Raw genomic sequence first — 143,436 nt, forward strand, 5'->3', positions numbered from 1 at the left:
GATGATACGCCGTACTATAAAGTAGTCTCGTACCCAAAGCTTCCTAAAAAGCTACCCAAAATTTAGATGTAAATCTTGGGTCATGATCCAAGACAATACTCACAGGGACATCATGGTACTTCACGATCTTCGAGATGAACAACTCAACTAATCGGCCCAAATAATATTTCTCCCTCACTGGAATGAAATGTACTAACTTAGTAAGCCGATCAACAATCACCCAAATGCCGTCAAAACCATTATGTGTACGCGAAAGCTTGTACGCAAAAGCTATAGTAATGTTTTCCCATTTCCACTCTAGAACGGGAAACGGCTGCAACAACCCAAACGACTTCTTCCTTTCCGCCTTAACTTGCTGACAAACAGCACACTTACTCACATACTCAGCTATCTCCCTCTTCATACCCGACCAATAATAAAATGGTCGAATGGTATGATACATTTTAGTAGCTCCTGGATGCATATCATAAGCCGAGATATGTGCTTCATCGAGAATTGCTTTCTTTAAATCCAAATTATTAGGCACAAACATCCTACCCTCTTGCATCAGCATGCCATCTGAATCACGAACTCTGAGGTTTTTCCTCCTCCCTTGATCTCGAGCTTGGATTATTCCTTGAGTTTCCTCATCAGCTACCTGAGCTTCAAGCACCCGATCAACTAAAATTGGCCTAACTTGAAAATTAGCAAGTAAAGCCACCTTTCGATCTTCTGCTTCTAACCTCACTCCCGTGGATCTTAAGTCTGCCAGAAGAGGAATGCGACTAGAGTACAACGCATTGATACGGCCCTGAAACTTCCTGCTAAGTGCATCAGCCACCACATTTGCACGACAAGGGTGATAATCAATCGTGCAGTCATAATCACTAAGCAGCTCCATCCACCTCCGTTGACGAAGATTAAGATCCCTCTGCGTAAAAAGATACTGAAGACTCTTATGATCTGTAAAGATCTTACATTTCTCTCCATAAAGGTAATGTCTCCACAACTTCAACGCAAAAATAATGGCTGCTAACTCCAAATCATGTGTAGGGTAATTCAACTCATGAGGTTTCAATTGTCGTGAAGCATAACCAATTACCCTACCATGCTGCATTAACACACATCCCAGACCATTCAAAGAAGCATTACTATAGACCTCGAAATCACCGCTATCGTCCGGGAGCACCAAAACATGTGCATGAGTGAGACAATACTTCAACTACTGGAAACTCTGCTCACACTTATCATCCCTACTCAAATTTAACATCTTTCCTTGTTAACCTCGTCAGTGGTAAAGCAATCACAGAAAAATCCTTAACAAACCGTCGATAATACCCTGCTAAACCAACGAAACTCATCACCTCAGTGACGGTTCGCGGTTGCTCCCACTTCTCCACAGCTGCCACCTTTTGAGGATCCACCAAAATACCCTGAGCTGAAATAACGTGCCCCAAAAATGCAACTTGGTCTAACCAAAACTGGCACTTGCTAAACTTAGCATACAATTGGTGTTCCCTCAACCTTTTCAACACCAAAGTAAGATGTCGAACATGCTCCGCTTTAGATTTAGAGTACACCAGAATATCATCGATGAAAACAATAACAAACCTATCCAAATATGGCTGGAATACTCGGTTCATCAAATCCAAAAAAGCAGCTGGTGCATTCGTCAATCCAAATGGCATAACCAGAAACTCGTAATGACCATAACGAGTCCTGAAAGCCGTCTTAGGAACATCATCCCTACTAATTTTCAGCTGATAATATCCAGACCTCAAGTCAATTTTGGAGAATACACAAGCACCTCGAAGCTGATCAAATAAATCATCAATACGCGGCAACGAATAACGGTTTTTAATCGTTACCCGATTCAATTGCCTGTAATCAATACATAGCCTCAAAGTTCCGTCTTTCTTTCTCATAAACAACACTGGAGCTCCCCAAGGTGAAGTACTAGGCTGAATAAAACCCTTATCCACTAATTCCTGCAATTGAACTTTCAATTCCCTTAACTCAGCAGGAGCCATACGATAGGGAGTCAAGGAAATAGGATTAGTACCTGGAAGCAACTCAATGGTGAACTCCATGTCTCGGTCTGGCGGCAAACCAGGTAAATCCTCAGGGAAAACATCAGGAAAATTTATGACTACCCTTACATCCTCCACACTATTAGGAACAGCATCATCCAACACCACATGAGCTAAGTACCCCTGGCAACCTTTAGATAACAACCTTTTCGCTTGCATAGCAGAAATAATGCCATGTCTCACCCCACTCTGCTCGCCCACAAAAGTAACCACAGGTAATCCAAGACGATGGAACGTAACAATCAATATTGGCACGATTGAAATGCAACCAATCCGTGCCCAGAATCACATCAAAGTAAACAATATCCAACGGGATAAGATCAGCTGGCATAACAACATCATCCACCATCACTGGACATCCTGGGTACACACAATTTACAATACATCTCTCCCCTCTAGGCATAGCAAACTCTAAATCATACCCTAGAGGTGTAGGGCGAGGTTGCATCACTTGAGCAAATGTATGAGAAATCACAGAATGTGCAGCACCACAATAAATTAATACTCTAGCAAAATAACCAAGGATATTTAACGTACCCATGATCAAGTCTGGATTGTTTTGAGCGTCCTGCAGAGAGATGTTATGAATACGCCCCTGGGTCTGCTGCCGTCCACCACGACCTCTACTCGTCTGGCCACCACGACTCTGTATACCACGCCCCTGACTGGGCTGACCAGACTGCCTCGAAGACCCCGCACTACTCGTAGCAATCTCCTCATGCTGAGACTGTCCTCCCTGAAACCACTGAGACCCGCCTGCTGGAACTGAAGGATACGACATATAGCCACCAGAATACTGGGGATAACCACCCTGAGAATATGGATCCTGGGGATATGGATACTGTCCTGAAGCATAAGGAACTGCATCGCCCTAATAGTGATAGGCATCACCTCGACCAGTCTGCCTATAACTACCAAGACCAAGAATCTGCTGGATCGGTGCAGGTGGTGGCAAGAAAGTCTGCTGGGGTCTCTGCTGACTCTGGGGACAATTTGCACCCCGCTGTCCTATCTGCCCACAAGTAAAGCAACCACCGCTGCCTCGCCTACACTCACCAAAATGTCGGTTATTACACCTGCGGCAAACTGGGGCCCTACCTCTACCAGCATCACCCTGCCTCTAGCCTCTAGCACCACCAGCAAACCTACCACCACGACCCTGACCAGTGGCACTAAAACCACCGCTAGAAGAGCTAGAACTAGTGTCACCCCTCTTAAAGCTCTGGGACTTGCGAGGTCCGAGCGACGCCTGACCCTTGCCCTTATCATCTTTCCTCTGGTTGCCGTCTTTCTCTTCCTCCTCACTTTCACTGAGCATGTTCTCAGAATCCTCAATTCTCAACAGAATCTCATTAAAACTCCTGGTAGGTGTCACAAGGGGTAGTGGTCGTCATCGAACGCCACTTCTTCTTAGTGCCCAAACAGAAACAACGAAGCATCTCCGCCGGATTGCCAGCAACATCCGGATGATAACGAGACAGATCAGTAAACCTCCGGTAGTACTCGGTTGCTGTCAGCTTCCCCTGTCTCAACTCAGTGAATTCCTGTTTTTTGCTGTCAATATACTCAGGAGGTACAAACCTTCTCCTGAACAACTCTCTGAATACATCCCAATCCATCCTCTCTGCTGTAGATAAACGACAAAGTTCTTGTTCCCACCAGGATGCAGAATCTTTACCCAAAAAACACGATGTCATCTCAACCCACTTCTCGACAGGGAAATTCCCCTGATTATGCAGAACACGAAAGGTCTTCTCAATATGTTCTAGCCACCGCTCCGCACCCTCAAAGCCCTCATGGCCCTCGAATTTATCCAACTTCAGATTGTACATAATCTCCAAATGAGTCCTCTGGGGAGGGCGGAGCGCCGACTGAATAGCTATAGCGATAGCTTCCCCCCAGCTGAGCTACATCGAGGAAACTAAGCTCAGCCGAGCGACGCGGATCCCGACGATGCGGCATAATTCTGGCAGAAGACACCAAAACCATTAGAATACTCACAAAAGTACAGAACTGCCAAACCTATGCTCTGATACCAAAGTAACACACCCCAACCGAGATCAGGGCATGCTGGCCGTCACGTGGAAGTGACGTAACCAAGTGCACAGTGCGGAAGCTAATAATAAAAGTACGAATAAATAAAAACCAGCTATACACAAAGTAAGAACATACATGTGCAAGCGTAAGTGTGGAAACAAAGTTCAGAGCACGAAGACCTAATGCAGTCCGGGAGAAACAACACTACTTAAACACACCCAAAGGTGGTTCTACATTGGTGATAATCTGTCAGATATGCCGGAGAAATCCTCTGGGGAGCCACCAAAAGTGCTAGCCAACTAGAACCTTGAGGGGCACAAAACAGAAAGTGTGAGTGGGCAAAAACAAAGCTTTTCAAAAACCACTTCATAAACAAAGTTCTAACCCCTCGCCGTAAAACCTGTATACTTCCCAGAAAATAGAATATACATATATATTTAAGTCATGCTCAGAAACATGCCATGTCAAATGCCTCTAAACAGAATGCAAGTACTTAGGTAATGCCAAACAAGGCCATGTAATTTGTCAGCCAGAGTCACCTAACGTGACCTGTATGGTTGAATCTAGAGCTCAAATCTCCATCTCACTAACTATACCTGCACACGAGTCGAAACCACCTAAAGTGGTCTGTACGACAGGACTGGGTGTATAATAAGTACGCTCAAGTGCTACGATCACGTGAAGGCTGGGCGAATAATCGCGAGTCACCTACGAGTCGGAACCACCTAAAGTGCTCTATACAACAGGACTGTGCACCTAACTTGGATCCAAGATGAGCGTGTGGTACGGGAGGTGAACATCACGTGAAGGATTGTGCCCAACTATGGGCGGGAGCACTAACACCGGGGGTGCAGGTTATGAGCTCTCTATGCATCTCAAATCACTACTGAACATAAACATAAATCATAAGTTACCTGGCACTTACCTGTGCGTCCGCAACACCAACACACACATATATATATGCAACTAATAATGCATAAACAAACGGCAAACATAATGCATGGCATATAAATGTATTAATGTTTCAATTCACTTTCTGGGAAAAACACAAGTATATAGGTATATACGGAAAACCAAAAGCCCACTCACTGATATATAGAAGGGTCGTAACCCCCTTGCCTCGAGTGACCGCACTCGTCCTTGGGATAGGTCTCACCTATATGCGAAACAACTATAAATATGCTAATTTTAAAGCATATAACCAACCATACGAAATAACTTCTCATACAAAGCTCAAATGGGGTTTATGAATACACCAACGTGATCTGCTCAATCTCAGGAACATCCCCATATTTTTAGAAAATTTTTCTGACACCGCATGCGCCCCCACGCGCCGTCCACGCGCAGGCACGTGTCTGGCACACTGACGGCGTCAGTTAACGCCGTCAGGAATATTCCGTTAAATCTAAATGATGCCGTTAACACCGTTAGGAATATTCCGTCCAAACTGACGGAATATTCCGTCCAAACTGACGGAATATTCCGTCATCTTCTCCGGCCAAACTCCGGCGCCGTCGCCGGCGCTGGAAAACCGGGAAATTTTTAAAACCTTGTATCTTCTTCGTTTTTCAACCAAATTTCACAAAATTGGTACCAAAATGAAGCTTACAACAAGAGGAACAAATCCATACCACTTTCAAGCACTAAAACCCACGGAATCTCGTCGGGAAAACACCACCAACTCCGGCCAAACTTGTAACTCACAATCCCGACGTCCAAGACCTTCAAACGAACCACCCCGAGCCTCCTAAGGACCTCACCAAGCTTCCTACAAGCTTGAAATTCCCAAAAACACAAGAATTAACGTGTGCATGAACTAAGACCAAATCGGGGGATCCCGAGTTCGACATGAAAATGAAGGTATCCTTACCTGAAATGGGTATGGTTGAACTCGTAAGGACCTCACGAGCACGAATATGTAATTTGTTTCCTCGATCTGTGAAGGTTTCAAGGGTTTTGGGGTGTGTCCATACATATGGGGATAGGAATATGAGAGAAAGAGATGGAAGGGACAGTGATACGTGACAGGGAAAGGGGTGAGGGAGTGTGGGAGTGTGTGTGTGGTCCAGAATCAGCCAATCAAAACTCAAAAACAGCCACACAACAAAACAACATACTAAGGGCAAAATCGTCATTTCACCCATACGGTACGAAAAATCCGGGACGGGCTATCACAATAAGGCCATCTCCAACCAATTCGTCCAAAGGGTCATAGGGCCAAAAATAGTCGAAATGACACAAAAATCATCTCCAATCGAAAGCTAGGCCAAAAGGCTTGTGGGCCTCACCAGGCCAAAACCAGCCAATCAGGCCAGCGGGCTGGCCATCTCCAGCCAGCCAGCTAACCCGATGAGCCAGCCTATTCTAATTTTTTTTCTACATCATTTCTCACATACTCTTCACCATTTCATACTATTTTACCTCATTTTATTTCAATTCTTCACATTTCATATTATGGCATTTTGGCCCCCTCGGTTGGAGATGATTTTTTATCACAGGGCTATGTTTGGTCTATGGCCCTTTGGCGCCTCAGTTGGAGATGGTATGAAATGTAGTCTGGCACTGTTCATTAAAATATTAATTTCTTGGAGGGTTATAAGGCTAAAACAAGTCATTTGGCCATCCTTCTGTTAGAGATAGCCCAATAGCATTCCCGAGCTCTACATGGGGCTGAAAAAGTGGTGAATATAGCTCATTTTAGAGTTCCAAAGAATCTTTGGGGCTTTATAAAAGAATCTCTCCTAATGAGGGGCTATTTCTTTCGAACTGTATATGGGGCTATATAGATTTATTTTTGTAGTAATTTGATTATGCGATATATATATATATATATATATATATATATTTTTTTTTTTTTTTTTTTTATTTTATATTTTTTTTGTGTTACTTTTTTTAAGTTGATTTTTGGACTTTCTATCTTGAACTTTTTTTATGAACCTTTCAACCTAAAAAAGTTCAAATTGTGACAAAGTTAGATTTCATCACTTTTGAACCATTCGTTGGATTAAATTCTCTTATCTCAATCTCATCCGTTGAAAGATTTAAACCTCCACTTCATCATCTGAAATAATTTGATTTTCATGTACTACACAACAATTAACCTTGCACCAATTGGTAATTAGTATCATACAATATAGAAAGAAAAAAAAAATTATTTGAAAATTTCACCCACTAATGCCCATGAACGTTAAATAAATTTGAAATTTCACCTTATGAAATTTAAAACAATCATTAATTAGCCAAATTGCAATAAAAATATGTAAGAAAAAAGAACTAAAAAAAAAGAATAAAGGAGAGTATAAGTGTATTCACAAGTGAAGGGAGAATGATAAAATTTTGCTCACATAAGTTGCTACTTTTTTGTGGGACCCACTATTTGTTGGGGATGGATGTAGCCCATATTTTATGCTACCCAAGAAATGAAATTGCTAGCCCCAGTGGCAAATCTAACCCCATTTTCCAGCTCATTGGGATGAAATATCTCACTAAGACTTGAAATATATTAACCTCATGGAGGATAAAGCCCGCACTGGGGATGCTCTAACAACTTCAAAGGCAGCAGCCTATACTAAACAATTTCATTGTCATTTCTTCATCTGTTCCAGTGAGAGCCCACTTCGGCTTTATCTTGGTATTTGGTGGGAAGGATCTGAACATCATTTCTTCTACAAAGTTAGTGATTTAGAGAAGTACATGCCGCTGTTGATGTTTTGTAATCGAACAAGGTGCAATGGGGACTGCTGCTAGACTTATTTAAAAAGAAATTATTTGTAGTTTAACTTGATCCTTGTAGACAACCTAAACTGATAAAGCAACAACATTGATGTAAAGGTCAAAAAGCGTTGCTGCGAGCAATAATTTACCAATAGATATATTGAAGTCAGTCTTTCCCTCTCAATAAAGCACTGGAGGATCTCTTAGTTCCAGTTATTTGAGTGAGATAGGGATGGAGGTCACGATGGGGTAGTCGCATTACTCTGGAGTCTTGGCTATTTCCTTAATCTCCCTCCACGACTTGTAATCCGAAGCTCAAGCAATCACATCCTTCCAAGCAAGCCAGAAGCTGTTAGAGATAGTGCGTTTTTCTGAGGGTCTGAAGAGAAAATTGTGATAAAACAACTTTGTTTCTTGCCTCATCTTGTGCTTAAAGATGATCTTAACTCCTCTTGGAACTTGTTTTTGTATATTTGGTGAAGTACTTTAAATATCCTTTAGAAAACCAAGCATCCAAAAAGGTCACATGATCGGGGAAGGGTTTGTAGTTAAGGTCGGATCCACGCCATACAATTTGATCCAATGTCAAAGCAAAAGCAAGTGCTTCATAGACTCTTCACTTTCTCTGCAGAAAGGACGCATAAGGTGGTCAACAGTCTTTTGCCGACAAATGCCCAACCCATATGGAAGAACACTTGACAGAGCCTTCAACCTTGGGAACTTCGACACCCTAATGTCAATTTGGAGCGAAATATAGGTAGGAACTAGGGGGATTCCTGACAGTGAGTGATATCTGTCTGGTGATTTGAAGAATCACTTATGAATGGGCGCCTAAACTCAACTCCACTCCTAAAAAATACACTGGCATCCAGCTCATTTAATCTACTAAATGAATAGTGATGGACCTTATGAACAATTTAATTGGCCAAATGCATCTCCACCCCTAAAAAATATGTTGGCACAAAGTCTAAAAAAGGCGTTGGCACAAACGATCTCCACCCCTACAAAATGCGATGGCACCTAACCCATTTAAAATATTATTAATTTTTTTATAATAAAAATAATAGTTTTAATTTCGGATAGGGTTTAGGGTTTAGGGTTCATGGACCAAGATCTGCTTTCGTGTCATGGAAGCTGTGGGTCAGATATCCAAACTCAGACGTGCTGCAAACTTGGATAAAAAGAGGGAAAGATGAGGTAAAGATCTCTTGGAAGATTATTTTATCCCCAACAGTTTATTCCCTGATCATATTTTTAGACGTAATTTTAGAATGCAGCGAAGTTTGTTCAACAAAATCATAAGTGCTATTTGCAACCATGATCCATACTTTGTGCCAAAAAAGGATGCATTTCATGTTCTAGGTCTTATTCCTGAGCAAAAAATTATTGCTGCCTTGCAAATGCTTGCATATAGAGCATCTGCAGATCAAGTGGATGAGATAACGAGGATGGGAAAATCAACTATTCTGGAGTCCCTGATACATTTTTGCTTCGTAATCAAAGCCCTCCGCAATAATAAGTACCTCTGGAAACCCACGCAAGGAACCTGCGAAGGCTTCTAAAGAAGGGTGAGATGCAAGGCTTTCCTGGCATGATTGGAAGCATCAACTACATGCACTGAACCTGGAAAAACTGTCCAAGTGTGTGGCAAGGAGCTTATGACGACAGAATATGAGCCAAAAGTATCATTTTGGAAGCGGTGGATTTATTTGATACATGGATTTGGAATGCTTTTTTTAGTGGTCCAAGATCTCAAAATGACCTAAATGTCCTTACCCTATCTCCAATGTTCCATGAAGTGCTGCAAGGAAAAGCACCGAGAATCACATATTGGGTAAATGGCCATAAATACAAGGAGCATACTACCTAGCAGACGACATTTACCCAAGGTGGACAGCATTTGTCAAAACAGTGTCACATCCACAAAGTGAAAAAGAAAAACACTTCGCAAAATGTCAAGAAGGATGTGGAGCGTTGTTTTGATATCCTACAAGCTCGTTGGATGATTGTGTAGAGGGATGCCATGCATGACAACTTCTAGACCAATTGGCACAAGTTTGTATCCGGGATAATCTTTGACAACATCCCAACATTCCCATTTGGTGAATGATTTGTTATTGTTCTTCGCATTATAGAATGCTTGTGCTTGTAGTGTTTATAAAATGTGGGATAAGACAATATTATAAAATGTCGATGTAACACAATTAAATAAATTAAAATATTGATGCGGGTGGAATACATATAAATAAATAAAAATATTGTCACCTAATCTGCTAAACTTCTCCCACTACTCAGATTAGTGGAAGCATGAGAGAGAGTATTTTTCCAACAAGTAAAGGATATGTTAAGTTTTTTCCAACAACCTTGAAGACCTTGACTACTTCTTGTGTGATCTCCAAGCCTATCGCAAAACGCTTCCGTAATTCTACTCCACATTTCTCGCAACTCCATATCATTACCCGTAAGCGGGTCATGAATAATTTGAACCTAGTATTGACACAACGTAACATCTTCGATGAGCTTCCACGTAGCCATTTTTTACACAAAAAAGTATATAAAAGCTTTGGTTGGAAGTGTTGAAAATATTGAAATGTGGTGTAAGGTGGAAGATGATGGTTAGGTATTTATAGAAAAAATATATATTTTTTATTTTATTTTTTTCTATATTTTTATTAAGTTAATTAATTTGGACAGTTGAATTTGAAAAAAATTCAAATCCAATAGCCCAGATGTTGACACGTGGCCAACGATCATAATTCTAACCGTTGTGCATTTTATTTTTTCATTTTTGGACGAAAATCGTGGACCGTTGATCACTGGATTGGACAACCCAGAACGCACCACGTCACTAGCCGTTGGATTTGATTTTCAAATTTTTTTTACCATTGGAAATCCAACGGCCTAGTCCGAGCAACATGGCATCCCGTTAGTCCCTCTGTTGAGCCTACACATGCGAGCCCCACCCCTTTTTTTCTTGTCAAGGACGCGCGGCCACTCGTGCCTATTTCCCACGCGCTTGGCGTAAAAAAATAAAAAAATAAAAAAAAATAAACTGGCTTGTGACGTCACATAGGTCAGGCCTTGGATCAAAACATTTTGGGCCGCCCTAGAAGACGACTTAGGCTGGGTGCCAGCCTATTAGTTGGACTGGAGGAGTTTTGGGAGGTGCTGGCTTGTTTTTTGTGCTTTGAGCCGGCCTACCCCTTAGGGATGGAGTTTTGGCAATCACATTGAAGACATTGAGCCAACCCATTATGAAAGTAACAACACACGCACAGACTCATCACAACCGTGCGTAGCCGTTAGCAACGTTCCTAGCGTTGAGTTCGTTGCATTAACCGATGTTGGTGAGCCCGGGCTCGACGATAAGGTGGTCAATAAGGGTCAAGTTAAAGTCACCGGGGACAGTGAACACATCGATGACGTCGATTTGGACGAGTCGACTGGCAATGTGGTGACCCAAAGTGGCATAAGAGGAGTTGATGACGGTGGAGGGACTCAGCAGCGTAGTTCTTGTCCTTTTCCTAGTAATCGTATAGAGAGAAACACCTAGCGGGTCTTCTCCCCATGGCAGTGGCTGTTGGTCCTCCAAAAAGATGAGGATTTCTCTCATCTCCTAATCTCCCTTTCCTTCCATCCCCTCCTACTTGAATGGTTACGATTAAGTTACGTTAATTTTATATTATTTTTTACAGAGACAATAAGATAAAAAGCAAAGTGTGAGATGAGGAAAGGAAAAGGGATGAGAATAGGAAAGGAGAAAATCCTACTCCTTCCAAAAACCTCGACTTCTTTGGATGTGAATGATGGAATAAAAGGATTCGGGGCTTGCCCCTGGGTTTGCTTCCTTTATTGAATAAACAAACTAGATTAGAGATTGTATTAGGGAGCCGAAGGGGTTCAAACTAGGCCGTAGCACAAGAGTATCATTCATCTTTACCACTTGCCTTGGGTTTGCTTCCTTGGATTGGATGAAATTAATCAATGGTGCTGCCATGGTCTTTGTAGAAACCATATATTCAATTAATTATAATCGAGGGATTACAACCTATTTATACATGAAGTGTATGATTGCTAACCTAGTGGTTACAAGGTAACGGGAAAACAATTATAGCCTAATAACATCTAATAACAACATAATGACTTATAACAACATAACGGCTAATAACATCTTATAACAACATAAGACTAATGACATCTAATAACAACATAATGGCAAAAAAATGATGTGTTGACATTCATTGGCTCTAAAACCTTCCTTAACTATGGTAACTGCCTAACATTCCCCCTCAAACTTGACTCCAAATAGGTGACAAGTTTGAAAATAAGATGTGCAAACTGTTCAATTGGTAATCCTTTGGTGAAGACGTCAGCAACTAAAATGTAGAAGGAATAAACTGAACTTTGTGGATACCAGAAGCAACCCGTTCACGAATAAAGTGATGCGAGCATGAAACACGAGATTACCAACTAAATACGTGGTAGACAAGTTGTCGCAGTTAAGTAAGACTAGACGAGTGATCAGACAATGAAGTTCAGTTAAAAGATCTTGAATCCATAAAGTGTCAGTACAAGCGTAGGCAAGGGCTCTATATTCAATTTTCACTCTGGAACTAGAAACTATTGGTCGTTTCTTGGCACTCCATGAAATAAGGTTGGGTCCCAAAAATATACAGTAGTCGAATGTGGACCTTCGTATATCAGGACAATCATGCCCAATTGGCATCAGAATAAGCAATTAAGAAGGAACAATCTTGAGACCTATAGATAGGAAGACCAAACCCAAGAGAGCCTTTCAAGTAACATAATATTCGTTTAACAGATTCAAAGGTAACATAGAGTTGTCAGCTTGACTTTGACATTAACAATCCTCATAAGGAAAGAAATACAACGTTGAAACCATGCCCAGGGAGCCTACTTGAGGCCATAAATGGCCTTATGAAGCTTACACACATGGTGAGGATAATAGGGATCAACAAGACCTGGGGGTTGTCGCATGTAAACTTTCTTAGACAGAGAGCCATGTAAGAATGCATTCTTGACATCAAGTTATTGAAAATATCATCCAAAAGAAATAGCCAGACATAGAACAGTGTGAATCGTTGTGGGTTTGACGACATGACTGAATGTATCAAAGTAATCAACACCGAATTGTTGATGGATCCTTTGGCAACGAGACGTGCCTTGTACCTTTCAATTGTGCCAATAGACCACCACTTAATTTTGAAAACTCATTTACAACCAATTGTATTGATCGAATTAGATGGTGGGACCAAAAACAAGGTACCTAGTGAAGAAGTGCATTATATTCGTCGAGCATGGCCTGTTTCCATTCGGGAGAGCGAGACGCTTGTATGTAACAAGTAGGTTCGACATTTATATTCACCAAGGCAACGAAAGCTTGAGGTACATAATACCTAGTAGAAAGATTTGCTGGATATTTAGGATTTTGGCTTGAAAATTCCAATTTTTTGAACGTGTGCAAACTGGACTACAACGCCCACTGGGTGGTGGCGGAGCAACGGCAGAAGCACCAAAATCATATGTTGCGGTTGAGGAAGACAACACGACAAGTGTGCTGCAGGTACTGATTGAACAGATGTGATGGGCAAGTCAACGTCCAAAACTGATGTTGACTTTGTGGGACTGATGGGCACGTGGATTCGGGGGAAGGACAGCTGGGTGAAACGGTGCCAGCTGCAGTAGGCTGTTGTCAACTGCTGTTTGCTGTAGTGACCTGATGTCAGCCGCTGTCGGCTGAGAGGGTGAACTAGGCAGCAAGCTGACTGGAATTATGGCAAAGTTCTGGACGTTGAGTAGGCAGAGAAACAGAAGCATAATAAAATTGATCTTCACGGAAAATGACATAGCGTGAAATGTAGAGTCAACCTGTAGGAGGATGTAAGCAGCGGTAACCACTATGTTTATCATTGTAACCAACAAAAATACACGGAAGAGAACGAGGTTGTAATTTGTTAGACACATAATCTTTAAGATAGGGATAACAGATGCACCAAAAAACTCGAAGAAATTATGATCAAGAGAATGACCAAATAAGGATAGGTATGGTTAGGTCCATTGAATAACAGGCATAGAAAGTCGATTAATTAAATAGACTGCAGTGCACAACGACTCGGCCCATAAGTTACGGGGCATGTGAGCAGTATGTAAAAGGGTGCATCCAATATCAGCAATATGACAATGTTTGCGCTCAGCTAATTCATTCTGTTGGGAACAAGAAAACGATGCACAATTCCATTAGTGGCACAAAAATGCTTAAATTGCAATTTATCATATTCCTTACCCCCATCACTCTGGAATTGTTTGATAGACAAAGAGAATTGATTTTTAACATACATAACAAAAACCTCTGACTTAAGAAGCATGGGAAAAATCCACGAATAACGAATGGAATCATCAGTAAACAAGACATAATAGCGATAACCAAAGATCGAGACAACATGAGACATCCATGCATCCGAATGGATTAAATCAAATAGTGCAAATAAAGACCATTTTTACATAGGCCCTGAAAAAGAAGAACAACACTTTGTAAGTCACGAATTTGACATCCCAAAGGAAAGAATGTAATACTTGCATATCATAAGTAAACAGATGGACAGATAAAAGATTTTTATGAAGGGAAGGAACACTTAAGAGGGACGAAAGACATAAGCCTTGGAAGAAAACAAAACATTACCTGAGTGATGGGGAGGGTTTCACCATTACCAATCACAACATTGTCATTAGGTGCTTATTGGGCGTCAGTGGGGAAAATCTTAGCATCATGAGTCATGTGATTTGTAGCACCCAAGTTCAAATACTAGTTAGGATCTAAAGATACGAAACATGCCTGCCCGGCAAAGGGACAAGAATAAGGACACTTGTCTCGAATGTGTCCAAATTACTGGCAGTTCCAGCACTGAAGTGGCTGACGGGAGGGAGGAGAACCTAAAAGATCTTGGGCATTGAAGAACGGACGTTGGGCTCTATGGGAAGTCGGTCCAGGCCCATAGAAAGTACGAACTGTGGCTGAGGGCCTGCTTGATCACGAGGACGCATGGCAGGCGTGGTGGTCGAACTGCAACAAAAGCAGCAAGAGGAGACGCAACCATCTGTGCTGCAAAGGTCTGTTGCCCCTCGAAGGCAAGGAGTCGAGTGCGCAGTTCAGAGAATTGTGGAAGCGGTGGAAAGTTCATAAGTGCTATAACAATCATTTGGTAATCAGATCCTAGACCACGACTGCAATATAAGGAAAATTACATCAGAAGACAAGTTGACCACTGGAAAAGCTAGACTACTCAACTATAACTGCAAAACAGAGCTAAAACATCCTGGACATTACTAATGAAAAATGAGACACAGCAGTACTCCAATCATAAAAGGAAGCCTGAGAAGAACTATCCGTAAACTCCAATAGCAAATAAGACAGTCGCATGAATTTTTTTCATACAGAGATTTCTAATAAGATTATCCCAATACATATAGAAGTTACAACTTTGAGTAAGACGTATATGTCTATGTGTGTTAGCCTTAACACGTATATCATAAATTCTTGAATAAATTGATTTTAACTAGAATAATGTTCACAACCATGAAAAGGTCCCAAAAACAGTGAAGATGATCATACTACCAAGTAATACACAACGGAGCAGAATAATAGACAAAGATGAGTTCAGCACCTGGGATTTATGCAACTATGAGATATTTGTTATTAACTTGGAAGTATAAATCGTAAAGGTACAAGACACCCGTGCATTAAGTCACATGATTCAAAGCCAAAACCCTAGTACAAGCACTCCCACAATCCCCCTCAGAACGCTTACATCATGAAATTTTGTCATAGGTCCAACAATTACGAAATTGTTCCCGAAAGCAGAGCAAAAATTGATTCCACAAGCATCTATATGCTCATCAGAAAAGCTAAAACACAGTGTGCAGACTCTGCATGTACAAGAAAAACTAGAAGCAGTGTAATGGAACTGTTTCTTGTAGTTATGCATTCCTATAAGTTTTTATGGCAATTGCCTTCTGAATATTTTTCTCTCCTGCCCCATTTCACCAAACCATTTTCTGTTCAAGCGTATGACTTATAGAGTATGAAACAATTTTGAATCATAATATGTACAAATAAATAAACAGAAGAGAGCATGATAAGTTGCCAAAATATAGAATTGAATTTTATTTAACAGAGAATATACTCAAATCACAAATCCATTTGCATGATGGCAACGCTCATGTTGGAGTTCACAGCATGTTTGAGTTGAGCCGTGAGTCTAAAATATATTAGTTCCTTGTTTGTGACAACAAAAGTAAACAGTTGAGTGTACACCGACAGAAAATGACATGCACCTGTATAGTGTCCACTGAAACTTGATGCCGAATGTTGGTGACCAGCCATGAGTCATGACCATGTGCATACCGAGATCAGACACCACTGAGATTTCTTATTTCATTGAAACCTATGGCTCCCAGAAAGAAAACTCCGCTCTCTTACAACTTTGCTAGTTTCCGGCTGCTGAAGGAAATCTTTTTCCTGATGAGATTTCTTGGGGATTATTCTAGGGTACATGTCTGGCTGACTCCAATCCAATTGATCATCTTCTTTATCTGTCGTATGGAATGTGGAAATGCGTTGGAGATGAAGATACAGCAGCAAGGGCTTGCTTCAGGGCAAAGGCAGCAGCAACGGACACGACAGAGACATGGCAATGCGTGTAGCAATTCGAGTATAATGACGTAATTCTCGCCATTTTTCTCATTGATTTCTACGAACCCTACCAACTGTTTGTGAAAATAACCAAACCAATCCAATCCTACATGGCTACATTCGAGTTGTAGTAGTAAAAGACGTACCCGTTTCGACTGCTCTTCAATTCGGAGGAGGCAAGCAAATCCAAAATCCTCACTCCTGTATTATACCTCAAATTCTGAATGATTTCCACCTGTCCCTTTTATAAATTCATACTATCACTAAGCAAATGCAATCAGTTCTCAATTTTTTGCACAGTATCAACTGAAAACTCCGCCATGGCCCAAGGATGGCCCAACTACGAAACACGAAAGTCAAAACACCCCACCATCTCAAGCCCACATTTTATCCTCTGGCCATGGTTTGAGATTCTTTCACACAGAAATACTTTATTTTTTATCTTTCTGCACGCTTCTATTTATTTATATTCTTTAATTCCCTTTGATTTTATTCAATTTAAAAGTCATGTATGTAAAGAGAGATAAATTATAAACACAAAAACTATCTAAGAACATGCGTTTGATTTCTCTTTGCGAACGTAAGAATTCAAGTTGAACACCCAGACGAAGGGAAATGAACTAAATGGCAAACACAAATTAGGAGCAATTGTATTCGTCTCCACAAGGACAGACGCAAAAGATAAACAAAAGGAAATGGTATCACCGTTTTGGTTACTCAGCCGGCAAAACTAGAACAAATTGAATCAAATTGTTATCTCAAGAATAGTTGAGTCTGAATAATTACAAATGAAAACAAATTCAACTATATTCTCTCATTATTCCCAAAATATAGACCAAATCCAATTCCCAATATCAGTTTATGAGGTCGGCTTCTGAGCAGTACCGATCATGGAGTGCAAAGACCGCCGGTGCCAAAATTCAAAGGCTTATCTTTCCAGTAGGTGATTCAGCTGACAATTATAATGAGGACACGGCCTCTATGGCACTCCCCAGTGGCCAAGCTGCTTCAACCAAGGAATTTTGATATTTAACTTTCTTCACCAATGTAATCTCTTGCCAGGGATCAAGACCTGTTTAAGATATTGAAGCAACCAGTTCAAACATATTAGAATTTTATCGTCATTTTCCAACTTGCTTAACTCGCTAATGTATAACTAAGACCTACCAAATCCATCCACAAGCAATGTAGATTGGTAAACAAGATCCATGCACAAGAACGGCAGGTTACCCTCCTCAACTCTTGGATATGTTGATTTAGCATCCGCAAGTTTAGTTTCACAAGCACGCTTAGCTGCCTCCTCAAAGTTACCAGGGTGAACTTTCGCAACAGGTTCATTTGGGTTAACAAATCCAGCCTGCATTTGTACGGAATTTTTTGTTTTTTGGTAAGGCAAATGTATAATATGTGGTTAGCAAAACCATGTTGTCTAAACTAAACCCTAAACTTTTTCACGCACATCAAGTAATAATATATAAAAATCAAGGATGGTGAAATACCTCAGCAGCTCTGTCAAAGAAAAATGAAGCCACAAATAGGTTCCTTTGTCCATCCCCTCCTCCACCGTTCCATACCCCGCCAAATGTGCACTTCATGTGTGAACATGTTGCTTCATTTACTTTGAGTGCCTTTGTAACTACCCTCCTGCACTCCTCAACACTTGATCCAGATGAGGAAGCTGATGCTTTATAAGATTGTCCTCCATATGCGTAAGAACCTGAACAACATATCAAGATTTCCCAACAGATAGCATATTTTGCACTAAATCCACAAACAGAAAGTAAAAGCATTAACACCGTTTGCTTCATCACTTAACAATATAGAGAAAATGGAGCAATAAAATGTCGTTCCTTTCTCAAAACAGAGAAAATGGACCAACTCAGCTTACCATAATATCCGGCTAAGATGCAGGGGTTGCCAGAATCTTCAGAAACCTTTAAAATCTCTGCTCGAGCTGCTAGTAACCCGTAATGCAAGTAACTGCATAAAAATAATACAAAAGCAATTAATCTAGGAATACCAATCTACAGTAGTTATGTTACAACGAAGTCGGGGAAACAACTGGATGCAATAAAAAAAAATTTATAATACACAAAACCAAACCCTGACATCAATTAAGCAGAAGGAAAGAGGAAAAACCTGTGAACATAAAGGTTATATTTAACTCCTTTAAGATTCATTTGCCTTACATATACATCCTCTCCATCTGATAACTTGGGTGCTTTTGCAGCATCTGCCTCTGAGATAGCATAAGCCATCTGCACAGATCCACCTCCAAGGTCAACCACCCCTACAGTATCTGAATATTTCTTCCCCAAATTTCCTAGTAGATAGTTTATTGTCACCTGAAAAACAAGAAGCAAGTTATTGTCACCCTTCGGATCGGATGAATTGGAGAAGATCAAAGGACATAAATTAACAACGGGTGGGTGAGAAGTAAAATGGAGTGTGTGGATAGCACACCCCTTTGATATACTCAGACAGTCTAGCACAAACAAAAGAATAACTAGATATGACAGAATCAAGTAATACGAATGAGTGCGTACAGACGAGTACAGGTACAGGTACAACCACTACTAGTAATATAAATGAGCTCAAAAATTGAAGTAAAACACACCCACTGGAAGGAACCTTCTTGAGTTCCATCAATGACAGTAACGGCATCAGGGCGGGAGCTGAGGCTACTTCTTTGTTTGAGCAGATCCCTGACCTTTTGAAATTTGAAGGATAACAAAACAAACATGTGAATGAAATTGCGAATTGAGTTTCGAAAATTAAAGGAAATTGCAATTTCCAAACAAGAAAAAGATGCATACGGCCTGGAGAATGCGGTCAGAAGCATCGCCCTCCAATGCCCTAAGGCCAGCCGTAGCGCCAACGCGGACGAGAGTTAAGGAACGAAGCTCCTTGGGAACTGCGTTCTCAGCCTTATCGAGAAGACCGGTGAGGGACTCCGCAGCAGAGCGAGGGTCCTTGGCATAAGCGCTCAGACCAGGCTTGACCTGAAGAAAGAGCTCGAGATCTTTGCCAATGGGAAGGAGCTGGAGGTTGTGGTCGAAGCAGAAGACGTGGACGCGGCTGCCGGAGCTGCCGGCGTCGAAGATCACAGCGTAGGATGTCTTGGAAGGCAGCTTGCGGGGGAGCTGGTTGCTCAAATTACCGCCGGGGGGCATGACGTAAAGGACCATGGTAAGGAGGAGGAGAGGGATTGAGATGACGAGGACGACGCTCCTGTATCTGTACATTTTGTCGGAGAGGGAGTCGTACTGGGGACTCCCCATTCCGATTCCTCTGCCGGGACGCTTGAGCATCTTGTTTTCGGAGTCGGAGAGGGGGTCGGGATCGGAGGGTGGAGAATTGGTCTGGATCAGATTCTGAGCCTCGAGCAGTTCAGCCGAGGAAGGCGATCTGTATCGGATCTGACCGTTGAGATTGAGGGGCTGCTGCTTCCCTTCCTCCAGATTTGAGTACTAGTCCTGGGATTAAATAATCCCAAACTCTCCCAATCTCTCTCTTCTTGTCCAACTCCTCAACCGCTGGTGCCTGGTGCCTGGTGCCTGCTGGGATCTAAATAAAATGTTCAACTCCGAGGAAGGCGATCTATAAGGAATCCACAATGCCTGCCTGCCTTTATCAGAATATGGATATCGTCGGAGAAAGGTCACTGCAGTCGTCTGCACTGCAAGAGCAAAGAGCAAAGAGCGAAGTGCAAGAGCAAATGGCTTTTTTTAGGATCTTTGCAAACTTGGGTTGAAATCTCTTAATATATGAATGAACGACTGAACCAACATTACCATTTTTTCGACCAAAAAAAAAAAAAAATTAATGATAATGACTCGAAAACTTTGAGTTTTAACGAAAATGATAAAAAATGTGTCGTAAGTGAATAGTATCAAAATTGATTTTTAGAGTAATAATATAATTTTTCGTTAAAGTGAACAATACCGAAAACTTTTCGTTAAAGTTCTCGGAAAAAAAAAAAACAAATCAACATTAGCATTAACCAGCCGTCCCCACCCCACCCTCAAAACACCTCATAGCATTTCTAAATGAAACGTCAAATTCAAAACATTAAATTTCAATGTGATAGTAAACTTGGCAATTTGACATAGGGAATTTTATTTAAACCTATTTAACCTCTCTTTACACTCAACATACTCTTTACACTCATATTATTTTTAATTAAACTATTAATATCTCTTTAAACTTAAATTTACTACCTAAACTACCCTCACAAACTCAATTCAATATGTAAATTTATCTTTTACACCCATATGAAAAGAAAAAAAACCAAAAAATCAAAGCATTCTCTTCTTTGACATTCTCTTCTTCCAACTGTTACTTTTGATGGAGTCTCCATCACCCTTTACAGCGTTGCTTTCTCAACTTAGTTCGTATTTGTCGGGACTTAATAGTATTGGTCAATTTTCTCATTAGTTTGTTGAGGGGAGTCCTTGAATTGCTACTTCATCATTTGTTTCACTGCAAGAGCCAATTTCTAATATAATTAATTGCAGCACAATGCATGTTCTTATTTGACATATCCTGAGTGGAATTTAAAGACTTAAGTTGTTAAAGATGTTTTTGAAATTAGGCTCTCACGTGCATCATATGTGCTGCATACAAGTTTATTCCCATGTTTACAATTTGATCCTGCATTAAACTTTATTAAGATTTTTATTTGTTTCTTCCCTCAAATATGTCCAACTTTTAAGGGATTGAATATGATGGGTCTGCATGCACGCCACACCCCTCTACTCTTCCTCTGTACAGAAAAGGAAGAGATAACTCCTTCCCTTTCCCGTCCACTCCATGCATTTCCATTTCAGTCGGGTATAGTAGAAAGGGTAGTTGGCTTAGTATAGATTGTCAATAGTTCAAAATTACTATCAATCCGTACAAAAGGGCTTGTTTTTCACTATGAGAGTATCTTATGATTTTTGTTATACTAGAACATAGGAGAATGATACGTGATGGTGATTGTTAGGTTTGATTATTGGGTGTGGGTTTATAATTATTTTTAAGGTAAATCTTAGTTTACTACCCTCAAGTTTCGTGGTTTTCAACATTTAGTATATGAAGTTTTTTTCGTCCCAGAGTCATACTTAAAGTGTTAATTTTGGAACAGTCTCATACAACTGTTAATCTGGCTGTTAAGTCTCCCGTTAACTGATGACGTGGCGCTCATATGGACAATTACTAGGCGCCATGCATCATTAAAAAAGTTTAAAATATTAAAAAAATTAATTAAATAAAAGCATTAATAAATAAAAAAATTTAATAAAAAAACAACCCAAAACCCCCTTCATCTTCCCCACCCGACACCCCTCCACCCCCTTTTGCCATCCCCCATCACCCACCCGAGCCACCCTTTATCCGATCCACTCCTCCCAAATCAAATGTCAGAAAACCCTAATTCAAAATTTCCAGGCAAAATCCATTGTCTTCTACCCAATTCACAAAACCCTCGAAAGAACAAATTTAACAACTAGAACACCAAAATTTAAGCACAAATTAGATAAAAAAATCCACCAACTGCAAGCTTCAAGCTTTAAAACCCATCCATATCTTTCATTTTCTCACTCATATTTTCTCAGCAACCAAACAGGGTATGAAGAAGACCCAGCTCCCAGATTGCAGGGGAAAGAAAGGGGTTTTTTTTTTTTCCTGATTATTACTGTTTGGATTCCAGGAAAGTCAAATGGAAAGAAAGGGGTAGAAGAGAATGGGTTGTTTATCGGAGCAGGAGGTGTGTCTCAGCCTTTTGGCATTTGCTTTTTGCAGTATGAGTTAAAGGATGATGGGGACTATATATATTTATATTTAGGGTAAATCTCCGCCTAAAATCGGAGAAAAGGTGGCTCGGGTGGGCAAGGGGTGGATGATGAGGGATGGGAGAAGGGGTTGTTCAGGTGGAGAAGACGAATGGGGTGGAGGGGATGGAGGGGTGGAGTCGTGGAGGGGTGTTGGGTGGGGAAGACGAAGGGGGTTCTGGGCTTTTTTTTTTTATATTTTTAATACTTCTATTTAATTTTTTTTTTTAATTTTTTTAATGACATATGATGATCAATCATTGTCTACATGAGCACCACGTCATCGGTTAACGGGAGACTTAACAGTTAGACTAGCAGATGTATGAGACAGTCCCAAAATTAACAATTTAGGTAAACTCTAAGACGAAAAAAATTTCATGTAACAAATGTTGAAAACCACGAAACTTGAGGGTAGTAAACTAAGATTTACCCTTATTTTTATTATTAGTTTTATCTTGTATTTTATGGTAATTTGCAATAAGGTAATAAAGTAATTTACATTTACAGTTTAAGTTAGGTGTAGTGTAGAGAGAGGTTACTTGGATTCAAATAAAATTTTCCTTTGACATATTGTCAATATTTTCCTTCCAATCGATATGTCAAAATTTATTGCTCCATTTATATTTTTTTAAACAAAAATAATAAAAGTTGAGTTGTTGGTTTAAAAATAATAAAATTACTCAAATATGTTAGCATTTAAAGTAAGTTAAGTGGAATATCTTTAGAAATAGCAATAATCAAATTTGAAAGCAGCTTCAAATTTGACATCTCTTTGTCCATGTCAGCTTAGCTTTTTTTTTTCCATGTCACCATTGACATCTCAGTTAGAGTAAATAGTACATTATTTGTTACTATTATATGTCTATGTGATATTTTTGACATCTCCTTTAGATATGATCTCACTTTCTCTACCTAAACCTTTTCTTATTTTCATAAAATAATAAATAAGAAAGAATTAGGACAAAAATAAAAATAATAAAAAATAAAAAAAACCTTGTGTAAAGTAAAGTGTACATCAAACCTCACATTTCTTCTATTTACCGTACAGTTCCTCCTACCTACGTATTACGTATGGGTGCCCTTTAGAGATGAATTCCACTTTACATTCCCAATTTAATCATTGTTTCAACTTTCAACCCATTTTTACCTTTTTATAGTTTTTTTTTTTTTCAGTCGTTTTGGTGACATTTCATAACAAAGATCAAGTATAAGCTAAAAGTATTTCTACCCATTTTAGTAGATTTGGCTCCTAGAGGAGGAGTTTGGGGGAATGAAATTAATTTTGGAATAGGTTTATATAATTGTACCACGGTCCATATTTTTTTTTCGCTTAATAAATTATTTGCCATGCATTGTGTTGTTCTCTGTTGGAACAAATTTTTTGAACTCACTACTATCTTACGATGAAGGATTGGTAATGGGGTGGTTGTCGGTCTTATGGTGAGCCATGGATTACAAAACCTATGAGCTTTCAGATATGTTCGTCACCTCGATTGCCAAGACACTAGCAGATTTCTGATCTGACAATGGGCTAGGAACGAAGAATTATTGCATTTTTTAGGAGGAGGAAATGGAGGCACTCGTGCAAATTTCGTTGGGGTCTCAACAGTAAGTGGACAGATTAATATGGCATTACGAGAAGCACGGGCAGTTTACAGTTAAGAGCGGGTATTCACTTGAGCACTTATCAAAAGAACCTGATAAAGGTATAGTGAAAGTGTCTGGTGGTGGAGATTTAAACGTGTGGCGCAATATTTGAGCTTTTAGGGTACAGATAAAATCAAGTTCTTGATGTGGAGAGATATGATAACTTTGTCCCTTGTAACATGGTAATTTTTCAAGAAAAGTTCATCTTGTTGGAAAATAAAAATGAAAGTATTTTAGGATTTGATTTAATTAGTAATTTTATATGATTTGATTTGGTCTAAGTTTCCTTGTCTCGTAGACAAGATTGTTTTGATTTATTTTCTAGCATTGCTTTTTTGTTTTGATTTATTTACTAGTATTGCTCCTTTGTAATTTTATAAATACCTCATTATGGAGAAGAATAAATTATTGAAGTAGTATTTTGAGAATTGTGAGATTGTAGAGAATTCTAATTTATCATAAACCCTTTATTTTCAACTTGGTATCAAAATGGAGTTCGATTATTGGTTGAACTGTGTAGTGAGCGCTTCCCTGTGGGTGCACAAAGCTAATTTTCTTTGTGTACCCGCATGCTATGAACATGAGGGTGAAGATTGTTTAGAAGAAGATAAATTTCCGCTGCCATGAAGGAGAGAAAAAAGAGGGAAAAAAAAGGATGAGAAAAAAGATATAAAAAATGGTAAATTACACAAAACTACCTCAAATATTAGGCCAATTGTTGAGCACCTATTTTACTACTTATTTTACCCCGAAAGCTACATTTTCTTACGATATATTTGATATAAATGAAGGGAATTACATGGTTTTGTGTTCTCTAGCTAAATTGACAAGATGAAAAAATTATATTGGATCTCATTGGTTATTATAGAATTAAATGGGTCAAGTATGATTTTTTTTCTCGATATTTTGTTTAAGTAAATTGACCATGTGTGCTTCTAGCATATTTAAGATGATCACATGCTTTTCTTTTTGGGTTTCATAATAATACATATATTTCATTTAAATGTTATGCAGATGATAAGATAATGCATGTGCCATTATCCTTTCAATTGTACAGACAGGAGAAATAAAAGGTGTTGTATATGTCTCTCGCAAGGGTTAGCCGCACCAAATTAGAAGAAAGGTCACCTACTAAAATCAGCTACCAATGCGTGGGTCTTCGACAAAATCATAAATTTGGATATATGGCTGCTCGGTTTGTTCGATTGGTGAGGAGTTTGACTGTCCATATTGATAGGAGTATATTTATGTTACTTAGTTATGTAGTTTCCTTGCATTTAGTTACTTAATTACTATCTATTTTAGTCTTTTAAGCTATTTTCGTATGTTTTTAGGTCCTAATGGCAAAAGGAGCAAGAGAGTGCATTTTGAGGCTATTTGGAGCAGTTTTGGGCATGGATTGGATAACTTAACTATGGAGCAATGTGGATGGACAAAATTGAAGTCAAGAGATGCTAGGAAAGGCTAAAAATCTGGAGAAAGAAGTCCAAATGCAAAGAAGATAAGGAAAGAGCAAGAACTAAGGAACCTTATCCAAATTTCCTTATCTTATCCAAACCTTATCCAACCTTATCTTATCTTATCCTATCCTAATCTTTTCCTACCTTAATTCCAACTTCAAAGAGGACTCCTTTTCACATTAAATCACCTAAATATCAAGTTCTAGAAGCCCTATTTTCGTGCATTAGGTTTATGCCACATGTAACCCTTCTAGAAGTTCTAGAATCTACCACAAGGACCATTCCTTGTCCTCCTTGGAATCTGATTGAAAGTATCCTTGTTCTTTGGTGATTTGGAGTCCTAATTCCTCTCATTTTCAGCCCAAATTTGTGCCTTCCCTTCACCCTATAAATATATGATGCCACAACACTCATAAACCACCACCCTCTACCCCAAATTCACACCACACCATCCACCACACCTCAAGAGCCTAAATTCACACAAATCCCCATTGTGCGCAGCAAGGAAGGAAGAAGGAGCCACCTGGAGTGTTTCTAGGTGTATTCTATCTTTGTTTTTAATGTTTAAGTTTAATTATCTTTGTTTTGCGAACATGAGGAGCTAAACTTGTTTTAGCTAGAGGAGACTTTGAAACCATGATTATATTTGCAATATGAATTTATTACTTTTAGTTGTGATTTCTTAAATCGTGAATACAATTTACTTAACTGTTTGATTAAGAACTTATTCTTGTGTGTTGATTAAGAAGGCCCGCTTAGTTTGCATGCATGAATTTGATGCTAAAATATAAGGGAGTTTCACCTAATCGTTATGAACTTATATTTATAAGTAGTGGAGGTTGCTAGTCACGATCGTGTTAAGTAAATTCCTGGCAGGAGTATCATGCTGTTCATAGTTACGAATGCCTTGTCAAGGCTTATGATTTTCAAAAAGCTTATTAATCTTTGATTGTATCTCTATTATGTTGTTCATGTAGGGAACTATTGAAGAATGATTTGGTTGCCGATGCGTATTCCATCCAATTCAATGACTTAAGGAAAATATAAGGGTTAATTAGTGTTGTTCACGGTTAATCTGGGGTGTTAAGGTTCATGGTTTATTGGAAAAACAACTGGAAATCAATTTGTATGCAAGTGTGTTGTGTGTGGAGAAGGACCCTCTAGCTAGCTTATCACCCATATTTTTCCCTAATTTTGTCCAAAGTTGTTTAAGTCTTTAAATCTGTTTGTTTTTACTTTAATTTCGTCCAAATCAATCTCCCCTTCAATTAAGTGTGTTAGATTAGTTAGAAACGTGTTCAAATCTATCCAATTTAGTGTTTTGGGTCTTAAGAGTCTAAAATTCGTCCAAATAATTACTTAGGGTCTGTTTCGAGTCTATTTAACTTAGTTTGTGTGTTTTGAGTCTTTTTAGTTTGTTTTGAGTCATATAAGTCTAGTTAAGTGTTTTTAAGTGTAGTTTTGTGTTTTTAAGTCAGTTTAGAGTAGATTAGCATCCCTTCTAATCTCCGGCCTAAAACGATCCCTACTTTCATATACTACAATCATAGAGTTTTAATTTGAATGTTAGAATATTTCACATCAAATTTTGTGCATATAACTGAAGAAGGCAACAAAGTGGAGTGGAGGCATTATTAAATTGAGAAATCAATGGAGGTGTTTAATCATAAATAGTGGCTCGCAAGAAGTTTCATCCTTTTGTTTTCTCTTTTATTGTCCACGATAAATGGACTATAAATGTTCGGTTAGGAAAAAGGAATGAAGCAAAAAGGAAAGGCTGAACAAGCAGGAGAAGAAGGAACGGCTGGTTTTGGTATTAATATATCAATAATGATGATTCAAGAGGAGAAAAAAAAAAAAAAAGAAGAAAAGCAAGCAGATAAAAGCAAAAAAAAAGGAGAAAAAAGTTGCGAGAGGTAGAGAATCAAGGGGAAGAAGGGTAGTGTGGCAAAACAAGAGATTTTCAGGCTTTTCTAAACTTATTTTTCTTTTAATTTTATGAATTTAATAATATTTCTGATTATGTTCCGGAATTAATTTCTTTTCGCTAGGGCTATGATGTAGCCTAACTATGAATTCTTAATTTCTCAGTTTAATTATTTGTGAAGTCTCATGATCATTTTGAATATCATTTTGTTGTGCTTATGAGCTTGATTTTAATCTTGGTGATTGGTCACCACTTTGGTTTGAGTTGAGTGTATGTGATGCGAGTTAATGCAGATGCCATGTTGTTAATACGGTTTTAGCGTCTTGCAAATGGTACCATGAATTCCTTGATGCAGATGTCATACACTAGGTTTCATGCGGTCTCTTAAGTAGTTCTCAAATCGTTAATGAATTCTTGTGTGTTTAGTAATCTAGATGCCATAGATTGTTAGCGCATATGAATATACATAGTAATCTAGATGTCTTGGATACTATATGAATTAGAGGAACTAGACCGTCAATTTGGATGATTACTCATTAATAACTAACTGTGGAAATTGAGTTGGATTGGTTATGGTGAATCGGATGCTCTAGTGTCTTTCGCAATTGATTTATAATTTGATTTCTTTGTTATTATTGTCATTTATTTAAGCTCGTTTGATTTTTGTTTACGTTTACAATTTCAAATTTCTTTCTCAAATCATCAATTTTTTCATTTCAATTCAAGTGCAATACAAATTAAGTTAGATAATTAGAATTATTTCAATCTTAGTTGGAACGATCTTGTGCTTGCCTACTATACTACTTTACCATTCGTACACTTGCGAGCATTAGAATTTGGACTTAACTGGGTTGATTTCGGTTAATCTAATTTTCAGTCATAGTTTCATACCCCCATCTTTAAAACATTTCAATGGCATACCTTATCTTCGAATTTGTTGCAATGTCATACCTTCCGTTAGTTTGTCTGTCAATTCCTCCGTTAAATGCTGACGTGGCTTGAGGTGGGGCCCACTTCCTATTAAAAAAAATAAATAAAAATTATTTAAATATTAAAAACTAAAAAAATAAAATTTTTTAATTTTTTTTTAATAGGGGACCCACCTCTACAAACCCATCACCCCTTCTTCCTCATCCATTCGTGTCTCCCCCAACCTTCCTTCACTACCAAAACCAGAACCCCATCGTCGCCCTTTCTTCCTCCATCTCCACCTCCCTCCCATGACGCTCATCCCCCTCCTCATCTTCCTCCATCTCTACAAAGCCAAATCAGATGTAGAGGCATTAGCCACCAAGATCAAGTCGTGCCCAATGTCAATGAAATCGAGCACAAACTGCACATCCAAAGCTCCTCCAAAACCTTAAATCCCAACTAAATCAAATCACATTTCAACGCAAATCAAGAAATTAAGCAAAATGTGGTGATTCTGATTTTTGAATTTCTGATCGATGAACTTACGGTGGGCAAAGGGGGAGAAGATAACGAGGTCGTCGTATAAGTATTGGCCATAGTGCTGGAGCAATAACTTGGGTCTTTAGCGAGCTTGAAGTCGAGATCGAAGTTGCGGGAGATGTGGGAATGGAAGAAGATGGAGTGAGATGACTAGAGAGAGTGGTCGTCGAGGAGCACCAAGAAGTGGCGATGGGTTGGGGATTCCGGAGAGAATAAGAGGCAGAGGAAGAAGAGGAGTGTAAGGACGGTGACTAAGACGAAAAGGCTCGGCATTGTTGGTTTTCTTCTTCCAGCTGAGTTTACGGTGAACTCCGGCGGCAAGCACCGTCGCCATCGCCGCCACCATCATTCCATTACTCTCCGTGTCACGAACAGAACCCACCCATAGTTTATGCTATTTGGTTGCCGTTCATGGCGGATCAAATTGTGAAATTTTTGGGATTTTCTCGTGGGCAATCTCGTCCTTGAGGACAATGAGGGTGCAACAGTAGGGATTAGAGAGAAATGTGGTGGAGGAGAAGGAGAAGGGGGTGGGGGAGGAGCACCTTGGGAGGGAGGTGGAGATGGAGGAAGAGAGGGTGGTGGTGAGGTTCTAGTTTTGGTGGTGAAGGAAGGTTGTTGGGGGGGGGGGGGGTGGATACAGATGGATGGGGAAGAAGGGAGATAGTTTTGTAGGGGTGGGTCCCCCATTTAAAAAAATTATTAAATAATCTTATTTTTAGTTTTTAATATTTAATTAATTTTTTTATAGGAAGTGGGCCCCACCTCAAGCCACGTCAACATTTAACGGAGGAATTGACAAACAAACTGACGGAAGGTATGACACTGCAACAAATTCGAAGATAAGGTATGACATTGAAATGGTTTAAAGATGAGGTATGAAACTGTGATTGGCCTAATAGTTGAGGCAGTTTTGTGTAATTTACCCTATAAAAAAAAAAAGATATTTGGTGGTTGGGGCTTTTGAAAAGATTAGCGTTTGTTCCAACTAGACTTTCGAAAAGAGGCGTTGGTTCCAACATATTAAGAGATTTATTTATCAGGCTTTCTAAAAAAAGAGTTAGTTTTAATTGGGTTTTCGAAAAGATCAGCGTTAGTTCCAGTTGGGTTTTCGAAAAGATGTGTTAGTTTTGAAGTTTATGATTTGTTCGTCGGGCTTTCGAAAACAGACGTTTGTTCTAGTTGGGCTTTCGAAAAGATTGACGCTAGTTCCAACCGAGCATTCGAAAAAATGTGTTAATTCTGACGGATTGTGATTTGCTGAACTTTTGAAAAGATTGGCGTTAGTTTGAGAGTATCAATGAAGATTTCCTTCTTGGCAAACTCATGATTTCACATCATGAGTTTGAGAGGGGGTGTTGGAAAATAAAAAGGAAAGTATTTTAGGATTTGATTTGATTAGTGATTTTATATGATTTAATTAGGGTTTTGATATGATTTGATTTGGTCTAGGTTTCCTTGTCTTGTAGACAAATGATTGTTTTGATTTATTTCCTATTATTGCTCCTTTGTACAAATGATTGTTTTGATTTATTTCCTACTATTACTTATTTGTAATCTTATAAATACCCCCTTATGGAGAAGAATAAATTATTGAAGTAGTATTTTAAGAGTTGTGAGATTATAGAGAATTCTAATAAACCCTATATTTTCAACTGATCACATCACCGGTGTGTTATAAGCGTGGTATAGCAATGGAGACAATGCTTCACGTCATTTGGGAATATGAAAAGCCACAAGAAATTTGGGAGTCTAGAGGGTGGGTGGAAGTTCGTGATGAATGGAATTTGCATGATTTTAAGGACTTTGTGGCTCACGGTCATTTTGTCTGGCAATATAGATGATCATAGTTTTTTTGCTATTTGGTGTGGAGTATTAGGACAACATAGCGTGTGAGAGGATTTTTTTACGGTTAGAAGCCAACAAGCCATGATATTAGAAAGCAGGCGGATGACCTTCTTGAATTTCAGGTGGCAGACCAATACAATGCATCGGGGTAAGAACGTTCTTTGCAGGAGTTGAAATGGCTGCATGCCCCAGTGGGGGTATTCAAACTCAAGATGGAGCAATCTTTTTGAAAGGTTTGAATAGAGGTGTTGGGGTTGTTATTCGAGAAGAAGATGGGAGCGATCATGGCAGGTTGCTTGAGACAGATTCATAGTTATTTCGATGCTTTGACAGCAATATAGTTGGCAGCAAAGGAGGGGTTGGTATTTGCATATGACGATGGGTTTCACGTTATTATTTTGGAACTCGGTGCTAATGAGGTTGTGGACTTGATTAATGCTACTGGTGTTCATCTCGCTAAGATGACAGTATTTTAGAAGAGAAGGTTTTTATCACAAATGATTTTTGAAATTTACCATCACCATTAAGATGGTATTTGAAATTAAAAATTAATTAATGTAGTTCCTGAAAATAGATATCGCAATTCAATATGATCATTCCGTCATAATTCTATTAAAAATTTCATTAAGTGTTGATGTGACACATAAATGGGCCTCACAAGTTTTACAATTTTTTTATCACAAATGGTCATCGAAATTAACCCACACCATCAGGATGGTCTTTGAAATTGACCCACACTATCAATATGGTCCCTGAAATTGAAAATCAATCAATGTAGTCCTTGAAAATAAGCGTTGCAAATCAATATGATCATTCCGTCACAATTCTGTTAAAATAATTTGTTATGTGCTGATATGGGTTTAATAATTAATTAAAAAAATTGTCTAAATACCTTTTTGCACAATGGAATATTATTTTTTTCTTATAGTAGGGCCTACTCTTAAGAGAACATTCTTCCATAAATTCTCAAAGGCATAAGACTTAACCAAGGCCTAAGAGGGGGTGTGAAAATAGTTTTCAACCAACAATGGACGCACCTCGGTTATAACCTCAATATCTCAAGGCAGACCTCGTCGTTCTTTGCATCACCAGACCACCAGGGAATTGCCGAACAAGCTCTCCAAGATTAAGGTTGTGAGGATGTTAATATCCTAAATGTTAACAATGATCTCCAATGGGCCAAGCTGTCACCAAAGGTGATCTCTATCCAGGTTCAATTCAGTTAAGAGCGTCGAAGTGTGTAAAGATGGGTGTATTGAGATTTTTTATATATTTTTTTTAGAGAAAAGTGAGTTAATGAGGTATAGAAATGTGGACTGGAATTGGAGGTGATTGCAGGAATGGGTTTTTGGGTTACAATTTTTTATTAACTATTAAATTATTAAGCTTATTTGTAATTCTTTAAATTTAATTAGACTTGTGTGACCCATTTATGTATCATATCAGCACATACCAAAATTTTTGACAGAATTATGATGAAATGACTACATTGATTTGAAACACTTACTTGAGAGACTACATTGATCAATTTTCAATTTCAAAGACCATTTTGATGTCGCGGGTCAATTTTAGGGGCTGCTTTGATGTCATGGGTCAATTTTAAGGACCATTTGTGAGAAGAAAAAAAAGACTTAGGGGGCCTATTTATGTGCCACATAAACACTTAATAGATTTTTTAACAGAACTGTAACAGAATGACCACATTGATTTACAACACCTATTTTCAAGGACTACATTGATTGGTTTTCAATTTCAGAGACCATTTTGATGGTGATGGTTAATTTCAAAGACCATTTGTGATAAAAGTATAGAGTAGAATGATGATTTAAAGAGTAGATTTTGTCCTTTTTTTTTCTTCTGTCAGTGGCAATGACGCTAAGGCAACACGATGGCTTATGAATTAGTGAAATGTGGACTTAGCCATGGAGATCTCGATACATGGATGAAGGAGGAACCACTTTGGTTATCTCCCTTCCTTGAAAGTGATTTAGAGAATCATAATCGATTGTAATGGGTGACGGACATCAAAGCAAACCAATAGTTGTAAGGGGACACAGGTTGTCGTGGAGCAATGGTAAGAAATGGTAAAGTCTGAGCCCAAATCCCCAAAATCAAAGGATGAAAACCTTGAGAAGTAGGCAGGTTATTTCTTTACAGGATGTAAAATGGTTGGTTACTCTATAATCATTTTTACAAAGATACTTTGAGGGTGGAGAATAAAATGATATCGAACTGGTCATCAAGAAACTCAAATCTAAGATCACACACTTACAAATAGAAAATAATATCACTGGACTATAGCAATAATTGAACTTTTACTATTTAAATTTTCCCCGGCTTTCCTTGATGTCTGAACGAAGTAACAAAGCTAGTTGGTACACAAACGCACATGATCAGAATGACCCCAAGCGCTGCGCTATGCCTTTTATTACCATCCAAGTTCGAAAAGCAAAGTATTAGTTTACTTCATTCAAGAGTCCAGAATCCATTAACCCAAAATTCCAAATGCCTTAGAAAAATATATCAATAAAAAAGAGAATGACAGGAACTGTACGGTTGGCGAGGACTGCTATCCAACCCAGTTATTAACATTGCTTTTGTCCAACACAGCAAATCAAACCATTGCCAACGCAACATGCGCGCATTTCGTTTCTGTAACTAGACGGCTAATTTTATTTGATCCACAATTTGAAGACTGTTTTTACCAACACTAAGGTCAGTCCTCAATACAGCTTAAGGTTTATCTAGTGTACTGATTGAAAATGTCTGAAAAAACTACACTAACCAGAATTATATTCAGGTTGACCAAAAACAGAGACTCATATTCAGGCCTTCTTGGTCTTCTTCTTTTTGGAAGGTGGGGGAGGAAAGAGCACACGGAAGACCCAACCAGCCAATATTGCTCCTATGAAGGGGCAAATCCAATAAACATAAAACTGCTCCCACGTGTTGTGCCAATTGTTTACATATGCCCAACCAAATGCCTGCAAAGACCACAAGTAATACATTTTGTAAGAGCTCTAGACATGCTACAGCTTCCATAATTGTACAACTAAACGAACCATCTCATATTTTTTTCAAAACAAATGACACCGAAGAGTAGCAGGAGCAGATCAAGAAAAGAGAGGAATAATTTGTGCCAAAAATAAAAAAGATGATGATAAATAATTCAATTCCAACACATACCTCAAGGGTTCTTGGTTTCCTAGACTAGCCATTCGCTTCTCATTCATAAATGCAATTCCATCTTAAAATGACAGCTCACATTCTAAATACCATTCAATCAAACACCATGGGGGTAAATGCCACTAGTACCCATGCAAAGTAAACTGGCAACTCAACAAAGAAAACTGCCTTCTCTTCCCACAAAGGAATAGCAAAAACAATGAATCATTGATCAGTCTATGCTCATTCGGCTTAAGACCAACAAAACTTATAGAATATACCTAAATTATGGAAGGTCTAGATTTGACCAATCCAAATTTCAAATGGTCAAGATTGTAAGCACATGTATCCTTTTATAAAGAGAACCTATCGTATAAGCAACTGTGTGAATACAACAAATGATCAAAACTTGTATCCCGAGTTGAGTTAGCATTTATGCATAAATGTGCTTGTTTGGGAAGACCATTAGTATCTGAACTTGTCTAATGTTAAAAAAGAGAGAGAAAAAATCACATCTCATGGGAATGAAAATAAGACTGGTATTGACCTTCTCATATATCCATAGTGGTACTGTGAATAATCAAAAATTAAATTCTGTAAGAGATGAAAACAAACCTAACAGTCCTCTTCAACCGACGCAGTATCCCCTTCAATGAGGTCAATAGATAGTGTAGGAAAATAGGCTAGTTAACCTAAACTAAAACTTCATCAGTATGATTTAGGTTGTCTCTTTTGAACCTGCTTACCATATACTTTATCTCAAACTTTTCCAAACTAAGTGCCAACATCTTTCTGTCGATTAAGAAATCATCATTTCATAACAGTATCATTTCAATCATATGTCAGTCTGATTTAAGTATTTTCAATGATCAATGATTTTGTTGGACACAACGGCTTCGCTTGCAAATGACCAGGGAAGCAATATAAATTCAAAATTAAGGAGAGGCAAAATCATCATCGGTTGCAAGAGAACTCAAATATATGCCTAACGGGATGTTCTCCTTGGGTTGTGCTTAATGTACAGAACAGTGGAGTTTTTTAACTGAAGTAAGAACGCAAATTAATACATCTTACTCTCTTCGTCCCAAGAAGAATAGGTGGGAAAAAAGCATCCCAAGTAGACAATAATAATGCATTCACACTAGACTATTCAATCTGCATTTCATACATAAACCCCAACTGCACCTGTTTAAACTGTAAACACCAAGAAACCACTGACATGGTTAAATATTTTAAGAAAATTATATCATTTTGTGCCTTGACTTTTTTTTTGGTACCCAGAAATCCCCAAATCCGCTTCACCTAGTTGGACTCAAAAAAGGGCCTCCACCAAGCCCTACAACCTTTTGCGACATGACTTTTCAAAATGGGAAAATGGTTTCATATAAAGGAAGGTAGGAAATTATAAAGAATAAGGAAACATTGCATATTTACTTTAACAACTAAATTTCAATGTTTTCTCAGTTTTGCAAAGAGATATTACTATCCTCGGAATTTTGAAACAACTAACGCCATGAGGGGAAAGATGTCAAGGATAAAATCAAGAGTTCTCTTTGTCAAACTTATGATGGAAGGTTGGCCATAACGGATTGTGGAAATAGAAATAGAAACAGATATAAATAGTTTTCTAAACTCTATAAGATGTCAAGTATTCGTTACTTAATCGATTAGAAGAAAAAAAACACGTTCCTATATTTAAGCCTCCATCTTCCTCTCCTCAGAAGTGCAAAAAGCGCGTTGGCTGGAGATTTCTTAGAGAAGAGGGATCACCAGACAAATGTGGGAAAAAGAAAGGTGAGGTTCTTAGTCCTCAAAAGGAAAATTGAGATGTGATAACTAAAAGATTTATTAGAAAAAATGGAAGGGCATTATGATGGAAGCCAAAAGGAACTTCAATGGGGAAATTATGATTCTCACTCAAGACCTCACCTAGTAAATTGGGAAAGGGTCTGGCAACCGGGGGTCTATGTTTCTTTTTTCTTCTTTTTCTCTATTTCCTATCACTATCTTCTATATTGTTCTTACTGTACTTGTGTCTATTATCCTGTTTACAGAAAGGAAGATATCATTCTCTTACTTCCATGTATCCCATAGATCATATATTGACAACTGTGTTACAATCAAAACATAAAGCCGAGGAGCATAATAGCAATGTTGTGTTCACCAAAGGGACGTAGGGTACTCAATACTACAATACAAAATATTTCATCACCGTATGCAAGGTTCATTCCTAATAATAGGAAAATTGCAAGCAAAGAATCAACAAGTAAAAACAATAAATTTTCTTCAAGCATAAGTTCGCATTGTATGATATAAATCGCCAATACAAGTGGTCAAAAAAGAAGAAACATAGCATAATAGACACATTTGGTAAAAGTGTAATCCTCACTATAATGGTGATGTTGTATTAAGTTTAATACGATTCCTACCAGTGCAAGGAATATATATGGTATAGGCGGAAAAGAAAGAAGGACATGGTTTGCTTACGTTGGCAGGATTCATTGAAGGGCCGGTATACACAGAACCAGTAACAACCAATGCAACAGTAACCACAGCGAGCAGCCACATTTTGAGAAATGAGCTACGAGGACCCTTGAGTATGATTACGAGGACAAGAAAGGAGATGATGAAAGTCAAGACCCCCTCAGCAATAGCGCCGGTATGCGAGTCAACTTTTAAGGAAGGGCCTCCAAGCATGTGCTTGTATTGCTGCGGCATGACCTCATTAATGGCCAGTGCTCCACCCACAGCACCCAAAGCCTGTGGAATGGAAGGTGTAGAGTCCAACGTTAAACTTAAGCATACCATTTTGGGTTTCGTTTATACACATATTATGGTTCGGAGTTGGGGTGGAGAGAGAGGCATATAAGTGAATTTCTTTGTTGAAAGAGAGAGTAGATTCTGTTAGTTAAATTGCAACAGCACAGCAGCCAATTGAAATTGAATTATTTTTCATATGAAAAATGGAATAAAAGAATTGAATTGAACACAGATTGAGTAAAGATCGAATAAAGAGAGTAATCAATCAATTGAATTATTATGATTAAGGAACGAACAGGATTGAGCGGTTACATCCTGACCTGGGCAGGAAAGCGGAGGGCCATGGAGAAGAGGTTGTCGGAGCCAAGGCCGGCAGCGTAAAAGGAGGCAGTGCCCGTGGGGTTGAAGCTGGCGCCGCCCAAGGAGTCTCCGATGAAGGTGAAGACGAAGACAAGCAGGAAGACAAGGGCGGTGGTGATGAAGAGAGGGGGCCAGGCGAGGGCTTGAACGCCAACGGCAGTAGCGATAAGGGTCGTGAGTAGGCCAAGCGTGGATGCGCAGGAAATCCACAAGAAGGTCAGCACCGCGTCTCCAGCTGCTGCCTTGATCGCACCCATCTCTCAGAGTCAGACTCTCTCCTTCCTTGGTCCAATTGTCTGTTGTGATTATAAGATAGATAGATTAGCAGTAGCAGTCTAGCCGAGCAGAGCAGATACAATTCTTCTGATTTGTGCCTTGGTGATTATCTTGTCAAGCAATCAACACATAGAATTCTTCTTCCAGCTTCAAGATTTAAGATTCAAGACTCACGACGCACAACAGAGCACAGCAGCATTTGCCATTGGAATTTACAACAATAAATTAAAAATAAATAATTGATAATAATGAGTGCCTGGGATGGATGGGCAATCTCTAAAATATTATTATATTGTAAGAGAGGGATGTACCTAATCCCAAATCCCGTAATCCGAATCGATTATCAAATTCCAGGAGATGAGATGAGAATTTTGGTGGTGGTGGAGAGGAGATATTCCTTAGCAGTTTGGAGTTTAGCAGGCAGAGGCAGGAGGCAGAATCGGGTTCCAAATCTTTGCACGCTATTCACCACCACGAGACCAATCACTCACAGCAACCGGTTCTCCTTAAACCGTAAGAAATGTTTTTACTCTCTTTCTCCTCTGTTTTTAGTTTCTATTTTATTCATAAAAATATTAACACATAAAAAACTTCTTCACTTTTTTTTAAGGAAAATATGGATGATTACCATTTTGGGTTGAGATAAAAGTAAAACAAGACCCATATATTTGGGTCATTATTATGATCATGATTCTAAAAAACACTCAAGCTAGCTGAGCGACAGATTTGAGTCTAGACGTCCAGACAAACTAGATAGATTTTTATTTTTTAAATAAATTTATTATATAATATATAAATAAGTGCATGTTTATATTAAAAATTTAGAAAAGATAAAATGAAAAATAAATACATAAATAAATATTTATTATAAATTTTAAATATTATGTAAAGTTAGACCATTTCCAATAGTTGGGCTAAAAGCCAAATATTTTAGTTCGAAAAATTTAGTTTTTAGTCCAGAACAGCTTTTATGCTCCAACCGTTCTGGTCTAAAATTTTAGCCCAGGATTATTAAAGAATGAACTTAGGCTATTTTTTTTTCTTAAATTAATTTTTTTTTAAAATAAATATGTAGACTATCGTAAATTAATTTTATAAACATTTTAATCTAAAACAATTTAAATTCCGATAAGTATTGAAAAATCACTAAATTTTCTACAAATCAAGCCTTCAACTTTTACCAATCTTTCAACCCTGAGCTAACCTTCAATTCACCAATCTTTCAACACCAAATTTTCAATTCACCAACCGTTAAACAACAAACTTTCAACTTTCACCAACCATTCAACACTAAACTTTCAACTTTCACCAATCGTTCAACTTTCATCAATCGTCTTCTATATAAACATATGTCCAATATTTGTTGATCACATAACCTTTCAACCTTCAATCATCCTATATATTCACCAATCTTTCAACTTTTAAAGAGTTTTTGTTTCCTAAAAATCCTCAATATCTCATCAATGGGTGATAGAATAAGGCGTAGCATGGCAATGCAGATGGCACAATACCAAGCAATGATCGAGATTAAGGATGCATAATTGTTCAGTGCTGAAGTTAAACTTATCAACTCGTTTATGCAATCTGAGCATCATGGCGAATTTAGCCATAGTGGTTCTGTCACGGGGCGTTCATATGTGCAGCATGATAAAGAAGAGTGTTATGACCGAATGATGAAAAATTATTTCATCGAGCGTCCGAGATTTCCTGCTTATGATTTTCAGAGACGGTTTCGGATGAGGAGATAGCTTTTTTTGAAAGCATCTTGAATGCAGTTGTCAATCATGACCACTACTTTGCAAGGAGGCTAGATGCCGTAGGCCGACAAGGTCTATCACCTCATCAGAAGCTCACATCTACTTTTCACATGCTAGTTAATGGGTGCTCTGCAGACTCAACTGACGAGTATTGCCGACTTGCAAAAAGTACTGCTATTGAGAACCTAAAGCGCTTCTATAAGGTAATTGAAGGCATATATGGAGCCACATACCTCCGCAACCCAAATTGTGAAGACTTGAAGAGGCTTCTATGCAAGGCAGACAAAAGAGGCTTCCCTGACATGATAAGAAGTCTCGATTGCATGCATTGGGAGTGGAAGAATTGTCCTACTGCTTGGGCTGGCCAATTCAAAGGTCGTCATGACAAGCCAAACATCGTGCTCGAGGCTGTGGCGTCTTACGACACATGGATTTGGCATGCTTTCTTCGGCGCTCCTGGATCAAACAATAATATCAACGTTCTTTGGTCTTCTCCTTTGTTTAATAATGTTGCCAATGAATGGGCACCAGAATTTCGGTACAAGGTAAATGGTAATAGGTATGAGTTAGGTTACTATCTAACTGATGGTATTTATCTTAGTTGGTTTACCTTTGTCAAAAGTTTTTCTCATCCCGATAGTGCAAAGAAGAAATTATTTTCGCAGAGGCAAGAGTCTTACAGGAATGATGTGGAGAGAGTGTTCAGGATCCTACAAGCTCGATAGGCCATTGTTAAAGGGCCTACACGATTTTAGCAGTCCGAAAACCTCCATTCAATCATGATGACATGCATAATTTTGCACAACATGATTGTGGAAGATAAGCACATCGAAATTGAAGAAGATTTAGACGAAGATGTGGATGATGACCAACCAACACATGCGAGAGCTATTGCAAGAGATGTTGAATATCTCGCTCCAACCATATATGAGCCCCGACAGGATAGGGTCACCTTGAGTGAGTATATGAGACGTTTAAATAGAATTCAAGCTTCTCAATGTCATAACACACTCCACAAGGATTTGGTTGAGCATGTATAGCGTCGAGAAAGTGAACGTTGATGATGTTGGTTAAGCATTTATGTAATAATTTTAAGTGTACTATGGTGTTATTTTCTAGTAATAAATTTAAGTGTCTTCTTGTGCAAATTATTTTGTCTAGTACATTAGATAAATTATTGAATGGAGGTTGAATTATTGTAGGCATCTATTCTACATCAAAGTGTGGAATAATAAGACATAAATTATTGGATAATTAATAAGACATAAATTTAATAAAGTACATAAACCACATAAACTTAATACAACCGATAATTCATAAACCACATAATTCATAAACTATATAAACTTAGTACCAATGACAATTAATAAAGCACATAATTCATACACTACATAAACTTAACAATCATATCCACCATCTTCACTTGGTGATGGACTTCATTGAAATGTTGGGATATAGGGTTTAGAGGATTCATCATCTTGAAACATACTCCTTGATGCAGACTTTCGCATAATTTCCTTTTGTTTACTATGTAAGAACTTATTCTTCTCTAGAGTGTATTTGCTGAGGTCCTTCATCATGAATTCAATTTCAAACCTATTTTCCTCCCTATCTGAGATTTCCTTCATTTGCAAATGCATTCGAGCTGCTTCTTCTTGGCGAGGGCTATGAGTTTCGTTCAATTTTGCAATTCCGGTATCAAAGTGTCCACTCATCGGATCTTTGGGACTTCCTTTTTCTTTTTGCTTCCTTTTGCTTATCTCTTTCCGGGGGCCTTGCAAAAGAAGAAGATGAGGTCATTTCATCAACACCTTCATCGACACTTTTATCTCCAGCGTTTGTCTGTGCAGCTGCACATTGAAATAATCTTCCCCATTGTTGGTCCGCATCGGTTCCCCACCTCGGACAATCCTTGAGGAGGTCCCAAGCATGTTGCAACTTAAAGACTTGATTTTTTGGTGTTACTCTTGTCTTGTAAATTTCCATTGCTTTGTCACCCTATGCAAAAAATACATAAAAATAATTAGTTGCAACATAATATTATGTACATGACAAGTAAAATATCAAGAACAAAACTCACAATTTCTGTGGCACTCCTTCCACTAGCCATGCTAACCACGGCTCTCTTCAAGATTTCTTCCATAAAGTGCCTGCTTTGTTGATAGTCTTCCACTGATCATAAACACCGCCACCATCCCGCCCGTCGCCATTGTAGTTTTCTTGAAACTTTGCAATGATTTTATCCCACAAAACCTTCTTATTTTGATTTGTGCCAACTGCACCATCTTCGCTAACAGAAACTCATGCCAGGCATAGAGCAACATCTTCCTCACAGGTCCAATTACGACCTCTAATATGCTCTCTTGCCATGTTGAACAATTTGGAAATGGAAAGAAATGGCAGAAAGATAAATTGGAAGAATTGGAAGAGAAAATTGAGTTTTGTGTGGATGTTTGAACAAATACATAGGTATTTATAGAGTTTTTGGGTGAATTTTGAGTTAAATAATTTTTTTAAATTATGTTAGTCATTGGATTTAAATTTGGGTTGTTAGATCTTTTTTTTTACCGTTAGATTTGATTATATTCGATCTCAGCCGTTGGATTCAATGTATGTTAAAATAACATATTTAAAAAAATCAAATTTGAATCTGGACCGTTGGATCAACCAACGGTCTGTGAAAACTAGCCATTGGATTGAAAATGTAGCCGTTGGACTGCATTGGGTGGCCGACAAACCACTGACAGCGGGGCCCACCCCTGTCGGGAATGAATTGTAGGCGCTTCGCGTGTGGCGCATTGGAGCGTGAACGGGCCAAGACTGGCCCAATGGCCAGTGAGTCCAATCGCGCCGCCCGGGGGGGGGGTGTGGGGGGCCAAATCTGGGGGGTATTTGGCCCAGCTTTAACATTTGGCATTTAGCCCAATGTTTTAGCATGGGTTGGAGATGGTTTTTTTTTTGGGGGGGGGGGGGAATTTAGCATTTAGCCTACCATTGGAAGTGATCTTATAGAGTTCCTTTTAAGACAAACAGACAAACACGTTTAAATTACCATTGGGCCATCTATTCTTTGAAAAAAAAGGTTGGGCCAGATTTAGGGGGTGTAGTCAAACTAAGATTTTAAAGGATTTTATAAGATTTAAGAGGATTAAAGATTCCTACAAAATTCATATGGATTTTAAAGAATTTGAATAGATTGTGGTGGAAGGATTTGAAATCCTGGGGGTGAGGTTGGATTCTTTTTAGTCTTGGTTATAGCTCTCAAATCCCACAAAATCCACAATTTATTGAAATCCTCTAAAATCTTAATTTGTTGAATACACTTAGATTTTAATGGATTTTAAAATCTTTTAATTGACTATACCTAGATTTGAAAGGATTCTAAAATCCATTAAAATCTTTAATTGACTATACTTAGATTTGAATGGATTCTAAAATCCTTTAAAATCTTTTAATTGACTACACTAGGATTTTAAAGTCTTTTAAAATCCTCTCAAATCCGAGTTTGACTACACCCTTAAAAGAATTTCAATTGACATTTAATTGAAAAAAAAAATCCTCTAACCACAAAACATAAGTTGTCACCCTGATTGACTACACCCTTAAAAGAATTTCAACTGACATTTAATTGGAAAAAAAAAAAAAAAAAAAAAAACCCTAACCACAAAACATGAGTTGTCACCCTGACTCACCCACCCCACCTTTTGTTCTCTTAAAACGGTGATTGTGAGTCGATGTCTCTCTCTCTTCTTTCTCACCCTCTGCAACTTACTCTCATCGTCCTTTCGCACTCTCTGAAGAACCCACCTTCACTCCCATCTTCCCATTCTCACCCAAGTGAGGTCTGTGCATAACCACAACCCACATTCTACAGAACCAGACTGTCAAAAATTGTAAATTTGCAGTGGTGAACCGATGATGCAGATATTTGCATATGCTGAATCTTAAATTACAGTGCCTCGATTGCTGCCTAGGCGGTTGCCTATTTCCTCCCTGCCTTCGTAAATGTCTTGACCGAAACCGCAGCGGAGCTCCGCCGTTCAACCCTAGGCAGCTGCACCGATTTTTAAAACACTGGTTACGGTAAAGGTAAAAACAAATCTCGTATTTATGTAGTATAGGCCCAATGCTCAATGGGCGGTTATGACATTTTCATTTTATCCTTTATCATTTTAAAAGGCTAGCGAAAGATAATCAAGCGTAGTATGTTTCGAGTATGAAAATTTGAGTTGACAGACGTAAGAATGTTACAAATATTATAATATTAAGTAAATTGTAACAATGGTCACTCAACTTTAATCAAATTGGAGTAATACTCATTCAATTAAAAATCCATTACTATTGGTCTCTCAACTCATCAAAATGTGTAGTTATGATCATTTTCCTCAACTTCGTCAAAATTTTGTCAAAATAAGTTATGTTGGAATGACCATTGCTACAATTGGGATCCTTCAACTTATCAAAACGTGTAGCTATGGTCTTTTTCGTCAACTTTGTCAGAATTTTGTCAAAATGAGTTATGTTGGAAGAATCATTGCTACAATTGAGTTAAAGTTGAGGGATCATTTCTCTAATTGGATTAAAGTTAAGAAACCAATGGTAATAGATTTTTAGTTGAGGGACCATAGCTGCACGTTTTGATGAGTTAAGAGACCAATGGTAATGAATTTTTAGTTAAGGAATAATTGTTCGAATTAAGTTAAAGTTAATGGATCATTGCTACAAAATTCACATATACCTAAGAAAGTGACAATATTTCAGCACAAGCATGTGCCAGTGCATCATATTCAAACTCAAAATTGGAACAAAACACAACCAACCTATTTTGTAGTTGTGAGAGCCTGAAGTTGGAGTGAGCCAATGAACTTTTGAAAAGAAATACCAAGATAAAGGGTACTTCCAAGTAACAAATAGTACACTTTGCAATAATGAGATAAGTATTGGTTCTGGTAACCATAAAGTAAGCAAACATGGCTAACAGTATAAGCGAGACATGAGCGAGCAAAAGTTAGGTATTAGAGAGAATCAACAAGATGGCAATACTCAGAGAGGTCGGTTGAGGTGTCGTATTGTGATTGGACATTCGGCTCTTCGCAGCAATAGGAGTAGAACAAGATTTAGCCTCCAACATGTCAATCCACTTGAGAAGATCCAAGGCGTACTTAGTTTGAGTGAGGCAGAGACTGGTAACATAATTATGAACTTTGACTTAATTTACATTTTAATTTTAATTTTTTACTTTTTATTAAAAATATAAGTTAAAGAGTTTACATTATTAAATGAAGTTTAAACGAATGACTAAATGTCATTGAATGAGATATGTCACAAAGATGTCACAAAAGATTTTGTATGGAGAAGATTTGATCTCAAAGCTTAACCATTCTTCTACTTGTATGCCCAATAAGAAAAGCCCAAAAGAAAGGTTCTTGATAGTGTTAGTTCATAATAAGCCAACAATAACGTGGTTCAAATTCGTTTTTTGCAAGAATTGAATTAAGATTGTGAGATCTCTCATTTACAAATAGAGAGAGATATCACTAGACCGGAGTACTAAGTAGTTAATATAGACATCTAGCAAACTTTTTACATAATGTACGCATCTACCCTTATTTGATCATATCTAACTGCCATTGGTTTCACATTGGTGGGCGTGATTACTCAATAAATCGAATCAGAAACAGGTTTTTTTATTTTAATTTAATTATTTTTTGAAATAAAATTTCTTCCTAATTTCAAAATTCTTAGAGTATTCAATTTTTTTTTAAAATTAATTCTATCTTGAAATTTTCAGTAGATAATTTAATTTTTATATTCACAAATTTGTAAATTTGTGAATGTATATAATTGATTTTGCCCTTAATATATGGTAGGTATTTGTTTCTATTTGTAATTATGTTAATTTATAGGTAATATGATTATGATGGGCACTTATTTTGTGTATAATATATTAATACTAATATAAATTATTTGTTTTTAATAGTTTCTATTTAGTAATACGGTCTAATTAGGGGTGAGCAAATGGATTTTAGACCCGCTGGTCGGGGTAGGTCCAAGCGGATCTAGGCAGATACATAGCGTATCTAAAGGGGTGTACTCAATTGAGATTTTGAGAGATTTTAATGGATTTATAAATCTATGTATTTTGATGGAGTTTAATTGTTTGGTAGAGACTCTATATAAAATTTTGATTTAATTCACTTAAAATCTCAAGGGGAGATGCAAGATTTGTGAATGCGTAAAGTACACTAGGAAATCTCTCCAATTTTCTTGAATTCCTCAACTTTTTAAAATTCTTCTTATTACATATATCTCACTGTTATAAAGTTTTTAAAATCCTAATTGAACACATAAAAATTTATGGAAATTTTAACAAACCATCTTAAAATCTCAATTGAATACATTCCCCTAAACATTTTTGGAGAAAAATGGGTGGGCCGAGGTGGAGGAAATGATGAGGCGGGGCAGATCCAAAATCAGAGAATCAGGCACCAGTTCAAACTATTTCTCCCGTTGGATTATTGGATTGGATTATCACACCTCCACTCCACCGTGTAATTGGATTTTTTTTTTTCTCGCTTAGACACAATCTTTTTTCTCACTTTTCTCTCCCATTCATTCATGTATTGAGTCACCCCACTCGTACCGAATTAAAAAAAAAACCGATCAATTTGGTTTTTATCAGGTTTTTTGTCGGTTCGGTACAAAAATCAAACCGTTTATTAGTATTTTCAGTTTGGTATCAGTTCATTAAACCGAATCGAATCGATTATTTTTTTAATTTGTTCGGCCACGTGGCAGGGTTTGATGCTAATCGAGTCCATACAACACCTTAACACACATATCAATCTATTCTCACTCTCTCTCACCCCTCGTGTGAGATCCCATATTTTCATAATATTATTTGGAGATATTAGAGTCAATTGGAGATGTATAGTACATTTCAACCATGTTAAGTGTTATGCATGTTACAAGCAAGTGATTTCATGCTTACTAATACATGACTAAGCTTTATAGCTTAGCCAAGTGGACAAGACCAAAGCAGAAATGGCTTTGAACTTGCTTACAAAGGACATGTGTGTATGTGACTCATGAAATTTATGCAGGAGGTGGCTATTAGTGAGAAGACACAAGTGCTTAGTGAGCACTTTACATAGTGACTATGTGAAGCTACATAGGTGGACGTGTTGTGCTTTTTGTAGACATCGAAATTTCGGTGAAACAAATGTTCACCAACGTATTAAAGTTTTGACGTGTTAGGGCATACATGGCATACGCCACGTGTCGTACAAATTGTACACATAGCGTGTGACCCAACAAAATAGGAAGAAATACCCTTGGATGATTAAACAAGTTTTTCTTCTCAATTTGGGCAATGACAAGGTAAGCACATTTCAATCCATTACGGATCAAAGCAAGTTTTTCTCATTTGGGCAATGACAAAGCAAGCACACTTCAAGTTTAAAATTGAATTAAGTGGGAAATTAGGCCATAAATAAGACCACTTCAATTTCAATATTGCATTAAGTGGAAAATTAGGCCATATGTTAGACCACTTCAATTTCAATATTGCATTAAGTGGGAAAATTAGGTAATAGTGCTTGGGTGGGAAAATTTTGTGGTGGTGATTCATTCTCAAAGCCTATAAATAGGTTTCTCCATCAAGGTATCAAGCATCAAGGAATTCACAAATACATTTTCTCTACTCCCAAATTGGAAGAGAATTCACCAAAGTCCTTGATAGTTTTGAAACTCTAGAGCTTTCAAGCATCCAACCTCCCAAATCCCCAAGAATTCCGAAGGATCAAGAAAGCTCTCTTCGTTCTTCGTCAAATCCTCCTTCAAGATCAAGCCCCGACGGCATTTGAAGAACTTTCACAAATTTAAGATTAAGCCCCGACGGCCCTTGAAGAAAGTGTTTATCGTTCATCATCCGTTCATCCTAAGATCAAGCCCCAACGGCCCTTTGGATCAACAATATCAACAAATCCACACATCCAACCGTTCTTCAAGATCAAGCCCAAAAGCCCTTGAAGATCCGTTCATCACCATTCTTCAAGATCAAGCCCAAAAGCCTTTGAAGAAATCCGCACAACCATTCTTTAAGATCAAGCCCAAAAGCCCTTTGAAGACCCGTTCATCAACCTTCAAAGATCAAGCCCTGAAGGCCCTTGAAGAAACTTCCCTCAACCTTCGAGATCAAGCCCCAACGACCCTTGAAGAAACTTCAAACCGTTCATCCAAGATCAAGCCTCGACGGCTCTTAAATCAATCGCACATCCACAATCAACACCTTACGGAGATCGAATCAGATGATCAAATTGTAAAGAGATTGCAACTCCAAAATTAACACAAAATATTATTTTGTACGTGTGTTCTTGTTTCAGAAAATTCCGTGTCCACAGTAGGTTTTCACCTATAATTGTTATAATTTTATTTGTGAGTTCATGTTAAAATGCTATGTTTCTGCATTGTAGGTCTCACTTGGGTTGTCAAGTCATTGCAAAACCTGAACTTGATGGAATTCGTTTAGCAATTCCAGCTGCCACTCGAAACTTTGATGTTGATGGCTAAGTTCCTAAACCACACTAGAGATGATGCACCTGAACTTGATGGAATTTTTTTAGCTATTCCTGCTGCCACCCGGAGTAATGATTGTGGAATAGTTGGTTGAGTGTAATGTATAACTTCAGAGTTTTGGAGCTCCTGTATTTTATTGGACCAATGAGCACGACTTGAGCTATATATATATATTATTTATTTATTTATATTTGTTACTTTTATCAATTATGTGCCAGTTTGGGAGTAATTCTGGGAGGGCCATAATAACTTGTAGAAAAAAAATATGTGATTCTTTATGGACTTCATTTTGTTTGTTTCAAACTCTCTATGAACCCCTCATCACTTCATGTTTTTGACACAATATTTTATAATGTCGGCACAAGAATTATGTCAAAAACATAAGATGACGAAGAGTCCCAAAGTCTCCTTAGCATTTCTTATTAAACAAAACTGGTTAGAGCCAAGATGGATCTACTAAATTAACTATCTACCTTTAGACCTTGGAAATCGAAATGAATTAGTTTGAAGAGGAATTTAATTTATGAGTACCTTTTTTTTTCCAATTACGGAGTTGGAGGAGCATGATAACTTGTAGACAAAAATATGCGAATTTAAAAACAAAAAATTGGAATGCATTTAGAGATTTTGAGAATTTCAAATTTCTGATTCAAAATTTTTTGAAAGCTTTTTAATCAAAATAGTTCCTGAGATTTGCCTGACTTCTCACCTTAGTCCTTGAGATTTGAAATCAACAGAAGTGATCCTTGAGATTGTCCATCATCAATCATTTTGGTCATTCGGTGAAAAATTATGTTAAATAAAGATCCATGTCACATCCCGGCCCGACTCCATCATAGCACAATATTGTTCGCTTTGGGCTCCGACCACGCCCTCACGGTTTTGTTTCTGGAAACTCACACGAGAACTTACTTCCCAGTGGGTCACCACTCATGGGATTGCTCTCGCGCGCTACTCGCTTAACTTCGGAGTTCCGATGGAATCCGAAGCCAGTGAGCTCCCAAAAAGCCTCGTGCTAGGTTGAGATGGGAATATACATATAAGGCTTATATGATCCACTCCCCTGAGCGATGTGGGATGTTACAATCCACCCCCTTAGGGGCCCGACATCCTCGTCGGCACACCACGACCAAGGTTAGGCTCTGATCCCAAATTGTCACATCCCCACCCGGGCCCCCACCATATCCCAGGCTCGACTCCACCATAGCACGATATTGTCCGCTTTGGGCCCCGACCACGCCCTCACCGTTTTATTTCTGGGAACTCACATGAGAACTTACTTCTTAGTGGGTCACCCATCTTGGGATTGCTCTTGCGCGCTACTCGCTTAACTTCGGATTCCGATAGAACCTGAAGCCAGTGAGCTCTCAAAATGTCTCGTGCTAGGTAAAGATGGGAATATACATATAAGGCTTACATGATCCACTCCCCTGAGTGATGTGGGATGTTATCCAAATGACGAAAATTACCTTCAACATAATAAACAATAGGCCAAAATGATTTGACAAAAATTGAGGGTATTTTTTGTCATTTTATCCTTATTTTATGAAGATTTTTCACGGAATAACCAAAATGATTGATTGTGAACAAAATCATAATCGGTATGGTATATTTTTGCCATTTTTTCATAATTGATTGCCATTATACCAAACCGACAATTAATGGTATGGCTTTGGTATTGGATTTTGTATAATGACGGTATGCCATACCTACCAATACATGTATACACACACATATATATATATATATATATTTTTTTTTTTTCTATTTAGATATTTTAGGTATTTTTTACATGCTTGACATGTGAAGAACTGGAAAAATGTAAGTATTGCTATATTTTTACTAATTCTAATTATGGTACTTCAATCCAATGTTTATTGATATTTTTAATTTATTATTCAATATTACTTCTTATTCTAATCATACTTTTTTTTTTATGTAACATTTGAATTGAAATAGTTGATGGTTCTACATCTCAAGCAAGAACATCAATTCCAAGTGCTTCGAAATATTGATTCATGGAAGATTTCATATACATTGATTGCTGCTACTTCAATGATGTTGCATTATCAAAACAAGTTATTTGTTTTGGAATTATAATATGGGGATCGTATAACCAGAACCATACTTTTGAGTTTTGAGTTTTTTGTTTATGCATTAGTTGCTATAATTGAATTTAGACAATTATATTAGTTGGACTTTTGAGTTTGTGAACTTATAGATATTTGGATTATGTTTGCTGGCATTGTTGTTGGTTTATTAAGTTTTGATTTGATTTCCATTTTAATTTGTTAAGTCGTGATTATGTTGGCTTATCATCAATCGAAAAATTGCAGCAGCAACTTCTTTTTCTCTTTTTTGGTTTGTTGTTTACGGGTCGGTGCATCATCTTGAGCTGTTGTTTTTATAGCTTATTTGCAAACCATTGATTATGCCATTTACCAACCGAACCAGCCAATAATTTTGGCTAAACCGATTTTTGGCAACTGCAAGAAGACAGGTTGGCTAACAATAACTGATTTTTGGTAATTATGTATCTGTGACTAGCAGGTGGCGCAAGGAATTTGGCACTGTTTGCCAACCGAACCCAGCCCTAACTCTAATGACATTTTTGGGAGATTTGGCAAAATAACCTGAAGTTTGACCCCGTATGGAATTATAGTCACATTTTATTAAATTTATGATAATTATTACCAAAAGTTGATATGAAAGTACTAGTATACCCTTATATCCTTAAATGGTTGTCGTTGTATGATTGTTTCCAATAAAAATCTTAAGATTGCCTCCGGATCATAGAAAAATTGGTGGCATGAGGTTTGAATGTAGATTCGCAAAGGCATGGTTGGGATTGTATTGGTAGTTCTCACCCAAAACGTTATGGTTAGGAGTTGAGGTTGAGCATGACGGTGGTCATAGATTGTATTGATTTCAAACTTCATTGAGTCGTTGAAGTCAGACCCAACTGGCGTCATCTCTATTCTTTTGATGAGGCATTGGGTCTAGAGGACCTAAGCAATTAAAATTAAAATTAGTTATGAAAATGAAAATTGATGTAACAATCAACAATCATGGCTGGTTAGATAACGGTAGTGAAGGATGGAGAGGAAGGTGTGGGTGGCAACTGACTAGGGAGGAAGGGTTAGAGGCTTTGGAGCAATCAGAGATGGGGGAACAGCTTCAGCAGCTTGCTTTTTTGTTTTATTGAAAAATCACATTTTAAATGAGGGTATATTAGTATTTTTGTATTAGCTTTTGGTTATAATTATCATAAATTTAAAGAGTGGCTATAATTCTGTATGGGTCAAAATGTTGGTTATTTTTCCAAACTTCCCATTATTACTTAACTGAAATGTGAAAAGGAATGAATCAAAAAACTTAAAATAGGGTAAATTACACTTTATCACTTCATGTTTGAGGTCTCTTGCAACCTCATACAACATTTTCAAAAAAATTCACTTTCATACCTCACGTACTATTTTATTTCAATATAATACATCTGTTACATTTTTCCATCCATTGGTTCTTTAAAAGCTGACGTGACTGCCACATTTGTGCCACGTGGTTGCCAAATTTGTGCCACATGACAAAAAAATAATTTATTTTTATGTATTTAAAATATTATAATAATTTACTCTATTTAAAAATAAATAAATAAATAAAATGAAACCCAGAAACCCATTCCCCCGACCCACCTCCCTGTCCTCCACTCTCTTCACCTCCCCTCCCATCCAAAAACCCACCCCATCCCACCCCTACCTCTCCCACAACCCCCCACATACCCCCACCTCCCCAGAGACCTAGAGAGAGAGAGAGAGAGAGAGAGAGAGAGAGAGAGGGATAGAGGTCTTAGAGAGCTACGTGGATAGTCTACTAACAGAGATGGTCTCTGATGCGGGAATTATACGCACACAAATTAAACCCTCTTTTTGACAATTGTAGTATAAGTAGGGATCGTTCTGGACCGGGGATTATGAGGGATTGTTAATCACTTGGATTTGACTAAAAAAAAACGTAAAAACACAAAATAAAATACTATACTAGACCCAAATATTGCAAAACTAAACTTTAAAACACTAAAACAAACCAAAAGACTCAAACAGTACCCAAAGCACTCGAAACTGCCTTAAAAACACTTTCTGGGCAGTTTTGAGCACCTTGAGTACTTTGGACGAATTTGGGAAACAAGATGAATCAAAACACTTATAAACACAAACTAAATGTATTTCTAACTAATCTAACACTTTAAAATAAAGGGGGATTGGTTTTGGATGAATTTGAAAACAAAACAAAAACTTGGAAACAAAACAGATTGTAAAACGAAGAATGATGAGAAACTAGTTAGAGGGTTCCTTATCCACACATGAACATAAGCATATAATTTGACTCCCAGTTATGACTTCAACAAACGATGAATGACAATGCTCCAAGTTAATTAGGTCCGCTTAAATTAACTTTCAGATTTCCCTAGATTCATTGGATTGAATGGGATACGCATTACAACCAAATTATTCCTAATCAAAGTCCCTAACATGGAATACGCATGATAGAGACATTCAACAAAGATCATTAAGTTCAACGGAAATCATAAACATCGACTAGACATTCATAACTATGGAATACGCATGTTAATCCAGCCTAGGGTTTACTAAACACAATCGTGACTAGCGATTTTTACTACTCATGAATATAAGTTCGTAACGATTAGGTGAAATTCCCTTATATCCTAGCATCAAGTTTAGGCATGCAAATTAAGTGTCGACCCTCAACCCACATACATAAACAAGTTCTTAATCAAAACAGAAAAGTAAACCACATCTAAAGTTCATGAATTCATAACTGGAGTAAATCAAATCATAACCAACATATGTCCATGGCTTCAAATTCGCCTCTAACTAAAAAGAAATTAGTTCCACATGTTTAACATAATTGAACAACAAGTTAAATTAAACATGAAAACAGAAACAAGAAAAGAAAGAACAAATTGATGGAATTGAATGGATGGAAAGTTAGCTACGGGGTTCATCTCCACATATGTTATACTTGCATAATAAAACGATTTCCAATTGCATTTCAATAAACCATTAATTCTCAACGCTCCAAGTTAATTAGGTCCGCTTAAATTAACCGTCAAGTTCTCCTTAAGTTAATGAATTGGATGGGTTAGCGCAACGCAATTCACCACATTCTCCAAAAGTCCTTTACGTGAAAAGCACAATAAAGATACAATCAAAGATCATTAAGCATTATGAAAACTATAAGTGTTGACGAGGCATTCGTTACTATGGAATACGCATGAAACTTATGCCAAGAATTCGTTTAACGCGATTGTTTATAAGCAACCTCCACTACTAATGAATATAAGTTCGTAACTATTAGGTGAAACTCACTTATATTCTAGCGTCATATTCATGCATGAAAATTAAGTGTGCACTCTCAATAAACATACATAAATAAGTTATCAATCAAACGGTTAAACAAATTGAATCCACAACTTATGAAACGCAATTAGAAGTAATCAAATCAAAATGCAAGCATAAACATATATTTCGAATTCCCCCCTAGCCAAGGGGGTTTTAGTTCCTCATGGTACAAAACAAAGAGAATCAAAGAAACACCTAAACATTCCAACAACTCAAACTTGAATTGTATGAACGTTTAGGCCCTCTTCTCTTCCATTCATCATTCGTACAAAACAAAGAGTATTGAAATTAAACATTGAAATCAAAGAAACACCTAAACATTCCAACAACTCAAACTTGAATTGTATGAACGTTTAGGCCCTCTTATCTTCCTCTTCGTTGTAGCACAAGGTCTAAGGATAGTTTGATGGTGTGAATGGTTTGGGGAGTGGTGGAGGAATGGAAGAGGAGTGGTGGAAATGGAAGGATGGTGTTTGGATTGTAAGGGAGACTCACGGCACAAAGGGGGAAGTGTTTGTGGTATGTACAATGGATGAATTTCTGAAATGGAAGTGTCAATGAGAATGAATGCAATGGATGCTTATTTATAGGTGAAATGGGGGGAACATGACAGCTAGGAGGGAATGTGGCTGCATGTTTGAATGATTAAAGGATGCATGTGGGTTGGAAATGCATGTGCAATGAATATGTGGCTGCATGTGCAAGGGGACAATCTGGAAATGAAGGTGAATGTGCACGACAATGGCTTCTTTGGTGCTGAAAATGCATGTGAAAGCATGTGTTGGCTGAATTAAAGAATGTGAGGGAATGATGAAAGGGGAAACATGACAGCTAGGTTATGATGATGAGTGCATGTGCAATGTTTTAAAGGATGGAATGCATGTGAATATGATGGAAATCTGATGGGAACTCACGGCAAGGATGATTTCTGGTAGTGAATGGGTGTATGTTTGAATGATTAAAGGGACATGTGGGTTGGAAATGATGAAGGAAATGCATGTGAGTGACAACTAGATATGTTGATGAATGCATGTGGAATGTTTGTGGTGAGTGAATGTGCATGGCAATGAGTGATTTTCTGACTATGAATGTGTTTGCATGTGCACGGTTTTAGGGAGAAAGGTGGATGAATGTGCATGTGAATTAGGTTGTGAAAGCATGTGAATGCATGTGTTGATGAATGGGATTGTGGAGATGCACGACACATGTGTAGGAATGGGCTGGAATGTGTGGTGGATGAAGATGCATGTGCAATGAAGTGGAATGGATGTGGCTGCAAGGTTTTGTGTTAGGTGATAAGTGGTGATGATAAGTAATGATATGTGATTATGATAAGTGATAAGTGGTGATGATAAGTGTATGATATGTGATTATGATAAGTGATAAGTGGTGATGATAAGTAATGATATGTGGGAGTGTGGCTGAAATGAAGGAGTGGAATGTTGGAATGTTATGCACGGCTAAGGATATAGGAAAGGTTTAAATGTCCTAAAACTAAAGGGAACAAGGTTCCAACACTTTGGTCTTCAATTAGGTCTTCAATTTCGTCTAACACTTTGGCTCCAAGCATAAGCTATCCATCCTTAGCCAAAAAGTGCTCCAAAAGTCTCCAAAATGCATCTTTTTGCTCCTTTAGCCCTTTGGACCTACAAACACACGAAAATAGCTTAAAGTACTAAAATAACTAAAGAAACATAACGTAAATGCACGAGAACAAGCCATTTAAGTCGCATGAATATGCTCCTATCAGTCTCCATGTACTACAAATCGGTTATACGTTAACAAGCCCGAGCTCCTTGCCAATAGGATCGACGCTATTGGCTACCAGGTTGGCCACCAGCTCTCCGAGCGGTACACCTTCCCGCACTCTATCCCAACCACCATGCCTTCACTAATTGTCCCTTAATTTCATTGTAATTGAATTGGCTTTGTTTGATCTCACAGATTTTGGTTTTTTAGGGTCGCAGGGGAGGTGGGGGTGGGGTGGGATGGGGTGGGTTTTTGGATGGGAGGGGAGGTGAAGAGAGTGGAGGAGAGGGAGGTGGGTTAGGGGGAAAGGGTTTCTGGGTTTCAGTTTTATATTTTATTTACTTTTTAATAGGGTAAATTATTATAATATTTTAATGTATAAAAAATTATTTTTTTGCCACGTGGCTTAAATTTGGCAGTCACGTCAACTCTTAACAGACCAATGAATGAAAAATGTAATAGATGTATTATATTGAAATAAAATAGTATGTGAGGTATGAAAGTGAAATTTTTTGAAGATGTTGTATAAGGTTGCAATAGACCTCAAACTTGAGGTGGTAAAGTGTAATGTACCCTTTAAAATATGAGAAATAAGGAAGGAGAAGTAGAACAATGGTCCCCCTAGTCGATCTTATTCCTTATTTTTTTTAGTATTTGATTTTGAATTTTAAGAAAAAATAGCATTTTTTTTCGATTTTTTATGTGCAAGTAAATGCGAAGGAAAATTAAGAGTAAATAGTTCCCATTACTTATATTTTAATAAACGCAGAGAATTCAAGAATAAAAATGATTTCAATTTCAATTCCTAGTAAGTAAACATGTGTTAAGGGATTGAGGACTAGGATAAGCCACAAAAAAAGTGTCAGCCACTATTGGGCAATGTTTTAAAAAGCCTCGCCTAGACCCTCCTAACCTATGTTGCGACTCACTTAGACAGAAAGTAAATAACTTTCATTTTGCATTTTATTTTTTCAATAAATTGTAACAGACTTGTTGAATACTTAAGGGAACACATATATATACTTATTCATCATGTTTTCATTATGTTCCAATAGCTCATAATATCTGTCATTCCATTTTGTAGTTTACGATGAAATCATATATATTTTAAGTATAAACAGACACTTGTTTACATGAAATATAAATGGATTTAATTAAATCCGCCTAGTCTGCCTAGGTGCCCGACTATACCCCACCTAGCCGCCTAGGCGCTAGGCTCCAGCCCGTCGCCCAACTAGCGCCTAGTGTCTTTTAGAACCTTGCTATTAAGATATCAAATATAATACGTCATCGCCATTTGAAAAAAGTTGAGGTTCCATTATAAACCAATTGTCAATATGGGGAATTATCTAATTTACTTATAAGCCCATGCAAGGTCCCTCCAACCCGTCACCTGTGGCGAATTTTCAAGCCTAACATGTGGACAACACAACAGAGTGACCTGAAGTGCGTGTGGCCATTTGGCTTCACACGTGAAACAATATGGTCTGACACCATTAAGAAAGTTGAGGTTTCACCATAAAACCAATTGATAATATGAAAAAATAACTCAACTTACTTATAAGCTGATGCAAGATCTCTCCTGCCATAAAACTGATGCAAAATTCCTCCTACCATCAATGTGAAACTCATTCTTAATACCAATTATACGAGTCAAACTTGAGAATAATACGCTAGTTCGTAAAATGATAAAGTTTCTTAAATGTGTGAAATTAAGTGTGCTTTAGAGAGTAGAATAGAGAGTGGTTTAAAATTTCAAATGACAATCTGCTGAGTGATTCAAACCGGAAGGATGTGCCCAATAATGTCACGTGACAAACTGAATATTCTTCTAAAAAAAATAAGTAAAACCAAACAAATATTTAGATATAAAAAATGAAACAAATTGGCTCAAAAGAGGATTTGCAAATTTTTATTACCTAAAATTGATCAAATTTTTGTTAAAATATTTGAAGGAATGCTAGAAAGATTAAATTTGTAAGCTAAATAACATAAAAGTTGATGAATGAATTATTATTGAAATATTAATTAATGTTTATTTCTTATTTATAACACATTAAGGGAACTGTTATTGATATTTCAAAACTTTCATTTTACACTCTAAACTTTCTATATTTAGAAAGAAAAATACACTTGTGAAGAGTGTATAATGAAATTTTTGAAATGCCAATAACATTTTCTCACATCAATTAATTTACAATACCGTACAAATTTATTCTTCACTAACGTTACTTTTGACAAAATTATTATTTGAATTAATTTCTCCAAAGATCAAGGAGTAGGTGAACTGGTTAACTTCCTCAAAGCATCAACGTGGAGGACTGCAAGTGGGTTCCCTCCCAAGATGATGAGTGGGGAGTAAAAGGACAAACAGAAGAACCAGGGGATTGACGTGGAACGCATCTATCCGTCCGAAAAATGACAGGACAAAAATCCATGTTAAGTCATCAAACTACATTTTTGCCCATCATCCTTAATTGGTAGTAATGTTTACTATAATTCTCTATAATTTTATTGAATGAATTTAATTTGGAAATTTATGTTTATGTACTGTACATCTCTCAAAATTTATTCTCATCAGATAAAAATAAATAATAATAAACATCATTATCATTTTATTGTGGTGAGCAAAATTATTTTTAATCAGATAACTTGGGCCCAGCAAATAATATTAAAACGTAAACCTAAAAAGTTGCTATCCTTCTTTTGCCCATTTCTTTTGTGTTTTGAGCTTCATTTCAATGTCCACTGGATACATACAGTGAGTGAATAATATATTGATGATAATAATCGTATACAATAAGTGGATTTATTTTGTGTTGGCTCTAGAGTTTGGACTTTGGAGAGAGAGGAAGAGAGAGAAAGATTGAGAGATTGAGAGAGAGAGAGAGAGTGAGATATGGAGGTCGGGTTTTTGGGGCTGGGAATAATGGGGAAAGCCATGTCTATGAATCTGCTCCGGCATGGCTTCAAGGTCACCGTTTGGAACAGGACTCTTTCTAAGGTATTTTAAGACTCTTGTGCTCTATGTAATCATCCCTATCAAAGCTACTTGTTTGAATGTTGCTTAATCTTCTATTCCAATCGTCATGCTAGATTATATCTGTTGCAATGCTGAGAATCTGGGCATACATACAATCAAACGAAAATGGATTTTTAGCCAAATAGTCCTTGAGATTGGTATTCCTTCTCATTTTGGTCCTGATAATGAAAATCAATAGAAGTGGTTCACCGTAAATTATTTTGGTCATTATGTGCAAAATTTGTCAATATTCTCGTTAAATTGTCACGTGAACGGCCACGTGATCACTTTTTAAAGAGTATTTATGTCAAACTACCCTTTACTCAACGTGGATATTGACAAATTTTTCATGGAAGAATAAAAAATGATTTATGGTGGATAAACTCATGGAATTTTTCTATCGATATTCAATGTTAGGACCAAAGTGGGGACTTATGAAGATTTCAGAGAACATTTTGGCTAAGAAGCCAATGAAAATTAATCTGAGATTCTGACAAGACAATGTCATTTTATCTCTAACTTTGATTGCAGAGTCATGAACTCGTGGAGCATGGTGCTTCTGTTGCAGAAACCCCTGCAGAAGTGGTTAGGAAGTGCAAGTATACCATTGCAATGTTATCTGATCCTTCAGCTGCTCTTTCGGTTGTTATTCTTCACTGTGGTATTTTGAGTTTTTGACACATCATCTACTTCAACTCATCAAAATATAAAATACTTAGGTGGTGTTTGGAAAAGATGGCATTCTTGAGCAGATTTGTGCTGGAAAATCTTATGTTGACATGTCTACAGTTGATGCTGATACTTCTTCAAAGATCAATGAGGTTTGAGTTACTTGCGAATGATATCCCCTCCTCCTTGTTTACATTTCTTGTGCGTCATTCCGGTCACCATCGTTTTTAAGACTTTCAAACGAAATGGGTAGAATTTTACCTTTTTACTAATGCATATGTCTATAGCAGGAATTTGTATCAAGAAATCTAAGTTGGAGTTTTAAACTTGTACGAATAGGCTAACATATGAATACTTCCAGAAAGTTGTCTCAAATGTAGGACAATCTGTAAAGGCTAATCTCTCGTGTAACATGTTAGACTTTCAATAAGTAAAAGGATTTTATAGGTAGTGAAAGTGAAAGACATTTTATCTGTGGTTTTCTGACAGATACAGGATCTTCCTGATTCAGAATGCTATTTTGGGCCTTTTCGTGTAGTGAATATGTAGACATGTGGGAAGGTAGGGTAGCTTCTTGACTGAATCTTGATGTAGGGTCAAGAAGTTGCTAGAATGAAGTTTGACTTTATACTGGTGCAGGTGAAGAGTTGGGGCTGAAAGAAGTAAGGTTCTAAAATGAGGAAAACCAAGAATTACGATTTTGGCTTTGTTCTTTACTTTTTATGGTCTTGCAGGGACTAACTTCCAAGTAAAAGAAAAGAAAAATTAACAGAGGGATGAAAAAGAAACTCAAAGTGTAGTTGAATACATTAAAAAACATATGTAATACATGTCCATAAGTTTTCACTACCAATTTACTTACTTACAGGCAGAGCTAGAATTGTAACCTTGGTGATCTGAAATGTAAAATAAATTGCATAAATATATATTCATGTTCAAAGCTAAATATTTTTATTTCCTTATGCACAACTTAGGATTCTGAGGCTAGAATTGGCAGGAAGTTCAGAGTGTTATAAAAGCTAGAAGTTAGAGTTCTTAGCGTCAGCACTCTTATGGAGTATATTTAGTGAACAAGAAAATGCAAGTCAAAACGCTGGATTTTTATGACACTTCAGAAAAAGGCCACTCACACTCTCCCAAAAAAAGATTGAAAATTAGCAATCTGCAGGAAGTTCATATATTTGTTTTGAAAAACTGTTCATTTAGAAAGGCTCTGTTGGTAAGCAGTTCTTGGTTGGATGAACCTGCACTAGGAAAAAGAAAAGAGTTAGATATTCAAAACGAGAGCATGAGGCAGTTCTATAGCTAAATTCACTTTACCAGATTATAGCTGACTGAGTAAAAGGAGAAGTGAGAAAACGTAGACTGAAAATTGTTTGTGCAATGTTCGAAAAGAAGGCTATACATGATTAGAATATCCCTAGTTACGGCCTGCACACTGGAACTAGCCTTTCCTTTTCTGTTTTTTTCTCACAGTTCCTGACATTCTTCCAAAGATGTGCCTCATCAATTATGCACTGATTCGGAGCTGCTACTTTGCACTTAAGATACAAAGCACGGTTGAATTTTTACTTCATCTACTATCAGTATTGCTTTATCAGTTAAACCTCAGGATGCTTTCTGGTGTTCTTTGAAGATGACTGTAATTTTCATATGTAGTTTCTTTATGTAATTACAGTTTTGAACTATTTTTTCATCACATATTTGAATAAAAAATATTAAGCGGAAAAGTATCTTCCCATATATAAGTAAGGTTTGCATCGAATATCTACAGGCAATTAAAGAAAAGGGCGGTTACTTTCTTGAAGCTCCTGTTTCAGGTAGCAAAAAGCCCGCAGAAGATGGTCAACTAGTTATCCTTGCAGCTGGTGAGAAGGTAACATGTTACGCAGGTTATCATTTCTGCAGTTTGTTGCTTTAAACATAGTTCTGGCTAGGAATTAAAGATGAAAATATAAAGGACATTGCTTGATGGGGACTGCTAGCAACCTTTGCACTAACCTTTACACAAAAACAAGACTCTTGCTTTTGGCTAGGAATTAAAGATGGAAAATAGAAAAAATAATTTCAAAGGCACTAAATGTCTTGGTTTTTGTGTAAGAAGATGACATATGACATTGCTGAAGTGAAAAGGTTCAAATGTAAAGATAAGTGCAAAGGTTGCTAACATTTCTCTTGCTTGACATTTGACCTTCTTGTTCAAGAAGGTGCTGCATGTAAACACACCCACACACACGTGCGGCTACGCGCACACACAGAGAAGAGAACAAACACAAATATACAAGGACGGCTGACTTTATTTGTGCATGTAAACAGAATATACATTTTGAGCCATCGGTCGCATATTTGTTTCAGTCACATGCTTTGCAAAGTTCACCATTGAATACGAGGGTGCACATGGGTAAAAGTGGCAGTTTCAAATGTGTTAAGCAAGATTTTATTGTTTTCAAAGTTAATTTGATCTAGGTTTTTTAGGAGCTTTAATTAGGGGTTGTCTACGAGCTTTCAAGTGCAATTAAGAGATATAGAATGGGATCATAAAATTTTAAGGAGGAGGAATAATAGTTCTATTACGATGATACGTCCTGAAGAAAATTGAGGTTCCACCACAAAACGAATTGGCAATATGGGGAGTAGCCCAACTTATTTATAAGCCCATGTAAGGTCCCTTCTCCCATCAATGTGGGATTCATTCTTAACGAATCGAATATTCTCCATGTACTTCATTTTCAAGAAGGATATAGATTTAGATTATGGAATAATGAGCTTTTGAGGGTATGGTTGATTTTCATTGAGATGTTTACTAACTTCTAGGATCAGAACAGTATCCAGTCTGTTTACTGAAGTTTTACCAGGATCGATAAATCAAAGATCTTATACGAATACTTCATTGTACATTTTGATTCAGATTATTGAGTTTTGTGGCATTTTATGTACTGGGGATTTATAATAGGAATAAAAAGGAAGATGGATATGATTCCACTTGCATCAACATGTTATAACCAAGCTGAATAGAATTTTAAAGTAAAAATTAAACTATAGCTTCTGCATCAAAATTTTATGAGCTTTTTTGGAGCAGTCATGAGTTTCTATAGTTAAGTCAGGAATCGTTTTAATGTAACATCACTGCATGATTTCACTGTTCAAATGTAGGCATTGTACGAGGAAGTGATTCCGGCTTTCAATGTCATGGGAAAGAAATCTTTCTATTTGGGGCAGGTTGGAAATGGAGCAAAAATGAAACTTGTTGTCAACATGATAATGGGAAGGTAATGGTTGCTTTCTGCACAAATGATCCATAATATAATGGAGAATCATTTTCGCAGCTTTTTTTGTCAAGTGAATAGTATTGTCTCAAGAACGCAATTATGGGGGTGGAATTTTCTAGTAGGACAGTATTGACAATATCAGATATTACTCTCATAATATGTTGTGGCACTAAGTACATTTGAAGACTTCTTTCAAAATGGTGGGCCATGAGGCTCTAATTTTCTCATTTTACACCTTGACGTTTTGACATGCAACCAATGTACACCTTCTGTTAGGTTGACTGTGTAATCAACTGTTAACTGTTGACGTGACAATCACCCGCTAACTATGCCACAATGAAGTAGAACACACCAAGGCCATATTGCGAGTAGATTCAGCACTGTCACTTCAACAATTAACGGCCAGACAGTCGAATTAACAGAAAGTGTAAAATGATTTAATGTTTAAACGTTGGGGTGTAATCTTAAAACAATAGAAACTCATGGCCCGATTTTTTAAATATTATCTTCAATTTTGGCTACTCCTAATTTACCTCAGATATCCTTGTTCCTGATCTTGTCCTTTCTCGTGTGGCCGCACATCCAACGAAACATTCTCATCTCCGCGACACTCATTTTGTGTACATATCAACAAAAATTATAAAACGTTTCTCGCAAGTTGACATCGCATAATAATCCAACTTGGTGCTTCTAATCTAGTATATATAGATTCATTATTCATACAACCGAAGCAATTATGGTAAATATATTACGCGTTCTGTTTATTGCAGCATGATGAATGCATTCTCTGAGGGACTTGTTCTTGCTGGGAGAAGTGGACTGGATCCTTCTGTTCTTCTTGATGTGTTGGTCAGTAGCTACCTAGACTTTATTTTACTAGTCGATCTGCTTACTGTTGATGAGTTTATTTTGGCAGGATCTAGGTGGAATTGCAAACCCAATGTTTAGGTTGAAAGGACCCACTATGATACAGGGCAGTCACTCGCCTGCATTTCCTTTGAAACATCAGCAGAAGGACATGAGATTGGCTCTTGCCCTTGGGGATGAAACAGCTACATCAATGCCGGTAGCTGCTGCAGCTAATGAGGTTATGCTCTTACTTGTTCTTTGTTAACTGTCTACAAAGTTGGCCATGGCGTAAAAGTAGAGTTTTCTTAACGTGATTCCAAGGTTTAGAAGACAACCCCAGGGCTGCTGCTGTCCAATAAAAGCTAATTTTAGCAGATAGTGGTTTGATTTCACTTCTTTCAAAACCCTTATCTACTGTCTACATATCTTCTATGTAACATAAGTCTTTCCAGTACCTCGCAACTTCAAATGTCCACCATCATCATTGAGAAACCATTTAAACACTTGACTCATTTTCTGAACTTTGTTAGTTGATAGTGTTGTTTAAATTGAATTACGTGTTTATACTTGGAAGTTTGAAATAATTGGAATTTTGTAGTGTAGAGTCATGATCTTAAATTTCTAAAGAGAAGATAGTAGAGTAGCATATAAAGATGTCTATACCCTTAGGCCTCTTTTTGGCGTCTAGGATTAGATTAGAATGGATAACCTTTAAGTTTATAGTATGTTGAACGTAGAGGAAAACGATTTTCATTTTGGGGGGATTAGATTGGAATGAATAAGCTTTCTTCTTGAGTAATCCAGCTTCTAACTTCAAATTGGCCACATTTTTTTCATTCTTTCTTTCAGCATACCTTGAAAATAGTGTTTTATCCATTGCAATCCAATTCTTTATACTAGACAAAGCCTAAGGAAACCAATATATTATCAGGAAGACTTGTAGTTTTATTGTCAAGCAATGAGATTTGGAATATGTTAACGTAAGAGATTTCCAAGTTCCAAGCAAGGAAAAGTTATTAATAAGTGGATCACAAAAATGTTGGATATGAGGAATTAAAAATCCCTTTCATGAGCATTACAAAGGCAAGTGTGAAGGATTTGTAAACGACTCCTTCCAGGTAAGGATTTGCAAATCCATCTCACATCTTTTGTAATGCTCATATGAAGCGTTTCCAATTCCTTCTATCTTACATTTTGCAATACATTCTTTAATTATTTGACCTCATTTCCTTATGACTTGAAAATTCTCTCGCTCAAACATAGTTTTAGAGCAATAATACCCTAACGATTTATGTTTATTATGGTATTTTAGGCTTTTAAGAAGGCTAGAAGCATGGGGCTTGGGGACCTTGACTTTTCTGCTGTCTATGAGACCGTGAAGGCTCTTGAAGAACCCTCTCGAAACAGCTAACTGCGTTAAGCTAACAAAGCCAATGCGCCGGGGGAGATAGCAATGCGGTCATACACATCGAACATGACCTTTACATGGAGAATGCACCGACAGAGGACTTTTAAATAAAACAGGCACTCATTTGTATCATACTCAGGAATGATTCTGTGCACTCCCATAAATTTGCTTTAAAACACTTTGGGAATTCTATCAATAAAAATTATTACCAAAGAATTATCACCTTGTTTGCATTACTTGTGGACTGGAATCTATTGCTAATAGCACGTTTATTGTAAAAACAGAAACTTACTGTTCTGTGCGATTTGACTTGGCTTTTATGATGGAAATAATTTTAATTAGACAGAAATGGTTTCCAGATTTGTTCTATATATTTTATTTGCCATATGTACTTTGAAAAACTAAAACCAAAACCATCATGCGTATTTTACTTACATTTGCTAGTGGTTCATTCATGCCTGCATTTCCACGGTCAACCTTTCAGGTATGAGTTGAGAGAGAATAAATAGATTGTAAGCAGCTGTGGATCTCATTCTCTAGTCTTTGTGGATATTCTTGGTAGAACCATTCTTTACAGAAATTCTTTGCATGCAACTTTTTATTGTTTGCTGTATATTTTGAGGATAAAATGACTATCGTTCTAGTTGCAGATCTTTGATATTAAAGGTTTTTGGGGTGTGGAGACTCAAATGTCATGGGTTTGTTATGAGCATTAAGTTTGTCAAATTACTTTGAAATTAAGGAAAAAAAGAGAGTAAGATAACTAATCCCAAATGTAAACTTCCAAGGGATACCAAAGAGGCTGCAAATATTACACCTTTCTAGCCACTTGTAGTACACTATATTTGTGTTACTGGCAGACCCCTGGTGAAAGTTGACCTGCGTAACTCAGAGTTTTTCTGCAGATGATTTCTCTTTCTAATCTAATTTACCAAAACATATGTGTGAAGATGATTTTGGTACTTCACATTGATGTTTCCTTGCAAATGGTATTCAGCTCATTCATGAAAGAGACTTGTTTGGGCAGCTTTAAAAGGGAGCTGAGCCCCTCATTCGTAATTATCCAGTTCAAAAAAGTTATCAAATCATTCAGAAATTAAAGTAGAAGGTTGATAATCCCATTTGAGGGAGTTGGTCAAGGGGGCATTCTCTTGATTGTCTTTAAGAATTTTTGGCGTTTAGTCTCTTAAGTGTTTGTTTGCAAAGTGATCAAGGACTTTACTAACTGTGGAAGCTTGCATTTTAAAGCAAAGTTAGGCCTGGTTTGGTACTGACGTGATTCTAAAAAAAGCTGGTATCAAAAAAAGTTGGGAGTTGTTTTTGTGTTTGGTAAACAATTCAGCTTTAGTTTTTTTTTCACAGTTTTGGTTGAAAAAAAAGCCAAAAACAAGAAGCTGCAAAACCCAGCTTTGAAAAACCAGTTTTTTTTCACATCTGTTGTACATATAAGTTTACCAAACATTATAATACTGCTTTTTTTTTTTTTTTTTTCAAAAGCACTTTTACAAAAAAGTTTACCAAACACTCTGCTGCTTTATTTCACAGTTGCTTATTCTCACAGTACAATTGCTTTATTTCACAGCACAGCAGAATCAACTTTTTTTCAAAGCACATTAATACCAAATTAGCCCTTAATATGATGTATCTTTCATATTGGCCGATTAACATAAGGGTATAGAATGTAAAGGAAATAGAGTAAACAAAGAAAATATATACTCATTCTTTGGAAGAAAAACTTGTTTATTTTGAAGTAGTAATGAATTAGAGAAAATATTGTTATTTCGACTCCCCTCTAGATATTTTTTATGCATCTGGCAATAAACTAAATTTAGCAAATAAAAATAGGGTAAATTACATTTTCATACCTCAGGTTTAGGGTCTATTTCAATTCCTTACAACATCTTCAAAACATTTCACTTTCATACCTTAAGTATTATTTTGTTTCAAAATAATACCTTCGTTACATTTTCCATCTATTGATCTGTTAAATGCTAACGTGGCTGCCACATATATGTCACGTGGCTGCCAAATGTCTGCCATGTGGCAAATAAAATAATTTTTAATTTTTTTTAAAAACCTGAATTTTCTCAAAAAATTGAAAAAAAAAAGGTTAAATTACACTTTCATACCTCAAGTTTGAGGTCTATTTCAATTCCTTACAACATCTTTAAAACATTTCACTTTCATACCTTAAGTACTATTTTATTTCAAAATAATACATCCGTTACATTTTTCATCCATTGATTTGTTAAATGCTGACGTGGCTGCCAAATGTCTACCACGTGGCAAATAAAATAGTTTTTTTAATTTTTTTTAAAAAACCTGAATTTTCTCAAAAAAAGGAAAAAAAAAAATGAAACCAGTGCCACCCCCCCCCCCCCCCCAAGCGACCCTAACCCAGAACCCAAAAACTTGCAAGAAGAAGAAGAAGAAGAAGAAGAACCCCAGTTCGTCCCACCTGAGCCACCCTTTTCTCCCATCCCCCATCACCCACAAAAATTCCATCCGAGATTAGGTGGATCTACCACAAAACTAGTCCAAAAATCATCTCAAACTCAAAGTATTTTCAAAACCCACCCGTACTGAAAATCATGAGATCCTGACTCGAGGGGGGCAGGGAAGGGGAGAAGGTCGCACGGTGCCGGGGGGGGGGGGGACTGAGTTTGGGGTTTTTTTTTTCCTTCTTCTTCTTCTTGCTGCTACTGCTGCAGGTTTTTTTTTTTTTTTTTTTTCTTCCTTCTTCTTGCTACTGCAGCAGGTTTTTTGGGTTTTGGGTTAGGGATAGGGATGTGGGTTGCTTGGGGGGGGGGGGGGGGGGGTGTAGTGGGTTTCATTTTTTTTATGAGAAAATTCAGGTTTAAAAAAAAAAATATTTATTTTATTTGCCACGTGACAGACATTCGGCAGCCACGTCAGCATTTAACAAATCAATGGATGTAAAATGTATATTATTTTGAAATAAAATAGTACTTAAGGTATGAAAGTGAAATGTTTTGAAGATGTTGTAAGAAATTGAAATAGACCCAAAACCTGAGGCATGAAAGTGTAATTTACCATTTTTTTTTCTTTTTTTTGAGAAAATTCAGGTTTTTTAAAATAAAATTAAAAAAATATTTTACTTGCCACGTGGCAGACATTTAGCAGCTACCCTAAAAAATAACTAGAAACATGGCAGCAAGAAATTTTTTTTTTTATATTAATAATAGAGTATAGTACTTTTGCAAAATTTGGAACTAATCCCCTCTTCTCTCAGCCGTCTCTCTGTTTTTCTGGTTGCTTTTCAGCTCTTGCCGCACCCTATTCATAAGTACAGGGTGTGGTTTACACGCCTATAATATGACTAGGAAAGCACATTTGCATTCCTGTTTCTTTTCTGCTTTTAGTATTCCTAATCTAATTGTACAAGAAAGTTATTCTTTCCTTATCCGTGTAAGACAAGAATCTATGCACCTTTAACTTTTTTAATACAATACTAAACAAAATAGGACTCTTTTTAACAAAAGACGAACCAAATCCTAACAAATACATGTGCAATTTGAAATATCAAGAGTATACTTTAAAGTTTCCCTCCTTTCCACTATTTTCTGCAGCATCTATTAAATTAAATCGGTGCACAGGTGATTTTATTTCACCGCCTGGCAGACTGTAGAATACTGCAGGTATGTGCTCACTTGTTAATGGATTTTAATAATGCTTTTGCTTCTGTGATATGAATATTTATGCTGATTGAGGTGAAAGTTTTATAACATGCAGATTTTTTGGTGCTGTTAAAGGAACATTGAAACTAAGCTCTTACCAAACTTGTGTTGAGCCCGTGATTGGCGAAATTTGGAAACTCTGTTCCAGCCTTTATCAATTTTTCTCATATTCATGGTTAGTAGAATCTAGTCTCTCACCACATATTTAGTCATGATTTCTGTGTTGGATAAGCCTTTTTAATGACAGTGCTTGTACAGCGCCCTTGTGAAATTAAAGGCTCATGGAAAACCTCCTTTTCGTTTTCTTTAATAATTGATAGCATGGAAACCCTCTTATATTGTTGGAACATAATTTTGGAATTCCCTTCCTATAGCGTTTTTGAACTATGTCAATGTGGCTCGGAAAAAGAGAAACTAAGGTCATCTCTAACTCTAAATATTGCTCCGTCCATAATTATAGCTATGCAAAAACATATTTTTCAAGAACAATCCAGACCATATTTATATATGGTCTTCAAGCAAAAGGGACTAAACATAGCCCTTCAATAATTTTATTAGTTTTAAGTTTATTTTTTAAATTTATTGGTTAATTTGATTAAACTACTACTTATACATGTTGACCCTAAAAATTACAAAGGCTACGTGACGCGTAGGCCGAGTAACTAATGAGCTAACTACGTCATTCGGTTGATGCGGGGCGTGCCAACTCGTCGGCCGAGCTTGGCCAAGGAGTACAATTTGTTGATGTTGCGTTGAGCACGTTGCTGACTTCTTGATCTTGCAATTGTGGCTGAGGAAGGAACAAGTCTCGGCCTTCGGGTTCTCGAGCCTGAAGACAAGGCTGCTAGTTCTGCGAAGTTCACAAATCGTTAGCGCCGGATTCGATCGCAGTAATTATATTCGTAAGAGTATAAGCACATCGAATTAACACCAGACTATATGGACACAAGTACTCAAAGGAGATGCATGTCTTGATGGTAAATGTGGTTCAGCTGTCAGAATGCCGAACTCTGAAACTCACTTGTGAGTATCCAATCATAAAACCACTCGGCGTTCCGCCGAATGTAGTAACTTGTAACACCTTATTTCGCCGAGAAGGCTAATAAGATGACATCTACCAATAAGGATTCAAAAACTCTTCTCGACCGAGACTTGGATATGTAATTAGTTGGCTTCGACGCAGTGCTTATCCAAACTGAAGGTGCTCCTTGGTTGGCTGATTCTACGACAACAGTGTTGTTTATCCAAACTGAAGATGTTCGCCGGTTGCCTTCACAGTGCTGTTTATCCAAACTGAAGATGTGTCGGCGGTAAAAGAAAATAAAAATCTCAAGATGTTTGAGAGGTTTGCGCAAGGCAATTGTGTGTTGAATTGGAGGTGCCTCTTTTCGTTGTTTTTAGCCTTGTATTTATAGGGACGAGTATGCGCTGGTTGATAAGCTGGTAAAGACTACCATGTTAGTAGAACTCTTCCACTGATTTGAGCCTCGGATAAGCCTTACTCCCCCCAAGACTCTGAACTTAGCCAAAAATACAACCAAATCCTATCCTTATGTTTAGTCTTATCAGTTATCACATCGAATCCCCAAATAATCCGCACACTTGGAGATGAACAAATAAATAGCCACCAATTATTTTATATATATATATATAAATAGTTAGCCCGGTCCACACGGCATGCAGACTATATGGCCTAATCCCATCATCAATTCTTATGGCCTTGAACTCAATCTCACAACACCATCACCATGCATTAAAAACCTAGCCTACCTAGGTTTCTCATCTCATCCTCACATCATCACCAAAAGCCATCATCTCTATTATCGTGCATGCATTCTGATCAAATGAATTTCAAATTCATTTTAAGCTTCCAAGTGCCGTCAGACATCCCAAATCAATTTGAACTGTATTGCTTTATTTGAGATATAAATAGCATCCTATTTATCTGGTTTAAGAAGATACCAAGAAGATAAATATTATGATAAAATCCATAATATTATCCTTTAGCAAAAATATCTCCATTTTTCCGTCTGACGGTTGAGAACTATGATCACTCAATGACCTTGATTACTCGGGCCGATGGTGTAAAATCGGGTCCAAATAATACCATATTAAAATAAAGATATCTGGACATAATTCTCGAGATGAATAGAAAATGTGAAAAAATTAGATTAAAATGAATATGTAAATTAAGTCATCATATCCAAGACCATAAATCAGACATCAAAATCATTATCCAATCATTGAAACCGGCAATGGTGGCATGAGGATCACAAGCCCTTGCGGCAGGATTAGGCTCCACATCGGGAGTAAGCCACATACTTCCGAAACGGGCTGGGTACCGGGCGCCCAACATTTGGTTGGAGATGAGTTTTGTCCAACATCAGGTGATGCTTTGACCCTTTAACCTCTCCATCAAAGATGGCCCAACTCTTTTACTTTCTGTGGTAGTTTCTGGTAAGTCCTAGCACATGTTGTATTCTCTCAAAATAAAAAGGGTAATTTTTAGTTCACTACTCAGAAGTTTTTTGGTTTTTAACTTTTCATATGTGAAGTTTTTTTTTTTTCATTCTTGTCTGATATCTAAAGTGATAATTGTGAGACATTTTCATTCATCTGTTAAGTTTTCTATTAAAACAGTCGTTAAGCTGTGAATTTACACCCGCGTTGATAATGATTAATCGCCACTTGTCAATCTTGACCATGCAGATATTTAAAAAATTTAAAAATAAAAAAACTAAACCCTAAAAGTAGGTTTTTAGTTTGGGTACTCTCTCATAGACTTCGAAAATACCACGTCACCTCCCATCGCTGGCGTCTGCTCCAACTGACATAATCACCGGCTATTCTTTCTCCTCCTCCCCCACTATTTCTATTTTTCTCACTCTCATTTTTCAATCGAATTGTGTGCCCTCTGTATCTCCTCTTATATTCTGTAATCACGATTAAATTATTTTAATATTTTATATTAATTTTTTTTAATAAAAATAACAACATAAAAAACAATAAAAAAAAATGTTGATTTAATTTAATAGTGACCACTATTCATTGGAGGGGATGTGGAGGCAGGCAATACAGGTCCTTTTCAATCTGCTCGGCGAGGTCGCCGTTGACTACCCCTATCAGCATCGCCTTGGTCCATCTGCTGCGACTCTTTCAGGCCGTGGTTGGGGCCAAACAGGGGGATTTGCGGCATCCAGTTGATTCCGAATTGAGTGAAGCTATGCTACAAGTCCTGGATCTCGATGTTGCAGTAGAAGAGCTAGGCGTCGAAGGGACGACGAGTTTACTTGTGCTCTACCTTCATTGGAATCCATCTTTGAGAGCACAGTAAAAACTGAGATTTGGGTGGATGAATTTTGGCCCTTCCCCTCTTCTCATCTCTTTCTCACTAGTCTAATCTAGCGGCTAGTTCCATTGCAACTCCAACCACCACTTCTCGCCTCCTGACACCGATCCCAACCGAGCTGCACCACCTCCACAATCTCCAAGGGATGAATGTTATTTTTGCCCCAATTTGCTTTTTTTTTTTCCTGTTATTAATCGAGGTTAATTTCTGTGAGGAAAAATTTTGGTTCTTGTAGGAGTGAACTCAGCTTCTTTCAAGCCAGTCAACAAGTGTCGTGCGGCGTTCGAGCGACGGTGCTCCTTCGACAGCCAAGAAGGCGGCGGAAGGAATTTTGGTTTTAATTTGATTTTTGGGGCTCTGTTTTGGAGGGGGGTTACTAAAGGAAGAAGACCTCAAATCTTTGTGACTCTTGTCTTGCTACCGCTGGGCTTCTTTTTTGGGGGTTGGGTTACACGAACTCAGAATTTCTCGACAGCAGAGAGAGATTGTGTTTTTTAGTTTTTTTTTCTTTTTTAAATTTAATTTAATTTATATATATTTTTAAATCTTTAATATTCAAGTGGGGCTCAGATTGACATGTGACGTTCAATTATTGTTTACGTGACCGTCACGTCACATATTAATGGATGTTTTAATAGAAAACTTAACAGATGTATGAACGTTTAAAAGCCAAAAATTGCTTGATTTGTCCAAATATTCATTTTCAACTGATGGTTGGATTATAATTATATGGAGTCCACTAGGCCATTATTTGACCAAATGGACATCAGGCTATCCAAATGTAGCCTCCCTCTTAGCATATTTTTGGTGTTGAGCTCCTCAGTTGCAATAACTGATTCAAATTCAGCAAATAAATTTGAAACGATCCAAATATAGTTTAATTAAATTAATCATAAATTTAAAGTATAAATTTAAAATTAATAAATTATTGAGAGATTTATGTTTAGTTCCTTTTATTAGAAATGATATATAAGTATGACCTGACATTATTTATTTAAATTTTTTTTATAGGATTATAATTCTAGACAGGATTATATTTAACCGTTTCGGTTGAAGGTGATCTTAAGTACTATACTGAAATGAAAAAAATTTAATGTATACAATATTGAATAAAAAACCTTTAAAATAATAAACTGAGAATTACCTAAATAAAAAATTGGTACATGAGCATTTGACAGTGGATAAGCGTTATCCATTAGATTAGGTAAACTGCACGTGGAAAACTACTGGGGCTCACGATCAAGACTTTTGTAGCTGGCAATTAACCAATACTTCCTGGCCATGCTTTTTATATATACATTACCCCTTTGCTAAGTCAATTTATCAAACCAACTCAATGTGACAACCAATGACATTTGGTTTAGGCTAGGAGTTGAAGTTGCTAAGTCAATTTATCTAACCAACTGAGACTGGGTGTTGCAGAAATGCTTGGTCAACTGTCATAGGATAGGATAGTAATTAGTGGTGTTGGTTTCCTTTTTTGCGTTTGACATGTGATTATTTGATTTATTGTAGGTGAACAAGTTACCTAGTATTCAGGTGAGGAATGGAGGCAGGGGAAGAGCATTTAAAAAATCCAGGTTCTCCTTATTTTGCATCAGGCATGACATAAGATTTAAAGAGTTTATAATGAGCATTCGTGCATAAATACCAAAGATAAGGTTGAACAAAGCATATTTGAAGAAGAATAATTAATTTAATAGACTTGTGTAGAATCATCTTTTGGATTTTGCTCATTTTCTTGACAGACAAATTAGTATTCCTTTCTTTGCAGGTGTTCCAAAAACACTTGCATCATGTTATGACCACACCTATTTGTCCTTTTTCTTTGGCTTCATGTATTGTGGGAGCTCCCCCAATCCAGGAAGCACTAATTAGTGGTAGGTGGTAATTTTATTCCAAGGATCCTTACCTGATTCTCTTTATAAAGATATTAGGAATCCTCCAATCACATCCGTTCATTGTACATTATACGGTAAAAAATTATTGTATATTTTTTATTTAAAATTAAATATAAACAGTACTTGACAAAAACTGGTCAAATAATGTACGATGAATGGATGTAATTGAATGATCATTAGAATCCTTACAAAGAGGATCCGACGAGGATCCTCTCTCTTCTTTTTTCTTTTTTTTTCCCCTCCTTATGGGGAATCATGCCGGGCTCAATTTGAAACTCACCTAATCTACCAATCCAAGTCTTTGAAATTTGATTTAACGGCTAAAGTTATTATAACTTTTAAAATGACCTTCTGTTTATAGTTGTTGGATCAAATTTTAAGGGCCCGGATTGATGGATTAGATGAATTTGGTGGAAAGGGATCCGGAGAGGATCCCTTCCCCAGTTTGAATGATGAAAATTGTCAATGCAGAAGAAAATCTAAATAGAAAATAGTAAAAATATCAATATATATATTGGATAACGGGCTGCTAATTTTTTTTTAGTTCCTCTATATATATATATATATATATATATATATATATATATATAAAGATACTTTCTTGACCGTTAGATTTGACTTTAATGAAATTATGTGGCCTGTGATTTAATTTCAACCACACAATTTCATTAAAGCCAATTCAACAGTCAAGAGTGTTCCCCATTTAAAAAAAAAAAAAATAGAGATCCCTCTTGTTAAAGCATCCACGCGCGTGTGTGTGTATTGGTATAAATTCTATTCTTCAAAATAATAACCTCAAAGTATGATTTAGTATAAGCATTAAGCACCCTAACTGGGGCTGCCAGTTTGGACAGGGAAAACACCGCATTAGGGAGAGAATTCTTGAAAGACGCTAGCTTAGGATTGTATTATGGATTGGGCGCATACCATAACTTTGGATGATAAACACATTCTCTAGATTTCTCATCATAAAAAGAAAAGGGTTGGGAAGTAAGTGATATACTTGCTTGCTTGGACGCTTGGTTAGCTATGGTTGGGGCACTTGGCTTGGAGTATGAATGAAGTAATTAATTATTGATTTGGCTGAAAACAAATATCTAAATAAGGATGTGACTTGTAAAAAAGGGTAAGGCCGATCATTTCCTTATAATCCATCAAATTAGGAGATCCGGATCATTAAAATTTGATCCAACATTTGAAGTTATTATAACTTTTAAAATGGATCTCTGTTTGTAACCGTTGGATCAAATTTCAATGGTACGGATTTCATGATTTGGTGGATTAGGAGGAAGGGATTCGGAGATGATCCCTTTCCGTAAAAAAGCTCTTTTTGAGGATTAGACTGATCTAGAAATTAGTGATGTTGTTTGGTATCCGTAACAATTAACATACAAATTGATGATCTAGTCAAAACATTCACGAAACTCATGCACGTACACCTTAATAGGTGTTATGAATTAGAGTAAATTGTAACAATAGTCTTTCAATTTTAATCAAGTTAGAGCAATGGTTCCTCAATCATAAAACCATTACCATTGGTCTCTCAACTCATTAAAATGTGTAACTATGATCACTTTCATCAACTTCGTCAGAATAAGTTATATTGGAAGGACCATTGCTACAATTAAGTTAAAGTTTGAGAGACCATTGTTTCAATTGAGTTAAAGTTGATGGATAATTTCTCTGGCTTGATTAAAGTTGAGGGACCAATGGTAATTGATTTTTAATTGAAGGACCATAGCTGCACGTTTTGATGAGTTGAGAGACCAATAATAATGAATTTTTAGTTGAGAGACCATTGTTACAATTTACCCTATGAATTATGAATTATGGGCTACAAGTCCTTGTCAAGGCTTTTTTTTTTTCTTCTGAAAGGTTCACTGGCTGATATGAACTACTCGATGTTACCATTATTAAAGGAATCAGTATCTGTGGGTGGATGAATGAAATTAGATCGATTGCATGCGGGTGTTTTGATTTTGGCTGTTGATTCTTCTATGACTTATAATGCATCTATTGCACACGCATGAGTGAATGCTTTGCTTAGCTTGACACATTAATCATGTTCAAAGTCTTCAATATGAAAATAAATCAAGCTCTCCAATCAGTAATTAGGGCGGATGTGAATGCTAGCTGGCATGATATGATAGCGTTGATTCAATCCACCTAAACCATAGAAAATAAACACATCCAACTCCAAGTCTTACTTACTACCTTGACCATCAAATTTTTTTTTCACTATGCTACTACTTCTTGTGAAGTGTGTGTGTTGTGTGAAAGCATTTTAAGAATACAAGTGGGTATTCCAAAATCCGAACTCCAAACCTCAAACTACATGATTGGTTGCTTACATCTAAAGCAGCATCGTTTATAAGTTTGCTAGGGCTGAGTTTCAACCACATGTTAAAAATTGTAGGTTTCATTTCTAAATCTAGTTTAGTATGTTGGATTGGATTGGATTGGATTGGATTACTACCTACCATTAGATTAAACTGGATAACTTTAATCCTATCATACAATTGGTGTTCATATACTTTTTTAGTAAACAAAATTTCACCAGCCCTAGAGGGGATATCATGTGTACCAAAGTAGATATGATGTAATTACCCTTAGGGTGTGTTTACGAATGGCGAATTGGACATGGGCAATGGGAATTGCACACAATTCGAGGAATTCAAGTGTTTACTACCACCAGAGGAATGAAAATCGGGGGAAAAATGGGGTGGGACCCAGCTCATTTCTGGAATCAGACTCCGGTGTTACCCGGAGTCAGATTCTCTAATAATACTTGGTATTTGGATTCCTTGAAGGGGAGTCCTCTAGAATCAAAGTTTTGTTCCAAAATTACCCTAATTTCAAAATAGCCTTACAAACTTCATCGCCAAATCCAACAGAGATACCCATATCACTCTATTCTCTAGTCTCACCAATTTTCCTAGGAGGAGCGTCGACTTCGGCCACACCCGAACCCCAATTCTCCTCGTCGCTTGCAGAATTTAAGAACAAGAGAGACATATGAGGATGCATGTGAATCTACGAATTCGGGAGGTGGTGGGATGGTTGTGGGGGCTAGGGATGAAGAGGATATGGATGGAAGGGAGGAGGAGTGGAGGACCTGTGAATATGGGAGGTCGTGGGAAGGCTGTGGGGGTTGGGGAAAGATAGGATTGAAGAAAGGGAAGAGATGAGGATGCTGGGACATCGGGAGGAAGGGGATGAGCTGCTGGTTTTTTTTATTTTTTTTATTTATATAAATATCACTTTAAGAAGAGCTTCTTCAATTATTTTATGAATTAATATGATATGAAATATAAATCAATTCCAATAACTTTATATGAAAATAATTTATTTATGTAAGGGAAATATAGTAATCAACCTAGTTTTCATTCCGATTCAACTGAATAAGTAAACAACTTATATGGACTCAACATCATTCCTATTCCGATTCCAGACAGTTTTAGTAAACAACTTCAACAAGAATCTGATTCTGATTCCACCTCATTTCAATTCCTCCTTAATCCAATTCCTCATCGATCCAATTCCTCTCAATCTGATTACGGATTAGTAAACGCGCCCTTAGAGTTTTGCCAACACTTAACCCTCATGTGATTGAGCATTAAATATAAAAGGGATGTTTCCCTGTAAATCATGCCAGATAGAAATGACACCTCTGCCAAACTAGCGTGTGCACCACGGAGTAGGATTCTCTACCCTCTTTTTTTTTCCCTCCCCTTCCCTCTCCTCCTATTTGAACGGTCACGGTTAAGCCACGTCAAAATCTTATATTAAGTTTTTTTATAGAAAGAGAAAGACAAAATAAAGAATGTGAGAGAAGGGGATGGAATGGGATGGAAAGAAGAGGGGAGAGAATCTAGTCCGTGCACCACTCCTCACGAGATGGACTCACGTAAAACAATGTGTTGGGCCACCCTACTTAATAGAGTTAAGCTGAGTGGACCAAACTGATTATAAGACAAGATCCTGTAAGATCTTCAAGATATTATGATCCCTATAGTCATATGGACTAGACATAGATCATGGTCATCAATGTTGTCAAGAGTCATCCCTATACGAGACTCTTAATTGGTGCCCCTCTCACGTTTTCCATGGTCAACCGATGTTGGCTAAATAGGCGGGATAACGTGGGGTTCAAACCAACAACTTAGGTAGCACCACTTGTGCTCTCTTCAAGCCCATGTCTCGCTTTCTATAATGACATGCATATACCACAATGATATGTAACTGTTTCTTAACCAAAAAGCTCATAGCTTGAGATTCATTTTTCCCACAATTAAATCTAACTTAGGCATCAGAGGGTATTTTGGCTCACACCACACTGGAGCGACAAGGTCTGAACTGTCTTTTCATTCTTGGTTACATGGACACCAGATTTATTCTATGTTTGTGTGAGGTTTGTATCCCACAACTTTCTCCATATCTCAAGCATAAAAGTAAAAAGTAAAAACAAAAAATAAAATGGTTATGGCTACTTAGTTTTACAGTTTAGTGATATTTCTCGTCACTTGTAAGTGAAAAGTTTTAGGTTCCAATCTTGGTAATAGCGATTTGCAACCAAGTTATTCTCCCACCCCTTTAGTGTAACTATATTGTTGTATAAAAAAAATAAAAATAGTTAAGCACGATAAGTTATTATCATTTGATTTTGAAGAAAAGTTATGACCATTGAGTTATTATTAATTTAAATTACCATGATATTTCAAATTCATATTTTAAAACGACAAATAATTATTTTTATAAAAAGTGCACAATTAAATTTTTGAAGGGTTAATTATAGTACCCTTAGATAAATATAGTTTAGTATGTTTATCGTTTTTCATCCATTTTTTTTTAAGGAAGTTTTAACGAAACGCCCACAGTACTGTTCACTTTAATGAAAAACCACATTTTTATACTAAAAAGTCAATCATGGTACTATTCACTTTACCCTTTATTTTGTCTTTATCATTAAAACTTAAAGTTTTGAAATTTTTTTTTTTTTTTTTTTAAATGCCTTCCAAAGCACTTCTATTCCTAGGCTCAGTTCAAACTCACGGCAGGCACACGCAGAAGGTGATAGCTGACAGGGATGGCCATAGATATGATATAGGAATAGTTATGTGAAGAGGTTTAAAGTAGGGGTGGCTTGAAGAATAAAAGGACGAAAAAACTGAATCGTCTATCGAATCGAAAAAAAAGCAAACCGAATATGAAGAAATTGAACCAAATCAAAATATATTGGTTCGTTTTTGGTTTTGGAAGTTTAGAAACCAAATCAAACTGAATCATATAAAATTTAAGGGTTTAGAAGTTTAGAAATTCTTTCAAAAAAAAAAAAAAAAGAAGTTTAGAAATCAAACCGAATCACGTAGCCTAATTGAAAATAATCGCAACTTCAGGTCCAATTAAATTTTAAAAGCAAGAAATCCTAACCTTTTTCAGATTTTTTTTTAATTAACAAGTTTTCAGGTTTTATCGTAAAAAAATCAAACCAAACTGAAAAACACTCCTAACCAAATAAACAATAATTTCAGTTTGATTTTTAATTTTGATAAAAAACTGAACCGAATGAAAATCGAATCCACTTATAATTGGGTTTGGATCCCTTCTACCTAATCTACTAAGGCCACAAATTTGGACATTTGAAATTTGATCCAACGGCTATAAATAAGCACCCACTTTAAAATTTATAATAATTTTAACCGTTCAATCAAATTTCAAATATTCGAATTTATGGCATTGGTTAATTAAGTGGAAAGGACACGGAACGGATCCATTTCCCTTCTAATTTAAAGCAACCTGAAACATTATAAAAAGTGAAAAAAGAATAAAGTCAAAGTGAGATGCATTATTACGGCACAGGATGGAGACGATGGATACTGGGTTCAGCCTCAGGACAGGTCACATGAGCTTTTGCTTCTGCTTTCTATGTGGACTGTAGGAATGAATTGGTATTTGGTAGTGGGGGAGAGCTCGTCCAAACATGGAAGGACGCGTGTTACGAATCTATTTGGAGAAGAGGAGGACTATGTCCTTAGATTGAGATTATCCTTGGACCTTTGTCCAGCCGCCATGCATCTTCTTCTTTATTCCATTCCCCATATGTTATTATCTCGTCTCTCCCGCCTCCTCCCCTCCTCAGCCCCCGAGTCTTTCTCCCTCTTCCTTCCCTGTTAATTACGTGAAAGCATAACTTAGCTCTCAGAAAACTTGGGAAGGACAAAACTAATAATTGCTTTCCATTAGGCCATACACCGAAAGCCTTTCAGCTGGCACTCTTACATACGGTATAAACATACGGATGACGTTGTCTTCAATCAATCACGTCATGTCATGTTAGCAAATTAAAACGTATAAAAATATGTGATAAATTTGGGAAATTATCACCCTAAAGTCTTATCCCGGTGCGTGTAATTAGTCTCTGTCAGCCATATATATTATAGTTGTTTCAGCGGAAAATGTAACTGATGATTTGTTTTTTTCTTTCTTCATCAACATCATCTGGTTCATCCCAACCTATTTCCCTAATCTCTCTTTTCCGCATGCCGACAAATTCCCACAACCATAAAAAAGCCCTTCGTTTCGTTCTCTCCCAATAAAATTTCAAACTCTTCTTCCCTTTGTTTAATTTTCAGTTTGTTTGTTCGCTGGTTCGTTCATTTTGCGACAACTGATAACACAAGCTCCCCTCCTCCATTTTCTTTCATGTACATGCTTTCATTCCTAGCTTCTTTCTTCATCAATATTTGGTTCAATTTAGGTAGCTAGATCTGTTGCTAGCAAGGAAATATTTGGTTGATTGAGGATGAAAAACCCAGAATCTAGGCTACCACCAGGATTTAGGTTTCACCCTACAGATGAAGAGCTCATCCTTCACTACCTTATAAAGAAGGTGGCCTCCTCTCCCTTACCTGTTTCCATCATCGCTGAAGTTGATATCTACAAGTTTGATCCATGGGAATTGCCAGGTACGGCACCTACCTAATTTCCTTAACTATAAATTAATTGATTCAACTGTTTGTTTCCTGTACATATCACACATGCGTGCCTCTAAGGTATACGCACGCTAAGTTTATCAGTTGATTAATTAATATATGGTTAATTTTGTGTTCTTTCGTGCATGCTGATATCGACCATTAATTAGCCAAAGCTGCGTTTGGTGAGAAAGAATGGTACTTCTTCAGTCCAAGAGATCGCAAGTATCCGAATGGTGCGAGGCCAAACAGGGCTGCCGCATCAGGGTATTGGAAGGCAACTGGAACAGATAAGACGATTGTGGCACCATCAGGAGGGCGGCAGAATGTTGGTGTGAAGAAAGCTCTTGTGTTCTACAAGGGGAGACCCCCCAAGGGAATCAAGACCAACTGGATCATGCATGAATACCGCCTTCCAGAAAGCCCAAATAACTACACCACCACCACCAACCACCACAGAGCCATGAAGCTCAATGATTTATCCATGAGGGTGAGCAGTTTTATTTGATCTTATGAGCATTTGATTTACAGAATCAATTGTTCAATTAAATAATCATCCACATATGTACTTCAATCATTAACTATAAATATATGAACTTTATTTTGTGACCCCAGTTGGATGATTGGGTTCTTTGTCGAATCTACAAGAAGTCGAATGTTGTGACTTCAGCAGCGGCACTGCCAAATGATCAAGACCAAGACGTTCAAGGAGAAGAAGATTTCCTCCACGATATCCTTTTACCAAGCTTGAAAAGTCCCTTTCCCATCCTTGATCACAACATGATGAGTACTAGTACTACGAGCAGTCTCAAGCCTCAGAAATCTTGTTCTTTCTCCAACTTACTAGACGCCATGGACTACTCATTACTCACTAGTATTCTGGCGGATGGCCAGTACTATATCCCAACTGGAACTGGACTTCAATCAACTACTCCTAATAAGTTTAGTTATAGCTGTACCGGGAGTACTAGTACTGGATTAGACCCGCAACCGCTGTTCAATACCAATATCAGCAGCAACAGAAGTCATTTGTTTCAAACTCTCCCTCAGTACAACGGTTTGAACTTGCCATCATCAGCCCCAAGCACGGAAAACCGGCTAAAGCGCCAGCATTCCATCACAGATGATCGTGGCATGTTATTATATCCATCGAAGAAAGACGTAAATTCCAATTGCAGTTTCACTAACACCGCCAATTCATTCTTGAATCAGCAATTACTTCTGAGTAATCCTCGTTTTCATTTTCAAGAATAAAACCATATAAAAGAAAGAAAGAAGGAAACAAAAGAAAAATTACGGAAGGTCGGACCTGCCAAACCTTGGTCAAGCCGTTTCCTATGGGTCATAAGTTCATGACAAAAGATGGCACAAATTTAATTACTGAAAGGAGTTTGATTATTTTTATATACAATCTGGCAATCTGGAATGGCATGCATGATGCATGGGAGATTGATCCTCGAAAACAATATAATGTTAATTGACATGGGTACAATTGGCAATTCAGATTTACTGCTTGGTATGAATTATGAACATGAGAATTGATCTTGAGTTCTTTTTTCACAAGCGGAGGATATCTTCCCAATTAATGTAATTACAATTCCCCGTCTCAATCAATATCTTTATGTAGGGTTTAGTATGTTGATTTTTGTTCAATTGGCAGATCAGATTTAGTACTTAATATGTTTGTCTTGAAAAAGTAAGGGTGCAAAAATAGTTTTTTGTTTTTAAATACAAAAACGACTCTAAAATGTATTATGTATGTTGTTTTTCAAGAATAAATTTAAAAAATAAAAAGCAAGAAGTACAATATTTAGGTTAAATTATGTAAAGCATCATACTGAACGTTCTTTATTTTTCAAGAATGATTTCCAAAAAAAATTCAAAAGCAAAAGTCACGTATAAAACAAAGTTAAAAATTCCACTACCACCTTCCACCACTACTAACACCATGACATTCTCGCCTCACCATCTCCACCATGGCCACCACACCACACGCCACCACCATCATCCCACTACCTCTCACCACCATTTGTCATCGCCACAATTTAATTAAGGGTTGTTTGGTAATCACTTCGGTTTGAATGTTAAAAAAGTAAGACACAAGATAATGATGGTTAGGTAGGAGAGTTCCAAGTTCCAAAGTGATTGAGGCCAAGCTTATTAAGAGATGGACTACAAAATATTTTTTGAGCACAATCGATATTCTACACTAGATGGACCAAAAAAAAAAAAAAAAAAAAAAAAAAAAAGATTGTGGGGATTAGGAATGCACGCCATGGGTTAAACAAAGGCATGTGAGATGAATTTGCAAATGACACATTGTAAGGAGGGGTTTCAAACCCCTTTCACATTTATAGTCAAACTTTTAATAACCTGGTCTCAGTCGCTTGGACTTGAAAATCTCTTACCCAAACATAGCCTAAAGAAAATTAACACGTAATTGGATAATCATTTTGTTTTCACTTTGAAAACAAAAACTAAAAATTGAAAATGAAAATAAAAGTTAATTACTGAAAACCTAAAAAGTGTTGTAAATTTGTGAGAATGAATGCCCTCAGTAGTGTAATTGTTGTTATGTGATATTTTCAAAAGGTCAATAGTAGAGTAATTGTTGTTGTGTGAAGTTTTCAAAAAACAGCACTCATTTCACTTTTTGGTTTGTCACGAATGTGGCTTTATATAAAGAGCACTCCGTGTGTGATTACAATACACAGCAAAGAAAAAAAGTGAAAGCAATAATATTAGTATCCATCATTTCCTCTTTTTCCTGCAATCATTTTGTGTTATAGTTACGAAACTAAACAATGTGATATTTTGCACATTCTTCTCTCATGTACCTAGCAAAGGTTATCTCTCTAATTTTTGCCTATTTATAACACGTTATTAGCATGACTCTTTAACCTTAACTAGTTCTCATCTCCCTTCGTTGAAAAATGCTTCCTCCAAGGATTTTACTGTTCTTCTTCCTCCTATGCCTCACCTGCTTAATGTACCCTCGCTAAGATCTGCTAGCACCATGTCTGCTCCTAGTTCTCAATATAACAATTACTTATGTTTTTTATTTCTTGTTTGGTGTAGCTCGTGACTACTAACCCAATATTTATTTATGTTAATTTTACTGCAATCAAATATGGTGCGGTACAATCGTCCATCTTGAATTGCAAATTTAATTTTACTGCAATTTTAGGTGGTGCAATATAATCACCCACCCTGCTCTGCATATTTAAATGTTCCTACTACTTGAGTGGTGCTGTATAATCGCTCACCCTATACTATATTGTTTCAATGAGAGTGGTGCGGTACAATTGCCCTCTTCATTAATCATGTAAATCTCGAGCTTGAAGTTGCAAGTCTTTACACATCTCATTTTTATTTCAGAAAAGAAAATGACGAACTTGGCAAAACTTGATTTTGTTGCCCTGGATATTACTGGGAAGAACTACCTTACTTGGGTAATGGATACCAAGATCCATCTGGAGGCAGGGAATTTTGGAGAAACTATCAAGGAGGAAAACAATGCATTCTCTCAAGATCGGGCAAATGCTATGATCTTTATCTGTTGCCACCTTGATGAAGGACTGAAGAGCAAGTACCTAACGGTTGAAGATCTATTAGCCCTCTGGAAGGCATTGAGAAATAGATACAATTACCAGAAAACGATGATTCTTCTAAAGGCTCGTTATGAGTGGACACACCTAAGGATTCAGGATTTCAAGTCAATTACTGAGTACAACTCTGCAATGTTCAAAATTAGCTCCCAGATGAAGCTTTGTGGGGAGACTATCATTGAGGAAGATATGCTGGAAAAGTTTTTCAGCACCTTTCATGCCTCCAACGTGCTCCTACAACAGCAGTATAGAGAGCGAGGCTTTATTGAATACAACCACCTGATATCGGTGTTCTTTGTGGCTAAACAAAACAATGAGCTCCTGATGAAAAATCATCAGTCCCGACCTACTGGATTGAAGTCATTCCCAGAAGTGAATGCTGATTCCCTTGAAGTGAATACCACATCCTCTTGTGGCAATAATTACAAACGAGGACGTGACCACATGCAAGGTCGGTGGAACGAGAAAGGCAAGAATCATGGTGTCTAGTTTTACAACCAAGGTCCAAGGCATAATTCAGGCCTGAGCTTCAAAAATGTAAATCGCCAAAAAGGTAAAGGTCATATGAATAACACCCATAGAAATCCTGAAGAAGCCTGCCATAGGTGTGGTGGCATTGGGCACTGGGCACTGGGCACGTATTTGACGTACCCCAAAACATCTGGTGGACTTGTATCAAGCTTCCCTCAAGGAGAAGGGTATCGAAACCAATTTCCTCGACCAAGCTAAACCAATGGATATACTTGATCCAGTGTTCGATTTATCAGGGCAATTGAACACAACCCACCTGGATGTCTCAGACTTCATCGTGAAAAATTTACACCAAAACATGTATAACAGAACCTGAATGTTCTACTCATTGTGTATGGACAATTGTTTCTCCATTGCACTAACCATAATCTTGTTCCATTTTGTGACATCGACATGTCAAATTTGAACAAACCGACTTTACCCCTATGGAAGTCTTTGGAAAAAAATTGCCAGAAATGGGTCCAAGATGTGAAGCTCCACTCATTGTAAAAAGTCTTAAGGCTAACATTGAAACTGAGACGGATAAATCGGTTGGCGAATCTGACAAAGCAACCACCATGATCTTCATATGAAGGCATATGTATGATACACTGCAAAAACCAAGTACATCATTGAACAGGATCTAAGAGCTTTATGGCTCACTCTAGAAAAATGTTTTGATCATCAAAAAGATATCTTCTTGCTTGAAGCAAGACATGACTGACAACATTTACGCTTCCAAGACTATAAATGTGTGAATAAACACAATTATGAAGTTTGTCAAATCCAATCATTTCTCAAGTTCTACAAATAAGGCTTAATTGAACAGGATCTCGAGAAGATCTATTCAACTTCTCATGCCACCAGTATTGTCCTACAGCAACAACTTTTCATGGCACGGAAAGTTAGAAATTTTCGAATTTGATCCTTGTCTTATTACTTGCTGAAAAGAAAAATTAATTGTTGATGAAAATCATCATGTTAGACCTAAAGACTCGACCGCTATGCTTAACGCACATGACAACACAAATCGAGGGCAAAACTAACACTCTAGGCGTGGTAGGCACTACAAGGGTTCAAACCCTAATTCGAAGACCAAGGTCGACAAAGCAATGGCCAATTTAAGGGAGGAAACAAACCTTGAAGTGCGACAACCTTCAAGAATAAAGGTAAAGCACCCGCCACCATGGTAGCAGATATGTGCTACCGTTATGGTTCCAAGAGCCATTGGTTGCGTGTTTGTTGAGCTTTCACTCATGGTGTAGTTAAGTATCATTCACGTGGGCAGAAGATTGAGACCAATTTTGCTCAAGTGGAGAATCCCGAAGATACTATCATGTAGATTTCTAACTTTCAGGATGTATTTGCCCAATGGAAGATTAGATTTTTAGACATGGGCCCATATGTTGGCCGAATTCTCCCTCTTGGTGAATTCTATATGTTTTTGTGGTTTAAGTTTTGGACAATCTCCTTTGTTTTGATTATTTGTTTGGTGTTTGTTTTAGGTTTTTTAGGTTTTTGGATATTAATTCATAGATATTATTTCGCGAATGATTAATTGAAGGAATAAATTTTACTTTTGTGTTTTTTAACTGTGTTAGTTGAAGTTAAGTTAAGAACATGTATCACTCAATTAGACAAGGCACAAAGAGGTCATAGACAGTTTTGGACGTAAAAGATTTTGACTCAAAATTTTAAATCAAATAACGTGTCATCAATAAAAAATAAACACGTTAATTAACAATTAAATCATAAAAACCACATCATTATTATTTTTTTAATTTAAAATTTTAGTGTTCTTAACATTAAAAAAAAAAAAAAAAATTATGTCCACTGCTTGAAAACATGAAGGCAGATCATAAAGGGAGAAGTCCCCCAGAAGATACCCACAGAAAAAAATCAGAGCATTGAGCAATGGAATTCCCAAATCAAAGAAACCACCATCACCGTCATCATGATCAGAGGGACGAGGAAGAAAGAGAGAATTACCCACCACCGGGAACTAGGCTGTCTCCTTTTGATCAACCTCCACCTCCTCCGAGACCTTCCTACTATGGAGAGGATCAACATCCACCACCACCACCTTCCTACTACAGAGAAGATCAACCACCACCGGATTCATACTACGAAGCAGATAGACCACCACCATCCCGTGTGAGCCATGTGTCCCACTCTTCCCATGGTTTTGCACCTCCAAGTCCACCCTCCCAACCCCAAGGCTTTCTCCACCACCCACCACCAGTGCAGAATTACAACTACCCATCGTCACAAGCTACTCCAAGTCCACCGCCTGTTACCGTGCACCATGTTGCTCACCAAGTTCACCATGAATCCCCTGCTGCTCAGTTTGGAACTGAAACCCATCAGACTTCTCATTTGCCCTCTTCCTCTCCCAACAACTCTTACCTCTCGAACAAGCCCACTTTTAGAATCTTCTCAAAGGCCGATCCCAATTTCTCTCTCAGCATCAGAGAGGGCAAGGTCATTCTTGCCCGATCCCAACCAACCGATGACTTCCAGGTCTCTAGCCTCTCTCTCCTTGCCTCCATTTGATTTAATTATTCTCCCTTGCGTGTGAATGTGATTGGATTTGCTAATTCTTGTGGGATTGGATTGGATTGCAGCGGTGGTACAAAGACGAGAAGTACAGTACACAGGTGAAGGACGAAGAGCGCTTTCCTTCCTTTGCTCTCATCAACAAAGCCACTGGCCACGCCCTGAAGCATTCCATCGGAGCCACTCAGCCTGTATGGTTCTTGTTTCCAAAACTCTATAATTTGCTGAATCCGTGTATTTTGTTTGCCATTGCTAATATTAACATTGCAGGTCTAGCAGTTGTTTAATATGTTACAAACTTGGACAGTTGTGGAGTTCAAAGCCTTTCTCTTTAAGTTTTTTCTTGTCCTGCTCAACATTCTTTCTTTGATTGGTATATATGCCTTGCTCTGTGTTTGAGACTTGCAAAAGTACAAATTTCTATGAAAAAACAGAAATTTATAAGCGGTACAAAAAGTCTCTTCACAAATACCCCTAGTCTTGTGCACATGCAAATTATATTCCTTGTGATTCTAAATTTTTCATTGCTTTTTGTGGAGCCTAAAGATGCTATGAGTTTTAAACAATCAATAGTAAATCTGTCTTGTTTCATCTTGCAGGTGCAGTTGAGACCTTATAATCCCGATGATCTTGATGAGTCTCTACTGTGGACTGAGAGTGCAGACTTAGGTGACGGTTTCAGAACTGTTAGGATGGTTAATAACATTCGCCTTAATCTGGATGCTTATCATGGTGACAAGAAATCTGGGGGTGTTCATGATGGCACTACCATAGTTCTGTGGAATAAAAATAAAGGAGATAACCAGAGATGGAAGATTGTACCCAACTGTAAGTTGTCTACATATAACTCGAAAGACCAAGCAATTTCCTTGTAGATTTTTCATTTGCTTACTTCCATCTTTGGATTTCTTAATGGTTTTCCCGAGCAATGTTATCTCCCATTAAGTCATAAGATTCCTAATAACTAATTTCTTTCCCTTTTAATGATGCTAAATGCAGGATCCTTTTGCAGTAATGCTGCTATGAGTTATTGCAACATCACGTGCCTAAAAAAAGTGTTAAAGTTTGGAAGACTCCTAGTTCTCATGGTGAGGGATGTGAGTTTTAAGTTTATCTGTGTGAAACTATTAATGTGTGTTTAAGTGTCAAACTGTCAACTACTACTGCTGTGGCTCATATTTATAATGTGTTATCGAAAATAGAGAGTTAATTATGTATTTATAATCTATCGAAATAATTATCTACTAATTTTCAACAATTTGTGCAATGCCTAAAGTTTTTCGCTGTCATTATTACTTGTTTCTTTACTTAGGATGCTTTTAGTTACACCTCAGAGGTATCAATGATAGAGGCATAGGTTGAGTGTAGCGCGTAAAAGATAAGTATTGAATTCTTGAGGTGCGGTTGCACTTGATTATGGATCACACATTAACAAATGTTCCTTGGGCCCTCCCAAGTGCATGTGCTTAGGTTGCCTAAATCTCTCCTAAACCAATGGTTCCCAAGGTTCGGTTGAACCACAACAACCAAGGTCTTGTGACTGGAACAGTTTGGGTTAGGAGCTCATGCAGGCAGACTATTGAAATTTTCAGCAAATGGGTAGTGAAAGTACGGGGCTCATGAGATTTTATTGAAATTTGATGCTTACCCAATTAGGTTAGTAAATTTTTCTGTTTATGGTTTTAGAGTCTCTAACGTATGAGAAACTATGGTGTTGAATCAAGAAAGATGATCTTTCAATTACTGAGTGTCGGGGTCTGTCCCTTCTTTGAATTCTTTTCCCTTTTGAAGTTAATGTAGTAGAAAATGTCATGAGATGAAACCATGCCCTGGAATGTGTTCGTTCTCTGTTTTACCTGAAAATCTATCTTGGTTACATGGTACTTTTTGAAAAACACTACAAAGCGATCTGCCACTCCTAATTCTTTCTTTTGAATTGGGATAACGTACGGAAGACCGACTGGTGAGCTCTATTGTCATATGATATACATGTAAAAAGCCTCCTACTTGACTAGAGTCGGGTCCAAAGCAATCTTGTTTATTCATAATTTAGCACCCACCATTAGTCCCTGTGTGTGGTTACACTTACAGCTTGGCCAGAGTCGGGTTGAAAGCAATCTTGTTTATTCATAATTTTGCGGCCACCATTAGTCCCTGTGTGCGGTTACACTTACAGCTACGAGCATCATCTATTTGTAAATGAATGAATCCCAGAAAAAGATGCCTGAAACGAAAGGATGGATAAGTTGGAGTGTTCGTTTACCCGTTACGAATTCGGACCCATACATGGCATGATCCATATCGGACCTATATATCGGTCGGGATGTGGACTAAGGTTAGAATCGTTAGATATAGTTAAACTTGATGGCATTTGCTATTTCTCTTCTCTTTGTGATGTTGGAACAAGTCGTAAAATGGATTCACCCCTTCCCCACTCACTGAAACGAGCACGCTAGAATTCTAAAGAACTGATGCATTTGTTTCATCCAACTATCTCGGAATCGATTAGCTTTAGAGACTAAGTTATTAGCTTAGCTTGCACTAAGCAAAATAAGAATAATAAAGTGTTTGGTGTAGTTCCAAACTAGAACTTGGACTAAAATGTTTTAGACTCAATAGTTCTGTTAATAGGACAAGAAGATATTAAGAAACAACTGCAACGCCAAATTGAACACGAGATTTTCAAGGCTAACTACTTTGATATTTCATTAATCATGGCAGCATTCCTCATTGCTAAATCAATCAAGGAGGCCACAAAACAGACAAGCAACTAAAATCAACATAAACACCCCAAAATATTTATTACAAATAGAACAAAGCAATGAAATTACATAAGATATAAGAAAAACAAGGAAAAAATTGCAATCACTAAGAAAATGTAGGAAAATAATAGAGACCAGAATCTCGAACTTTAACCAAGCTCCATAGTTTCCCAATTCTAGGTTTGCAATCGAAAATCCATGTGCTTGATAACAAACTACAGCAAGCACATAACAAACACAAAAGATTCAATCTTCTCTTAGTTTTCCTACCAACCAAACAAAATTAAACAATAAAAAATAGAGGAACTGCTACACTTTAGTTGAGACGTTGAGAATATCACCAAAGATCTCTCAAATTTACGACAGAGCTCGTGGGTTCTCAAATTGAGGTTTGAATATGAGGTCTCGTTCATGGTTCACGGCGAGGAGAGAGAGTGTGTGGTGGTGGTCTGGCAATGTTATCTCTTTAGAGTTGGCGAGTGTAAGCGATGGTGGTTCTCGATCTTCGTGAGAACAAAGAGCAAAGAAAGGACACGAGCAGACGAAGCGAAGCGAAGGTCTTAACACTCCCTTAGTTTTTAGATGGTCTTGCTAAGACGTTCTAGCAAGGGAGTTAGTCGATGCGAGTGCCCTTAGATCCCTTTAAACTTAATTCATGCACGTAACAAATATGGGATTACACTAATAAATAGTCTAGTCCATTTTAGTGAAATTCAACAAGGCCAAACAAATGCTCCTTAAAGGCTTGCTATACGAGCCCTAGCAGCCCAACCTTATACGGCAACTCTAATTCACCTGCCCATCTGCCACTAGATATTTGAAATTTTGTTGCTAAGTCGTCGAAACACCTAGAAGGAGGGAACAACAATCCTTCCTCCGCTGTTATAAAACAATTGTTGTGGCCTCTATTAACTGACAGGGGAAGGGGCCAGCGGCATAGAGAAATAATAAATAGACATATATATTTGTAGGGTTGTGTAGAGGAATGTGTGCGTTATTCCTCCTACGCAGTGCCTTTATTTATAGTAATAAGGGAAAGAAGAAATCTTTCATGCCCAAGGAATACAAATCCATATAAGAAATAATAACTAGAATCAAATCTAATCTATGATTTACACAATCACACTTAAACTAGAAGTTTACAATACTCCCCTTTAAGTGTGTAAATACTCAAGTCGATTTGGCATCATGTAGAGGTTGAGGAAGTCGACTTGTTAGCACTGATTCTGGAAACACGCTATTCTCAATAAGGTAGGAACTTGCATAAGGAAGTAAGTCTCACAAAAAACCCTATGGCTATGGCAAAAACCTTATTAGGGATAAAATCCATAGTCTACGGTAAAATGCAAGAGAAATGCAAAATAAAATGAAATGTTTACGGGATGTCATCAGGGATATGATCAACCCAAGGTGGGTGCCTCATTAAAACCTAGTTAGGTAGCAAAAAACCAATGGGAAAAATGCTCCTAATGGTATAGAAAAAGAGTTCATTAAGATCAAGCAAGTATTCTTCAGGATACTCCCCCTGAGTTTGACACAATTCCAAATAGAACTAGCAATGTTACAACTCAGAAATTTTACGCATACCAATTCCTTGAACAAGCTTCTGAAACATCGCCTTCAGTAGTGATTTGGTAAATAGGTCGGCCAGATTGTCTTGTGAACAGATTTGCATGACTTCAATCTTCTGATGCTCTTATTGTTGATGTGAGAAGAAGAACATTAGTGCAATGTACTTGGTGTTGTCTCATTTGATGTAACCCTTCTTGAGTTGTTCGATGCATGCTGCGTTATCTTCATAGATCGTCGTCGGGACATCAACGACGGGGTAAAGATTGCAGGAGCTTCGAATATGGCCCACAACTGCTCTCAACCAAAAGCATTCCCAAGTTGCTTCATGTAAGGCGAGAATTTCAGCATGGTTTAGTTGACCTCCAAGATATTGCAGTGCCTCCAACGGTAAAAACATAACCCGTTTAAGAGCGCGCCTTATGCGGATCAGATAAATATCATGCATCAGCATAACCAATAAGGTGAGAATGCGGCATCACTCAAGGATCCATAAGGATAAAACAAGCTCAAATCCGTAGTACCCTTAAAGTAACGAAAGATGTCTTTAACACCAGTCAAGTGTCTGCGTATTGATGCATTATTGTATCTTGCCAAAAGATTAACAGTGAAGGAGATGTCGGGTCTAGTGCATTGAGCTAAGTACAATAAAGCGCCTATCGCAACTAGATAAGGAACTTAAGGCTCCAAAATCTCTTCACCATTCTCCTTCGAATGGAAGGGATCTCGTTTTCTATCCGAACGGTGCTCTATCTCGAGACCGAGATAGTATCGAGTATTTCCTAGATCTTTCATCTCAAATTCTGACTTCAGGTGCGCAGCAGTTCTCGCGAGCTCTTCAGGAGTTCCGATAAGGTTCATTCATCAACAGATACTGCAATTATCAAAAAACTGGAATATGACTTTTTAATGAACACACAAGGGCATAGTTCGTTGTTCACATATCTTTGGCTTGTCAAATACTCACTCAAATGGTTATACCATATTCTTCCGAATTGCTTCAAATTGTATAATGAACGCTTCAGCCGAGTTGAGAATGTGTTCTGGGGTTTGGAAATATTTGATCCAATCAATGTAAGTCATTCGGGAACTTTCATATAATTTTCCGTATCAAGATTCCCATAGAGATACGTAGTTACTACAATCATCAACTGCATACTCAGTTTTTCAGAAACTACTAAACTGATAAGGTAATGAAAAGTAATCACATCCATAACGGATGAATAAGTTTCATCATAGTCAATCCTGGGGCATTATAAGAAACCTTGCACAACAAGACAAGCTTTGTAACGCATAATTTCGTTCTTCTCATTACACTTCTAAACGAAAACCCACTTGTAGCCAACGAGCTTCACATGTGGAGGAGTGGAAGCTACAGGTCCAAACACCTTACGTTTTGCAAGCAAATCAAGTTCGACTTGGATTACTTGTTTCCAGTTTGACTAATCAGTTCTACATCAACATTCATCAACAGAACAGGGTTCAATGTTATTGTTTAATATGATCTCAGTAGCTACTGCATATGTTAATGCATCATCGACGATCATCTCATTTCTACACCACATATCATCTAAGCTAGCATAATAGACTGAAATCTCACAATTTTTGGGATGTGGATTCGTCTCTTCAAGGACACTTTCATAATCTAGAATTTCCTCATAAGTTGGATAGAATGAGTAAATGACAGTCGGATTCATGGTAGGTTTTTCAGGTGCTTGTGCAGTGGGTTTCCTCTTCCAGGGGTGTGAATCCTTTGAACCAAGAGGTCTACCACGCTTATGTGTAGAGGCAGAAGATTGGCTAGCCGCTAATATACGTAGATTGCCAAAGTTGGCATCCCGGGCGTCTAGGAGGGAAGTCCGTCGTACATTTGGTACATCCATTTTTGCAGGCACATTCGCAGCTAAAATATGTGATCTTGTCACTCGAGTTAGATCGGTGAAAACATATGACAATCCGCAAAACGAGTTGTAAACAGATCGTCTGTCAAAGGTACTAAGTAATGAATAATCGAAAGAGAATCATATCCGACATGGATTCTCATCTTTCACTGAGGCCCTGTTTTTGTACTTAAGGACAGTAAAATTAGCACATAGACCGCACAACCAGAAATACACAGATGCTATTTGTAGAGTTTGTATCTAGTAGCCAACTGAATGGCTCTATATGGTTGGGTCGCAACAGCCTCAGGCGGACCATCATGGCTGCGTGCAATATTGCATGGCCCTAAGCAGCGATTGGAAGCTTGGAACGTATGACCAACGATCGAGTAATCATTTGTAAGCACTTAATGAATGCCTCTGCCAAGTCGTTCTGGGGGTGAACATAGGGTACATGATGTTCAACTTCAACCCCAACTGACATGCAATAGTCATCAAAAGTTTTAAATGTGAATTCTCCAGCATTATCTAATCGAATAGATTTGATAGGCAATCAAGGTGGTAAGCCATAAGCTTGATAACATGAGCCAATAGATTAAAGAATGCAGCGTTCCTTGTGGACAACAAGCACACAGGTGACCAACATGTGGAAACGCCAACCAAAACCATAAAATATCTAAATGGTCCGCATAGAGGGTGAATCGGTCCACAAATGTCCCCCTAAATCCTTTGTAGAAAAATATAAGAAGGCTTAATAATAAGGTTTCCCATGGAACCTTTTTGACATGCGATTCCTTGAATCGAACCTAAACTTCGGGTTAATGGATGCCCATGTGTTGATTCAAGGATACAGCGCATAGCTGTTCATCCAGGGTGTCCCGAACGATCATGCCAAAGTGTAATTTTGTGTGTGGTCCCAGAGGTAGGGCTGGCAACATAGTGGCTTTCTATAGGGCATATGGCCATAGTAAACAGACCACTCGGGATACACTTCATCTAGAATACGCTTCTGGCCATATTCATAGGAAGTTATGCACAAAAATTCAACTCCATTTTCTACGTAGATTTCAACGTGATAATTATTATTTTTAATGTCCTTAAAAATCAACAACATTCTTCTGGAACGCGGAGAATAAAGTGCCTCATCAAAGGTCAAAATTGTACCATTGGACAACATTATAGTGTCTTACTATATCCTTCGATTAGGTTGGATGGGCCTAAGAAGGTTGTCGAATGTGCATTTTAGGTATAAAGTTAGTGAAATAGATGCGTTCACACAAAACGGTTTGCATGGTTCAGCCATGGTTTTAGGTGATTTGCCCTTATACTTGAATGAAAATTAATTTGAATCGGTCACATGCATAAAAGTTCTAAAAATCAATATCCATTCAAAATAATTTTAGGTATTCAAAGGACAGTAATTAATTAAAAATCCACAAAACAAATCACCAAAAAATAATCCAAACATAAAGGAAAAATTGTTCAAAATTAACCAAAAACACAAGGAAGGGTTCAGCCATTATGTGGAATTTGACTCCAATGTCTAAATTTCAACTAGAAAAATAGAACGTTTAAGATTCTAATCTTCCATAGGGGTAATGGCCTCTTAAAAGTCAAAAACCTCCATCTTGGTACTCTCCGGTTCATCTACTTGCATAAAATTTGATTCAAACTTCTTACGACGAGAATGATATTCAGCTACAAGCTTCTGGGGAGCTCGGTAAACACGGGACCAATGGTCTCTTGAACCATAGCGATAACACATATATGCATCCATGGTTTTAGGTGCTTTGCCCTTATTCTTGAAGTTTGGGGCCTTGGGAGCGAGGTTAGGGTGTTTCTGGGCTTTGTTTCCTCGCTTAGATGGGCTTTGTCTCTATTGATTTTGATGGGGTGGCTTCTGGCCGTCCCTACCATACCTATTATGGCGTTTTGGGAGCTTGTTTGTGTTATAGTGTGTTTCAGGGACAGCAGTTGCCCTAGTAGGTCGAGCTTGATGATTCTTCATCAACAGTTGATTCTGCTTTTCAGCGATAAGTAAAACAAAGATCAAATCCGAAAACTTAGTGAACTTCTGAGCTCTTGTTGACCCTAAAAATTACAAAACCTACGTGGCGCGCAGGCCGAGTAACTAATAAGCTAACTACGTCATTCGGTCGAATGCGGGGCGTGCCAACTCGTCGGCCGAGCTTGGCCGAGGAGTAAAATTTGTTGATGTAGCTTTGACCGCGTCGCTGACTTCTCTATCTTACGATTGCGACCGAGGAAGGAACACTTTCGGTCTCTGGGTTCTACAGCCTGAAGACAAGGCTGCTAATTCTGCGGAGTTCACAGATCGTCCGAGCCCGATTCGGTCACTGTGATTATATTCGTGAGAGTATAAGCACGTCGAATCGAGACCAAACTGTATGGGCACAGGTACTCGAACGTGATGTATGTCTTGATGGTAAACGTAGTTCGGCCGTCAGAATGCCGAACCCTGAAACTCACTTGTGAGTATCCAATCATAAAACCACTCGGCGACCAGTACGCCGAGCAATGTAATTCGTAACACCTAACTATGCCGAGAAGGCTAGCAAGGTGACCTCTGCCAACAAAGGTTCGAAAACCTTTCTCGACCGAGACTTGGATAGATAATCGGTCGACCTCGACGCAGTGCTGTTTATCCAAACTGAAGGTGCTTCTTGGTCGGCTGATTCTACGGCAGCAGTGCTGTTTATCCAAACTGAAGGTGCTCGCCGGGTGCTTCCACAGTGCTGTTTATCCAAACTGAAGGTGTGTCGGCAGGAAAAAGAAAAGGAAAAAATCTCAAGGTCTTTGAGAGGTTTTGCGCAGGGCAATTGTATGCTGATTTGAAGGTCCCTTCTGTTTGCATGATTTCTTGTATTTATAGTGCCCCATTCCTTGAAACCGACTCCGATTTGGATTGGGAGTCCTTGTCCCATTTCGCCTCTTCCTCGAACAAACCTACTCCTACTGGGATTCTGAATTTTCCTTCTTTTCGGGACTTCATTCCTTGCTGGTCGAGAATCCTAGTTGCACCAGGACTTCCTCGACCTTTCTATTTATCTGGACTTCTTATGATAGGATTTGGCCTACCCTGCCAGCTAGCCCGGGCCTTATTATTCGGCCCATATTATTTGTCATCACCTTGGGCCGAGCGCATCCTGCTGCTCGGCCCAGCAATAATATTTTGGGCCCAAACATTGCCCCCTCGCTTCTGAGGTCGCCGACCGTTAACTCTTGGTCGGGCCTCGACCTTGAAGAAGCAAAAACGTTTATTGCTTTTTTGGACTTTACTTCCTTAATGACCGTTATTCCTGCGCATTTATTAGACATGATTGCACTTTCCTCGTTGCCCCCAACGCGTGGCCACGTGTCGATTCTCCGCCGCTCTTAAAACTTTCAATCGTGGGCCTCGAAACCGTGCACTAACTGGAACGTCTTATCCTCATTAATGCCTTAAAATTGGCGCCGCACGCAATCGTGCGTCCTGGATTTTCGACTCCTCGATCCCCTCTTCGCAGGTTCCCAAAATATCCGAAATGATTGAGCCTTTCCCGGTTAAATTTCCCCCCAATTTGAACTAGTGCTTTTCGAATCCCAGACGTTTGATATTCATCCTGAAAGGCCTATAAATACCCACATTTCTTCCATTCGCCTCTTACGCTTTCAGAAATTCTAAAATCTCAAGTTCCTCATCCTTGTTCGTTCAAATCAAACCTTCCAGTTCTTCCTTCTGCAATACCTTCTTTTTCCAGAAACATCTCTCTTCTCCACAAATGGCCTCCTTCATTTCGAAGCTCTCTGATGAGATCAACAAGTGCAAGGATTTCATCGATCGGAGCGCCGTCAAGACGCTGCGATTTGAAGAAGACATGACCACCACCCACCAGATTCTGGGTCCCCTCTTCAGAGACGCAGTGCCGTCGTCTGTCACTAACCTGCTCAAGGAGCAGTGTTTAACACCCCTGCTGCAGGGGTTCGACTGGTCGAAATGGACTCTGGCGCGGCCTCAGGGAGCCTGGCCCTCGACTACCACGGCTTGGGCTGCCTGGGTCGACCGAATGAGCACATTCTTCTCCAAGGAGTGGAAGGCTCTCGGCATCTATGATGCCATTATTCTGTCAACCATGGAGATTGCCATGGATAAGGAGATGCTCCTGGCGGCCCTGAGTTTATGGTGTTCGGCCACCAACACCATGGTCCTGCCTTTCGGCCCCCTCGGCCCCACTATCCTCGACATTTCGGCCATCCTTGGGACTTCCCCGGCCGGCCTTCCTATTGACGCCGCCCTTTCCGGATACCCTTCTCCTCTCGACCTGAAGGCACTATTCGACGAAAGGGCCGTCGAAACGCTAAGTCGGGGCGATCGGGAGCCTTCAAGGGAAGAAGTTCAGAAGCTCCACAAGAACTTGTTCAACTACAACACGCTCATCCTTCATTTCGCCAGCCGAGGAGAGGAAGGCCTTAGGAAGGGAGAGCACGAGGCCTTCCTCTTCTACTGGTATAACAAGTTCATCTGTTGTACCAGGTCAAACAAATGCCTGGTGGAGAACATGCCGGTGGCCCAAGCACTGGCTAATGGTCGCTTGCTGGCGCTCAGTCCAGCCATACTCGCCAACCTCTACCGTTGCCTGGCTGAGGCAACCATTGGCAAGATTGACCCGCACCAGAACGGACCCCTCTGGGTGTTCCAACTCTGGTTGCAGGTCTACTTCTCCACCCTTCTACCGGAGGTTCCTGCCTTTGAACGAACGGCTGCCCTCGGCCTTCAACTGGCTTCTCGACCGGCACCACCTCACCGAGCCGACGAGGTCTTTAAACACTTCCTCAGCCTCGACGTCCTCTAGGATGATGAGTTCCTGGTGTGCCGGCACCAGGAATACCCTTCCTCGCTCAGGCTTCCCACGGCAGCGTGGGCCGAGTCCGAGGATGCGGACATCCGTCAGTGCTGGGGGTCGTTTGTTCTGGCCCGCGACCTTCCTCTGGGTTGCGATGCCCGCCGAGCCGGCTGGGAGGTCTATCACCCCCACTTCCTCGCCCGGCAGCTCGGCTATCTTCAAGGTTGTCCCGTCCCTCTGCTCACCTCTCGATCTCTCCTGAGCCGAGGGCGTCTTACCGGTTCCTCTGAAAGGGAATGTAAGACGTCGGACCAGGAGTTCCAAGAGAAGTGCAGGAAATTCCGAATTCGGCCGGCGGTTCCTGAATCTTTGGGAACCGACACCTTCGGGGACTGGTGGGAGGAATATACCGGCGAATTCTTCGGCGCCCCGGCCAAAGGTCTAGTGAGGAAGATTTTTGGCGACCGTCCCGGGTCAACGTCTTCGGCTCAGCCTAAGGAGTCGGCCAAAGGTAGTCTTTCTGCTTTTCTTCTCTTTTTTATTTTTTATTTTTATTTTATTTTTATATCACTTGATCCTTGTCACTAATTACTTCGCTCTTCAGGGGGTCGTGTGTCGAGGAAGGTGGAGGTGGTCGCCGCGGTGGCTAAGGCGAAAAAGCTGGTGAAGAGGACCATCGCCACCGAGCGGGCAGTTCCTGCCAAACGCCCCCACCGAGCGGCCGAGCCAGAGGATGATGTCTCTCGCCCTTCTAAACGCGTCAAGAAATTGGCGAAGAAGGGCGACCGGGAGATTTATGTCGTCCCTAGTGATACTACAGGGACGCCTGCTACCGCCGGCTCTCCTTCTATGCCGGCTGCCCCGACTAAGGCCACGGCCGATCCCATCGGCGCACCAGCTCCAGCTTCAGAGCCGGTCGTGGCGCCTGCCTCGGAGAAGTCGGCTGCACCTGTCGAGGGACCCTCTTCTCCAACGGTCATTCTGGAGGTGAAATTCTACTTCCACTTGTGCTTCTTTAGGTTTCTAGTCGAAATGCTAAATGTTCTGTTCATGTTCAGGATGTCGAAAGCGAGAGTGACGAAGTCCCGCTCGAACGCCGTCGCCGACCAGTCAACTCTCCTCCCGTCCATCCTCCTCCGGTCGTCGAGGCGACCGCTCGACCATGTCCTTCTGCGGCGGATCATGGCCAGAGACCCATGGCCAATCCTGAGGCCACGGCCGAAACGCCGATCCACCCGTAGGACAATGACCCTCCCATTCCTCCAGAGGAAGTCTCTTCGGCCTTTGTAAGTCTCGCTTCTTTTGTGTTGATTTTTTCGTGACATGTTTTTAAAAGACCATTAAATGTCAGGTGCCCGAACATTCATTTCACCGGCAATTTTATGCGCCGAGGGGCGTTGTTTATATTTCCTGGCCGCCGTCGTGGCCATCAAATGTAGATGACCTCCATCGGCCGCGTGAATTGCGTAGCGGTCTAAGGCACTGGGCTCGGCCATTAAGTTCCCTGGGTTCGAGCAATGACCCAGAGGGCATGGCCGAAGTCTCCTCTCGGCAGGTCTAAAACAATCCCCTTTTTCCTTTATGCACTATATCACGACGTCTTCCTTTTCTTCACAAAGTTCTTCTTTTATGTGCAGCCATCGTGGGAAGTGGAGCTCGACGCTCTTCTTCAAAGCACGACCGGTGAGGCCGGTTCTTCTGCTGCCCCGGCTGAATCGGCGGGAGCCACGCCCGCCGAAGTCTTCGTGAAGCTGCACGAAGTCTTGTCTCTAACTGCTTCCCAAGCTCTCCGGTGCAAGGGCCTTGACTCTGTTGGAGAGTGTCTCAATGACCTCGCCAGCGGTGGTCACCTGAGCCCGGAGGGTATCTCGTTCCTCACCGATCTCCTGGAGCGGACTCGGCAACACTTTCTCATCTTCGAGCGAGCCCTACAAGCCGAGGATGAATTGAAGGTGGGCAAGGTCGCGCATGAGGCTGGCCGAGTAGAGATGGAGGCGATCAAGGCGAAGAAAGCAAAGCTGACCGAGTTTGATCGTCAGATCTCTGACCTCCAACGTCAGATTTCTGACCTTCAACGGCAAAGGTCGGCTGCTGCTTCCGAGCTGGAGAAAGACTTTGAGGCTAACAAGGCTCGGCTGACGGCCTTCGCTACCGATGCACGGCGTATCCAGCAATTGCAGTGCAACAAGAAGACACGGCAGGCTGAGATAATTTTGAGCGAAGCGAAGTGGCTGGAGCTAAAAGCTGCCCTTGAGACTTTCCTCCCCTCGACCCCTTAGGAATTCAATCATTGTTTTTGTATTTGTTCTTGTAATGATTTTTTGTTATCAATACAATGGTCGTTTTAATACAATGGTTGTCTTGCTATTAATACAATGGTCTTACTCTTGCATTTCCCATGTAATTGGATAGTACTTCTTTAAAAACTTTCCATTAATCGGCAATTTATGAACTGAACCCGTCCGATCTTTTAGATGATATGCCCTATTGCCGAGTACTTTGTGAACCATGAATGGCCCTTCCCAATTCGGCGACCACTTACCAAATCTGGGGTCTTTAATCCCAACAGGCAACACAGTTTGCCAAACCAATTCTCCTTCGCCGAACGTTTTTTGTCTCACACGCTGGTTATACGCTCGCTCGACAATTTTCTTTTGTGCAACCAATAAGTTACCCGCGTCGATTCGACTTTCTTCTAAGTCTTCTAACTCTTGTCGCTTCGCTTGACTGTATTCAATACTGCACAAATCACTCTGCTCGATTACTCGAAACGAGCTTATACTCAACTCGACCGGTAACATAGCATCGTGTCCATAGGTTAACGCGTAAAGAGTGGTTCCAGTGGCCGACCGGGGTGAAGTTCGGTATGCCCATAATGCTTCATTTAACTTCAAATGCCACAAACCAGGTTTCTCTTTTACCATTTTTTCAAGGATGCCGATCAACACTTTGTTGCTTGCCTCGGCCTGTCCGTTTGCCTGTGGGTAGTACGGCGTAGATTGCTCGAGTCGGATATTCAAACTTGCCGCGTATTCCCTAAACCTATCGGCCGTGAATATAGTACCATTATCAGTTATGATTGTTTCTGGCACACCGAATCTGGTCACAATATTCTCCTTCACGAAGTTGCATACCTCTTTAGCAGTTAATTCGGCGTATGACCTTGCCTCGACCCACTTAGTGAAATAGTTAGTTGCTACAATTATCCACGCGTGTTTCGCTGCCCCCGATGATGGCGTGATTTTGCCAATTACGTCAATTGCCCAACCCCTGAACGGCCATGGTTTAGTAACCGAGTGTAGTAATTCGGCCGGGGCTCTCTGCACGGGTCCATGAATTTGGCATGATACGCATCTCCGTGCATATTCGATGCAATCCTTTAAAATATTGGGCCAAAAATAACCGTGTCGTCGGAGCAACCAGCGCATCTTTCGTCCAGATTGGTGTGCCCCGCAAATTCCTTCATGTACCTCGGCCATTGCTTGGGCAGCCTCGTGTGGGCCGAGGCACAATAGTAGTAAACCATCCTCGCCCTTGCGATATAATTCATTTTGATACGACACGTAATTCGTCGCGAGCACCTTCGTTCTTCGGTCGTGTTTTCCATTGGGGTTATCGAGGTACCGTAACATCGTCTTTCTCCAATCATCTGGTTCTACTTCAACGGCACATACTTCTATGGGATCTCCTCGTTCTAATAGGGATGGGAGCGACATCACCCTTGTACGTATTACGTGCGCGCGTTGGAGAGTTTGCTGATTAATCAAAACGGGGTACGAGCGTTGACTCGTGTTCGCAATTCCTACGATTCGACCTAGTTTGCCCCCCATGAGTTGTGCTCCGGAGGCGATCTGGGCGAGTTCGTCGGCGTCAGTATTGTGGATACGTGAAATGTGTTCAAATGTGATTCGTTCGAACGACTCGGCCAGGTAGGTGGCGACCATGTGATAGGGAGCTAAAGTACAACTCATGCAACGAAACACGCCGTTCAGTTGGTTAATCACAAGTTCGGAATCACCAAGGACGAGAACGCGGGGGGCCCGCAGATCGTGTAAAACATGGAGGCCGATAATGAGGGCTTCATACTCGGCCTGATTATTGGTGCAGCTGAAATCTAACTTGAGATAAAAATACCATCGGCAGTGGTCCGGCGACTGAATTGCGATACCGACACCTGCCGAGGTCGAAGTACTGGAACCATCAAAATGCATAGTCCAATGGTTATCGCGTGTGGTGACGAAACCGATGTCGACGTCGCCCCCCTCAAAACCATAAGGGGATGGGTGTTGTGCCAGGAAGTCGGCGAGGGCTTGCCCCTTGACGGCCTTTTGGGGTACATACTGAAGGCTGAACTCGGATAAGGCGAGTGTCCATTTCCCGATTCGGCCTTTGACAATAGGCCGAGTCAGCATGTAACGAATTACGTCGGTTTGGGTGATGACCTGCGTAACTGTGGGGAGCATGTAATGCCGAAGCTTGGATGCGGCAAAAAACAACGCTAAGCAAAGTTTTTCGACAGGGGAATAATTAAGCTCCGGTGAATTCAAGTTTCGGCTAAGGTAAAAGATAGCTTGTTCGCGTCCGACGTTGTTATCTTGTGCGAGGAGGCACCCAATGGATTCTGCAGCTGCCGAAATGTACAATTAAGGGGTTTGGTGCGACAAGGTGGAACGAGCACAGGTGGGGTGGAAAGGGCCACCTTGATTTGCGTAAATGCAGCTTGATGCTCTTCGCGTCATTCAAATCGGTCAGTCTCCTTCAGTTTAAGGAGTGTAGAGAATGCTTTCATCTTACCGGCCGAATTGGCGATGAAACGACGGAGGAAATTTATCTGCCCGAGTAACGACTGGAGCTGTTTCTTTGTCGTCGGAGGTGGTGCACTAATGATGGCGCGAGCTTTATTTTCGTCGACCTCGATGCCGCGATGGTGCACCAAAAATCCTAGGAAATTACCGGCCGAAACACCGAAAGCACACTTGGCTGGGTTCATCTTGAGGTTGTTCTTGCGCATACGAAGGAACGCTTGCCACAGGTCGTCCAGGTGTGTTTGACGGCGTTTGGATTTTACGACCACATCGTCGATATAAACTTCGACGATAATACCGATTAAGTCGTGGAAGATCATATTCATGGCTCGTTAGTATGTAGCGCCGGCATTCTTGAGGCCGAAATACATGACTACCCATTCGTAAGTACCAAGTGCCCCCGGGCAACGGAAAACCGTCTTGTGGACGTCAGCTTCGGCGATGAAAATCTGGTTGTAACCCGTATGACCGTCCATAAAAGATAGCAGTTCATGATTAGCTGCGGCATCAATTAATAAATCTGAGATCGGCATCGTATATTCATCCTTGGGAGTAGCCAGATTTAGATTACGGAAATCGATGCAAATGCGAAGGGCACCGTTTTTCTTTAACACGGGGACGATATTGGCCAACCATTCGACATACCGAGCGGTCCTAATAAACCCGGCTTTCAGAAGCCGAACTAATTCTTCCTTAATGCCGAGTTGTACTTCGTTTGAAAATCGGCGAGGAGGCTGTCGAAAAGGCTTACACCCCTCCTTGATGCGTAGCTCATGCTCTACAAGGTTTCGGTCGAGGCCTGGCATTTCATGATAACTCCACGCAAAGCAATCTTTAAATTCGTGGAGTAGCTTACGGAGTTCGACCTTCATGGACGGTGGGAGTAACGCACTAATAAACAATGTTCGAGGATCCTCGGCCGTGCCTACGTTAACTTCCTCTAACGGGTCCTTGACTTGAGGTCGATGGTCTTCGAGTTCGGCCGGCGCAGCCTGAACTTTATCGAAAGATAGAACGGGGCCGTTATCTGCTTCGGCCAGAAATTCGATTAAATTGACGCCAGAATGTGGTTGCTTGGTAATGGCGTACCAATGGGCCAGCAGACGTTCCATTGTAGATGAAACCGCGGCCTGACGCGGTTCTTGTGTGGTGTGCTCAATCATCGGTATTGATAACCAAGTTCGCCAAGCCAAGTCTCGCCGAATCCTGTTGGACAGTCTCGGCGTCGACCTCAATCACTTTTTGTACTGAAATTCTCGTCGGCCGCCCATCCTCGTTGAGGCCTTGGAGGGTGATGTAGCCGACGTGATCATCATAATAGGGAGCCTGAATCATGTTGGTTTCAAATGGTTGGTTATCGGCTGGGTGAACTACGACCGATTTGCCATCCCAAAAGATGAGGACTTGGTATAATGACGAAGGAATGCAACTGGTTTGGTGGATCCAGTCGCGGCCGAGTAATGCGTTATAATCGGTCTTGGAATCAATGATAAAGAATGCCGTCATGTGTTGACAACCGGCAATGCTAACTTCCAACGGGAACACCCCTTTGGTCTGAGATTTGTCACCAACAAAGCTGCTCATAGTGATCCCTGACGGAATGAGTTCATTATCAGAATGGCGTAAAGCCTTCATGACGGATATTGGCATAATGTTGACTGTGGCTCCACAGTCGACAAATACTTTAGAAATGGGAAAGCCTTCGATGTGAGCCGTGACGTACAACGGCTTCAGGTGTTGGAGGTTAACCAAGGGGGAGCGGGGAAATAGCTCGGCCAAAGCTGCCTTAAGGTTATCCCCGTTTTGGCTTTCTCTGTCGTCGTCGTTTGCGACGAAGTCTACTTGTGTTGCTTCCTCGGCAACTACGTCCCCGTCCAAGAAACTTGACTGGTGGGTACTCGGTTGGAATTCAGCTGGTAGAACGTGGACCATACTGATCTCCATATGTTCGAGGACCGAGGGGCCCATTGGGTCATGGTCGTCGTCTTCTGGGGAACTATCCCCTGTAGCAGTCGTCGGAAAATCCTCGATCAAACTTTTGAGTTCCTCGGTAAGAGCCGGTATCAAAGATGTGGGAACCAAATCAAGTGCTGGTGAGCCATTTCCTTCGGCGATGTGGACTGCCGAAGATTTACGTTGGTCCTTTGTTACACGGGCTCGTTCTTCATATGCAATACGGGTGTTCCTCGTGTCTAGATATGTATCCAAACGTGCTATCCGTTTTTCCTCGTCGGCCGTGAGGCCGAAGAGCGATACAGCCGAGAAGACTTCGAAATGATAGCGTAAATGCTGAAGGTCTTCGAGCGAAAAGGGTAATTCGGCGACGTCGATATCTGTATAAGGATCGACCTCAAAACCAAGGACCCGAGCCTCCCGTATATGTTGAAACCTAGCTTTAATGGCTGGATCAGAAGTTTTCTGGATAATTTGCTCGGCATCAGGACAAGTTAGCGCTAAGTCGATGGCTTCCTGACATGCCTTGGGGAGTCCGTACAAATCATTTGCGGAGTATTTCTTATGAAATTCTCGCATGTATTCCATGGATTCACCGAGGAATGGAGGGTGTAAGTTGCGCCGTATTTTGATAAACGGCTCGCGCGGTGGTAACGAAGAAAGTTTCCTTTCGGCCTCTTGTCTAAAGTACTCTAGACGAGCTCTCGTTTCCCTAGGTCGGAGAAGGATCTTAATACGTTTCTCAGCCTCCTCAATGGTGGTTTCGAAATCAGCATCCGCTACTTTCTTCCTTTCGGCTAACTCGGTCATGATAGTCGGGGTTGGCCGTTCGCTAATATCTTCCATGGCCTTTTTTGGTTGCCACTGGTTGGCCGAGCTGGCCTGCGCTTCTCGTCGCCGAGCCATGCAATCTATCCGTTGGCGGCGACGTTTTTGAGATTTAGATAGCGCCGTATACAAGCCAGTTGGAGAGTTATAACTGTACCAGCGTTGATCCAATGTCCTGGGTGGCTTGAAAGTTTTGCGATCAGTTGGCGAGCCCGAACTGTTGGTATTGCGCAAGTAATAATCCTCATTATAGAAAGGTGCGTCGAAGTCAATACGCCGCCTGACCGAGGTCTGTTCTTTCGGCTTTACTTGTGGGCCGAGTCGATCAAACACTTGACGTCGTGGACCTAATCCCTTTGATGACGCCGTAAGGGCCGTTGGTGGTGTTGAAGATGTCTTCTTCCCAGGTTCAACTGGTGTTTTACAATGGTCACATAACACCTTTGATTCATGAGTTTTTCCGGCACTTGACCTCGTCATAGGCTCATCAACGGGTGGCCCCGGTTGTTCCGTTGGTGGTGCATTTGAAAATATATCAAGCTTTAGTCTTGTTTGACCATGCCGTTGACGGATATGCTGCACCGGGACATATTCGGCCTTCCCTTTGTTTTTGGGAAGGTGAGCATCCACCATGCCAATCGTTGTTGACGGGAAAGGATTAACATCGACCGCCATTTTTTTCGGAAATTTCAACTTTCCTTTTTCGATCCAACTTTGAATTGTGTCCCGGAACACAACACAATTATTGGTTGCATGCTTATTGGAATTATGATACTTGCAGTATATCTTTCCTTTTAATTCATCGGCTTTAGGGATAGTATGTCCCGGCCGAAGCTTGATGATTTTTACTGCCAATAATTGATCGAAAATTGCATCAGCTTTGGTGATATCAAAAGTGTACACTTTTGATGACTTACCCGTTTCCTCGGCGGCTAAACGGGTTTTGGTGTCTTTGGTATTTACTTGCGCCAAAGCCTTGCAAACATAGGGTTTGTCTATTACTATCTTGGCCGCATCCACACTAGCATACTGAGGTTCTTCACTTTCGGCCGATGCATAGCTAACCGTGGGGTTCTTATACAACATCCCCCGGGATAGTGGCTTTGATATCTTTTCTTCTCGGAGCAGATACTCATATTGTTCGACGTGTTGAGCAAGTTCGTACATATCTCAAATATTTGCCCCCAAAAACTTCTTTTTGTACTCCACGTCTAATCCGTTAAGGGCGATCCTGACGAACTCCACCTCAGGGAGTGGTACTCGGCACCAATTCCTAGCCGACTTAAACCTTGTTAAGTACTCCATTGGAGATTCGTCGGATACTTGAGCCATCCTGGCTAAGGATGATACGGACATCTCCATCCCTGGCCGATAGAATTGTTCATGGAACTTTTCGACCAACTCTTCCCAACTCTGCACGGAGTTGGGTGGAAGATTAATGTACCAGGCGAAAGCTGAGCCTGTCAGTGAAAAGTTAAACAGCCGTAGTTTGTAGAAATCGCTATTGACGTCCCCACACTGCGCTGTGAACCGAGCCACATGTTCTAGTGAGGATAAAGATGATTCCCCGGCGAAGAGGCTGAAATCGGGGATCTTAAATCCTCGTGGGTATTCAAACCTTTCCACATAAGCCGGGTATGGGTGAATGAATTTTGGAAACTTCGGCCCTTTCTTTAGGGCCGAATCAATCATTCTCTGGACTTCGGTCACGTTTATGGAAGCGACTTCTTCTCCCTGGCTTGGTCCCTTGGATCTATTTCCTGGTCCTCTTCTTTCTAAGGGGACTGGTTGCGGCCGAGCAGACCCTCTCTCGGCTGGTATGGGAACACTCGTCGGGAGCTGCCGAGGTTGGCTGACCTGGCCATCTTCGAAGGCTTTGCTAACCAGTAGTTCAAGCATTCTGGTCTGTGTATCGCTGTTACTACGTATTGTGTCTAGCAAATCATTCATCTTCTGACCAATCGACTGCTCGACCTGACGATATTGTTCATTTAGTCATCTCCGAAGGAATGTCCTAGTTGGTGGATCGGAACCTTCCCCACCATCGTCATCACAATCTTCCACAATCCCTTCCATGAACATTCCAGCTGTTTGATTCGGGACTGCTGGGTTGTAAGGTTGCCCGCCGAGACAGACTTCATTCTCTCGGCGTGTTACACTTGTGGCCTCGAGCGGTGCCACTATGATCGGATTTTTTGTAGAGTGCAAATCCTGCCCAAGGCCTTGCACTGGCAAGTCAGTCGTTGACTTTCCCATGGTTGTTTTCTGCTTCGTAGACCGTGTCTCAATGGTCATGAACTCCGAAGGTTTAGCACAATGGTCCCACTGGGCGTGCCAAAATGTTGACCCTAAAAATTACAAAACCTACATGGCGCGCAGGCCGAGTAACTAATAAGCTAACTACGTCCTTCGATCGAATGCGGGGCGTGCCAACTCGTCGGCCGAGCTTGGCCGAGGAGTAAAATTTGTTGATGTAGCTTTGAGCGCGTCGTTGACTTCTCTATCTTGCGATTGCGACCGAGGAAGGAACACTATCGGTCTCTGGGTTCTAGAGCCTGAAGACAAGGCTGCTAATTCTGCGGAGTTCACAGATCGTTCGAGCCCGATTCGGTCACTGTGATTATATTCGTGAGAGTATAAGCACGTCGAATCGAGACCAAACTGTATGGGCACAGGTACTCGAACGTGATGTATGTCTTGATGGTAAACGTAGTTCGGTCGTCAGAATGTCGAACCCTGAAACTCACTTGTGAGTATCCAATCATAAAACCACTCGGCGACCAGTACGCCGAGCAATGTAATTCGTAACACCTAACTATGCCGAGAAGGCTAGCAAGGTGACCTCTGCCAACAAAGGTTCGAAAACCTTTCTCGACCGAGACTTGGATAGATAATCGGTCAACCTCGACGCAGTGCTGTTTATCCAAACTGAAGATGCTTCTTGGTCGGCTGATTCTGCAGCAGCAGTGCTGTTTATCCAAACTGAAGGTGCTCGCCGGGTGCTTCCACAGTGCTGTTTATCCAAACTGAAGGTGTGTCGGCAGGAAAAAGAAAAGGAAAAAATCTCAAGGTGTTTGAGAGGTTTTGCGCAGGGCAATTGTATGCTAATTTGAAGGTCCCTTCTGTTTGCATGATTTCTTGTATTTATAGTGCCCCATTCCTTGAAACCGACTCCGATTTGGATTGGGAGTCCTTGTCCCATTTCGCCTCTTCCTCGAACAAACCTACTCCTACTGGGATTCTGAATTTTCCTTCTTTTCGGGACTTCATTCCTTGCTGGTCGAGAATCCTAGTTGCACCAGGACTTCCTCGACCTTTCTATTTATCTGGACTTCTTATGATAGGATTTGGCCGACCCTGCCAGCTGGCCCGGGCCTTATTATTCGGCCCATATTATTTGTCATCACCTTGGGCCGAGCGCATCCTGCTGCTCGGCCCAGCAATAATATTTTGGGCCCAAACAGCTCTATATTGCTGTTGCATGACAATATTAGTAGCAAAGAATGTCGAATAGGTCTTATCTAGGAGATCCTCTTCAGTCAAAGTCTTGTATTCATGGCGTGTTCATTGCTCGGGATATTTTATGGTTCCACAAACAATGACTATGAATTTAAAGAGCAACTATTTACTTTGCTATTATATAGTCTTTATAAATTCTCCTAGAGATGAGTTTTTGAGATATGGCTTTTTAAAATACAATTTTAATAGTTTCTCAGCTTCTCTTGGAGCTGCTTTTTAGTCAGATATATTTGGGGCGGTTAGGTACCATAGGATGTTGTTTTGAGAGAGAAAGAGAGAGAGTTGGGTAGGTTAGCCTATAATATTGACTGCATAAAAAAATAGATACCAACCCAAAGAGAAAAGGAATAGTCAGTATTTTAATTAATTAAACAAAGATACCAACCCAAAGAAAAGAAAGAAATAGTGAGTATTTTAATTAAACAAACATGAATGAATCACAAGGCCACACGCACACCCAAAGAAAAGAAAGAAATAGTGAGTATTTTAATTAATTAAACATGAATGAATCAAAAGGCCACATTAAATTCTTAATCAGCAACTTATATAATAATGGATCGAATTCCCTTATCTAAATCCAACTATATTATACTATATCCAAAGTTTGTTTTTTTATATTTGTTTCCGGAAAGTATTATTAACACTCTAAAAATCTTATTCTACACTCCTTATAAGTGTATTTTTCTTTTTAAACATAGAAATTTTAGAATGTAGAATGAGAATTTTGAAGTGCCAATAACAATTCTATTGATTCCTTCTCTCAACTCAACTCAATGAGATAGACATGAGTGGATTTGTCATACCATATCTGTCTGAATGAGAGCCTACTGTCTGAGTCCATGAAACAAACGGTTATAATTTAGAAAGATGGCAAAAGCTGATGATGATGGAGCTACATTTTCATAAGTAATTAAGAATAACTAATAGTCTAGTATTAGGTGATGCTGATGCAGATCCTACTTGCCTAATCATACGAAAGAATAATATCAAGGTTTTAGATTCATCATATGGCGTCCAGCATGCGAATTCTCAATTCTCGAGTTTTACATTGCAAAATTACACATTTGTGAATATATATATATATATATAAGGTTAATTCAGTGGGGAAAGGAGACGAACAATGTGGCACATGGGCTAGCATGTATAAGTTTGAGTTATGGTAACATTGTGACTTGGTTTGAGGAACCCCTTGATATAATCATTGATTTTCTCTTTGAGGATAGCAATTCCTAATTAATTATGTTGGTGCGGGACAATCTTTTTCCCTTCGACCGGTTTAAAAACCCTGGCAAGGTTTTTATCGAGACTCTGTGTTTGCACCATATCCTCATTAATGTATGTATTTTATTTGTTATTAATGAGTATCGTACTTTTTTTAAATAAATAAAAAAAGATCTATTTAGTAAGTTTCCAATGTGAAAACTACATACTCTAATAATTATAACCAATGTTCTAAAAAACGGCATAAGCGCTAGGCGGTGGTGAACCGAGGTGTTTTCTTGCAAATCGGTTGGAAAAATCAACTGGGCTCTAAGCGGGCTAGGCAGTGCTAGGCGGCTTTTTTTTTTTTTTTTTTTTTTTGAAATTGAAAAAAAAAATCCGATCTACATTACTATATTTCCTTATTTTCCTCCTATTTTGCATTTTATGTGGTTTTAAATTGTGAATATATTGTACATGTGTCATCCTACAATACTCCTCACTATGGTTATATGGCATGCTTAATTTTGTACTTGTTGGATACTTGTTTTGCATTTTATCATCCTTTTATTATTTTATCTATAGATTTCATACAAATATAATTTTTTGTAAGTATCAATATGCACTTGTTCATAAGATATATAAAAAATTTATGCATATCTGCCTAACCAACCGCCCAACTAGCGCCTAACGTTTTTTATTATAACCAACTTAACTAAAATTGTTGGTCAGAGAGAGAGAGAGAGAGAGAGAGAGAGAGAGAGAGAGAGAGAGAGAGAGAGATGTCGTCACAAAATGTCAGTTAAATGGAGGGAGATTGTTTAGGGTTTGCTTCGCAGTTTCGTTGTACAAAAGTCAATAGTTGTGTGTGCGAGAGAGAGAGAGAGAGAGAGAGAGAGAGAGAGGCAAACGCAAAACTAGCTTGCCGCACTTTCTCAAGCCTTGTATTCCAATCCAATATATTCGAGGAAATGAGTATTCCCTCCTGCTACTCGTAATAATGTCGCATGGCATGGTTTGGTGGGTCCACGCTTACGCGTTTCTCTTGAACATTTCTTGTTTGGGTATTATTAAAAGGATTGTTTTCTTGAGAAGATTATTAAAGTGATTTAAACTGCCGGGATTACTTCCGTATTTTACGTCTTTCTACGATTTTTCTAATCTGATTTAGTACAATTTGGGTTTTTGGGAAGGTGATAACTAATGACTCGATGAGGTGGCAGAGGAAGAAACTCAGGCTAAACAGTAAATAGAAACTGTGGGATGTCAATTACGGAATTAATTACTTTTACTTAATTAGGGGAATTGATTATGATAAAATAAAAATATATCCAGCTCAACTTGTGGAAAATTTCAACAGAGGAATGTCAACACGTGGTGTGGGATGGATTTGGTTGGCCCGGCCTATCGTAACAGCATTCTAATATAAAGCCCAGAAGTTTTTTTAAAATGATTAAAAATGCTTTTAAATGTATGTTTTAAGTATTGGCTTGCATTTTCATTAAAATTTGTTTTAAAAATACCTTTATTAAAAATGTTTTAATTATTTTAAAAACACTTCTAAACATGGATTAAAAAAACCACTTCTAAACAAATATATAACTTCATAATAGTATGGGTAGTGAACGTCCTTGATTAATTTATTGTCAATTGTAGTGGTAATTACTAATAGAGATAATTAAGCAGTCCTTATTTAATGACGTAATTGATTTGAGGCCGGTAATGAGTTGGGGCCTGGGGGCATTTTCGATGCAAGTGCTTATTTTTGATACACGTACATGATACACCCCAGAAAACGAGGTGATGTTTGGTTTTGCAAGGCCGCTGATTTTCTCGGTCGGCGCCCTTTATCTTTACTTTTTTCTCCGTTTTACATTTCATATTTACCAATAGATTTTGTGGCGGAATATTAATTTTCTTATAATGTCATAATCACATGCCCCTCGTCATTTGATTTATATTGTTTATATATTTGGTTTAAAAAATTTGTCACATATAATGTGAAAGAAAAAATCTCACATTGGTGATGGATCAAACTTGCAATGACTTATAAGAAGTTAAGTTACTTCTCATATTGTCAATTGATTTTAAAAATGAACCTCAATATTTTTTATAGTACCAGAGCGAGCGCAGGTTAGTTAATCACCACACTTGCTCCACGTCACTTAATACATTACATAATTTGTGTTGTCCACTTATTTGATTTAAAAATTCATCAAACGTGAAGGGATATGTACGAATGTAAAAACCACTCTGACGTTAACGAGGCACCACAACTTGCACATGAGATTTAAGCCAATGTTTTTCTGACTCTCAGACTTTTAAGCCATATTTGATAAAAATGAGTTTTGAGGCACTTGTCTCTGTTAATTAAGTTCCGTCAGCCACCCATTGTTTTGTTGATGAAAGAAAAAAAACAGCCAAATCCATTTAAAATGTTGCTTATCAGATTTAGTCGGCGAAAATGCATGGCTACTCTGAAGTATTCAGATAAATACATAAAAATAGCATATTGAATTCTATTTATACTAACAGTTGTTCCAATTTAATTCATTTTGCTTTTCTTATAGAGATTTGTACTTTTTTTTTTCTTTTTTTTTTTGCACGTTTTTCCACTCCCCTATGCATTGATTGCTTCTATAATTTTATTGAATCTAAAGCTAACATAATAACAAGAGAATATCTGTAAAAAGAAAAAAAACGAGGATACACAAATCACTTCCCGTTCGATTTCAAGTTTTTGCTACTTCAACGCATACAGTATAGGAGAGATACAAGAAAATTTGACAAACAAAAGAAGAAAAGATTTGAAAGGCTAAAGATTTCACATATATTCATTTCATCATGGTGATTGGTAGATCATGTTCTCCCTAGAATGCCAGCTATTAATAAGCTGGAAAATTATTAGAAAATTCGTTATTTTTGACTTATGGGGGTGAGAGGTATGACGTATGAGCCCCCTAGCTAGATTCGGTCTGTTCTGTTGGGTACTCGTTTTCCTGATTTGCATTTTGTGGAGAATGCATCCATGATCTATTTATTAATTAAGGGAAGTGTTATTGGCATTTCAAAAATCTCATTCTACACTTCTTATAAGTATATTTTTCTTTCCTAATATAGAAAGTTTAGAGTGTAGAATGTGATTTTTGAGATGCTAATAACAATTTTCTTAATTAATTAATTGATTGATTGATTAATTTCATGGTATGCATATATATGATTGTCTGTACACACCACACATTAGAGATCGGGGCATATGTACGGACCGATTGATATTCATACTTAATTTACTTTTTCGAAACTGTATTTGTGTGCGAATGACACATTGATTTACACACTGTTCTAAAAATTCCCACTTAGCGCCATTTAGGTCCCGTCTAGGCGCTAGGCGATTGATTACAACTCCGATTAATGTTTAGGCAATTGAAAATTAAGAAATGGTGCCTAAACCTACTGAGGTGCCTACCTAGACCGCCTAGGCACTCGCCTAGACCACTCAGACCCGCCTAAATTGCGACTCACTTATACAGAAAATAGATAATTTTCATTTTAAATTTTATTTTTTTGATAAATTGTAAGAGACTTGTTGAATACTTATATGAACATACATTATATGTTTGTTCCCCATATTTTCATTATGTTTCAATACTTCATAATATATATATGTCATTCTATTTTGTAGTTTATGATAAAATTATATATTTTTTAAGTATAAACAGACACTTATTTATATGAATTATAATAAATTTAGTTAAATCCGCTTAGGCGCTAGGTCCTAACCAGCCGTCCGGTTAGTGCATAGCGTCTTTTAACATTGGATTTACATGAGTTTTGAAGCAGCCGATGAGCTAGCTAGCCGAGTCAGTGAGTAAGCCACTAATCGAGCACCTACTAAATTAAGTACTAATTTGAATAATTCATAATTGAAGCTGATAAGTAAACGTGTATACGTATATATTCATGAACGTGTCGTATATGTATACATTGTTGTAGAAAAGAAACGAATGAACGAAAAGAGGAAGAAAGATGCGAACCTTTTCCAAAGCTTTCAATAGGGAGAGACTTTTTGGATGGATCGGTTATAACGGATTGGAACATGCAATGCAATTCCAAAAGATGTTACATTCAACTATTCAGTTGAAGCTTCCGATAGAAGCCCCTTTTTTATTTGTTTAATTAAATTAATAGCCAATATGAAAGGCTACTGGGTACTCTGGGAACGTGGGTCCCTCCAACATAGAAAGTTCCTTTTTTTTTTTACAAGGAATGTGATATTCACACACCACTTTTTACTTATCTCATATATTTTTGGTTTTCGGCCGTCAGATCAGATAAATTAAAGAAGATCAATGGACAGAAATTAACAAAGAATGTGTGAGAAGTAAAAAAAGGTACGTGGATAGCCCACCTCTTTTACAATTCATTAATTTTTGTTCTTATTTCTAATTTAGCCAAAGGATAATACTTAGTTATTTAAAATGAGAATTCAATTTTTTATTTAATCCAATAATATTCTCACACCGTTTTTTATTATTTTAGAAAATAATAGCATGCTAGTAATTCTTTTTTTTTTAAATAAGAAACACGTGATATCTTTTATTGTGCCGAATTAAAAAATAAATACTTAAAGAATAATGTTAAAAAGATCAAAATTTTAAATTAAATTTCGTAAACCAAATGATGTGAATATTGATAGTTAAATTATTACAAATTTTGATTACTGTGTTTATTAATTTTTTGTAACACATTATTTAATTAAAAAATTTGTCTCCATATTACCATCGATATATAGAATACTCACTTTGATTACTCAAGTATTATCTTCGCAAAAAACCAAAACAAACGGTACATAAAATAATGGAGATAAAAATAATAAGAAATAATAAAAAAATTATGTGGCTTCCTCAGTAGGTGCCTTGCGGACCACGGATCTTGATAATATGAGCTGTTTTGAAGAAGAAACCGGTCTCTTCCCTTCCCTATAAAAGCTCTTTTTTTTCCTTTGTTCTATTTTCTTAACTGCTCTCTTACCCTTTCTTTCTTTCTTTCTTTCTTTCTTTCTTCTTCTCTGACTTGTCTCTCTCCCTCCTTCCTCTTCAATACTAACCTCCCTCTCGATCGATCGGCTAGCTGCAGATTCATTCGTTAATTTTCTTTCTTTTCTTCGGTTTGTAGTTGAAATTAATTGTTGGATTGAGAATACTTTGTATTCTTGAGCTTAGCTGGCTTGCTAGGCAGCCCTTGTATAAAAAGAGAAATTGTCGGCGTACATATACATATAACAAAAGAGGAGAGATGGATCCGTCGATGGAAGCACAAACAGAAACAGGCATGGTGGTGAATAGAGGAATATCAGACGAGCTCAAGGGGTTGCCTCCTGGTTTTCGGTTTCATCCCACGGATGAAGAAATCATAACTAGCTATCTCATAAAGAAGGTCATCAACAGCAGCTTCGAAGCTGTTGCAATCGGCGAAGCTGATTTGAACAAGTGCGAACCTTGGGATTTGCCTAGTAAGTATTACTTGTCTGTCTTCCGGGGGTATTTCGTGTCGTATGTATATAGATATATTTTGAATTACTTGAAATAACTTAGTTTGCATATATGGATATGTATATTCCTTGAGCAGAAGAAGCAAAGATGGGAGAGAAGGAGTGGTACTTCTTTTGCCAGAGAGACAGGAAGTATCCGACGGGGATGAGGACGAATCGAGCGACGGAATCAGGGTACTGGAAGGCCACAGGAAAAGATAAAGAGATATTCAATAAGGTTAAAAAGCAGCAACAGCAGGGCGGCAAAGGTGCAGGAGGAGGGTGCCTGGTTGGGATGAAGAAGACTCTTGTGTTCTACAAAGGGAGAGCCCCTAAAGGAGAGAAGACCAACTGGGTCATGCATGAATACAGGCTTGATGGCAAAATCCCACTCTACAATAACCTCTCCAAGGCTGCAAAGGTAATTAAAAATTTAAAATCATATTCCTACCTATTTTAATACCTATTAAACATCCGTGGCCCCCTTTTGAATTTTGTTATGTTGGTTGGGAGTTTCCTTTCAAGGAGGGGTTTGGGCTTTTAGCTAGCTTTTAATTTTCTCTTCTTTTTTTTTTTTTTTTTGGCAAGTCATCAATATTTGAAGATCAATCAATTTTACTTTTAGTTTTAATTTTAATCTTAATTTTGTATATATATGTTGGCGTAGGATGAATGGGTTGTGTGCAGAGTTTTCCACAAGAACATGGGGCTCAAAAGAACCCTTACCCCAACTCGGATGAACTCTTTTGGGAATATTGGGGATCACGATCTCTTGGATTGCTCTTCCCTCCCACCTCTTATGGATCCTACTCTTAATACTTCCAACATCATGACCAACAAACATTCTTCATGCTATGGAGACAATGACTTCAAGCCCGATTCCATTATCACAGCGCCACCCCCATCGGATTATCATGGAATCAACACTAACAGTTACCTCAACTACTTTTCATTGGGGGGAGGCGGCGGCGGTGTTCAAGGCCTCAAGCAGAGTTGCAACTTTCAGCTGCAGCCTAACAATAACTACAACAGTTACCAAGCCAGTAGTCTCAGTAACCCTTCCAACATGTTATATCCTCCACCTCTTCATCATAATCATCAGCATCATCACCAGTTTCAAAATCCTTCTAGTTTCCCAAATTTCCAGCCAAATCAGATGATGAGCGATTCTGATTATTTTCAACAAGGGATGATGAGGGGTACTCAAGGGCAAGGGTCGGTGTTCCAAACAAGTACTATTACTAGTAGTGACCGTGATGACGATGATCAGGCCATTCTAAAAGAAATAGCTGCAGCCAACAACAACAACAAGAGGAAGAATAATAATGAAACATCGTCGTCTGGCTTAAGAGGAGGAGGCTTAGACAGGCACTGCAAGGTCGAGCAGTTTTCGTCCAACCAGTCTATGTTTAGCCTCTCCCAAGACACCGGATTGAGCACGGACATGAACACTACCGAGATATCATCATCATTTATTTCAAAGCAAGAATTGGGCAGCACCAACAACTCTTCCTATGATCAAGATCCATCTGTTGTCCCCCTTTCCGACATTGAAGGATTGTGGGACTTTTGACATTCATTCAAAAACAAGTCCTTCTGCTAATTGGGATTATTAAGGGTTTAAATTTTTTCTTTATTTTGGTAGGGAGATTAACTAGTCAGAAATTGATGTTGTTGCATACACGAATACTGTAGACTGCTTTCATGGTTTCCGGGGCCATTTTAATTTTCATGATTATTGTGAACTAAACTCATGTAAATTTTCTTTTTTATTATTTAAATTTATTATTACTACGGTTACTGCAATTCTTCATGTTGTAATTTTGATTTGTTAATTTGCTTTCATCCTTTTTCCTGCATTTAAATTTTTTAATTTGTGATTAATTGTGTTTGAATGGAATACACAAGGTGATTATCAATTGAACTGTTATCTTGCATCTGCCACCCCAAAAATTTGTGGCACAAGTTTTTTTATATAAGTTTTTGCTGGACTCATTCAGTGATATATTTTAATGATTTGAACCGTCTATCTTTTATAATATAATTCATAGATCATTACTACAAAAAAATGGTGTCACGAATTCTCTCCCGTATATATATGTATGTAGTGTGTGTGCGTGTGTGTAAAGTTAAGTAAAACAAATTCTAAATTAGTATTGGAATGCCAGTACTCCATATATATGTATATAGACCTGGTGCAGAAACCTAGCTCGTTGAAATATTTGAGAGAATTAGTTGAGATGAAAGAAATGGTGATTTAGATATATCCATTATGAATCACGTGCATTGTTCCCTGAATATTTGCTCATGTCATGCAGCAGATGCTCTTGGCCACGAGAAAGGTTTATTCGAATTCGTTTCGTTGAAATAATTGAATTAGCATCAGCCAGCTAACTTGTTCGTAACAATCATTGGTTTCTTGCTTCAAAAACGTACGCCATAGTAAATCTTTTGTCAAACGAAACTCAATTAATTATTACATGTACCTTAATTAAATGACTTGGACTTCGATCTTTCTTCACACATGTTATGCTTGCTTTTTATCGTGAGCTCATCTGTCCATTTAACGTGTTTTTCAGATGTATATTGCTCGTTGGCATGCATGTATGTTGTTGCTAAAGTGATTAATTGTGTATCAAACTCATCATCTAAGTAAATCGAGCTTAAAATCTCATATTTTTTGGAGGCATAGAAATATTAGTAGACCATAATATTTGTGGCATGTATATAAAATTACTTTGTTAATTTGTATGCTTTTTTTAGTATTGGGAATTTTGTGTAATTAAATAGTTAATTAGAATAAAATTGGCTTAATTTGCATGTTGCATATATAACTTGCATGTATGGCGTCATGTATATGCTTTATTTCATCCGGCTAAAAGCTAACAGAAAAGAAAAAAGATAAAGATAGGAGGAAGAGATAGCCCTAACTACTCACTCGTTATATTTTATTTAAATTAAATTTTGTAAACTAAACAATATGTTTATTAATGATTGAGTTATAATTGAAGTGTTGATTAACGTACTTAATTCATACTGGTAACATATCATTTGGTTTAAAAATTTGGTCGACTTAGCATTACCTATGAACTCATTTGGATGTGCTTTTAAAATGACTGAAAGCTCTTTTGGTAAAAATATTTCTAGAACCAATCTTTATAAAAATGTAAGTAAATCCTAGAAAATCACGTAAAGTGCTTCTTGGAATAAGCTTATAACCCAAAAACATTTTTTGTAAAAACGCTTTCAGTCATTTTAAAAAGACATCCAAACGAGTCATATATCACTTTGTTGACTTTAACTTTTCAATCCCTAACTGTTCACTTGAACACAAATGCTTTCAACAAAGACAAAGCAAAAAAGAAGAAATTAACTTGCTGATTGAACAAAACGAATTATATTAGCATTACTGAAATCACACTTTTAATCGATATTTAGAAACGGAAGGAGAAATGTTGATGAACGATGAATGCTTTTCATCATGAATGATGCATGATGAAGATTACTTTTCATGTGATCGACATTTATCCAAAACTTATTTATGCAATGGAATTTGCTTTGCCGCTTTTCATCCCGGAAAAAAACTTAACTTTTCATTCAAAGCAAAGCGTCCGTTGGATTTTGATTCTTGCAGGCAACTTAACCGCCCTTTTATAGCTTTCTTCGCTTGTTTGCACTTTACATTTTTAGACAACGATGTGTGTGTCTGTATACACTTACTATTTTTGTTAATTAATTATCTTCCACTACTGAAATAAAATATAGCAAAATTATATTGTGTTGAGCAACAAAATATTTCAAACGAAGAAACTAGCTATTTAGTTTCTAGCAGCAGCAGCAGCGTAGGCTGATTTGTTGCATGAGAACATGGAGATGGGGGTGGCTGGCTGACCCTCTACAACCAATCCCCCTCCCCTGCAAACTCTTCTTAGTCCTTGCTAGGTCTCTCTTCTATTTCCTATTGGAATATTTTTGCTCTCACCCTTAAGTGATGGTAATGTTCATCATTTTATTTATTATTGTTGAATAAGCTTACTCTGTTTAACAGATAAACACAAATTTCAAAATTGAAATTCATCCCACGATAATAATTAAGATGATGAGTATTACTACCACTTGAGAGTAGTGAGCAAAACTGCACCCATTTCCTATATGTATTGTGAAAACCAACTTCTTAATTGGAAAAGGATCCTCTTCAAATCCTTTTTATGGGGATCCGGGGATCAATCAATCATGTCTATTCATCGTACATCGTGCGGTTAGAAATCATTTTAAATTTTAAATTAAATATAAATAATATCTAACGAAAATTGACTGCACGATATACAATGAACGAACATAATAGATTGATCCCTCGAATTCCCATAAAGAGGATCTAGAGAATATCGTTTTCCTCTTAATTGTGCTACATATTTGGGGTTGACATATAGTATTATTATATTATGCATACTTATAATTTATCATGCCACATGCCTACCCACATCTGCTTATGTCATATCATATGCACCATCACATCATCTTTTCATTTTTACAATCCCACCTACTTTAACATTCATCAGTCTGCTACACTCAACTAATTACTATATTGCTTCAATCGACCCATAATTTACCGAAATCTAACATACGTTTCTCTTAAGAAATTAACCAGCGACTTGTTCCTAGTTAAAACTGTTACAAACAATGTTCATACACACTTAAATTTGTATACAAAATGCAAGGGACACTAAACTCTGTAAATCACAACTCAATTATCTCTTTATACGCGACTTTGCAGGATTATTAAAGATGGCTGGTGGGATGGGGGGAGAAGTGTTCCACAGAGCTGCAATGGCAGAAGCGGCGGTTATTCGTGCAGCGTTGGTGAAGTGTAGGGACCTGGGTAGCGACAAGGTGGAAGTAGAGCCTGATGCCCTTTCTATTATCCAAATGTTGAGGGGAGAGCGCTCTATTGATGCAAGTTTGGAGTGTTTGCTATTTGATATTAAAGCCTTGGCGTTTCAGATTAGGGAGGTGAAGTTCATGTTTGTTCAGTGGAGTGGTAATCTCGCTACCCATGCCGTGGCTTCATATGCAACCTTGCCTGGTGGCTTTTTCCTATGGAATGTCTATGGCCCTGAATTTCTATATAATATTATTGCAGAAGATGTAAACGTTATTATTACAATTAAATAAAGTTTACCTTTTGGCCACAAAATTAAAAGTTCCAATCCTTAATGATGTATGCTTCGATCCACATGTATCTGTAAAAACCTCATCCATCAAAAATTTAGGAAAACTAACGAAAAGTCCAAAAACTTCTCTTTTAATGAAAAACCCTTTTTAAAGGTATAGTGAATAGTACAGAGAAAGTTATAAATGTGATTTTTTTTTAAAAGTAAATAGTACTGAGAGTGTTTTGTTAAATCTCTCTAAAAAATTTCACAAATAATCTTTATTTGAGGGATTTAGTAGGGGTATTTATAGGTTTGAAACGATTGAAATGTAGCCCATCCGCATCTAACAAACGTACATTGGACTTACAATTCTGCGATCCAATCCAACCTAATTCAACTTTACATTGGATAAAAAATAATTACTTGATAGGTCTTTTCTTAACTATGCGGCATGCTGTTTTCCTTTGCATGGTAGTCCTTCATCCATGCCATTGGGCTTTTGCCTGCGATTGATGAGATAGGCCCTATCCAGCATCGATCCCTATCCTAGCTAACGCATTTAATTTGTTGGTCCTCTTTCTCTAAGATTTGATAACATTTTGTTATTTAATTGTATCCTCTTTTTTTTTTGGGTAACCATTTTAATTTTTATTCTACATTCCTCTACATACTTAGGAAAAACTAGAACACAAAATGCAGAGAATTTGTAGCTCACATAGTTTAACAACTCAACCAAAGTCTTAGGTTTGATTTTCCCGTATTCTCTTGCATCAAACCGGCCCTAATATAATCCACTACCGGCAAGACACGCAGGTTTACGCAGCTAACCTAAGGGATGAGGAGATATATACTCGGGAGAGTCTCAAGCATTCTGCGTTCAGCAATGCTATGCTATGCTTTTGTTAAGAGTATCGGGTTCCTCGACTCCAACTCCTCTTTTTCATGTCTTTTACTTGTCTATGCATAAATATAATCAACCCCGACCCCGAGTGACTACCTCTGCTTCTTTTTTCCACGTGTGTGAGAGTGAGAGGCAAATTACAGATTTGATATGCATAAAAGAAAAACACAAACAGTTTCAGCATCAGTGAGGAACCGACATGCTTATTCAATCAGACAAGTTGAAAATGTTTACCGCGCGCAGGCAGGCCAGGCAGAGGCATGTACTAGAACAAATGAGTTTGTAATTTCTTCAAGTGATTAAATTTAGCTAATGCCAAATCCCCAGAATGACAGCAAATCCAAAGAGGATTGCAAGTGTAGCATTTCCCCCTGGTAAAATGTTGGATGACCTGCACCAACTGCGTAAACCAAAACATTTAAATTAAACATGCACACACATACACTCTCTAGTCACTCGGTACTGTTAGTCTGTTACTGTACAGGGAAAGCATTATCCATGTAACAATTAGCATTATCAGCCATAAGCATAAACAATGTTCATTCCTTATATCCTTTTAATTTAGACCAATTTTGAGTGTCAAATCTCATCTAGGAAACGCTGGCGCTACCTTGATTTCCTCCTCGATTGGTGTATGTAAGCCATTGCTGGAGGGAGGATGCCAAACAGAAAACAGTTTGCATAAAGTCCGGCGAAATCAAGAGCTCTGGAAAAGGTGGAGGGAAAGAAAGATGCTATGAGCACTGGAACGCCGAGCACCAGCGGCATTACTATCATATTAATGCTCGATCCCGGTTTAGAATCAGAAGCATCAATACAACGCCCTGAACCTGAACCGGTGGTAAAAGAAGCCCTCCCTGCATTTCCAATATTATTATCATCATGCCTCATTTTTGAATAAACAGCAAACCCAACTCTTCCAAGACCCCTACTCCTAGTTGTTTATTTTTGAGGTTGATTTTTACAATCAATTCCACAGTATCAAGAAGCTGTTTCGGGAATCTAACAGCGTACCCGATCAAGCTCGTTGCCAAAGCGGAGAAGGCAAATGCTTGCACTGCAGACAGTGCAGATGGATTAACGGAAAGCAGAAGGGATATAGGGTCTCCGGCTGCTGCGGTGTTGGTTCCGGATCCAGAAAGCCCCAACACAATCAAATTCCATGACAAGACCATGGTCAATGGAACAGCCCCACCAATGAGTATGGCCTTGCGAGCGTCGGCTACAGTGTTGCCAGCAATCTTGCAAATGAAAGGGGTGATGACATGGAATCCGAGTGTAAGGACGGGGACCGGAAAGGCGGGCAAAATGGAGGAAAGACGCCACGAGGGAAGTTATGGAGAAAAGCATGAGCAAGCACAGAACACGGTTTGCAGCATCAATGGCATTGCAAGGAAACAAAAGAATGAGCGATCCGGCCGCAAGGGGAAATAAAGCGTGAGCGAGTACAAGATTGATGCGGGGAAAGCACTGGGAGACAATTGAGCCGATGCCGGAGACGCAAGCGACCAACAAGGCAAAGCTCAAAGAGGCATAGACGACAGCAACAAATGCGCCAAAACGACCACCGAATGCTTTGGAAGCAAGGGCGGTAAAGCTGACCTCTTGAAGGGCGTCTTGTTCCATGGCGAAAAAGCTGAGCTCGGCGACGAGGATGACGGAGGAGATGACATAGAGCCAACGGAGGAGGATGGCAAGGGTGGAGGGGAGGGGGCCGGAGCGGATGGTAGCAGCGGGCAAACCGAGCATGCCGGGACCAACGGCAGTGCCGATGATCAGAGTGACAGCACCCCAGATCATTACTATTGGCTGCTGCAGTTGAAGTAGAAGAAGGAGTAACGTTGTGAATGCGGCGGCGGCGGCGGCATTTGAATTTGAAGGTGGTTTTAGCATTGATGAAGTTGCAGTTGTGAATGCGAGTGAGATTGGGATTAGTGGTGTTGGGATCAGTTGGAGTGAGAAGGGGATCGACTATTCTTGCAATTGGAGTTGTGGTGGTAGTAGCAATTGGGTTTGTATTAATGGATGGGTGGGAGGAAGTCCAGCACGAAGCTGAAGGTGGAGTTGGAGCATATTTGGAGTCGCACCAGGCATCACCACAAACTTACAAATGCACGCACACGAGGGATTCTGCTTTTTGTCCAACGCTCCTCTTTCAGCATCTCATTATGGTGTGGGCTGTGTGCTTCTTACCCACCGGGCTTTAAAATGACACCCCCTTCCCTCCGAAAGAAAATAATGAACGGGCCTCACCTCAGCAAATCGTGTTTGGTGTCCTTCGCCTTTTTTGAATTTTCTCTTCTGCTCAGTACAGACTTGTTTTTACACACTTGTTTCTCACAAAAAAAATTTGAAAAAAAAAAAAAAAAAAAAACACACACTTGAGTTACACATTTGAATAAGAGTTGTTAAATTATTTTAGGTTAAATGATGTAACAAATCTTATTCATATGTCAAATGCGGACTTTTGATGTGCACTAAAAAACCTTTCTTGTTTAGATGTGTTTTTCCATTGAGAAGTTGTTAAACTTACACACTCAATGATTTAATCAACACACATCCTCCTCAAATATTTTAAAAGGGCATGGTAAGCGGTTATATGTGCTAATTAAAGTTTTAACAAAAAGGCCACGATATTGTTCATTTTAATGAAAAACCACATTTTTACACTAAAAAATCAATTCTGATACTATTCACTTTAGCTTCTATTTTATCCTTATCGTTAAAACTCAAAATTTTCAAATCATTTTTATTAATTTTCCTTACATTTTACGCCCTCTATAAATCTATATTTTAGAAACCCCTTCAAACCTTGTAAAATATAATTAGCTCTAATCGTTTTTTATACAATATTCCATGATAAAATTGACTCGTGGATTGAGATAGCGAGGAAGCGACCTTGAAAGATATTTATCTCAAAGAATATCCAATTTGCCCTTTAAACTCATTTCCAAAGATGGAGGATTCAAAGGATGAGGCGGTGTGAAGTATCGCCACGTGTTTCAAAGACAAATACAAAGCAATCCTTATCCAACATCTCTGTCTACAATTTTATTTCCGAGTCTACACCACAAGCTACGTTGAACCGCGCACACAGACCACAACTCCTGTTAACGTTTTGTAACCGTCCGATTAAGTAGCGACGACATAACGTACGGTTAAACAAGGATCCAGACAAGAGCGTAGATTTTACTGTTGTTACGTGGAAGGAAGTTCTCCTCCCTTCTTGTTTCTCCTTTTTCCCCTTCCCCTTTGAAAACGCTCTCAAGTTTCCCACCCTCGTGCTCTTTGCTTCAAAATTTGAGCCCTTTCCTTCCTTTCCCTTTTTCGAATCCCAAATTCTCAAATCTCAAATCTCAAGTCAATCAAATCAAAATTCGCTCAATTATTATTTGTTGATTGTTTGTTTGGGGGTTTTGTATCGATCGATCGATCGATCGATGGCAGAGGTTTTGAGCAAAACCAGTCTGTTGTCGTCCTGGCATCATCATCAGTATCATCAAAACAATCAAAGCAGCATCTCCGTTTTCCCAAAGAGTTGTAATTACAATAAATCAAGGTCTTTCTCTTGCTCTCTCAAACTGAATCCGGAGATTTCATCACTATCGTTATCGACAAAGAGTGATTTTCACGGCAAAAAGATTGCTTTTCAAGCCACCAGCATCAGGAGTTCCCAACCCCACGCTTCTTCCGCCGTTAATTCCCAGCAGGTTCGTTTATTTCTCCTCATATCCTTGTTCTGGATCTGATTCCCCTGCTCTGCTGGATTTCAGATTTTATTGGTCATGAGTAATGATTTTTCCCCAAATTTAAATCGATTTTCCGATCAAAATTTGATCTTGAAAGTCACGAGGAGATTAATGGTTTTTTTTTGGAGTATTTATCAAATAAAGCAAAAAATTAACTATTAATTTCAAAAATGTCACTTTTTATAAGATCTTTCAAAAATCTAAAATTCCACGTAAACAGACCCAAACTCTCTCAAATTTTAACAATCAAATAAATGAAAGGCTTTTTAGCCAAATAATTCGTGATATTGACATAACTCTTTAATCTAATTCTTAATAATTAAAATTTAATAATAATTAATAATAATATTATTAAATTTATTTATTGTGAATTATTTTAGTCTTTCTCTCTGAATCTGTCTATCATAATCATTTTAGTTTTGTTTTTTTAAATATATCAATTGCTTTAATGATGTGATGTCACGTGGTTCTCATAGATACAGTCATATACCGGCATGGGATTAACTTTGAAAACTATTTTTATATTTAAAATTAAAAATGATATTTGTAAGAAAAAATGGGTGGAAGGCGTGATTGAAATTCAGCTGCTCCCACTTGCGCAATCGCGGCGATGCTTAATGTCAATGATGAGTGGGGTCAAAGGGGATAGGGTTGTGGACTTGTGGTGGTGGAGTGTAGAAGTGAAGGTGAAGAGCTTGAGACGACAGTAACTAAAAATTTTTAATTTTAAGAGTATTTATGTATATTTAAGTAAAATTTTGAATATATTTGAATTTTTTTATAAAAAGTGATATTTTTGAAATTAAGAGTTAATTTTTGGCTATATTTGATAAATATTTGTTGGATAAAGTTAAAAGACCGGTTTGTTTGTTTTTGTTGTGGGGGGAATGGAATTTAGCAGTCTGGACTTCGGATTGGCAAAGCTCTGAAATGGTGGGAGAAGGGGGACCAGCCCAACATGAAAGGGGTGGCATCTGCGGAGGACCTAGTGGAATCCCTTTCAAATGCCGGGGATAAGCTGGTGGTCGTTGATTTCTTCTCTCCTGGCTGCGGTGGCTGCAAAGCTCTTCATCCCAAGATATGTCAGCTGGCAGAGATGAACCCAGATGTTCAATTCCTTCAGGTGAACTACGAGGAACACAAGTCCATGTGTTACAGTCTCAATGTTCATGTCCTGCCCTTCTTCCGCTTTTACAGAGGTGCTCATGGTCGCCTTTGCAGCTTCAGCTGCACCAACGCCACGGTTAGTATTTGTCTTTCCTTCAATTGGTCTCTGTTGAGTTTACTATTGAAAGTTCGAAACCCTATCTATTGGTATTGGGGTGTTTTCCAAATAGCTGAATTCGAATTTAAATGCCACTTCCTCAAGAGCATTTTGTGTGTCTTATTCTATCTTATTTATTGGTTAGCTGTGGTTTTTTCTCTCTCTGGATAATGCTTGTTGGTCGGATGGCATTGGCAAATAATGTGTGTGTTTGTGTTGGTGTTGTTCCCTGATGGTTGTTGTGATAACATGATGAATGGCATTGACTTGGCAGATCAAGAAGTTTAGAGATGCATTAGCCAAGCACAAACCAGAGCGGTGCAGCCTTGGGCCAACAAAAGGGCTGGAGGAGAAAGAGCTCCTAGCTCTTGCTACCAACAAAGACCTCTCATTTACCTACACTCCTAAACCAACAGAAGATGTGCCTGCCAAGGAGGATGTGATCGTGGCTGAAGAGGCACCATCTCGTCTTCCTCTTGCGTCAGCAACCTCAAAGTCTGCTCAAGTGGTCACTGCCTGGAGGTAACAGTGGCACATACAAGCAGTTGAGAGTTGAGAGCTGCGGTTCTTTGGAATTGGTTTTTGGGATCCAAGCCTGCGTGCAAAAATCATGTGTTGTAAATTTGAAGAGAGCAACCAATTGTATTTCGGAATGTTGGTCCGCTCTTATCATATCCTGTGTGCAAGTGTGTATGTAATTAAGAGCTTCTTGGTCTTCTTGTTCTATAAGTAGTCTTGAGCCAGTGGGAAGATGGAAGATCCTTGACACTCCTCTCCTCACCTGTTGTTTTTACTGGGGTGTGGCATCATCATATGTATGTATGTATGTATACAAGTTAATATTTGGGATTTGAAGTTTGAATGCAATGTTGACTGCTGATTTTATGCTGCACTGCACCCTTACCTCCGCATTATGCACATACTAAAACTAGAGAGAAGATAATGAATGAATTAGTGAATGCGGTAGATAGACTAGTTCTTGATAAACACACACACACTTGGATTGAATGCAGAGCGGATCAAAGTGTTTGATAAAAACTTTTTGTCTGGAAACAGCTGGAATGCAAAGATTGACGCTTGCTCCCTGTTTGCTTTGCAACATTGGATTGGATTGGATCACATCACATGAATACAATTTAAGCTGAATTGGGTGGATAAAGTAATACAGAAACGAAAAAAGGCAAAGGAGAGATGGATGGGATAAGACTTTTTGTGTTAGTGGAGGCATCAACGTGGCCTTTTTTAGTTTATACACACAATAGCACTTCCATTCGTTGTCATCGAGAGATTTTTCAATGTTCCCGTTATAATAAAAAAAATCTCGTTGTCTCCAAACTTTTAAAAGCAACCCCCGGTTCGTCACCCTGTGTTGTGTTCCCTCCTCTCACGCTGTAATCATTGAACTCTTAACACGTCATATGGTGTCATCATGGAAAACTAAAAATTTCTTCCTCTTCTCTTACGTTTTTTTAGCAGCAGGGGGTGAACCAAAGATTAAGGATCAAATCTACGATTTCTTTACATACAAGGCTATATATTTACATCTCCAATAAACAAACAAAAAAACCAACACGCCAGAGATCCAATCCAACACCTTACCCATGTAATTTACTTCCCCACGTTATTTTAAGTTAATTACATTTTGCACCATGTAACATAAAGCACGAATCAGTTTTGCTGTTCGACGTTCCGTTCCATTTGTCAAACTATCAAAAGCTACAACCGGGACAAGTTACAAGTTTTTACATTAAAAGCAGAGTAGTGATATTCACATTTATTTATTGAATGAATTAAAAAAAATTAATGATCAAAAAAATAAAAGAAAACATGTGCGTATTCTTATTTATCTCAAATTGTAATCTTCATTCATTGCCTATAGCCCACAATACAACGCAATCAACTAAACCATAAACCCTAAAGATTTTCATCTGTCCTTGCTGGTGCTGTGCTGGTGCTGGTGCTGGAGATGCTGCCGCTGGCGGCAGGGCAGACCCACCCAAATTCCTAATCCAAAGCACAACCGGGCAGCAGGGCTGGTGAACAATACAAATTACCAAGGCACACTAAAAAGAAAACAAAACAAAAAAGTAAAGCAAGCAAGGTGCTAATGTATATATGTCAAACAGCACTACCCTACCAAGTAGCAACTCAACCGCCCACATCAACCAAGATACCAAAGTAACATATCATTCATTCAATAATAAGAAATGTAAACCAAGTATCTGAAAGAAAATCAACTAAACAACAACCGCACATCCAATATAATCAACACTCAACTTTCATCTCTCATCTCATCCCAATGCATTAATAAACTACCAAAACAATCATAAAATGAACAAATCAAATTAAAATGATAAATTTAGTTTGGATTGGGATGGGGTAATATCATATCATATGGAATGAATTTTAGAGGGCTCTGACTGCGGGCAGTCTTCACTGCAGGAGGGTTAGGGGCACCAAACCAGCCAGTGAGAGTCCAGAGCCGCCAGCAGCCCTAAAACCCTAAACTACGATGAGAGGCCCAAGGGAGGGTGGCTCGGCCTCAGCCACTCGATTCGATGCCCAGTCCCTGCTCAGAAAAGATCAAGTAGTTGAAGCTCTTAGGGTTTCTCTCCTCCTTTTTTACGTAGTCCTGAAAGGCGGTTGTTTACAGTCGGCCCCTTCTCAACCCACTTTTGGCGGCCCAAAACTAAACGCAGCCCGCGTCTTCCTGTTTAAGCCCATCCTCAATTTTTCATTTTTTTTAATCAACTGAAAATTAAATCAGAAAAGAAACCCAATACCCAACATTGTGGGTGCGGCATTCACATCTCAACCTTGTCGTCTACATTGTCTCCCTCTGCAGCTTGACCATCATCCTATCCCATTATTGGCTCTTAATCCTCCAGTAACTTAATTGTGCTCATTCCTCAAGTCCTAAGGGTACAGACCTCAATTGACAACTAGTTGCTTGGCGTATACGGTACATCTCACTCCTCATCCGGAGTCAAGAGGGGAAGAGAGAAACACCGGGACGGGGAGGGTATTTCCTCAGCCTTGGCCCTTGGCACGATCTCGGTTGAGTGCCATTTAGAATAAATATTAAATTGACAACCTTGTAATTTGTTCCAAGAATAAAATACGAAACCTACGGATACTGTCATTGGGATAAATCCGTGTTCAGCCTTGTATGTATTTCCTGTTTAACAGCACCTACTAGCATTAACATGTACATGAAAGATGGAGAGAAAAGCACCAGCGTTTGAGGAAACTAAAAAGCAATCCAGTATGAAACTGACAATTTTATTGACGGCATAAATAATTATCAAACAATAGTTTGCACACATGTACTTGTGTCTGCCTCAAGCCGACAGAACCTTGATCTGGTGGGCAACTACACAGGTCAAACCTCGATGTTTCTCTCACATGTCTTTTGCGTACATAAAACTATACAACATTACAGAATCGAGGAAGTTCTGGACTTGTGCATCTTCTCATCTTGAGAAGTTGGAGGCAACGAGGATGATGAGACCACTGCATGATAAGATGAAGAAGCAAGTTGGGCCAACGCTGGAACGGCACCCCCTGTAAATTTTCCAAAAGGCATCATTAGATGGCAGTCAAACGGACTTGCAGAACTGTAAGATAAGACCTATGTTTTACATGCATTGAATATTGTCCTTGCCTTTGAGCCAGATAGTTTATACCAGCCATTGCATCACTACTATTGTTTCCTGTTAGACTAGACATCAATTCAAAGTTCAAACCAATCAACATCTGAAAGCACCATCTCAATTTGCACCAGTGACAAGCACTAATTTCAAAACTATGCTGTGGTTCGCATAGCTGCAGAACTTTTAGTCTCTTTTGTAAGTTCAGTATTTTTGTTCTGGCATATGTCAGATGTACTAACTCGACCATATAATCCAAGTCCCACATACTACTATCAAGTCACTACCTGAAGATTACATTGCACAACTGGTTCCTCAATAATAAACATGTGGTAACAAAGAGGCATGCTGTCTCAGAAACCTAGACATTTACACATGAAAGGCGTTTTCAAAAAATATTTTCTCTAGCAAAATTTAATCATTAGACATTGGTCAAAGTGAAAACTAACCAAAAAGCTCACATCTCATGAACATAGATAATATAACAAGACAATCACTGACCTGCCAAACCTGCACAAGCCGAAGAGAATACAATCACAGGCGGAGCCTACAGTTGCAAAAGGGAGATCTGTGTTATTCATTCTAGCCATTGAAAAAATTAGCAGATACAAATAGTGCAACAAAGAAACTTCAGAAACAACCCAATCCTTCCAAAGTTTTAGGAGCATAAAACCCAATCCATGTCCAACTGATAAAATATAGTCTTGGCAAAGTCTTATTTGCTTTCCTAACCATGATAAATATTCATCACCTGATAATGTGTGCGTTTGTGCGCAAGCGTATAGTTCTATATATTATAATATACCAACGCACTTATATGCTAATTAGTAACTTAATACAGTGCTATCCACTCGTTTGGGTCCACTTAACAATTTGGCACCAACTAACACAATGTACTATTTTCTATGTTGACATCAATATATAACCATAAATATTGTAACTATATAAGTTTGGACAGGTCATTTGGTCGACCATAAAACAACAATGTGTACTGAAACTAAGACATCAAAAATAGCCTCTGACAAAAACATTCCTTGATCTGGTCAAAGTGAAAGAAAGAAAAACCTTGAAATGTGACAAATACAATTTGGATGCATTAGTTATATTCTTGTCCACTTGAACACTCATTCCCCACCCCCCCCCCACCCCCCTCTCTTCCTCCTCCCTCCTCCCTCCCTCCTCTCTTCTTCTTCTCTCATTGTTTTATTGTGTTTTTTTTTTTTTCAATCAAATAGTATCTTTATCAGACATTACAATTTATATCCTAGCTAACTAAGTGCATACGTTTTGTGGCAAATGTACCAGTCAAGAGGGATATAAGTGCTACCAAACCTACTTCCAAAAATACTTTTGTCATGAAGGTAAAGCGTAATTTTCAATTGAAGCACCAGAAATTGTGTCTATCGACTAGCCTCGAAATTGGGACAAGATGTCCGTGAAATCTAGAAGGTAAACATGGCTTCCTACATTCTAATTACGAACAAGATGATTTTTCTCATAAGGAAATCTAATTTATGACAAAACCAATAGTAAGATCAAACAGGGACTTAAATCAAAAGGAAAATCTCATTGTGATCCAGAAGGACGAAATACACAAGATCGAATGCTCAAGAACACAAATTAGGACTTTTCATTCCCATAAGAAAACCCTCCCAAAGGATAGCATTATATTCACCCATAGAACACCAACAAAAAAAATGTAAGGTCAGAGACTGCAACTAAGAGGCCACCTATTTCTCTTTCAAAATTAAACTTTATCCTCAACCGTTAGTTCTAATGGTTTGGCAAAAAGAAACCACAAGAAAATCACGTCAGCGAGCACACTATTTCACACTCTACATGCATATGTTTATCATGGACGTACAATTTCATGACACTAGCATGTTCATTTGAGGCGTCAACAATTGGTTTAGCATTTCTAAAGTTTAATTTGAAATCTATTTAACAATGAGAAACTTTTGAAGTTTAAATAATCTGAATTACTTTTAGTTCTACTGATACTGGCATTTTCATCCTTAGTTATATGCAGCGGGATAACTTGTAAAATTGTAAAACATTAAAGAACTTACACCAACAAAAAAATGCAACCACATGGGTCCTTTTACCCATCTTCGAACAATAGGCATCACTGCACCAAGAGACAAAATAACAAAGGTATTAGGAAACAAGCTAAGGAGGGAAACATTTAACGAGGATGATGTCCATCCTATCCTATGCCAACAGAATAAATAAAAAAAACACTGTAACTACAGCAAGGTAAGAAGAGAGCAAAGTTATTTTCAACACTCCACCAGGTCTATAAGAGAAGGATGTTTCACATACATTAGAATGAAAAACAGAAACAAAATTATAGACATTGAAGCCTAAGAAGAGGCCAAAAAGCAAAATTTATTGCACAATCCTTGTCAAAGCATTTAAGAAGTTATGCAAATAATCTTTACTAAAGAAAACGAATAATGGATTACCATGGTTGAATCCATAAAAAGCACTTGCTGTGCCACCAACAGCAGAGCCAATCTGTACCGTAAAACCGAAATAAATTTCACTGACAGTCGACAGACCATATATTGAATTTGAGATGAGGGAGGCAGATAAAATTAGAAAAGAAGAAAAGATTACCATGGAAAAGCTATCCCTAATAAGAGGTGCAACAGTCCACTCACTCGTTTCCATCTTCTTAGAAAGAGGACCTGCACAATGGTGGCATCTCATGCCAGTACTAGTTTCAGGTTTGGAATCGGCCATCGCTCTTTTTCTCTAATAGACAGACTTCTTGAATTTAAACAGGCACCAGATCTTCCTTCACAATGAACGCCTGTAAAAAAGTTCATCATTCACTAAATAAAATATGTTATGTTTCTGCCTCCGTCCATGATGATTCCTTAGGCCCTTCAAACAAAATAAATCAAAGAAATTTGAACCTCAATCCAGCTATTGCTAATTTTCTGTACAAGAATCAAACTATCAGATACAACCAGAAAAGTGACGACATTTGAGATTTCTACCTGCCACTCTGAATAAGGTGTGGGGTCGCCACCGATGCGATCAGATATTCAGATGGCTCCGCTCACGGGGTTGGGTCATGCTGTGCTGTCACGTTTGTTTTACTTTGTGTTTTTTTTTTTTTTGGTTGCCTTTGCCGAATCGATAATCACAAGGAAGATCACAAGCTCTGCGTTTGGGGTTTCTCCACCTCCAGAGAAAGAATCGACTCTGGAATCGGAATTGTTTGGGTTCACAAGCTCTGCGCACTTCTTTTCATATATAATCTCTGTAAAATTCAATTTGAAAGGTAATAACCATGAATTCGTTCGTAAGAGTCGGACTAAGGACGTTTAATCCCCATAATTATATTCAGAAACAACGCTCCATGGAAAAGGTCGATAGAGATTTATTACCACAAGATTTGTATCATGAATTTCCAAATATGCAAAGAAGCACACAAATGCCCAGGGTGTCACAATTAACATGGAATATGGATACGAAAATGTCCAGAAATCATACTAAAATACAATTCTGCAAAATCTTTCAAAAAGACAGAACCTAGAATTAACATACTAAAAGAAGTTCCCGAAGGTCCTTGCACTCTACACCCAATCCAGCAATGCTGAGAATTAGTTACTATATAACCATCCAACTGACACTCAACTCAACTAACCACTTATCCAAAATGATGGGATCGGTCCTAAACCATTTTTATTCCAATGATTTATCCAGAGGAAATGAACAACCCCATAACATATATGAAAATCGTTTGCTTCCTCGCCAATTAGATCCTTAAGAAACTCAAATCAAATAAACTAGACCTAGGACACAAAACCATCACTTCTTCCCATAACCATTACTATATGGTCTCTAATGCTGCTCATTTAGTCTACTGGATACGATTGATCAAACCCTAAATTAGAAAGCAAACCTGAGCCGGATAACTGATATACTTCAACACTTCGATCCCCATAGCGGGTCCAATCGTATTAGTAATTCCAATTGTATTAGTAATTCCGGCATAGGTGCGCCTCCAGCATTACTGCTAGACCAAAGCTTTAACACTACTCAGAGAAAACCACATGACAATATTATCGCTCAATTCATTTTTTCAGCTCAAATCAATCCACATTACAAGAAATTCAAGATTTTTCAGAAAGATTGGAACTTACTTATATATGACCAGATTAGACAAACCACATTCTGAGCCAGGTTCAGGAACGCAAACCACAAACAGACCACTTATCAAATACAATTCCCAAGCACAAGTTCAACTAGTGAAACCAAGAAAACTAACTTATTTTCTCATAATCATCCTATTTTCCCAGAAAATTGAAAATTTCCATGGAAAAATCAAGAAAACGAAAAAGTAAAACCCATACAAAAATAAATAAAAAATCAAAGATCTACAGAGAGCAAGATCGAACCTGAAACCTGGAGATGCAGAGCTTTGAGTTCCACTCCGTGGGGAAGAGAAAACAGAGGCCACGGGAGAGGACGAGGAGGAAGGTTGCGAGAGAACTGGGAGAAAGAAGGCAGCGGCAGAGAAGATGGAAAGAACATTAGGTAGAATTTTAGGGTTTGTTTTAAGATTTTGATAGTGTAAATATTAAAAAAGATGAGGGGCATTTTTGTCTTAAAATTTTATAATGGTGTTCCACTGGGTGGAAAGAGTCGTTCCAGGGGAAAAGGTGGAACGGAAAAAGGTTCAAATTTCGTTCCATGGGATAGCGCATCCCATTGTCTTTGGCGCACCAAATGTGGGATGAACGTGTTCCGTCCCACTGTGTTCTGCCCCATCCCACGTATCAAACAGTATCATAGGGACAGATGTCAACCAATTAGGCTTGTGAAGTTGGAGGTGGATTGTCTGCCCTCCCATTTCCATACTATCCCCATGCCCTCCTGTTTGTGTGGTCACGGTTAAGCCACATCAACATTTTATATTCCTATTACTTTTTGTTTTATTATTTCTATAAAAAATTAATATAAAATGTTGACGTGGCTTAACCGTGACGACACATCACAGGAGAGCATCGGGAGAGTATGAAAATGGGAAGGCAGACAATCCACCTCCTGTGAAGTTGGTTGCAGCAGAATTGAACTCGACTGGGACAAGGCCGGGCCTTGAGTATTTCAGTGAGCTGGCTAGGACTGGGCTTTGAGTTCTTGTATGGTTGGTACAACACTTTAGGGCAAAACTTTACAGAGAAATTTTTCCAATAATCAGTATTCAAGCGAGTACTTTATTTGTTATAAAATAAGTGGAGCAACATAGAAAAATTACCTCCTCTTGTATTATGACATGTGAAATACCACTTAAATACCTAGTACTTGAAAAAATCCTTCATTTTTATGACCCTTTGATGATTTTTAGCTCCTTTTTTGGGATCGTGAAAGCATTGAGTTGAAATATCATCCCCTTTTTTAGGGATCATGAAAACGTTAGTTGAGTTCAAGTATTGTTTGGGGACTGAAGTTGTTAGATCATATAATATGACAACGTTTTATCTCAAGAGAAGAAGTAGGCCCTAGATTTGTCAACAAAAATTGCTATGTTGGACTACAAGTACTCCAGTTGATCCTAAACACAAATTGGCATGTGGGGAGATTCATCTATCTGTGTCATACCTAGTCTGATAATGGCTTATGCAGCTAGTGTGATGACTAAACGACCGTCGTTCCAAATGAATTTTTTTGTAGTGAATTTTTAAATGATGATAAGAAAATAAATGTCTGCAATTATGTAATTTTGTAGAGTGAAAGTACAATAATCGTCAAAGATAAATAATGTGGAGTCAAAAATATTCACAAGGCGACACGTGAATTTTTGGATGAAGAAGACAAAAATACCATTAGGGTGTATTAAGATTCCTTCACGCGAGTAGCAAACAATCATCCTCAACCAAGTCAGAAATGCCCAAAATAGGTAACAATTCAAAACCTATTTCATTCCATATATTTCTTACCTCTTTTTCCCTCTTTTAGCTAATCAATTAGCTATCATTACATAACCTTCAAAATATTAATTCCAAAAATATGTTAATTGACTAATTAATGGATTAATTACCTAATTAATCCATTAAATGTCAATTAAGTCACCCAATTAACCACAAAATATACCCCAAAATCCCAAAAGGCCGGCCACCCTTGTTGATCTCATCATATTTACCTATTTAATCATACTAATTAGCTAGTTAATTTGGCAATAATTCTATTTGCTAAATTAACTAGTCAATTATTCCCATAATTCCTAAATTCAACCTAAATCAAGAACCTAGCCCACAAAAGGAGCTAGGTGGCCGGTCCTCTCTCACCCAAAGAGGCCGGCCATTCACCTATAAAAAGCTCTCCATACTCTCCCAAAAAGCACCTTTCAATTCTCTTGCTAAAATTCTCTAAAATCTTCAAACACTTTCTCTCTAAATTCTAACATTGGCATATGAGGTTCTTCGGCCAAAGCCCACCCCCCCCCCCCCAATTCATCGTGGGTGCGTGAGGCTCTTGGCCTTGACCAAATGTGTTAATTGTTTTGTAGATGCAATTTTGTCCAAGATCAAAGATGAAGAAATTTGTATCCACAAATAAATGAAGTGGACATAATACCTTTAATTTGTACTTACCATATATACACATCGGCTATTTTGTAAAAGATGAAAGAAAAAAGAAAAAAGAAAAAAGAAACAAGAAAAAAGAAAAAGGTAAAAGAAAGATAGATGCGGTTGGACCAAAAGCCAAAATCAACAACTTGGTTTGCCCCAACAGGTGAAAATATTGTAGAGAATATATGCAAGAAATGGACATCTTGACTCAATGGATCAAATAAAAGAGAAAGTGTCAATTAAACTTTATACTATGATTCTGCACCATATTCCGATATATAGAACCATTTTTAATTAGGAATGGAGCAAGAGTACCAACCATATATCCAACCATTTGCACGTATATGGTTTTGGAGTTAACTTTTGGCTGAAGTACCAAAAACTGAATAATTAATTAGCGTGCTGCTCTATGCATACAGGAATATCATCATGGCGAACACATGCATGGTTTGTGTGTGTGTGTGTGGCATGGTGCGCTCGTATTCTAACTAGATAGATAAAATGCAAAAGTGTTTAGTACTGGTTTGGTAATGATGCACTTTTATAAAAAGTGGGTATCAAAAAAAGCTGAGCTCAAAAAGATGTTTGGTAAACACTTAAAAACAACTTATTTTCATAAATTTGGGTGAAAAAAAACTGAAAACATGAAGCAGCAAAAATGAGCTTATTCTCACAGCGCAGCAGAAGCAGTTTTTTTTTTTTTTCAAAGCACAGCAATACCAAGCTAGCCCTTAGTGTTACAAAGAAGTCCTAGCTAACAATAACGAAATCCCTACTTATACCCGAATTACAATAATACATTAAATATAAAGTTGCTGACTCACGTCAACATTCTCTCTCAAGTTGGTGCGTAGTTATCTCATAAACCCAACTCGTCGAGTGAATCATGAAAAGCCTTCACAAACACCACATGTCAAAACATATGTGAATTACTCTTCTGACTTCACATAAGGTATGTGACTCATATTCACTTTCAACTTTTCTTGGATGAAGTGCTGATCCGCCTCAACATGCTTAGTACAATCATATTGAATTGGATTGTTCGTAATTTCTGAGCCGCCTGGTTATCACAATAAAGCTGCTTGAAAGCTAAGTATTCATGAAGTCTCTTAATTTCCTATGTATCATCACATGTAACAACCATATCATCCACATATATAATTAGCAAGGTTGCCTTACCATCCTTGCGTTTGATAAACAGGGTATGATCAAAGTTTGCTCGTCAATAACCTTACTTCCTCATGGCTTGTGTAAACCTCCCAAATCAAGCTCTCAATGACTGATTCAGGCCATAAAGCACTTTACGAAGTCGACACGTCTTCCCAAAGGTATCCTACCCTCCATATTCAGGCGAAATATTCATGCACACATCTTCCTCTAAATCTCCATGTCTAAAAAAAATAAATAAATAAATAAATATTAAACATCAAACTATCTCAATGGCCAATTGAAATTAGCTGACAAAGATAACAAAACTCGGATGTTATTCATTTTTGCAACTGGTGCAAACGTTTCTTGATATATGTCATAGGTTTGTGTATACCCCTTGACAACCAACCTCACTTTATATCGATGAATGGTCTCATCTGCTTTGTGTTTGACAGTAAACACCCACTTGCATCTCACTGTTTTCTTCTCCTTTGTCAGTGATACAATATTCCAAGTCTCATTTTGCTGCAGTGCTTCCATCTCTACCTGCATAACGTATTTCCACTTCTAATCCTTCAAAGCTTCTTCAACTTTTGTCGAGATTTTTATTCCTTTCATTTGATTCACCATGGATTGGTTCATCAAAAGAAAAAAAAAAAAAAAAATATCTCTGATTGAGAGAATGTAGCATCTATTGTTACAAAGAGTCTACTAAATGAATGATAGTAGCACCGACATGCTTCTGTTGTGGAGCAAAGCCTTAAAACGCGCATTTCACTGCACAAGGATTTGGAGCGTTGATTCTTGTGTAGCGCACATACGCCACACGCCTAAAAATGTGAAGGGTGAAACTGAGAGAAAATATAAATGAAACATGATCTGCTAACACCGTCAGAGGAGTGCGAAAATCAAGCACTTTGGAAGGCATTTGGTTGATCAGGTAAACGACATATGTAACTGCATTGGCCTAGTAAGATTGTAGAGCAGTCGATTCAATGAGAAGTGTCATTTCCGTATTAAGAATATGTCAATTCTTCCGTTCAGCCATCCTATTTTGTTGGGAAGTTTAAGGACAAGTAGTTTCATGTTGGATATCTTGCTCTTCAAAAAGGTGAGACAATTCGGTATTATCATATCACCCCTATTATCGGAGTGAATCACCTTAATAGTAAGTGAAAACTAAATTTGAATCATCTAGTGAAAATTCTTGACAATAGTAATAACATCGTTCTTGTGTTTCATTGTATAAAACCAAGTCATCCTACTATAGTCATCCACAATAATACAAACCATCAAATTCCTTGCCGGGTTGAAACAAGAGAAAGACCTCACAAATCAGAATGTATGTGCTAATTCAAAATGAACAGTTCTTTTAGTGGAACTCAAAGGATAAATATTTCTGTGACTCTTTGCTAGAGTACTGAGTACATACATGACACTATAAATCAAAGCCATAACAAAATATTCTTAACTTTGTAACCATTTCCACTACGCACTTGATTGACCCTGCCCAATGCCAGATTGTAGACATAATACAACCCTCTTCTCTTAGTACCCCAATTATCTTTGAGTCTGAATATCCTGAAGTAAGCAAAAAAATGTTAACATTAGTACAATACAAATTCAGTAACTTGACTGACTGATAAATACCATGAGCCATGTCTATATATCATGAAGAAAGTTGGGGTTCCACAATAAAATCAATTTGTGATAGGGAGCGTAGCCTAATTACTTATAAGCATATGCAAGATCTCTTGTTTATTCGATATGGGATTCATACTCTCAACACGCCCACGTGTGATGAATTTTCAAGTCTAATACATGATAACACAAATCGGATGACATAGAGCACGCGTGATTTGACTTCACACGCAGGGCAACCGACTATGATACCAAAATAAAATGTAAAAGTGTTTAAAGAGTTTGAATAATTGTATTGTATTCTTCTCTCAGGGAGAGAATATATATACAAGTTACATAGTTGAATAGGGTTACAAAGAAATTCCTAACAATAAGGAAGTTTCTACTAATACGAGATCTGCAATAATCCATTAAATATAAAACTGCCAACAGATTTAATATGCAAGGAAGATGAGTTGTACTGTCTCAAATTCTTAGTTCACATAATTGTAATCGTAGGCCACTTTTCTGTTTTGGATATACGTGTTTATACACACACAAATTCTATGTGCAAGTGCAATATTATTGTATTAATTGATTTTTTTTTTTTTTTTTGAAGAACATTATTGTATTAATTGATTGACGACAACGGAGATGCGCATCAGCGCATGCAACAAAAATCGGAATCCGCTTAATAAATTAAGTTTGTTAATCAACAAAGGTGCACAATTGCAAACCTATCTCCAGCAAGCCCATCAGCAGTCTTTTGGTTGGAATCATATTCTTAATCTGCAACGATCGATATTTTTGTCTTCCAACACGAATAGGATAGTTTTGTTGGAAGATACAATCGAATAAAGCCAACTTCAAAAGTACTAGATATTGAAGCAAAAGAAAGAAGTTTGAAGAGAACTCCAATTATATGTAATTCAGACTCGGATAAGATGTAAGACAATAAGCTTTCCCTTATTTATATAAATAATAGGGAGGTGTTGTTTGACACACCCCGATCCCGATATCCTCCAAACACTAGGATGGGCACATGTTGGTTGACACCCGATGGCCATTTTAACATGCATGCAAGTTATGAAGAAAGAACACAAGTAAAATATGTAAATTTAAATATAATGAAATATGCAAATAAGGGAATGTGTTCAGGGCATACAACTAATCAAGAATATTGTGAAAGGAATATTATAAAAATGTACGATTGCAATGAAAGGAGTCCTACATTGAGAGGACTCGAAGATATTGATATGGGAGTGCCTCAACGCAGAGAACGTACGCCTTGATTCTAAGTCCTGAAGGATACGCAAAACAAAGTATGAGTGGACCAATTTAATATAAATAATAATTAAACCCACTTTTCTTTCAAACATGCTAACCCTTTGTTTTGAAAACACTATATAGCATAATATGTAATAGGTTTTTCGAAAACCCTAGCATGCCATAAAACATTCGTAAGACATGTATACATAAAACAATGCTCAGTAATAGTAACATAGTCGCTCGAAGGCAAATCCATTAAACCTTCGTAAATCAAAAAATAATGTACTTAACTAGGGGCATCACAGTGGCCAGAAGGTATATCCATCACTCGAGGGTGAAACTGTACGACACTGGCTTACGCCAGTGAAGAAACATGGTAAGCCCCATTACCCGAAGGTGAAGTTGTACGACTCCGGGTTACGCCAGAAAAGAAAATGTACATAACACACCAACACTAGTTGTGGCTAGTAAAGTTGTCCGACACTGGTTTCTCCAATGAATCTGGGAGTATGTCATAAAATATCTCACTACGCATCAACTGTGTCCTATGACCATAGACAGATACACGCTCATGTTGTGTGTATGTGTTGTATGATTAAAAACTAAATAAGCACAGAAAACATAAATCACATTTTTTTCATATCAAATCCTTGGAGCTCAAAAGCTCAAAGCATCATATCATAAACCAAATCTTTTGCATCAATCATCGGAGGCCAAAAGCTCGAAACATAATATCATAAAACCATAGGAGCATTCTAGCTCAAATCATTATCATAAACTATATTCACGAATCCATAATATTTCATAAAGCATAAATCCAATAATTCATAACGTTTCATAAAACATAAGTTCAATAAATCATAAATATATTTCATGAAACGTAAAATCATATGAAATCATGCTTTTCATGACTGCAAGCCAAGTATTTTTAATAAAATCATGCAATTTGAGAAGGGGTCCACTCATAGATACTTCATCGTCGAAGAGCCGTGCAAACTAGAGAGGACGGTGACGCCACTTGTCACATCCTGACCCGGGGCGGATCACTTCCCGGGTCCGTTCCACCACCGTAACACAACCTTGTCCGCTTTGGGCTTACCGTTCCCTCACGGTTTTGTTTTTGGGAACTCACAAGCAACTTCCCAGTGGGTCACCCATCATGGGATTGCTCTCGTGCGCTACTCGCTTAACTTCGGAGTTCCCATAGAACCCGAAGCCAGTGAGCTCCCAAAAGGCCTCGTTCTAGGTAGGGATGGGAATATACATATAAGGATCACTCCCCTGGGCGATGTGGGATCTTACAATCCACCCCCTTAGGGGCCCGACGTCCTCGTCGGCACACCACAGCCAGGGTTAGGCTCTGATACCAAATTGTTACATCCCGGCCCGGGGCGGATCACTTCCCCGACCCGCTCCACCACCGTAGCACGATATTGTCCGCTTTGGGCTTACCATTCCCTCACGGTTTTGTTTTTGGGAACTCACGAGCAACTTCCCAGTGGGTCACCTATCATGGGATTACTCTCGCGCTACTCGCTTAACTTCGAAGTTCCCATGGAACCTAAAGCCAGTGAGCTCCCAAAAGGCCTCGTGCTAGGTAAGGATGGGAATATACATATAAGAATCACTCCCTTGGGCGATGTGGGATCTTACACCACTAACAAACGTACCTAAGCACATAAAAGGACCAATTAGTAAAACTTTACTAAAACGATTGAATTTGAGAAAACGGACGTCATATTCGAATTCGCGATGTAAAAAAACCTAAAGAGGGACCTCAGTTTCCCTTACGCACCTCCACAGAATGGCGGCCTAGGAGGCCACTCGCCGCCACACGTCGAGTTGAGCCGCCAGAAAGTTGACCAGAAAAGTCGCCACGGCAGCAGAGCATAGTACTTCTGAAGAGGCGCGCACGCCAAGCACTACTGCACCACGTGCAACCTCATGCGCCCACAAGTACAGGCGTACTCACCTTCCTCGCGAGGCCTAAAATTGGCTGATTTCTGGGCTCGACTTCCAGAGCTTCATTCGAGTTTGTTTCTCAACCATTTTCGAATATTCAAAAACCAAAATGAAGCTTGACACGAGGGAAAGAGATTGTACCAAAAAGAGACCGAGTCATGGCCGAAGTTGGTCAGAAAATGCCTGCAAAAAGAGGTCCCCTCACTGAAAAACTGGGAAAGGCTTTCCCTAAGGAATTTCTGTGTCCAAAAGCCACCAAACTTCTCAAAACTACTCTAAACATTCACCAAAACACGATCTACTAGGTTTCAAAAGATTTTCGAGGCTTACCTTTGTCGAAAACGACGATGATTCACCAAATAAAACCTTAAATAGTGACGGTTTCACTATGCAGTGAGAGAAAGGGAATAAGGGACCTCAGCCGGTCTAGGTTCACGATGGGAAGGTTATGAGGGTGGTGGTGTTTGTCGGAGTGAGAGCCAGTAATGGTGGAGGTGTTGTTGTTGTTGTTGTGTGTGTGTGCGCACGTTGAGTCCACAGAGAGAGTTGCAGGGAGAGATAAAGAAGGGAGAGGAAGAGAGTCATGGGGAAAGGGGGTCTGGGGAACAAGGAAACATATGTGGGCCCTAGTGGCTCACATAACAAGGCCAAAAGAGACGAAACTGGAAATATCCTGCGAAACGTAAAATCA

At 38.6% G+C, this 143,436-nt stretch overlaps 11 protein-coding genes and 1 pseudogene across 17 annotated transcripts; 7 read left to right on the forward strand and 5 right to left on the reverse strand.

Moving 5' to 3' along the window:
• LOC137713258 (uncharacterized) overlaps nt 1–3,387 on the reverse strand; it is a 3,683-nt pseudogene extending 296 nt beyond the window's left edge.
• A 13,786-nt stretch (nt 3,388–17,173) lies between these two features.
• On the reverse strand, nt 17,174–20,270 carry LOC137712455 (apyrase 2-like). The gene is made up of 7 exons (XM_068451525.1): nt 19,347–20,270; nt 19,148–19,240; nt 18,670–18,875; nt 18,419–18,510; nt 18,030–18,247; nt 17,698–17,887; nt 17,174–17,602 (listed from the first exon to the last, which is right to left on the reverse strand). The coding sequence occupies exons 1-7, from the start codon at nt 19,839–19,841 to the stop codon at nt 17,490–17,492; spliced, it is 1,407 nt and encodes a 468-aa protein (XP_068307626.1). The 5' UTR covers nt 19,842–20,270; the 3' UTR covers nt 17,174–17,489.
• Nucleotides 20,271–33,121: 12,851 nt separating this feature from the next.
• On the reverse strand, nt 33,122–37,730 carry LOC137712456 (aquaporin SIP1-2-like). Of its 2 annotated transcripts, XM_068451527.1 has the most exons (4): nt 37,550–37,730; nt 36,923–37,258; nt 36,330–36,602; nt 33,122–33,661 (listed from the first exon to the last, which is right to left on the reverse strand). In XM_068451527.1, the coding sequence occupies exons 2-4, from the start codon at nt 37,217–37,219 to the stop codon at nt 33,503–33,505; spliced, it is 729 nt and encodes a 242-aa protein (XP_068307628.1). In that variant the 5' UTR covers nt 37,220–37,258; nt 37,550–37,730; the 3' UTR covers nt 33,122–33,502. The 2 variants fall into 2 exon arrangements, with proteins under 2 accessions (XP_068307628.1, XP_068307627.1); XM_068451526.1 differs by having other exon boundaries at nt 36,923–37,730.
• Nucleotides 37,731–38,831: 1,101 nt separating this feature from the next.
• LOC137713264 (uncharacterized) lies at nt 38,832–39,720 on the forward strand. The gene is made up of 2 exons (XM_068452553.1): nt 38,832–38,865; nt 38,963–39,720. Exons 1-2 carry the CDS (start codon nt 38,832–38,834, stop codon nt 39,718–39,720), a joined length of 792 nt encoding a protein of 263 aa, XP_068308654.1.
• Nucleotides 39,721–57,451: 17,731 nt separating this feature from the next.
• On the forward strand, nt 57,452–64,255 carry LOC137713182 (glyoxylate/succinic semialdehyde reductase 1). Its single transcript, XM_068452449.1, has 8 exons — nt 57,452–57,745; nt 58,295–58,405; nt 58,483–58,584; nt 60,207–60,308; nt 61,586–61,701; nt 62,472–62,550; nt 62,618–62,788; nt 63,863–64,255. The coding sequence occupies exons 1-8, from the start codon at nt 57,641–57,643 to the stop codon at nt 63,959–63,961; spliced, it is 885 nt and encodes a 294-aa protein (XP_068308550.1). The 5' UTR covers nt 57,452–57,640; the 3' UTR covers nt 63,962–64,255.
• A 15,039-nt stretch (nt 64,256–79,294) lies between these two features.
• LOC137713406 (NAC domain-containing protein 2-like) lies at nt 79,295–81,598 on the forward strand. The gene is made up of 3 exons (XM_068452699.1): nt 79,295–79,871; nt 80,048–80,367; nt 80,493–81,598. Exons 1-3 carry the CDS (start codon nt 79,709–79,711, stop codon nt 81,129–81,131), a joined length of 1,122 nt encoding a protein of 373 aa, XP_068308800.1. The 5' UTR covers nt 79,295–79,708; the 3' UTR covers nt 81,132–81,598.
• Nucleotides 81,599–83,263: 1,665 nt separating this feature from the next.
• Nucleotides 83,264–83,974, forward strand: LOC137713265 (uncharacterized). Its single transcript, XM_068452555.1, has one exon. It carries the CDS (start codon nt 83,264–83,266, stop codon nt 83,972–83,974), a length of 711 nt encoding a protein of 236 aa, XP_068308656.1.
• Nucleotides 83,975–85,840: 1,866 nt separating this feature from the next.
• LOC137713407 (ricin B-like lectin EULS3) lies at nt 85,841–87,818 on the forward strand. The gene is made up of 4 exons (XM_068452701.1): nt 85,841–86,515; nt 86,620–86,742; nt 87,151–87,379; nt 87,551–87,818. Coding segments are annotated over exons 1-4 (960 nt in total). The 5' UTR covers nt 85,841–85,909; the 3' UTR covers nt 87,553–87,818.
• Nucleotides 87,819–114,970: 27,152 nt separating this feature from the next.
• LOC137713784 (NAC domain-containing protein 87-like) lies at nt 114,971–117,241 on the forward strand. Its single transcript, XM_068453135.1, has 3 exons — nt 114,971–115,423; nt 115,540–115,862; nt 116,109–117,241. The coding sequence occupies exons 1-3, from the start codon at nt 115,207–115,209 to the stop codon at nt 117,012–117,014; spliced, it is 1,446 nt and encodes a 481-aa protein (XP_068309236.1). The 5' UTR covers nt 114,971–115,206; the 3' UTR covers nt 117,015–117,241.
• A 4,511-nt stretch (nt 117,242–121,752) lies between these two features.
• On the reverse strand, nt 121,753–123,523 carry LOC137711922 (uncharacterized). The gene is given in 3 exon segments (XM_068451075.1): nt 121,753–122,434; nt 122,437–122,824; nt 122,826–123,523. Coding segments are annotated over 3 exon segments (1,284 nt in total). The 5' UTR covers nt 123,389–123,523; the 3' UTR covers nt 121,753–122,101.
• A 1,150-nt stretch (nt 123,524–124,673) lies between these two features.
• LOC137712740 (thioredoxin-like 1-1, chloroplastic) lies at nt 124,674–127,393 on the forward strand. Of its 2 annotated transcripts, none has more exons than XM_068451888.1 (3): nt 124,674–125,205; nt 126,143–126,487; nt 126,783–127,393. In XM_068451888.1, exons 1-3 carry the CDS (start codon nt 124,936–124,938, stop codon nt 127,032–127,034), a joined length of 867 nt encoding a protein of 288 aa, XP_068307989.1. In that variant the 5' UTR covers nt 124,674–124,935; the 3' UTR covers nt 127,035–127,393. The 2 variants fall into 2 exon arrangements, with proteins under 2 accessions (XP_068307989.1, XP_068307990.1); XM_068451889.1 differs by having other exon boundaries at nt 124,675–125,205; nt 126,146–126,487.
• A 2,366-nt stretch (nt 127,394–129,759) lies between these two features.
• On the reverse strand, nt 129,760–134,708 carry LOC137712664 (uncharacterized). Of its 5 annotated transcripts, XM_068451787.1 has the most exons (9): nt 134,571–134,687; nt 134,316–134,346; nt 134,075–134,207; nt 133,164–133,429; nt 132,778–132,973; nt 132,624–132,675; nt 132,228–132,286; nt 130,660–130,705; nt 129,760–130,072 (listed from the first exon to the last, which is right to left on the reverse strand). In XM_068451787.1, exons 5-9 carry the CDS (start codon nt 132,901–132,903, stop codon nt 129,945–129,947), a joined length of 411 nt encoding a protein of 136 aa, XP_068307888.1. In that variant the 5' UTR covers nt 132,904–132,973; nt 133,164–133,429; nt 134,075–134,207; nt 134,316–134,346; nt 134,571–134,687; the 3' UTR covers nt 129,760–129,944. The 5 variants fall into 5 exon arrangements, with proteins under 5 accessions (XP_068307888.1, XP_068307885.1, XP_068307886.1 ...); XM_068451784.1 differs by lacking the exons at nt 134,075–134,207; nt 134,316–134,346 and having other exon boundaries at nt 134,571–134,708; XM_068451785.1 differs by lacking the exons at nt 134,075–134,207; nt 134,316–134,346 and having other exon boundaries at nt 132,778–132,995; nt 134,571–134,708.
• Between the last annotated feature and the right edge of the window lie 8,728 nt (nt 134,709–143,436).

The sequence above is a fragment of the Pyrus communis genome, chromosome 13 (genome assembly GCF_963583255.1).
Source record: "Pyrus communis chromosome 13, drPyrComm1.1, whole genome shotgun sequence".
Lineage (NCBI taxonomy): Eukaryota > Viridiplantae > Streptophyta > Magnoliopsida > Rosales > Rosaceae > Pyrus > Pyrus communis.

What these genes read in the sequence shown, in the direction of transcription:
- LOC137712455 (XM_068451525.1), bottom strand. Translation starts at nt 19,841, where the DNA reads ATGCTCAAGCGTCCCGGCAGAGGAATCGGAATGGGGAGTCCCCAGTAC. An exon ending in CTGACCGCATTCTCCAGGCC is followed by an intron (nt 19,241 to 19,346) that starts GTATGCATCTTT and finishes AAATTTCAAAAG; the next exon opens with GTCAGGGATCTGCTCAAACA. An exon ending in ATTGCTTGTGGATGGATTTG is followed by an intron (nt 17,603 to 17,697) that starts GTAGGTCTTAGT and finishes TATCTTAAACAG; the next exon opens with GTCTTGATCCCTGGCAAGAG.
- LOC137712456 (XM_068451527.1), bottom strand. Translation starts at nt 37,219, where the DNA reads ATGGGTGCGATCAAGGCAGCAGCTGGAGACGCGGTGCTGACCTTCTTG. An exon ending in CCCTCCGCTTTCCTGCCCAG is followed by an intron (nt 36,603 to 36,922) that starts GTCAGGATGTAA and finishes TCCATTCCACAG; the next exon opens with GCTTTGGGTGCTGTGGGTGG. An exon ending in CTTCAATGAATCCTGCCAAC is followed by an intron (nt 33,662 to 36,329) that starts GTAAGCAAACCA and finishes TGGTCTTTGCAG; the next exon opens with GCATTTGGTTGGGCATATGT.
- LOC137713264 (XM_068452553.1), top strand. Translation starts at nt 38,832, where the DNA reads ATGGCGAATTTAGCCATAGTGGTTCTGTCACGGG. An exon ending in CATAGTGGTTCTGTCACGGG is followed by an intron (nt 38,866 to 38,962) that starts GCGTTCATATGT and finishes TATGATTTTCAG; the next exon opens with AGACGGTTTCGGATGAGGAG.
- LOC137713182 (XM_068452449.1), top strand. Translation starts at nt 57,641, where the DNA reads ATGGAGGTCGGGTTTTTGGGGCTGGGAATAATGGGGAAAGCCATGTCT. An exon ending in ATCCTTCAGCTGCTCTTTCG is followed by an intron (nt 58,406 to 58,482) that starts GTTGTTATTCTT and finishes TAAAATACTTAG; the next exon opens with GTGGTGTTTGGAAAAGATGG. An exon ending in CTGTTCTTCTTGATGTGTTG is followed by an intron (nt 62,551 to 62,617) that starts GTCAGTAGCTAC and finishes TTATTTTGGCAG; the next exon opens with GATCTAGGTGGAATTGCAAA.
- LOC137713406 (XM_068452699.1), top strand. Translation starts at nt 79,709, where the DNA reads ATGAAAAACCCAGAATCTAGGCTACCACCAGGATTTAGGTTTCACCCT. An exon ending in TGATCCATGGGAATTGCCAG is followed by an intron (nt 79,872 to 80,047) that starts GTACGGCACCTA and finishes ACCATTAATTAG; the next exon opens with CCAAAGCTGCGTTTGGTGAG. An exon ending in TCAATGATTTATCCATGAGG is followed by an intron (nt 80,368 to 80,492) that starts GTGAGCAGTTTT and finishes TTGTGACCCCAG; the next exon opens with TTGGATGATTGGGTTCTTTG.
- LOC137713265 (XM_068452555.1), top strand. Translation starts at nt 83,264, where the DNA reads ATGACGAACTTGGCAAAACTTGATTTTGTTGCCCTGGATATTACTGGG.
- LOC137713407 (XM_068452701.1), top strand. Translation starts at nt 85,910, where the DNA reads ATGGAATTCCCAAATCAAAGAAACCACCATCACCGTCATCATGATCAG. An exon ending in AACCAACCGATGACTTCCAG is followed by an intron (nt 86,516 to 86,619) that starts GTCTCTAGCCTC and finishes ATTGGATTGCAG; the next exon opens with CGGTGGTACAAAGACGAGAA. An exon ending in CCATCGGAGCCACTCAGCCT is followed by an intron (nt 86,743 to 87,150) that starts GTATGGTTCTTG and finishes TTCATCTTGCAG; the next exon opens with GTGCAGTTGAGACCTTATAA.
- LOC137713784 (XM_068453135.1), top strand. Translation starts at nt 115,207, where the DNA reads ATGGATCCGTCGATGGAAGCACAAACAGAAACAGGCATGGTGGTGAAT. An exon ending in CGAACCTTGGGATTTGCCTA is followed by an intron (nt 115,424 to 115,539) that starts GTAAGTATTACT and finishes TTCCTTGAGCAG; the next exon opens with AAGAAGCAAAGATGGGAGAG. An exon ending in ACCTCTCCAAGGCTGCAAAG is followed by an intron (nt 115,863 to 116,108) that starts GTAATTAAAAAT and finishes ATGTTGGCGTAG; the next exon opens with GATGAATGGGTTGTGTGCAG.
- LOC137712740 (XM_068451888.1), top strand. Translation starts at nt 124,936, where the DNA reads ATGGCAGAGGTTTTGAGCAAAACCAGTCTGTTGTCGTCCTGGCATCAT. An exon ending in CCGCCGTTAATTCCCAGCAG is followed by an intron (nt 125,206 to 126,142) that starts GTTCGTTTATTT and finishes AATGGAATTTAG; the next exon opens with CAGTCTGGACTTCGGATTGG. An exon ending in TCAGCTGCACCAACGCCACG is followed by an intron (nt 126,488 to 126,782) that starts GTTAGTATTTGT and finishes TTGACTTGGCAG; the next exon opens with ATCAAGAAGTTTAGAGATGC.
- LOC137712664 (XM_068451784.1), bottom strand. Translation starts at nt 132,903, where the DNA reads ATGGCCGATTCCAAACCTGAAACTAGTACTGGCATGAGATGCCACCAT. An exon ending in TTAGGGATAGCTTTTCCATG is followed by an intron (nt 132,676 to 132,777) that starts GTAATCTTTTCT and finishes TTTACGGTACAG; the next exon opens with ATTGGCTCTGCTGTTGGTGG. An exon ending in TTTTTATGGATTCAACCATG is followed by an intron (nt 132,287 to 132,623) that starts GTAATCCATTAT and finishes CTCTTGGTGCAG; the next exon opens with TGATGCCTATTGTTCGAAGA.